The sequence below is a fragment of the Diabrotica virgifera genome, chromosome 9, assembly GCF_917563875.1.
Source record: "Diabrotica virgifera virgifera chromosome 9, PGI_DIABVI_V3a".
NCBI classification, from domain to species: Eukaryota; Metazoa; Arthropoda; class Insecta; order Coleoptera; family Chrysomelidae; genus Diabrotica; species Diabrotica virgifera.
In genome coordinates, this window is record NC_065451.1 from 30,543,656 (window position 1) to 30,655,294 (window position 111,639).

General features: G+C 31.9%; 3 protein-coding genes and 1 pseudogene across 7 annotated transcripts in view; 1 reads left to right on the forward strand and 3 right to left on the reverse strand.

The window, feature by feature from the left end:
- The window catches only part of LOC126892625 (zinc finger protein OZF-like), a 20,541-nt gene extending 20,134 nt beyond the window's left edge, over positions 1 to 407 (reverse strand). The window contains exon 1 of the mRNA XM_050662245.1: positions 1 to 407. This exon is cut by the window's left edge and continues 3,796 nt beyond it. The gene's annotated coding sequence lies outside the window, so the exon portion shown is untranslated.
- A 9,141-nt stretch (positions 408 to 9,548) lies between these two features.
- Positions 9,549 to 72,034, reverse strand: LOC114332802 (gastrula zinc finger protein XlCGF57.1-like). Of its 3 annotated transcripts, none has more exons than XM_050662263.1 (2): positions 70,093 to 72,034; positions 9,549 to 9,660 (listed from the first exon to the last, which is right to left on the reverse strand). In XM_050662263.1, the coding sequence occupies exon 1, from the start codon at positions 71,993 to 71,995 to the stop codon at positions 71,147 to 71,149; it is 849 nt and encodes a 282-aa protein (XP_050518220.1). In that variant the 5' UTR covers positions 71,996 to 72,034; the 3' UTR covers positions 9,549 to 9,660; positions 70,093 to 71,146. The 3 variants fall into 3 exon arrangements, with proteins under 3 accessions (XP_050518220.1, XP_050518219.1, XP_050518218.1); XM_050662262.1 differs by having other exon boundaries at positions 70,093 to 71,937; XM_050662261.1 differs by lacking the exon at positions 9,549 to 9,660 and adding an exon at positions 32,956 to 35,320 and having other exon boundaries at positions 70,093 to 71,937.
- On the forward strand, positions 29,831 to 29,950 carry LOC114332803 (U6 spliceosomal RNA; annotated as a pseudogene).
- Positions 72,035 to 75,677: 3,643 nt separating the features above from the next.
- Positions 75,678 to 110,488, reverse strand: LOC126892626 (gastrula zinc finger protein XlCGF57.1-like). 3 transcript variants are annotated; one of them, XR_007700930.1, is made up of 4 exons: positions 110,040 to 110,174; positions 109,353 to 109,449; positions 105,434 to 105,551; positions 100,028 to 100,292 (listed from the first exon to the last, which is right to left on the reverse strand). XR_007700930.1 is itself a non-coding variant. In XM_050662248.1 (3 exons), exons 1-3 carry the CDS (start codon positions 110,043 to 110,045, stop codon positions 100,195 to 100,197), a joined length of 222 nt encoding a protein of 73 aa, XP_050518205.1. In that variant the 5' UTR covers positions 110,046 to 110,186; the 3' UTR covers positions 100,028 to 100,194. The 3 variants fall into 3 exon arrangements, 2 of the variants coding, with proteins under 2 accessions (XP_050518204.1, XP_050518205.1); XM_050662248.1 differs by lacking the exon at positions 109,353 to 109,449 and having other exon boundaries at positions 110,040 to 110,186; XM_050662247.1 differs by lacking the exons at positions 100,028 to 100,292; positions 105,434 to 105,551; positions 109,353 to 109,449 and adding an exon at positions 75,678 to 80,684 and having other exon boundaries at positions 110,040 to 110,488.
- Between the last annotated feature and the right edge of the window lie 1,151 nt (positions 110,489 to 111,639).

Sequence of the window (111,639 nt, forward strand, 5' to 3'; positions counted from 1 at the left end):
AAATTTGAATATGTTGACAAATAACTTTTTACAAAAGGGATGAGGGGACGGGCCACGTTGAGTGACAGAACAAAATTCTGCCTCATGATTGGCCCGACGGAAGAAACGCACTGTAAAAGATGAAAGTTGGTCAAGGTTCATAAATAGACATGGTAACTTTCCACCAATCAGCGTCGAGAATCTAATGGCGGTAGTGACGTCACCCAGAATGCTGCATTCAAATTCATTCACTTCACTCATTGAAATGAACTCGGAAAGTAGGAATGTATTGAAAATGTGTATATTTAAAAAAAATAAGTTTGGATTTTTAATGACTATTTATTTCATATATTCTTTAAAAAATGTGGTAGATACCTGTAGGGCCGGTTGTTCGAAAGCTAATCAACAATGATCATTATCAAATATTTAATTACTGCCAGCAATTGTCAATGTCAACTTTGTTTGGGTTGCTGAAAACATAATATGAAATTACTTAATCAATTATGTTAATAATTGTTATGTTAATTGATTAACTAATCTCATAATTTTAATCAATTATGTTTTCAGCAACCCAATAAAAGTTGACATTGACAGTTTTGGTGACAGTAATTAAATATTTGATAGTGATCATTGTTGATTAGCGTTCGAACAACCGGCCCGTAGAGTTACAAAAATCATAGAATATAATTGCAATTAAATATATGCAGTAGAATAGCATTACTACTTAATTAAAGCAGAAGGAGATTCTTTCTTGTGTATATATGGGACTAAATCATTCAAATATCCTAGGTATATTAATAATGGGTTGAATACAATTTACTTTTTTAAATGATTTTGAGTAGGTATATAATAATTTTGAATTGGGGATAATGCATGTAGTACATCATTATAAATTCATCCTAACATGTAAACCATGGTGAAAAAGAGATTCAACTAAAGATTTATGTATCAAAATTAGTAGTTTTTCCCTTAAGTTTAACATAAGAGCATCTGATTACGTTAGGTACTGGATTATAATATCTAAAACTATTAAAATATTATGATTCCATTCAATAGGTACCTGTGAAGTTTTACATTAACAGTAAATTATAAAAAAATACAATTTCAGTGCAATAAAGGGAATTTTCTTCATTTTATATATTCATTTAGTTTATAATTGTTTATTCAAACGATCTTCAGATGGCTGCAATATTGGTTATAATTTTATATGAAACAATTACATATAATAGATCTATTATCTATAGACTTAATTAGATATATTGTTCAATAAGTCTAAGCAGATTGTAACCTACACAGATGATGTAAACTTGATGTGAAGAACCGCAAGGGACATTACAGAACTGTAATGTCTCTATACAAGAATGTCCTTTATTATACAATACAGCAGAAAGAAAATCCAGTAAGTAAGTAGGTATTTAATACAACCACATTAAAATGTATCTTAACACTTGTAAAAGAGTTTTGGGTTTAAGTTATTATACTAAAAACACTTAATGATATCTATAGATACATTCTATCTCAAGATATAAACACAAATTAAAACACTAACGATATTTAATAACAAAATATAGCCTCCAAACCACGTATCCTATTATGTTTACAAACAATTCGTAAAATTGATCGTCTGGGTGACGTCACGATGACAATATTTCATTTGTCATTGTCAAAGTTACCATACAACCTATGGTATAGGGACCTTGAAAGTTGGTCATCTCTTCCGTTCCGTCACGTTTCTCTTACGTTCCGTCAGGCGCTTGCGTTCGTTTATAAACACGAGTACACAAAATTCGGTGTTGATCTTTTCCACTGCGTCTCCGTTGCGTCTACGTCTACGCTACGTCAAACTATAAATCCAATTTAAGACAACTGAAGCGACTATAAAAAGCACCTGCGCGTGCAATGGTTACTCAAGGAGTGAGACTAGTTATGTTTTTTTACCTATATTTTTAACACCTGTAGGGTGAATGCGAAAACCAAAAAGTAAACTGTTTTGACATCGTATTGGGTATTTAAATTTATATAAATAGTAGTGCTCGCGCTGTCCATTTCGAACGTATTCAGAGTAAGTTCGGGATTAGTTTCCAATGCGCAGGCGTCAACGTAAACTTATCCTGGACATGCTCAGGATTTTTCGCTCCGCGAACAATTTTCGGATTTGTAATGTAATGGCGGGTTGCATACATTAAGGTTAGAGAAGGAAGCCTTTTGTTGTCCCTTTCTTATTTCGAAATCAATGTAAAAAAAATGCAATTTCAACAAATTTGTATGTCAACAAAGAGAAAGAGAATAAAAGCAACAGGCAAAGGATTAACTTTCTATTCAATAATTCAATGCCTAGAAGTTAGAAATTTGATTAGAGTCTTTCTTTATTATTTCGACAACATAATGTGGTATTTCTACGCCGCAATGCGGCTTACATTTTTGTAGCCTTAAAGATTGTTGATATTTAGATAAAATTACCTTTAACTTCCTGGGGGTTGAATATTATCTGAAGGAAGGAATAATTTAGTAAAGCAATCATTTCCAATTTTGATATGTATGTATTGAATTTGATAGGTTGTGGCATTGTGTTGTGGTTTATTACACCAAAAAAATAATAATATAACAAGACACAAAAAATAGTTTCAGAATAAGTTTAATGTGTTATTTATGTTTCATTATTTTAACTCATAAATTAAACTGAAAAATAAACCACAAGAATATGTAGGTAAGCTCATCTAGATCACAGATCACCTACCTCCTAAAGAGATTTAAGTGATCTGTGATATAGATAGAAGAAATTAAGTAAAAACAGAGTACAATTATACTGTAATAGATAATTATCGAATATCGAATGAAAATAATACTAGAAAAGGTACCTACCTACTTAATTATTTATAAACATACGAAATGGAAAACATTGACAAAAACAACTAAAAAAGCTTTAATATAAAAAATATTAAAATTTGTTTGAAGAATATTTAAACGATACAACACTTTACATAATTTCAAAACTTTAAAAACCAGAATCTACATCTACAAGTTGTTCCCAAAACAATATTTTAGGTTAAGAATTGGAAGGAGTAAGAACAGAATGTCAAGAAATTCTTTCTAAATATTTTGTGTGCCTGTGCGAACTTAAAATCCGAAACAAAATCCTCGAACGTCGAGAGCGTATCCCGGGCACGTTCAGGATCTTTTTTCTGTACTGCGCGAACACCGAATTAAAAATCCGGAGGGTATTCAGAGGGAAAGATTTGGACTCCGCGAACGCCCAATTTTGTAATGCGCAGCGTTCTCCCTCTGGGTATACCCAGGACGTACAGCGCGATCAAAGCTAATACATAAAGGACTTATTACCTGATGTGAAATTTATAAACGCATCTCAGATTACCGTCAAATATGGATATTTCACCTTTAAAAAACACACGCGCTCCTTTTTTTTATGACATTTTTGATAAAAATATGCAAATTTAAAAAATAAAATTTTAATATAAATGTCAAAATTTATGTTAAAGATGTTCTGTATAAATTTAATGTATTGATGGTGCTTTTAAAGGTATCAGAAAATGCCTGCATTTTTTATATTCTGTGTTTTCATTTTCTTTACATTCCAAAAATCTCAAGTAAAACCAAAATGGCGCATTAAACAATATTACCAATATTACTAAAAAAAATCCTTATAACCAACCTTAGACGGACAAGACAACTTTAGAAGTCCAATCGCCAACCAAACCCGACCGCGCCGACTATCAAAACCATTTTAGAACGCACCCTCTTATTGGGCGACAGAGGTCATGTGACCGGTGTCAAAAGTGTATCATTCTCATTAACAGCGTTGCCACATTTAGTAGATTTCTACTTTTTTGGTAGATTTTTGAAAAATTCTATAGTTTATTTTTTAACCAGGAGGAGTAAACTTAAAAGGCAGATTCACGCCTAAGAAAGTCACTAGAATAACAACCAAATACATCTTCTTTTTTGGTTGATCATGTCGGCCCTCAACGGTAATCCATAAATATTATATTATATTAATACGTCGCTAAAGAGTTCTAAAAACGACTGCTTTTTATATAAAAGCAGACTAACAATCATTAAAGGAATAACACAGTTAACAAAAAATCGCCGGTATAACTTAACTAACCTATGAAATTCCACTAGTGTCAAAATTTGATAAATGTCATTACTGTCAAAATTTTATAAGAGTGGAGTAAACTTGCCTGCAGTTGGACCAATTACAAACAAGCATTACAGCGCGGTAAATTTGAATCACTCCACGACCACGCAACTCGAAACACAAGTACGCAAACACGGTTGCGTGAAGCGTGGCTCGCAATCGTGAAATTTACGAGACTTGCTCGACCTGTAGATTCTTGTAAAACAAACCATTGGTAGGCAATATTTTTTAGTAGATTTTTGGTATATTTTAACAGAATTTAATCCATTTTTTTCGAATCATGAGGAAACCGTAATAAGTATTTTTGAAAAATTTAAACGCAGAATGAAAGACTGCATTATTTAGAAAAACCAAAACGTTTCTTTTGAACGAGATATTTGGAATTAAGTCACACTAAATTTTTTCGAAAATGAAATTTTGTCCGAAATGTTTAAACAAATTAAAAGAGGAGTTGTTATAATTTTTAAATTTAAATATTTATTGTTATAAATAACAAACTTTTGTTATAGAAAAAGACAGCAAATACAAAATAAGTGATTGATGTGATCGTTCATGTGTATTCTTTAATTTTCCGACCATACATAACTTTTTACGTACATACCTATATTGAGTATTTTTGGAGTTATTATCAAAAGAAAATGAAAATTACGATAATTTTAAAAATTCTGATTTTTGAAATTATATTTTTTTTCAAAAATATGCATTCTAAACATGCCAAAATTGTTGAAATCATTACTTATGTTAATATAAAGAAATTTTTCTAAGGATAACTATAAATTTAAATTTTTGTGGAAATGGTGAAATGTGAAAATGTTTTATTTTACACTTTTTCCTGAAGGGTTCTCTTATTTTCTTATTATAACTTGCTTAATTGTGATGTTATTAACTTCTACTTGAGCTCATTTCATAGGTACTCCGAAGTACTTTGACAAGTGCGTAGCAGGTATATTTCATAAAATACATCGTTTTCCAGTTTAAGGTTGAATACTTAGATTTGAGTAGTCGTCGAAAAAAATATACATTCAATTACCCATTTAACATTAGCTTAGTTCTTTAAGTGACTAGTGACTATAGTGTATTCAGCTTTTTATTATTTTCAATTTTGGTAAAAATATTAACTTTTTTGTAAAAGCTTATAGTTTTTGAGTTATACGTGAAAAACAGCTTTAAAACATGCATTTTTTATGAAAAAAATAAAATCTGTGATCTTTAATAACTCTTGATTTATATTAATAACTTTATATAACAAATTTTTCTTAGAATTTGTCTCTCTATCGATTTATGGTATTATTAAAAAAATAATTTTCACCCCTGAGAAGGGGTGGCATGTGGTATCCACCACCACAGTAAAAACGCAAGTTGGCATCATGTCACCTTTGTTCCTTGAGGTATCCTCTAATTCAGGGGTCACCAATTAGCGGACCGCGGTCCGCATCCGGACCGTGAGCTACTTTTGTGCGGACCGTCATTAAATTCAGATTATAGCGTTTGGCAATTTTGAAAATGTTTGGCCATGAAATTGTATATTATGTTTGACTCAACTTATGTGTGCGAAGCCGCTTTATCCAGAATAAACTTTATTAAAAATTGGTACAGATCTCAGCTAACAGATGAATATCTAAACTCCCTAATGAGAATCAATTGCACCAAACTCACTCCAAACTTTGTACACTTCGCGTCAATAAAAACTGGTACACTTTTTTTTTCCAATGTAAACCTGTGTTGAGACTGGACACAATGGCTCGTGAATCACGGCGTTGTTGCCAGCACAGATAATGGAATTGCACTAAATCTAAATACAAAAAATAACTCATAGGAAACTCAATGTAAAATTCTAAACTGTTAAATTCCTGCTTCTCTAATAATTTTACAACAAAAGTCATGAAGAGCTATTTGTAGAGGATTAAAATCTGTATTAAAAACAAAAGTTAAAATTGTTCTAGGATTTAAACATTCCAAAATTTTGAAAAATACCTACATTTGCCACAGTAGGTAGGTGTGTAAAAGTTAGGCCCACGTTATTATTTACCTTATTGTTCGCACACTATTGACTGAACAAAACTTCTTTATTATTATTATTAGTTTCTCCTCAACTGAGGCTATCTTATCAATTTTATTATTTTTTAAACAAGAAACAACAAAATAAAAATTTTGACAGTTCAAATTGTCAATATTTATAATAACTTCACTGTGACCGAACGCAACCGATACACATTATGGTAATGTGTGTGGCCTAACTTTGGCGTATTTCTGTGAAAAATTATATTTTTACAAAATTTTGGAATATGTTTAATTCGTAGAACAATTTTAACAGTTGTTTTCAATACAGATTTTAATCCTCCAGAAATAGTTGTTTATTTGTTTTGATATAAAATAATTAGGGAAGCAGGAATTCAACAGTTTTTACATTGAATATGGCCCGTTTTCCAATTCACCATCCGGTACAAAATTTTTAGACAGAACTCAGAATTCTAGTCAGAATTCAATGTGTTTAATAAAACGCATTGAACATTTTGACAGGCGACATTTTTCACCTATGTCCTTAATATTTCAGCAGTTTCGAATTTTATTGTAATACATAATATTTAAGTTCCACACTTGTTCACTGTAAAAGTTATTCATTTTGTATTAATTTCAAATTTTAATATTTCCAGTGTGTTTTATTTATTAGTATCCCACAACTCTGAAAGAGTTTTGTGCTACACTTTACGAGAAACCCTTCACACTTCTCGATTTTAAATTAAACATAATAATTTAATGTCATGTCTAGAGTTATTATCTGTCCTTCATGCCATACTTAATTGAGATGATGGAACATTACAAAATGAATAAGAGAATTTTTTAGGATGCATGTTTAAATAAATGTGACTGACTAATCGAGAATTCTCGATGTTCTTTTAATTTTTAGTAAACCTACTAAAAACTTGCGGTCTGCCGCACAGCCCTGCTTTTAGCTGGTTTGATATAATATTTTAGTTGAACTGGCAACGTTGCCTAGAAATAAGAATGACATATGTGATAAGATCAATTTACACAACTAGAAAAACACGATTTTCGGTTATAAGACTTGTACCAGTTTTTTTTGACGCCAAGTGTACATAAGGTACATACTTTGTACTCAGGTTGTACATAATAATAAATGCCATTTTTCTCACTGATAATTTTGTAAAGAATGACAAATTTTCTGATTCGGTTTTTTTTTTTGTGGATTCCTGTTCAAAAATGTCGCCTTAAACAAATCAGAAGGGGCACGGGATGCCGGGCAAAACAATCTTTTTATATAAATTCAAAATTACCTTTTAGCCCCGAAAATTGTATTTAAAAAAATGTCTCGTGTCATTTTTTTCAAGAGTTGATGGTTTTCGAGTTATAAGCGATTTAAAATCTGAAAAATGTGAAAATACCTACGCATTTTCGAGGTTTGAAAACTCATATGTAAATTATTAGTTTTCAGGTTGCCAAGTGCCTAAATTGAAGTTTATAAATTCAATTTCAAGATTCTAACGAGTAATAGGGACTTACTTCAATATAGACCGTTGTTTTTTAATTGTTAATTATGCGAGTCCACTCGACTTTTAAGTCGCACTTATTATACATATTATACGTACTTATGCAAAGAATGCCCAACAAATACTTCACATTTATTAAAATTTTATAATTTATTATTAACATAATTTTTTCTTAATGATTTATTTATTTATTCAATTCATTATTGCCAATGTGCTAATTAAATACGCCAATAAAAACAAACGGTCGAAATTGAAATAAACCCCGGTAACTCATCAGAATCTTGAAATTGAATGTTTAAACTTCAATTTAGGCACTTGACAACCGCAAAAATAATAATGTAGGTACCTACACGTGAATATTCAAGCTTCGAAAATGCTTATTTTCTCATTTTCAGTTTATAAATCGCTTAAAACTTGAAATCTATAAAGTTTTGAGAAAAATGACAGAAAATCTTTTTTGTTTAAGATGGCCCAAAAATGCTAAAAATATATTTTCGGGAGAAAAAAGGTGATGTTTTAGATTTATTGAAAAACTGTTAAAAACAATTTCTGCATAAAAATTTCGCACTGCACCCTTCTGACTTGTTTACCGAATTGTAACAACCAGACAGGTAGTGTTAACTCCGGACCCCGGAAGTGTCATAGGTTTTCGAAACGGACCCTCAGGAAATATAATTGGTGACCCCTGCTCTAATTAGTCACCAATTTTCATGAAAATCTATGAGGTTCAACGAAATCGGAGGTGATAATCTTCAGTGACTGCATTAAGTGGATTGAAAGATATTTTCCCTAATTTTGACATTGCTTTGCATATTTATTTGTGCATCCCAGTTGCCAACGTATCCGCTGCTGGTCATTTTCGAAAACGTCAAGAATTAAAAATAATTTCCCACCAAGTAAGACGCAAGAACGTGTTAACAATTTGTCGATTATGTCAAGAAAAAAAAAATTCGAAAAGTTTTTTTGAAAAGAAGTCTCGGATGTGATCGAACTGGAATGACAATTTTTCTGTTATACAATATAAACATCGTAGTTTAAATCCATAAAAAATTCTGCAATGTTTTTTTTCGCAAAAACAGTACATGTTTGACGGGCGGCTACTAGAGAATTGCCTAGGGCGTCAATTGAGCTAAACGCGGTCTTGTTCACCAGTATGCACACTCATATGCAATTTCAAAACATATTTTCTTGAAAACTGTTTATTGCACATTTCACATTCAAATGGTTTGTCAACAGTATGCAATATCATATGTCTTTTTAAACTACCCTTTCTTGAAAACTGTTTGGTGCAAATTTCACATGCAACTGGTTGTTCCCCAGTATGTAATTTCATATGCATTGTTAAATTTGCTTTTAGTGAGAAATGTTTGGTGCAAATTTCACATTTAAATGGTTTTTCACCGGTATGCACACTCATATGCCTTTTTAAATGTGCCTTTGTTGAAAACTGTTTGGTGCAACCTTCACATCCAAATGGTTTTTCACCAGTATGCACTCTCATATGCAATTTTAAAACTTGTTTTGTTGAAAACTGTTTGGTGCAAATTTCACATTCAAATGGTTTTTCACCAGTATGAACTCTGATATGCGATTTTAAAAGTGGTTTCGTTGAAAACTGTTTGGTGCAGATTTCACACTTAAAGAATTTTTCACCAGGATGCACTGTCATATGCGATTGTAAACCGTCTTTCGTTGAAAACTGTTTTTTGCACATTTCACATTCAAATGGTTTTTCACCAGTATGCACTCTCATATGCAATTTTAAAACTTGTTTTGTTGAAAACTGTTTGGTGCAAATTTCACATGCAAAAGGTTTTTTACCAGTGTGTATCCTCATATGTAGTTCTAAACGATAATTGTTTGAAAATGGTTTCTTGCAAATGATACATATAAAACGTTGTCCTCCAGTGTTCACATTGGTAGTGGAAGTTATATACTGTTTCAAATTCCTGTCAGTTCTAGCATGATGTGTTAAGAGGTTACTGGCAGCAGTTTTCATGTCATTACAAGAGAAACCTAAAATGATAATTACTTATTAAATCAGAATAATGCAATTAAGGGGAAAGGCGCAAAATGTCGCCTGTCAAAATTTTCAATGTGTTTTAAATGTATTCATTTTTTTCAAATCCTGAGAAAACTAATAAGTAAATTTGAAAAATTTAAACGCAGAATGAAAGATTACGTTATTGCCGAGGGTCGAAAACTGAAAACTGTAATGTTTATTTTAATAAGTTACAGGGTTGAAAATAAAAGGTTATAAGAGGCACAAGCGCATAAGCTCTCCATTAGTGCGAGAGAGAAGGACAATGAACCCAATAGGTCAATCAATTTCGATATTTTATTTTTAAAATCATCAGATAATATCTATGTTTTTGAAAAGGGACTTGAAAACTACTTGCAATCTACAAGACCTGGACCAGACACAATTATTTTATTAGGGTGGAAATCATATAGTAGTGTTTTCCCGTTTTATCTAGGTTGGCTAGAGATATTTTGTGTTAGTGCAGCCGATATGTGAAACAATTGTGCATTTAATGATAGAAGTATATAATTTGGATCACATATACTATACATATAAGGGTTCAAATTTAGATATGAGGCCATCTCAGATTTTGGCTGTTACAAAAATGGCGGGCATTCAAAATGGCGACTATACGTATGTGACTAATAGCACGATAACTTTTGAACGAAAAGTCCGATTTCAACCAAATTTGGTACATAGGTTATTTTTTAAGTATAAGATGGAGGTATTGAACTGGAAGAATCGGTTTACCAAAAGTTGTGTTTTTCCTGGTTTTATGTAAAAATATGTTGTGTTTTTTTTCAATTCTTTCACCCTGTATGTATTAATTTGTCAAAAAGCGTAAAAATATTTTGAACTTTTTAGTTATATTAATTACCATTTAATAAATGCATAACGTATCTTCACATGTACCTATGTGCGGCAGATTCGTACAAATATTATAAGAAGTATTGTGCATTTAATGGTATAAGCATTTAATTTGGACCACATATATTGCACATATAAAGGTTCAAATTTAAATATGCGGTCATCTCAGTTTTTGTTGTTGTTGTTGTTTAGTCAAAAATATGACCCTAAATAGGAAGGACCGTAAAATCCACACCCTTGGACCAAAATGGATGGTTGACATATGGATGGGTGAGTCTTTTCTTGAACTTTAAGAAGGAAGTTAACCCAATTTTCAGTTCAGTCAGATTTAGAAAATCGAAAATTTCATGTATATACAGGGTGTCCCCGAAAATAGTGCGTTCCTTAAAGGTATAGATAGAAGGCACCATGTAGAGCAAAAAAGTCTTATAACATTTTTTTCTAAATTCAGCCGTTTGACCAAAAAACGAAAATACATTTTGATATGCAAATTGAAGCCTGGCAACACCGTGGAACACAAAAGCTTAAGGTTGACACATTTAAAAATAGTAGGTTTGTAGGTCATTTTGTATCTGGTAGGTAGTACAGTAAAAAGGTAAATATCAACCAAATGTTTACATTTTTTCACCCTGTCCTCGTCCCCTCACATCAAACAAACCAAGATATTAATAGCAAAAATGCCACATTATTAAAGCAAGAAATAATTATTTGGCAGGTAGGCACGTACATCTAGGGGTGGCAATAACCCTAATTCACACTTCAAAAATAGTAAATAAACAAGGGGTTCCATTGATTAAATTTCCAGTCACAGGTTCTTCTAAGCCATGTTGCCAGCTTTAAATTGATGAAAATAAAAATGTACTAATATGGGAAACAATGTAATTTTTTTTCGAAACGATTAACTTTAGGAAAAAATGTTATAGGACTTTTTTGTTCTAAATTGTGTATTATATCCACACCTTAAAGGAACGCACTATTTTCGGGGACACCCTGTATAGTGTCGCATGTAGGGGGGTTTGGGTGCGCGCCACTGGCGAGAACTGCCGTTCTCTGGTAATGCGTTTTCAAATTAAAATAGTTTATTAAATCAGTAAATTAAGGATATTATTTATCGTGAGTGATGTCCGACGATCCAATTAAATGGTCGTTATGTTATCACGAAACCAGAAACCAGAAGTCGATTAATAAGTAAGTTTTTACTTTTATTTTTATTAAAAATAAAGGAACAATTATTATTTTAAAATGTTTCCTAATCAGACGCCAACTGAGGCAATATTAGTCCAGGAAAAGAAAGTTTTATTTTCAGAAAATGCACAACGTTCGCAAAATGAACAAGCATTATATAATGCATGGGTTCAATCAGAAAATAATGTACAAAAACTTAATATAGATAATCAGCGCCTAAATCAAATAATTATCGCAATGGAGCAAAGATTAGCAAAGCTTCAGAATACCCAACAAGATGTAGGGTCAACAGCAAGCGCCGATAAAACAAAAACCGAAGAAAAAACAGACAAATCTGAATATTTTACCGATGAAGAAGATTTAGCCAACGAAACGGAGTGGATAAGACAAAAGAACAGGAGGACCAAAAAACGCAAAATGGATGCTTCATTATCTCCTACCTCTCCAGAGAGAGCAACAGCAGTAAAGCACATTCAAAAGCCAAAACTGCCACCTCCGGTTATAGTAGAAGGTTTCGAAGATGCTGCCAACTTAAGTAAGACTCTAGTCGATGCTAGTATTAAATTCACCATGAAAATAATAAACAGTGGAGTCATAAAAATCAATACACCCGACAGTAATGAGTATAGAAAACTAATAAACAGTTTAAACACGAGTAAACTTTCCTATCACACATATGAAAATAAACAAGAAAGGCCAATCAGAGTAATGGTTAAGAAACTACATCATTCCTATCAGCCTAATGACATAGTAAAGGAGCTACAAAGAAGAGGATATAAAGCTATACAATAAGAAATTGAAGTGGAGAATTAAAAAACCTCTTGATATGTTCATCCTGACGTTCAGACAAGATGAAGATATAAACAAAATCTTTGGAATAACTGACATTTTGAGCATGAGAGTAGAAATTGAACCACTAAGGAGCTTCAAGCTGGTACCACAGTGCAAAAGATGCCAGGCATATGGTCATACCTGGAAATATTGTAATAAGGAACCAAGATGTGTAATGCATCGGTAAGCACCTTACCAAAGATTGTCAGAAACCACTAAAAGAGGAACCAAAGTGTATCCATTGTGGTGAAAATCATCCTGCAAGCTACCGAGGATGTTATGTAGCCAAAAAATACAAAAGCTGAAAAATCAGAGAACAAATAAGGCTAGTCTACCAAAACCACCACAAAGGGTCAATGAGAACGAAAAGCCAAAAGCACAAAACGTCACTGCAAATAGAAAATACAGTGATGTAGTTAATAATGTAAAACAAACGGATCAAGAATTGGAAACCGAGAATACATTAAAAATAATACTAGAAAAACTCATCAAGATAGATGACAAAATAACACAAATAGATATACGCGTTACTAGATTGGAACATAGCGCTAAAGGAGCTATACCGAAAATTCGAAATGGCTAAGCACCTACGAATCATGGAATGGAATGCCAATGGGCTTTTACAACATAAAAATGAACTGCAAACTATCCTAGATACAGAAGAAGTTGATTTATATCTCATAGCTGAAACACATTTCACGAAACAATATTTTATAAAGTTTAGAGGATACAGGGTATACCACACTATACATCCTGACAATGCAGCCAAAGGAGGCAGCGCACTAATAATAAAAGATAACATTGAACATTATGAGGAGCTAAAATATGAAACAGAACATATACAAGCAACTACGGTATGTGTCAAACTCAAAACTAATTGCGAAGTTAATGTAAGCTCAATTTATAGCCCCCTAGGCATTCCATTAAAAAAGAACAGTATGTATAATATTTGAAAAGCTTGCGAAAAAGATATATCATTGGAGGTGACTTTAATGCAAAGCACACCCAATGGGGATCAAGATTAACAACAACTAAAGGAAAAGAGTTACTGGCAGCCATAAAAGAAGAGAAATGTGAAGTAATATCAACAGGTAGACCGACTTATTGGCCAACAGATACAAACAAAATACCGGACTTAATTGATTTCTTTGTTATTAAAAATATTTCATCCAACTATGTAGATATTAATGAAGGTTGGGATATGAATTCAGATCATTCACCCATAATACTCACTGTGAGTGACACGATTATCAGAAAGGGTTGTAACCCAATACTAACAAATAAACTAACAGACTGGGAAAGCTTTAGATCAATCCTTGAAGATAGAATTGAACTAGCAGTACCATTAAAAAAACCTGAACAACTAGATGAGGAAGTTGAGTTGCTTTTACAAAATATACAAAAATCAGCAAGGGAAAGTACTCCTACTATAAGATCAAACGTCAAAGGAAACAACTATCCGAACGAAATTAAAAAGTTAATCAAAGAGAAACGAAAACTTAGAAGGAAGTGGCAACAAACCAGAGCACCCCAAGATAAAACAAATTTAAACAATGCTAGTCAAAAACTTAAAAGAGAGATTAAAAATATTAAAAATGAGTCAATCAGTTATTACCTGAGAGAGTTGACAGATGATAGTAGCATAGAGTACTCTCTATGGAAAGCTACAAAAAGGCTAAAAAGACCAGTAACCCATTCTTCACCCATTAGACTAGAAGATGGTAGCTGGGCTAGAAGTGATGAGCAAAAGGCAGAGAGATTTGCCACATATTTAGAAAATACATTTAAACCGCATGATGACCAAAATAATGATCAAATATCGACAGAGACTAATCAGACAGAGGAGAGAATCAGACCAACATCCCCGAAGGAAGTAGCTGATGAAATAAAAGACTAAAGATAGAATATAAATCCTAAGAAGGCACCAGGATCTAATTACTGGCGAATTACTAAAAAACCTGCCTCGTAAACCCATAGTCAAATTGACCAACATCATCAATGCTGCATTTAGATTGAGATATGTTCCAAATTTATGGAAAATAGCTGAGGTTATAATGATACCAAAACCAGGAAAATCACCAAATGAAGTGTCTTCATATAGACCATTATCACTTTTACCAGTGATGTCGAAGCTTTTTGAGAAACTTTTGCTAAAAAGAATAAAACCAATAATAGAAGAGAAAAAAATGATTCCAAACCACCAATTTGGCTTCAGAAATAAACATTCTACGATTGATCAGGTACACAGAATGACTAACATAATTGGGAAATCATTAGAAGAAAAGAAAGTCTGTTCTACAATCTTTTTAGACGTAGCTAAGGCCTTCGACAAAGTTTGGCATGAAAGTTTAGTCTACAAACTCAAAATTGTTATGCCTAAACAATATTCAGAAATTTTACAATCATATATATCTGACAGATATTTCAGAATTAAGCAAGAAGACGTGTACACTGATCTAAAAGAAATCAGAGCAGGACTCCCTCAAGGAAGTGTATTAGGTCCTGTTCTCTACCTGTTATACACACGCGATATACCTGAAATGGAAAATGATACTATAGCCACATTTGCAGATGACACCGCTATCTTAGCAATAGGTGATGCCAGCGAAGAAGCAGCAGAAAAATTACAGTTGGCAATAAATAAAATACACAACTGGACTAAAAAATAGAAAATCAATTCAAAATCGTAAAAAATAGAAAATCATTCCAATTAGAATAAATGATGCCCAAATACCATATGCATCTTCTGCAAAATATTTAGGTATCACACTTGATGCAAGGCTTCGCTGGAAAGTCCATATTAAAAAGAAAAGGGAAGAATTAGGTATCCGTTACAAAAAAATGTATTGGCTGATGGGAAGAAACTCTGCATTGTCCACATATAACAAAATACTTTTATACAAACAAATACTTAGACCAGTATGGATGCATGGTTGCCAACTCTGGGGCTGTGCCAATTCAAGTAATATTCAGATTATCCAGAGATTCTAGAATAAAGTATTACGGAACATCGTTGATGCTCCTTGGTATATCCGAAATGTCGACCTCCACAAGGATCTTGAGATGGAAGATGTAGACAAAGTAATCAAGAAGATGGCAGGTAGTCACGAACAACGGCTCCATAGTCATGTAAACATCGAGGCCATCCAGCTCCTCGATAATACTGGGCTAGAAAGAAGACTCAAACGAAGAAAACCATTTGAGTTAGTGTAAAGTGTTAGTGTAAAAGCAGAGCATAGTGTTGTGTGTTAGTTTTAGTTTTAAAATTTCATACTTGCTAAAGAAAATAAGAGGACACAGGACACCATAGGGTTAAGATCTTAGATTATGTATCATTTAGTAATATAAGTTAAAGAAGAACTGATAACTGGTCAACTGATGACCAGATTTCAATAGTCTAAACACAGCTTGTGTTTAATAAAAAAAAAATATTGCAGTACTGAAAATAGAGCAGACAGCTAGTGAATTTTTTCCTTATGGAAAAATACTGTATCTTTCATTTGCAATTTTCTAAATTAAAATCGGTTATCTACCACAACGTCAGGAATTTTTTTAAATAATCATTAATTTTTGGTGCTACGCGCAGGACAGCCGATACGTTTGCTCTGATTGGGCATTCCAATGACCTTTGATAATGATTGGTAAATTTTAATTTTTAGTACATTTCGATATAAATAAATAAATTTGTTTATTGCAAAATAAAAACACATAGATACTCTGTCCTTCGAAATAACACTTTTTTATCAAAAACTTTCTTTGTTCATATATTTTAACACAGAGAATAAAAGTTTATTATTTTTAAACATATGCAATTGTTTAAACAATATTGCACAAACAATAATCAAAAAAATCCAAAAGTAGACTTTAAAAAAGGAAAAAATCCTAAAAAAACTTGAAAATTACAACAAAAATTGCTATAAAAATAGAAAGCTGCTTACAAAATCACATAAAATTAATATAAATACCTATATTGATGCTGTTAAACCATGAAAGAATAAAAATAATGACATAGCCATAATTTATTCGAATTGTAAACGAACTCTCGCGCATCTGCGGAATAATTGAAATTTGACATACATTTACAATGTTGCCAGATTTATAATTGATTTTTACGTAGTGAAAATGCATGTTTTATTTTTATAACACTTTTTGTTGTAATTTTCGATTTTTCCATGAATTTTTTCCTTTTTTTTTGAGTCTTTTTTGGATTTATTTTATGTTTCAACAAGAAAATACACAAAAAAGCATATTTTAAAAAAAAGCAAAAAAATTGTTATATTTTTATAATACAGGGTGATTGATTAATGGGGTAAAGCTCAATAGATCCGCTATAGTAATAGGTAGCAATAAAAGTTAATAACAAAAATTTTAGCCACCTTTGAGCTTCACATAACAAAATTAGTTAGAATGTTACAGAGCGTTCGATAACACAGTGGCAGACCAAACTTATGTTTTTTTAAATGGAACACCCTATATTTTATTTTAAAGTCGAAATCCTGTTAACTTTTCCATTACAAAAATATAAAGATTTGTTATGTTATACAGGGTATTTACAAAGTTCTAACCAATTTTATATGAAAATCGTAACAAGTTCAACTGCCTGTATAAATTAAAATAAGCAAAACATCAATGGTTTATTAATGCCATATTTTTTTACGTATTGTCAAAATTTTCAAGAATTATTGATATTGCTAATTTTCTTTATATCAAATACAGAGTGAGTCAAAACGCAAGTACATTATTTTCTCAGTAATTTTAAATGGAACACCCTGTATTTTTTACCACTATTGAAAAGTACCATTACCGTACTTTAATTTCTAGATAACATTCCTTATGTCTAAATTTATTAGTTTTCGAGATATTTTCATTTTTCAATGGACCAGTAGCGTGGCCACCCAAATCACCAGAATTTAATGAACTGGACTGATTTTTTTTGGGTTTACGTTAATAATGAAGTCTATAAAATACCTCCAACAACAAGGGATGAGATGAAAAATAGAATACAAAGTGTTTTCGATGTGTTAATTTACAAATGCTTCGTAGAGTAAGTACTAGTAAGTTGCTCATTCAATGATCGTTTTTAGGCGTGCATAAATGTGTTAGGATGTAATTTTGAACACCTTATGTAATTAAATATTAAAAATATTTTATTAAAACTAACTTCTAATTTTTTCAAACATGTTTTTTTGCAAAATGTATTACTTATAAATTATTTTTCGTTCTTTATTTGTTACATTGCTACATTTACATACAAAAGTAGTGTTCAATTGTCTTCGCAAAATGTTGTATTTTGTGTTTGTGTGTTTTTTGCAAAATTTATTACTAATTTTCTTTCTTTATTTGTTACATTTACATAAAAAAGTAGTTTTTAATTGTTTCAAAAATGTTGCATGTTGTGATTGTGTTTTTTTTGTAAAATGTATTACTAATAAATTATTTTTACTTCTTTATTTGCTACAGTGTTACATTGATTACCGGATTGATAATCAGTAATCGTCAATTGTCAATTCAGTCATGGCTTACTTAAAATTTAGATAAATTTAGACACCTAAATCAAATAATGTGCTCTGAAAAATAACAATATCTCGAAAACTAATAAATTTGGACATAGGCAATGTTATATAAAAATTAAAGTAAGGTAATGCTACTTTTCAATGATATAAAATACAGGGTATTCCATTAAACATTACTGAGAAAATAAGGTACTTGCGTTTTGACTCACCCTGTATTTGATATAAAGAAAATTAGCAATGTCAATAATTCCTGAAAATTTTGACAATAAATAAAAAAATATGGCATTAACAAACCATTGCTGTTGTGCTTATTTTTATTTATACAGGGAGTTGAACTTGTTACGATTTTCATATAAAATTGGTTATAACTTTGTAAATACCCTGTATAACATAACAAACCTTTATATATTTTTGTGATGGAGAAGTTAACAGAATTTCAAATATAAAATAAAATATAGGGTGTTCCATTTAAAAAAAACATAAGTTTGGTCTGCCACTGTGTTATCGAACACCCTGTAACATTCTAACTAATTTTGTAATGTGAAGCTCAAAGTTGGCTACAATTTTTGTTATTAACTTTTATTGCTATCTATTACTATAGCGGATCTATTGAGCTTTACCCCACTAATCAATCACCCTGTATATAAGAATTTTAAATAATAGTATACATACAGGAGTCTTTATGTTTGTACTTACATTATAACATCTTTGTTAAGTTCCGTAGAGCAACTTTCACACAAAACACAACCCGTCATTTTGTTTCCACAAAAACACAACTTCACTAGACAAAAGACAGAGGAACAAAGAAATAAATGATCCCTTCAACTTGGTGTAAAATGTATAGGCTCTGATGAGCTTCGCTGGTGGCGCTCCTGGCGGATTACTAATTCAACTTTCACTGGTAATTTTCAAATTTATTATTTAATTGATTTTTTAAGATTTTGCTAATCATTTTGACGTTCTATTGATAAAATATGAATTTCTTACTTCGGATACTTTCACAATTATCGTGTAGATGGCGCTAAGATTACCGTTTATTTCAATCAACAATATTACGGAACATTAAAAAAACTTAAATTCAGTATTTAAAACGTAAGTATATTTAAGGTAAAAATATATACCACAGCTTTGACCAACTAATATTTTTAAAAATTAATGTTCTTACTTTTAATTTTAAATTTATCACTTTGACATTTATGTCAAATTTCCAGTAAACGTTTACAGACTTGCCACTACTGGTGCTCGCGAATTTGTAAATATCCCCTCTACGTACGAGCTCACAGCGTATAGGTCTGATTAGAAGGTTGTCAAATTTACGTTTTTAGAAATATTATTACACCCCAGTACTATAACATTAGAAAAGTTAAAATAAATAACCCTGTTTCTATATGTAACTTTGTTTTAAAATTTATTTGGCAACAACTTTTCCCCCTATTTTAATAAACAGGTTTGACTATCTGGAACTTCTTCAAAAGGGTGAGACAATGTTACTACAAAGTACACCCATACCTCGCTTTACGGCCTAGATACGTTCAGAGCTGGGCAATACCCGGGTACAAGTACCCGAATTTTGTACTCTGAGTACATTTCGGGTACTCAGTACCCGTTACCCGAGTACATTTTCAATCAAGTACTCGGTACTCGTACCCGTAGCATACGGGTAAAATACCCGGTATTGTCGAAGCGAAGATCGGTGGAATATGCGCATTTTATCAATTAAATTCGATATTTTTAAGATATTCCAGAAGCCGCTAAAGATAAAATGTTTTAACGACCTATTCGACATTCAGAATTACTCAACGGATATTAGTACAGTTAAAATAATTAAGACGATAACCGGACAACATTGATTTAATGAGTAAAATTTAGTTTTTTTTACTTTAATGACAAAAAAAGCAAGCCCATTAGCAGAACCCAATTAAAAATTATTTTGCACATCATATTTGAAACATTATTTGGTTGAAAAATCTCATTTTTGTTGGCAAAAAAAAATATATTAATTTGTTTGGACTAAATTACAGTTGTGCTTATCTTAAAAAGGATATGTTACTATCAACATTCGCACAGTGTTGCCAAACTGAATTTTGTTATTTTGGCTGTAAATTTTTTCCACGGATCTCCGAGGGTACAATACCCGCGTTTATTATACGAGTACTTTTTGCAAGTATAAACTTGTCGCTGCATGTGAGAGAGCAAAGAGCAAATTAATAGCAACACGCAAAAACGCCGTTTTCAGTATCAGTCCATTCGCAAAGTCAAGCAACCGCCTATTCTCTTATGCCATAATAATTAATAGCCCTTCAAGAAATGCTCTGAAGAACTGATGAAACTTTAAAAAATTAGTTACATATCTAAAAAGCCAATAAAATTAATCAGTGAGTGTGAGTGCGTGAGTGGTGTTATACTCTGGGCTAATTAGCAAAATTCATGGAAAAGTTATTTACCAGCAATTTTATTGCTGGAATCGAATTATAAGATCCTATATATTAATAATATAGGTATGCAAAGTCCGCAGATAGTATGCTACTTTTTTAATAAACAAAATGGCGCCGAAAAATCGTATTTTTTTCAATTATTGCTCTATATAACTCCGAAGATTTTAACTTTACAACTAAAACACCTTAATAAAAATTCACCGCAATTAAATTCTGCATAGAGATATGTTTTTCACGATTTGCTCCGACGGAAATTTTCCTCGGAAAATGCGGGTTTTCCTAACAAAAACTCTAATTTTCAAATAAAGTTTTAGGTAAGTAATTATTAATCAATAATTAAATAACTTAGTGAGATCAAAGCTTTCTTGGTATAGATTGTAATTCCAGAAGCCGGTGAAAATTAAACGAATATTTTAGCAACAATTCAATTGTTAATTAACAAATTACGATCGCAATAATAACCAAAATAATCATGATACATTGATCAAACTTATAAAGATTATAAAGATGAGATGCTTATTTAATATTTTATCGACAAAATATAAATTTTTCTTTTTTTTGCATAATCTTTAAATTTTGAAAAAAAAATAGTTATAACCCAGCAAACAGGTTTGAGCCCAGTTACGTGATAATTACGTTAAATTTACGGCAAATTTCAACGAATACGTAACTCGGAGATTTATGACGGGAAAAAAACGTATTTCAGTGCCAAATCATTCACCAATATATTTTTGATTCCTTTATACATGTTTGACATTAGAATAATATAAAATCATAATGACGAATATTGTACATGTTTTTTATCATAGGTGTGAATGTCGGTTACATCGCAAAGGTACGTTTATTTCACGTAATAATCACGAAACAGAAATAACTTCCTTTGGTTAAATTTTGAGAAATATTTTTGAAAACAAAATTTTACAACGGTGTTGGTTAAATACGTATAGCTTGAATTTTACTCCCTGTATTTTATGGACGTCGAAAAATTAGATGTATTCCACGTAAAGTAATGTAAATAATACAATATTTAAACAAAAAGTTTATGATTTCGCTTTTAAAATCATTTAGCATAACTATTTCAATCCAACCTTGATTTGAAGCTATTTTTGCTATTTTTTTTTTCTTTAAAAATATCACAGCTAAAATGATGTCGAGTCTAATTTTCAAATCGCGCGCGGTGATGACGTACTACCAAGCCTTTCTCCTCCTTTAAATACTATCACGTGACCACGATACGTGATTAACATAGTTGGTTCGAAAACTAAATTAATCGATTTATCGAATAATAGATACGTTTCGATAGGATTATTTTTTTATATTATTCTGGTATTGAAATAGATTTTTAGTAAGACCAATTAGGTAATAGCAGAAGAAATTTAAAAACAAAAAGAAAATATGTAATACTAATTTAAAGTAAGTAGAATAGTTTAACTGTAATTTAAAAATAATCGATTTTTATAATCGATGAGCATAACCTCTAATTCTCTAATATCAGCTTCTCACATTTCTCCTCACAACAAAAAGTGAAAGTGAAACGTGAAGAGCTTTATTTCCCTCGTTTTATTTTAGGCGGGTTTATTTATAATAATGCCTTTCGTATTAACGTTTACCTCACTGCTCGAGGGTTGAAGTGTCGTCAAAATAAAAAGTGACCTGTGTTGTGTTTTGTGTTGGCAAATTTTTTAATGCGTCTTTAGGTCGGTAGCATTTTTGGTTCATTATCTTGTATAATAATTATACAAGACAAATGTTTTAAAGTCTCTAAATTCTACTAAATAAATACATTGTTAATACTTTATAGGCTTGTTTTATTTATGTCATATGAGGATAATAATTACATGATTAGTAAGTTAATTAAGGTCGAATTATTTACGTGAACCGAAAGATATGTTGATCAACACGTATTTGCAACGTGAATTTCCCGAAACATTTTATTGGTATTTAAGGTGAATAACACGTCTATTGAAGACGAGTTATTCACGTAATTTAAAGACGTATTTTCAATGTGACATTCCAACCAAATTTTCACGTGAAATTCACGTAAGCAATTTACGTATATTGGTGACAAATGTACCACAAATTCACGTAATTAACACGTCGGTCTGTTTGCTGGGAATACGCTGGTCTAATAAGTAAAGTACAAAGAAAGGTTATTTACCAGCAATTTTATTGCTGGAATCGAATTATAAGATCCTATATATTATTAATATAGGTATGCAAAGTCCGCATATAGTGTGCTACTTTTTTTATAAACAAAATGGCGCCGACAAATCGTATTTTTTTCAATTATTGCTCTATAACTCCGAAGATTTTAACTTTACACCAAAAACACTCAAATAAAAATTCTCCCCAATTTAATTCTGCATAGAGGCATGTTTTTCCCGATTTGCTCCGACGAAAATTTTCCTCGGAAAATGTGGGTTTTCCCAACAAAATCTCGAATTTTCAAATAAATTTTTTGGGCCAGTAATTATTTATCAATAATTATATAGCTTGGTGAAATAAAAGCTTTCTTGTTATAGATTATAAATTCAGAAGCCGGTAAAAATGAAACGAATATTTTAGCAACAATTCAATTGTTAATTAACAATTTACAGTCGCAATAACAACCAAAATAATCACGAGACATTGATCAAACTTAGAAAGATTATAAAGGTGTGATGCCTATTTAATATTTTGTCGACAAAATATAAATTTTTCATTTTTTTGCATAATCTTTAAATGTTTAAAAAAAAATTGTTATAAAAAAATTAACATTTCTCAGAAATTGCGTATTTCATAGGTCTTGAAAATGAATGCTTTAAAAAAATTTTCCAACCATTTGCAAAAAAGTTATGAAGCAGCAAAGTAAATATACGAAATCTCCGTTGTTTATAATTTGTTTTAATTGTTTCAAAGCTTAAAAGTGAGTCTATGGTACAACCTAATTACTCACAAAGAATGTCAAAAATTAGTGCAATGGTTATATTTTAATCAAAGATTAAAAATACTTTTTTTTGTAATTTTTAGCGCAAACGTAGGCCTGATACAGAGTCGGAGCTAAAATGTTCACTCGAAGCGACTGACACGCAGCATGCATTATTTATTAAAAGTGTACATCAAGCGGCTGGTCGTCGCTCAGAGTGAAAATTTTAGCTACAGTACTGTGTTACTCTACTTTCGCGCGTGTAAATTACAAAAAAATATATTTATAATCTTTAATTAATATATAACCATTAAACTGAGAATCGATATTTTTTTGTAAATAATTAGCTTGTACTTTAAACTCACTTCTACGCTTTGAAATAATTAAAAAAATATATAAACACAGTAGTAATCTTATGTTTACTTTGCTGTTTCATAACTTTTTTACAAATGGTTGCAAAAAAGTTTTAAAGCATTCATTTTAAAGATATTTAAAATGCACAGTTTAGCTATTTTTTAAAATTATAATATAATAAAAACTTTCTGAGAAACGTTAATTTGTTTATAACTATTTTTTTTAAACATTTAAAGATTATGCAAAAAAATAAAAAATTCATATTTTGTCGACAAAATATTAAATAGACATCTCATCTTTATAAGATTTCAAAGCTTGATCAGTGTATCATAATTATTTTGGTTATTATTGCGACCGCAAATTATTAATTAACAATTGAATTGTTGCTAAAATATTCGTTTAATTTTCATCAGCTTCTGGAACTATAATCTAAACCAAAAAGGCTTTTAAGTCACCAAATTATTTAATTATTGGTAGATAATTACTTATCTAAAACTTTATTTGAAAATTAAAGATTTTGTTGGGAAAACCCGCATTTTCTGAGGAAAATTTTCGTCGGAGCAGATCGGGAAAAACGCGTCTCTATGCAAAATTTAATCACGGTGAATTTTTATTTGAGTATTTTTGTTGTAAAGTTAAAATCTTCGGAGTTATAGAGCAATAATTGAAAAAAACACGATTTTCGTGCGCCATTTTGTTTATAAAAAAAGTAGCACACTATCTGAGGACTTTGCATACCTATATTATTAATATATAGGATCCTATAATTCGATTCCAGCAATAAAATTGCTGATAAATAACTTTTCCCAAAAATGGCCTATTCTCCGGTAATCAGCCCAGACTATTATAGTGATTACAGTAAAACCTGTGTTACCGGACACCTGCCAAAATCGGCCACCTGTACTCACGGCCTGTTTCAAAATTCCGCAAACCAATTATAGACCAGTAAGGATCTGCGAAAAAACGTCAATTTTTGGATGTGAGAGGTGGCATTCGGATTTTTGCAGATAAAGTTAGGTGACACTTTCAGTAATAATAATTCACCTCAAATATGCCCGGAACATTAATAAAAAAATTAAAATTATTAAAAATTTCGAAAAACATCAATTTTTTTCTGCTTTCTTTGCTTATTCGATTCGTTTTGGAACAAAGTCGTAGAGAAATAAAATAAAGATAATTGAATTTTGTATGATATACGACTGGTAAAAAATGTCTTAAGATATTATCTTTTCTGCAATATAGCAATAAATACAAAATAAGGAGGCAAAATAAGTCTGTTGTTATTCAATATTTTTTAACCACTTTGGTGGCACTTAGAACCTTAGTAATTCGCTTAGGAAATTTTTTGTAATATACTTAAATCGTGTACCAAATTTCATTAAAATCGACCTAATAAATTTTGCATAATAAATTTGCAATCTAAATGTTTTTAAAAAAGTTCAAATTTTTTAAAATCTTTCTGAACAAAAAGTAGACCATTTAGAAGTTGGCTAATTTTTTTACATATAAAGAGGTGCTCTACCTATCTAATACACTTTACAGAATTAAAATCGGATTATTTAAGGAGCCTCAGCAATGTTTTAAATTTATAAACAATTTTTTGGCTTATAAATAAATAGCTTTGTCTAATAATAAAAAAATTAATTTTTAGCAATGCAAATAATTAAAACAGGTATAATTTCACAGGGCCGGTTGTTCGAACGCTAATCAACAATGATCATTATCAAATAATTAATTACTGTCAATGTCAACTTTAAAAACATAATTAATTACAATTCTGAGACTATAATCAATTAATATAACAATAATTATTAACATAATTAATAATAAATCTCATAATTGTAATTATGTTTTCAGCAACCCAAACAAAGTTGACATTGACAGTTTTGGTGACAGTAATTAAATATTTGATAATGATCATTGTTGATTAGCGTTCAAACAACCGGCCCCTAAACTTTCAAATGCTGTCAGCAGAATTGCTAATTTATTTTTTAATCAAACGTTATTCGCGTTCAAAAATTGCAATTTCTTGATTTTTTGAAAGTTCCACCGCGTTTATCTCGAAAACTATGCATCCTACGAAAAAAACTTGTAAAAACATTTTTTGCATAGAATTACCCAAGAAATGTTTTATTTTGCGAAAAATCGATGTTATGTAATTCCTCAAGTTCTTTGTTTATAACAATCTTATCGACATCCGGATCAACTGTTACCCAAAAAATGCGTGTTATACGGGTCAAAATACATAAAAAACTTGGGTAAGTCCATCTAAATAAAGGAGCCCGTAGCACCCCCTTCTGGCCACAGCACTAATTTGTTTATAAGCCAAAAAATTGTTTATAACTTTAAAACATTGCTGAGGCTGCTTAAATATTCCGATTCTAATTCTGTAAAGTGCATTAGATAGGTGGAGTACTTCTTTATATGTAAAAAAAATTGACAAATCTTTGTATGTTCTAGTTTTTGTTGTGCAAGATTTTAAAAAAATTTAATTTTTTTAAAAAAGTTTAGATTGCAAAATTATTATGCAAAATCTAGTAAGTCAATTTTAATGAAATTTGGTGTACGGTTTTAGCACATTACAAAAATTTTGTAAGCGAATTAGGAAGGTTCCAAGTGTTACCTAAGTGATGGAAAATCATTGAATAAGGACAGGCTTGTTTTGCCCCCTTATTTTATATTTATTGCTATTTGAAGCAAGGTCGATAAATTAAGACATTTTTAACCAATCGCATCTGATAGAAAATTTATTTAATTGTCTTTGTTTTATTCCTATACGATTTTGTTCTAAAATGAATAATTTTTAAGTTATAAGCAAAAAAAGTAGAAAAAAAACGAAATTTTTTGAAATTTTTAAATATTTTATTTTTTTTATTAATGTTCCGGGCATATTTGAGAAGGAGCATAATTCAATTAATATTAACGAAGCTATCACCTAACTTAATCCGCAAAAATCTGAATGCCACCTCTCACATCCACCTAAAAACAGATCCTTACTGGTCTATTATATGTAATACAATATACTATATTCGCTTACTTATGACCTACTATTTACGGCCACCTTTATAATTCGGCCAAATAATCACATATTTTTAAAGCCCATTTTATAGAAATTGAATGTGAATGTTAGCCAAAATAATTTTTTTAAAATAATTTTGTCTATTTGTTGATGGAAATTCCCAGTACATACTATTTATTAGGACCTATTGTATCTACCTAAACATGAGATTGACCTACATTTGGTCGGGGTCACAATAGGTTCTTAAAATCCTATAATAAAATGTCGTAAAAGTGTTGTAAAAGAGAAACGTTTGTCACTATTTATAAGGTATGATTATGATTACAATTCACAACAGTTCGCTGAAAAATATGGTGTAAACCCAAATTATCAAAGGATATAAAAAATAAAAATGGGTTGAAAAATTCTTTAAAAAGCTTAACATCAATATGTTTTTTCCGTAGTATAGTTTTGTTTTATATTAGGATATTAAAGTAGTTTTAGAAGTTTCCGACGTTTCCGTTTATGTATAGAATTATATTTGCTTTTATTAACAAAATAAACAAAGTTCCAATTATCTTTTACGTATTTGTGGACTACAAAAACTGGACATACCAGCCACCTTTCTATATCGGCCAATAGTTCCTTCATTTTTAGTGGCAGTTACTGACACTTGTTGTATTAATCAATGATCAATTTTTAAAATTATTAATTTTTTATTTAAGTTGGAGTTGTACCTATGTAAGTTATTTTATGTTTTCATGACTCATAAATAAATATGTTTAGAGAGGCAGAGATAATTATTAGGTACCTTCTTACCTTTTTTCGGGTTCTATATTCAAATGTACTCGAAATAAGTACCCGAGAAATTCGGGTAATTGTACTTTGAGTATTGTACTCTGAGTAATTTTTTTGAACAATGTACTCGGTATTCTGTACTCGTTCCGCAAATGTGAAAAGTGTACCCGGTACTCTGTACCCGAGTACAATTTATCAGTACCCGGCCCAGCTCTGGATACGTTACACAAAACTTGGCCGCAAAGCGAAAAGCCGTATAACGAATCAATTATTCTGATACAAATTCATATGAATTCCATGGGATCGGTTCCAAATTTGTTAAATATGTTAAATGTAACGTACTCCAAAAATCAACAAAAATCTATAAACAAAAATGAAACAACTTCATGTTACATAAAATATATGTATGTATGCACACTTTTTTTTTTAAATGGCTTTAATCTGAAGAACGATGAAGAAATGGTACCTGCAGATGACTGCCGTCATCATTTTTCGCTGATAAGGATGGACCTGGCTTAGAAAAATTGTCCAACATTGTTTGTGTTGACATGTTGTCTATTTTGTTCTTCCGTTGTTTATAACAGCTAGGTAATGGACAGCCTAAGTCTTGACGTCACAAAATTGGGAGGAGCTTATATTTGGCTCCAAACAATTCTGTTTATAATGTTAAACACTCATAAGGAATTTTTAATTTATTGTTTACGTGGTTTGTGTGACAAAATAAGACTTTTCATTTAGGTATTTAGTTAAAGAAACGTGCCAATTAAGAGATTTTTATTCGTTTTTGCCCAGGTGAGTTAATTTAATGCAATGATTAGAATGTAAACAGTTTTGAGGTTATATTTATTTTCAATCACTAAGGAATAAAAACCACCTGAGCAAAAACGAATAAAAATCTCTTAATTAACACGTTTCTTTAACGAAATACCTAAATGAAGTCTTATTTTGCCACACAAAGCACATAAATGAAAAAATCCTTATGAACATTTAAGGTTACAAACAAAATTGTTTGGAGCCAATATAAGCTCCTCCCAATTTTGTGACATTTGTGACGTCAGACTTAGGTTGTCCATTCCTCGAGAAACTTTCGCGTTACATTCGACGTCAGGATCGTTTCCAAGAAGGATATTTATTCCTTGTTCGAAATAGGAAAAGCTTTCGACAAATGTTTTGTCGAAAATAGGCTCTGTCTCTTCATCAAGTGCCAGTTCTGTTTACAACTGAATGAGTTCTTCAAATGAAGCGGGTTCCCTATCAGCTAAAAGTAGATCAAGCACATCTCGTTCATTCAAACCTTCAAAGTCGAGATTATGTGCTAGATACAAAATGTTTGGCCTAATTTCAGGAAGGATATTAACTTCTGCTTCAGTAGGATGTGTACTTTTACACATTCTGGCCATATTTGTTTTTTCAAAAATCAAATATGTTTTAATGTCTTCTTTTTAATGGCAAATTTCAAAAATTTTCTCTCCAGCTAGCCGTTATACCGAAACATTTTAGGCCGTATATCTAAAACGTGCCTTAATTGAAGAGGGCCGTTATAGCTAAATGCCGTATAAAAAGCGGCCGTATAGCGAGGTATGGGTGTAATTCGTAGTAAACACAGTTAATAACTGATTTTTGATGAAAGAGGAACTTCAATTTTGTTATACAGTGAAACCTCGATAACTCGGATTAATCGGGACCGCGGCCGATCCGGGTTATCGAAAATCCGGGTTAGCCGGAGAATATAGTAAAAATTAATAAAATACGGTATATTTACAGATAAACTCCGTTATAATTGAAATAATATGAAATATATATGCACAGTACACATCTAAATTACTAAAAACACGTAAATACAAACCTAAGCAAACGGAAGCGAACAATAAAAGACTGTATACATATTAAAAATTTTTAGAACAGTGAAGAATAAGACGATTGTTTAAAAAAGAATTTTGTAAATAGTCTTTTAGTCTTTTTTAAACAATGCTAAGACAGTTTGATTGAAATAAATAAAGGAATACTACTACAGGTGCCTGTTGTTTCCGATAATTCAAGGCAATAAACATCGCTCTGCCATGCTGCCACGTGCCATGGGTCATTTTTATTATCGTATAGTTCAAACTACACAAATACACATTATCTCTCAAATATTATATTACATACATTTTTATTTTGAATTGTTGAAATGAAAATCGGTCGGGGTTAGTCGGACTTCCGGGTTATCGGGGGCCGACTTATCGGGGTTCCACTGTATTTGTGTTTTAAAAAGTACTTGCTTCGGCAGTACATGCCGTATAGCCTTTAGTATAGTACCTATACTAAAATTCTAACAATACAGAGAAGATTAACATGGCCCCTGCGCAAGTAGGACACGTAAAATTTTTATACCAGGACATAATACTACATATTGTTACACTTTTAAAAAATTCTTAGCGACCGACCATAACCTAATCAAATCTAACTTTAGCAATCAAAACTGCCATAAAAAAGCTATTGGAACACATGCAAAAACGAGCGACCATAACCTAATCAAACCTAACTTTAGCAATCAAAATGCAATGCTTTATTATGTACTATGTACATATTGTTTAAAAAAAATTGCAAGAAACCTTATTTTTGAAAATATGGCATGGTTGAAAAGTGACATGACATTTTGGACAGCACAATCAAAATGAAAGATATATTTGAAAATTGATGTCAAAACAGGAAATTTTTAAATGAGAATTATAAAAAAAAAGTATGCTTTGAAAGTGGTTAAAATCCAACAGTCGACATTTCTAAAACATCATAAAGTGAGTAGAAAGTCATACATAAGAAGTATTTCAAATATTAGCTGAAATATAGCCTCCAACATTTTCGCCCAACATTACCGGCGCCAATTCCACATACAAATGGTTTTTCACCAGTATGCATAGTAGGCTAGGCGCCAAATAGAGGTCACTGTGTCCTTTTCAATTCTGATGGACAAACTCAACGGTTTCTTATGGATTTTTGGCTGATGATTACGAATTTCGAGAGTGGATTTTGATCCGAGTGGTCAAAAAATTGTTATAAACAATTTAATTGTTTATAAGGCACTATATATAAAAGAGATAAAAAAATGTTTCAAATAAAATTTGTTCCTTAATAAAAAACGAAGAAAAAACGTTAACTAAACTTAAATCCAACAGGTAGAACTTAAGATATTGTAAAATTAGTGCACAATGCAAATTAAAAATTGCAAAATAAGTATTTTTCGAAGCTTTATCGATCGTTACTCGGCTTTTGCGCATGCAAATGAGGCTTAGAAGGTCTCATTTTAAAGGTCGATTAATAGGCTTCCAAACAAAGTTTATTAAATTACTTTATCTTCATTTGTTTTAAAGTTATACCCGTTTGAAGTTATAATTTTCTTAAAAAAATTGTACATTAATTTGGTTATAAGGGTTTCAAGCAAATTTGGGCTATAAACATTTATACTTTAATTAACAATAATGATAGAAGAACTCAAAAGAAACATTTTGAGCTTACAAAAATGTTCGTAACTTTATTTTTGGCCAAGATATCGATACTTTAATAGCGCAAGCTCTGAGGCACAAGATCGACTCACAGCGTAAAGTTGTTCTGAAGCTATTTCATTGTGGCATTAATTGTTCTAAATGGAAAATAAGCCACAATTTAACTAAAAAATTATTTTATTAACGTTTTGACGTCCAAATAGGACGTCGTTGTTAAAATAAAAAATATTAATAAATTAAACAAAAATGTTGTTGCTTATTAAAAAATTCTTCTAATAAATTAATTTAATCTGACTGAATTCTGACACATTAATTTTAAAGTAGTTTAAACTGATATTGCCAGCATTTATAAGTTGCGTTCGTGGGACGACTTTACTGAAAGATAGTTCATTGGATTACATGAAACCAACCCTAACTCAAATTTTTCACTAAAGATTTAACTAATTTTCAGTAAAGTAGTCCCAGGAACGTAACTCATAAATATTGGCAATATCATTTTAAAGTCTTTTGAGTCAGATTAAATTAAATTATTAGAAGAATGTTTTTCTACGCAACAACATATTTGTTTAATTTACTAATATTTTGTATTTTGACAACGCCGTCTGATTTGGACGTGGAAACGGTAATAAAATCATTGTTTAGTTAAATTGTGGCTTATTTCCCATTTATAATAATTAATGCCACAAGGAAATAGCTTCAGAACAACTTTACCCTGTGAGCCGATCTTGGGCCTCAGAGCTTGAGCTATTAAAATATCGATATCTTGGCTAAAAATAAAGTTGCGAACATTTTCGTACGCTCAAAATGTTCCTTTTGAGTTCTTCTATCATTATTGTTAATTAAAGTATAAATGTTTATAACTCAAATTTGCTTGAAACCCTTATAAACAAATTAATGTACAATTTTTTAAAGAAAATTATAACATTAAACGGGTATAACTTTAAAACAAATGAAGATAAAGTAATTTAACAAACTTTGTTTGGAAGCCTATTAATAAAGCTTTAAAATGAGACCCTATAAGGCTCATTTTCGTGCGTAGAATCGGAGTTACGATCGATAGAGCTTTGAAAAATACTTATTTTGCAATTTTCAATTTGCATTGTGCACTAATTTTACAATATCTTGAGTTCTAACTGTTAAATTTAAGTTTAGTTAACGTTTTTTTCTTCGTTTTTTATTAAGGGATAAATTTTATTTGAAACATTTTTTTTATCTTTTAGTTTATGAGCCAGAGCCTCATAAACAATTTATAAATAATTAAATTGTTTATACAGTAGACTCCCGTAAGTTCGGCCAGGGCTCGGGACCGGACCCTGGGCCGAACTTAAAAGTGGCCGAACTAACCGATGCTTATCTAAAAAATGCCTATTTATTGTTTGTATGGATCTAGCAAAAACAAAACACTTGTACATTAAGTAGAAGACAACACAGAGGAATACTCTGACATAACATGAAAAGATAGACCGTTACAAAAATACTATAAAACAATACTTACAGAACTCTAGGCCTAATAAAATTTAAAAATATTATTGCACATTGGTGGTATGGCTTCTGAAACACTTAAAAAAGTCAGTAATTTTTTTCTGAATTTTCTTTTCTAATGATTTTTGATATGCAAAGAGTGTGACTAATGCTTAGAGAGCCAGCCGGACTAAGCGGAGACCGAACTAACCGAGGCCGAACTTACGGGAGTCTACTGTAACAATTTTTTGACCACTTGGATCGAAATCCACCCTTGAAATTCGTATTCAGCAGACAAAAATCCATAAGAAACCGTGGAGTTTGTCCATCAGAATTGAAAAGGACACGATGACCCCTCTGGCGCCTAGACTATAGTGTGACAAACTCCAATTCAGTCTAATGTGGGACAAGGCTGAAAAAAAAACCTGAAATCCGGGACTTCTCAATGAAAATCGGAACTTTTTTTTAAATATAGAACTTTAATATCATTATTTTATTAATTATTTATTTAACATTTTTATGTTGACAATGTAAAAAGACAGGTGATGGAGTCAAAAATACATATGGTAAAAGAAGGAAAGGGAGACAAAGGAAAAGATGGATCGATCAGATTAAAGAAATTGGACATGAAAAAGGAAAAAACACGTCAGCAAATGAAAGAGATAGCAAAGGACCGCAAGAAATGGAAGAGGTGTATAGACGAGGAATAAAACCTCCGACGCCCCTGAGGGGCATAAGGAGTTTCGAGAAAGAAGATGTTGATAATGAATTTTTTGATGAGATTCAGCCACAATTGGTTGTAATGGTAATTACATTTTTGTTAGTTTTTGACGTTTCGACTTCCAATCCGGAAATCGTTCTCAAAAAAGGAAATATTAGAGAATCAACTGATGTTGGATTTACATGCAAATATAACTTTAGGTTAATATGAAAATGTAATAATCATTAAAGCCAATTGTGGCTTAATCGCATCAAAAACATAATTGTGAAAAAAGTCCACATAGTTTTTGTACAACTATAATACGAAATACGATATAAAATGCATGCCTTTTGGATATGGTATTAATATTACACTCTAGAAATTGTCGAGTTTTGTCGTTCCACCAATTCATTTTGATTTGAATTCTTAGAAGAATACTGTATTCAAAATTTAAAAATAAAATTTTACCAAAACGTTCAAAATTCGGATGGCCCGGATGCCGTGCCCGGGACGCCGGAACACAATTTCCTAATTCGGGCCATGTCCCGGATTTTTCAGAGTAGTTGGTTACACTAATTATGCACTTATGCACGATCATATTATTATGTGATTTTAAACTTGTTTCGTTGAAAGCTGTTTGGTACAGATTTCACATTTAAATGATTTCTTGTCAGGATGAACTGTCATATGCGATTGTAAAACGTGTTTCGTTGAAAACTGTTTGGTGAAAATTTCACATCAAAATGGTTTTTCACCAGTGCAGTCTCATATGCGATTTCAAAACGCGTTTCGTTGAAAACTGTTTATTGCATACTTCACATTTAAATGGCTTTTCAGCAGTATGCACTCTGATATGCGATTTTAAAAGTAGTTTCTTTGAAAATTGTTTGGTGCAAATTTCACATTCAAATGATTTTTCACCATGATGCACTGTCATATGCGATTGCAAAAGTGGTTTCGTTGAAAACTGTTTTTTGCACATTTCGCATTCAAATGGTTTTTCACCAGTATGCACTCTCATATGCAATTTCAAAACATATTTTCTTGAAAACTGTTTATTGCAAATTTCACATTCAAATGGTTTTTCACCAGTATGAACTCTAATATGCGATTTTAAAAGTACTTTATTTGAAAACTGCTTGGTGCAGATTTCACATTTAAATGATTTTTCACCAGGGTGCACTGTCATATGAGATTTTAAACCGTCTTTCCTTGAAAAATGTTTTTTGCAAATTTCACATTCAAATGGTCTCTTGCCCGTATGCACTCTCATATGCGTATTTAAATTTTGTTTCGTTAAAAACTGTTTGGTGCAGATTTCACATTCAAATGGTTTTTTACCAGTGTGCAGGGTAATATGTGCTATTAAATTACTCTTTCTTGAAAATTGTTTGGTGCAAGTTTTACATTCAAATGGTTTTTCACCAGTATGCACTCTTATATGTGATATTAAATTACCCTTTTTTAAAAACTGTTTGGTACAAATTTCACAAGCAAATGATCTTTCACCAGTATGCACTATCATATGTGATTTTAAAACTTGCTTCGTTGAAAACTGTTTGGTGCAAATTTCACATTTAAATGACTTTTCGCCAGAATGCAGTGTCATATGCGATTGTAAAACGCTTTTGGTTGAAAAGTGTTTGGTGCAAATTTCACATTCAAATGGTTTTTCACCAGTATGCACTCTTAAATGCACTTTTAAAAGTCGTTTCGTTGAAAAATGTTTGGTGCAAATTGCACATTCAAATGTTTTTTCACCAGGATGCACTGTCATATGTGCTTTTAAATTCCGCTTTGATAAATATTGTTTGGCGCATATTTCACATTCAAATAGTTTTTCACCCGTATGCACTGTCATATGTGCTTTTAAATTACCCTTGGTTGAAAAATGTTTGGTGCAAAGTTCACATGCAAAAGGATTTTTCGCAGTGTGTATCCGCATATGTAGTTCTAAACGAGAACTGCTTGAAAATGGTTTCTTGCAAATGATACATATAATACGTTGTCCTCCAGTGTTCACATTGGTAGTTGAAGTTATATACTGCTTCAGATTACTGTCAGTTCTAGCATGATGTGTTAAGAGGTTACTGGCAGCAGTTTTCATGTCATTACAAGAGAAACCTAAAATGATAATTGTTTGTTAAATCAGGATAATGCAATTAAGGGGAAAGGCGCAAAACGTCGCCTGTCAAAATTTTCAATGCGTTTTAAATGTATTCATTTTTTTCGAATCCTGAGAAAATTAATAAATATTTTTGAAAAATTTAAACGCAGAATGAAAGATTGTTCGTTATTGCCGAGGGTCGAAAGTCTCCGAAAACTATGTTTATTTTAATAAGTTACAGGGGTGAAAATAAAAGGTTATAAGACTCACAAGCGCGTATGTGAAGTCAATCAATTTCGATATTTTATTATTAAAATCATCAGATAATATCGATGTTTTTAAAAAGGGAATTGAAAACTGCTTGCAATCTCCAAGACCTGGACCAGACACAATAATTTTATTATGGTGGAAATCATACAGGGTGAGTCATGAGGAACTGTACATACTCCTACCTCGTATAGAGGCCCCTATGGGGAATAACAAATGACCATTAAAAAGTGTCTGCTCCCATTGTTTAATAATATACAGGGCGAGTTTCGTATTTTGACAGAAATTTGTATTCGTCATAATTTTGAACGGTCAGATCGATGTGTCTCTTATTTTGGTCAATCGTTACACTATTAACACCTAATCAACTGATTTATTCGAACTAGAAAAAAATCAGGTCCGGCTTAAAAAAAAAAAAGAATGTGTGTGTACTTTTGTACGCACGTAAGAAGTTATACTTCTATTATATTATGATTTCAACGAAATAAAATACTTTAAACAGTGTATTTTTATTTTATTAAATTAATTTTAATACTTACCACTTTCTAAAAATCCAAAAATTAAAAAAAAGACAACAATTGTCCGCATTTGATCCTGTTACCTCTCGATCTCTAGTCGAATGCTGTACCAATGACGCTACGAAGGCATTGTTGTTACGGTTTCTCGGATATTATGACAAATCACGGTAACAAATAGACGAAGTGAAAAATGTTTTAATAATACGTGAGGAAGACAAATCCTAAGACACAAAAATTATAATAAATATATTTACTAAAAACACTAATATTCTTTTTCCACACCTTTTTTTAACTGATATATACATAACTTAAAAGATTTAGCAACGAATATCATGCTGTCTCTGTTCGCATGCGCGCAGAACAATAAAAATTCACTCTATCACGCCTAGAAAAGTATAACTTCGTTTATTACTTCGTTTAGTTATTATAACTATTAGTTCGTTTGGGTCTTAGAAAAAATGTCATCCTGTATAGGCTTCTTGAAAACTCTATTATGAGTTTTACAAATTAGACAAAAAATAGGCAATTAAAATGGCATACTTATTTTTTTCCCCACACGATTACTTAATTTTTTATTAAAAAATCAAATTTGACTATGAATTAAAAGTTTGGTAAAGTGAACCATAGATTTAAAAAAATTAACTTTTATTACAAAAATTAATTTTTTTAAACAAATATTTAATTTATGTTACCACTTAATCAACTGATTTATTCAAACTAGAAAAAAATCAGGTCCGGCTTTAAAAAATTAGTTCGCTTGGGCCTTAGAAAAAATTTCACCCTGTATACGCTTTTTGAAAACTGTAATATGAATTTTAGGCTATTGATTATATTCAAAATAAGATAACTAAAAGGAACTACAACGTTAACGGGGTTTTATTATTTCATATGGTCAATGGACATCTATATATGAAAAAACCGCGGAGTGCTACTTAAAGGGGTGCGTTTTTGAGAAATGGGTGAATTAGTCCCTGGGCACAGGTTACATTAGGGTGAGTTCTATGCACTTTTGGTACAAACATATCTACATAAAAATTGTTCCTGGTTAAATTTCCTATCTAAATATCACTTTTTAAAGTCAATGATACTTTTTTTACAAAAATATATTCAAAAGAAAAAGCACAAAGAAACCCAAAAGAAAGAAATTTTGTTTTTTGTCCCATAACTTTTGTCCACGAGGATATAGGTATAGACATTGCTTTACAGAAAAACAACCTATATACTTCTTCTTTAAAATGTTGTTTAGTAGAGGTAATTAGGAGTTATATTTTTCGAAATATGATTTTTCGAAGTTCGCCACTCACAGCAATTTTGGGCAATTTTCCTTGTTATTTCGCAAATATTGTTCTGTAACTTTTTTCTACGTAACTTTAGGTATATGCATTGGTACATGTAATAGAAATAGAAATCAATTATCTTTAAAATAGTCTACTGTATAACGTTGTACGACTTTTTTTAAAGAGATTATGGTTTTTCAAGGTTTTATACTTTTAACGATTTTTTATAATACAATATAAAAATAAAATAATATTATTATATAATATATTATATATTATATATATTATATATATATTATATTATTATATATATATTATATTTTCTATAATACCTAATATAAAAAAAATATTTTTTACATTTTTTACGATTATTTTTGAAATTTCTCATTATGACTTTTTTTCTTCTACCTACCTATAGGTATATATTATATCATATAATAAAAAAAGCTTCTTTTGTTTACTTTAAAATGGTGTATTACAAAAAATTTTAGGATTATTTTTGAACAAGATATTATTTTTCAAAATGTAATAAGTACTTGCAACGAGTTTTGATTTTGGGATTATTTTTTAAATTTGTCATTATAATTTTTTTTTCTTGTACATGAACATACTATATATTGCTCAATAAAGAGGGCTTACTTTCTGTTCTTTAAAATGGTGGATCATCAAAATTTTGAATAATGGAAACCGAGTGATAAAGTCCATCACTTCGTTAGCATTAGCTTCAATATCTTCCTCTGACACCTCAGTTATCTTAGAGCTCCCACAATTAGTACCCATGCACATACACCCTTTGAAGAATATTGAACAACTAATTCCTATCTTAACTCCGCCTGTGGTGACAAATGGGTGAATCGAGTAGCTCAGGAGTCACCACTGCCGGTCCTAAGCCCGGATAAAGGAGGAAGGTTGGGCAGTGGGCTGACAACCCACTCCCGGAAAAAACACACTGTTACGAAACCTGAACATTTGCCTCGGAATACAGGACGGAACTTTCGGAAACGACTCAAGCTACGAAACATGGACTATGCATTTGGAAACTGGAATGTGAGGACGCTAAATAGACCAGGAGCTCAAACCGCACTTCTGCAAGAACTAAAAAGATATAAGATCATGATTACTGCTCTTCAAGAGACGAGATGGCTGGGGAAAGGTGTCAGGGACACTAAAACGCACACAATTCTATATAGTGGGAAGGAACAAGGAAGCAAAGAATGTGGAGTCGCATTTGTGGTGGATAATGATTTTAAGTCAAAAATCATCGACTTCCAGGCAGTCAGTGAAAGGATATGTAAGTTGAGAATTCGCACCCACTTCTTCAACCTAACAATGATAAACATTCACTGTCCAACAGAAGATCAAGAGCAACATACAAAGGAAAGCTTTTACCAACAGCTGGAGATAGTATATGATAATGCGCCAAAAAATGACATCAAGATTATAATGGGTGATATGAATGCTAAAATAGGCAAGGAACCGCAGTTCTATGGCACAATAGGAAAACACTCTCAGCACAATGAAACAAGCGAGAATGGGGAGTTTTTGATAAATTTTGCCACCAGTAAAAACATGGTTATAAGTTCCACATGCTTCCCACATAAAGGCATACACAAAATGACATGGATTTCACCAGATGGAACCACAACCAATCAAATTGACCATGTGCTGATAGACAAAAGGGCAGCCAGTAGTATCTCCGATGTGAGAACACGACGAGGAGCATGCTGTGGATCAGACCATCTTTTAGTACAAACCAAATTTAGATGCAGAGTTAACAGCAAAAGAAACGAAAGACAACAAAGAACAAACAAACTGGACCTGGAAAAACTGAAGATTCAGGAATGTAAAGAGAAGTTCGAACAAGAAGTCGCAAATGAGTTAAGGACGCTAGAACTGCACTCCATAGAGGGCAAATGGACTAATATCAAAACAGCAGTACTGACAGCAGCAGCGTCCACCCTGGGAAACAAGAAAAAGGAGAGAAGAGCAGCATGGTTTGATGACGAGTGCAGACAAGCAATCGAGGAAAGAAATGAAGCACACAAAATGTACATAACAAGAAGAACACGGGAAAGACGAACATTATTTGAAGTCGCAAGACGGAAAGCAGACAAGACATGTAGAAATAAAAAGAGAGCCTATGAAAATGGACAAATAGAAAAAATGGAAGAACATTTCAAAAATAACGAAATTAGAGGGGCTTACGAATACCTAAAAAAGATAAAAAGTGGGTATAAACCTCAAACAAGTCTATGTAAAGATGAAAGTGGGCAAATAATCAGTGACCAACAGAAAGTCACAGAAACCTGGAAGCATTATTTTCAGACACTACTTGGAACTCAAGTAGACATGGAAGATGAAATGGGTATGATCTACGTAGAAGAGAATGGAGTAGAAGCTCCAACCATAGAGGAAGTTTTCGAAGCCATTAAGGCCCAGAAAAACAATAAAGCTCCGGGAGTTGATGAAATACCAGCAGAACTATATAAGGTAGGTGGCGACCACCTAGCAAGTCACATCCACGCGCTCATCAGAGACGTATGGCAAGAAGAGAAAATACCCGACGACTGGAAGAAAAGTATAGTATGCCCGATCTATAAAAAAGGAGACAAACTCCAGTGCAAAAACTACCGTGGAATCTCTCTACTATGTACAGCATATAAAGTCCTCACGTATATTATAAACCAGCGGCTCCAACCACTAGCAGAAAATATTATTGGAGAGTATCAGACGGGCTTCCGACGAGGAAGATCGACACTGGATCAAATATTCACAGTAAAACAGATCTTGAGCAAAGCATGGGAACACGATATTGATGTTCACAACGTGTTTGTAGACTTCAAACAGGCATACGACTCAGTCAAAAGGAACAAACTATACTATATATTGGCTGAATTGGCAATACCACACAAGTTAATAAGACTCATTAAAGCCACAATGGATGAAACTCAAGCATGTGTACGAATACAAAACCACCGGACAGACTTTTTTAACATTTCGCAGGGACTAAAACAGGGAGATGGGCTGGCCCCAACATTGTTTAACCTGGCACTGGAGTATGCGGTTAGGCAAATGCAAACTGGACGAGGAAATCTACTGATCAACCGAACGGTTCAACTGGCCGCTTATGCTGATGATATTAATATTATGAGTAGAACATCAACAGGAGCACAGGAAACATATGCAGAGTTAAAAACACAAACAAAAATGCTAGGTCTGGAAATTAACACAGAAAAAACAAAAATAATGACTCAGACGAGAAGAAATATAGTCCCAGAAAACATTATACATGAAGATGACATTGAAACGGTTGAAAAGTTTACATACCTGGGAGTAGAAATATATGCCGACGGATCAGAAGATGGAGAAATAAGGAAGAGAATAACGCAGGCAAACAGAGCTTATTTTGCCCTCTCCCATATATTTCGGTCAAAAAGTGTCCACCGAAATACAAAGATGAGAATCTATAAAACCTTAATTCGACCAATAACATGCTATGGCAGTGAAGTCTGGGTGCTGAAAGAAACATCCAAAAACAAACTCGACACATTCGAAAGGAAAGTACTTAGGAGAATACTAGGACCTGTGAGGGAAAACGGAATCTTCAGAAGTCGATACAACAACGAGCTTTATCAACTTTATAAGGAAACGCCCCTGTCAGACTTCATTAGATTACAAAGATTGCAATGGGCCGGACATGTGATAAGAATGGGAGAGGATAGGCTACCAAAACGAGCACTGAATGCTAGAATGCAAGGAAAGAGACCGGTTGGGAAGCCACGAAAGCGCTGGGAAGACACAGTAAACAGCGACGCACAAGCCCTTTTAGGAGTCCGTGTATGGAGAAGAGCAGCCACAGACAGGCAAGGGTGGAGGCAAAAAATAAAGGAGGCCAAGGCTCAATTTGGGCTGTAGTGCCGTAGAAGAAGAAGAATTCCTATCTTCCTACAACCGCAGTTTTTTGTACATCCTTTGGTACATTTACATGCTATTTTTTTTTTCAAGAAAAGCTTGTGGTGCAGGAGCTTTGACAGTAAATATTGGAATTAATCGATATTTTGAAGTTTGCCCGGCCGAGTCAAGTGGATCCAAAGTATTACCTATAAAAAATAAGATTCAATAATAACACACAATTACATAAAAAAGTTATAATGAGAAATTTAAACAATAATCCTAAAATCAAAAATCGTTGCAAGTAGTTATTACATTTTGAAAAACCATATCTTATTCAAAAGTAATCCTAGAATTTTTTTATAATACACCATTTTGAAGTAAACAGAATAAGCTTTCTTTTTTATTATATAATATACCTAAATGTAGAAAAAAAGGTATAATAGGAAATTTAAAAAATTATCGTAAAAAAATATAAAAACTCGTTAAAAGTATAAAATGTTGAAAAAGATAACCTCTTTAAAAGAAGTCGTACAACCTTATACAGTAGAACATTTTTAAGGTAATTGATTTCTATTCCTCTTACATGTACCATTACATCTGCCTAAAGTTGCGTAAAAAAAGTTACAGAACAATATTTGCGAAATAACAAGGAAAATTGCCCAAAATTGCTGTGAGTTGCGAAATTTGAAAAATGATATTTCGAAAACTGTAAATTCTAATGACCTCTACCAAACACCATTTTAAAGAGAAAATATGTAAGTTTTTTTCCTGTGAAGCAATGTCTATACCTATATCGCCGTGGACAAAAGTTATGGGACAAAAAACAAAATTTCTTTCTTTTGGGTTTCTTTGTGCTTTTTCTTTTGAATATAATTTTGTAAAAAAAAGTATCTTTGATTTTAAAAAGTTATATTTAGATAGGAAATTTAACCAGGAACAATTTTTATGTAGACGTGTTTGTACCAAATGCATAGAACTCACCCTAATGTAACCTGTGCCCAGGGACTAATTCACCCATTTCTCAAAAACGCACCCCTTTAAATGGTAGCACTCCGCGGTTTTTCATATATAGAGATTCATTGACCATATGAAATAATAAAACCCCGTTAACGTTATAGTTCCTTTCTATAGTACATAATCAATAGCCTATTTTACAAATTAGACAAATAGACAATTAAAATGGCATATTTACTTTTTTCCACACGCGATTACTTAATTTTTTTATTAAAAAATCAAATTTGTCAAAATCGCAATTTTACCATAAAAATAAAAAAAAATTAAACAACGTTATTCTTAAAATTAAAAGTTTTACAATTTTTTTTCTATAACATGTCTAGATCTAAATAACACTTCTCTTTGGACTCTATAGTTTAAGATAGACGTGATTAAATAGATAAATTTTAAATTTTTTCACTTAATCTTTGCGATTTAACTTTGCAATTCACGAATCTACAGCTTTTTATTTTTAAAAATTCATAACTTTTACGAGAAGAAGACTGAAAGTCTACAACAGTTTTTATCGTCTTCACAATGGTAAGAGATATGTGCTGTAAAAATTTCAGAAAAAAATATTAAAATGGAACAGAGTTGTAGCGAGTTAAACCGTGATTTCATTTTTTTTTTCATTTTTAGGTTAAAATTCCGACTTTGACAAATTTGATTTTTTAATAAAAAATTAAGTAATCGTGTGGGGAAAAAATAAATATGCCATTTTAATTGCTTATTTGTCTAATTTGTAAAATTCATATTAGAGTTTTCAAAAAGCTTATACAGGGTGAAATTTTTTATAAGACCAAAACGAACTAATTTTTTAAACCGGGGCTGATTTTTTTCTAGTTTGAATAAATCAGTTGATTGGGTGGTAACATAAATTAAATATTTGTTCAGAAAAAATATTTTTTGTAATAAAAGTTAGTTTTTTTAAATATATGGTTCACTTTACCAAACTTTTAATTATTCATAGTCAAATTTGATTTTTTTTATAAAAAAAATAAGTAATCGTGTGGAGAAAAAATAAATATGCCATTTGAATTGCCTATTTGTCTAATTTGTAAACTTCATATTAGAGTTTTCAAAAAGCGTATACAGGGTGAATTTTTTTAAGACCCAAACGAACTAATTTTTTAAAGCCGGACCTGAGTTTTTTCTAGTTTTAATAAATCAGTTGATTAGTGGTAATACAGTGGAACTTGGATATTACGGCCTCGGTAATTACGTCATCTCGGTTGTAACGTCAATTTTTAATAGGTCCGATCAAAAACTATTCAATAACATTATTAAAAACCCGGTTTTAGCGGCTTAAAATAAAGTAACACTCGTCTATAGCGTCATAAAATTTTACAGTAGGTTGTCATATTTTTATTTTATGAAGAATAAAGTGCAATGTGTTCCCGACTTTGCGACATTGATCCTTCCAAGAATGTGAGAAAGTTAAATCATCCCTTCTGTGTACAGTTATCTGACCTTAAAGGTCGGGTCATATTATAATGCACGTTGCGTTTTCGGCACGTAGCGTTTCGTTTCCGAAAAATATTGTTTTTATGGTTTTAAATATGAACCATTCATACTATACGGAGCGTATCGTATCATACACTTCTTTGTTAAATCAGGTTTTTATATTTTTCCGAAACGAAACGATACGTGCCCCGAACGCATAATATGACCCGACCTTAACAGTTCTATGATTTCTCATTTGTCAGTACCGTCCTAACAGTCAAATTTTTCTGTTTCAGATTTTAATTTAGTAATTAGCTTTTTATTTTTTTATTATGACAAGTTGTAGTACTAAAAGGAAGGTTTTGCATATTAAAGATAAAGTGCGTGTTATAAGAACATTTGAAAGTAGTCGAAAAATTACTGATGTTTGTCGGCAATTTGGACTTGTTAATTCGAGTGTCATCTTGGTTCAAACCTAAAAAATAAGGATATAAATTTAAAAGCCTTTAATTAATTCGAGTGTCATCTTGGCTCAATCCTAAAAAACAAGGATATACATTTAAAAACCTTTAAGGACGGAGAAAATGTTAAAAAAATTACGCGGTGATGTAGATTCATTAAAAAATAATATATCTAATGTACCTAATATAGCAATAATGCTATAATAAAATTTTCCCTCGTTAAAATTTCATTTTTCTATACCTCTCTTATAACGTCACTCTGATATAGCGTCAATTTTTTAATGGACCCTTCAATGACGTTATAACCAAGTTCCACTGTAGTGTAACCATTGACCAAAATAAGAGATACATCGACCTGACCGTTCAAAGATTATGACGAATGCAAATTTCTGTCAAAATGCGAAACTCGCCCTGTATATTATTAAACCATGGGAGCAGACACTTTGTAATGTTCATTTGTTATTCCCCATAGGAGTCCCATGACTCACCCTGTATAGTAGTGTTTTCCCGGTTTTATCTAGGTTGGCTAGAGATATTTTGTCTGTCCAAGCGACGTCCGTACCTGTCGAGAGAACTCATTTGTGTAAACAGATGGATGAAGCTTTAGGAACATATATTTGTGAGGTTACAATGTAATTTATCCTATTTGTTGTACATTTTAAGAGATTTTTTTAATAAATGTTAATATATTTTTTATAAGATTATTAATTTAATCCGTTTTATGTCAATATTTCATGGAGTATTGTATCGATATCGTATCGAAATCCATAATACAATAGAGAGATATCGCAAAGGCATTTTTATCGCACGCTAATAGCGGAAAATGCTATTTTGACATGTACGCAAGCGCACAGTGAATGATACGTTAATACCGGATAACGTGTCCCGCTATTTAGGTTGAAATAACGGATGGTAATAACGTTAACGCTAATTTGATATTTGGAATGAAACATAAAAAATACTTTATAGAATAGAAATTTTATACAGAAAAAACTGTGAATCATCTTGTTTCCCGTGTTGAGAAACACGGTGGTACTTTCTGTGGTAGGATATTAGTTATTCAGATGTTTTATATTATTTTTATACTGATTATTTATATTTATTGTTGTTTAATCATTAAAATTAAAATGCAAGTAAACCTACTCAGTATCCAAATTCATTTTTCAATAAAAAACCATTTATAGTATTCCTCAACATTAATTTATAGGTTACATTTAATGCCAAACATCGGTTATCATAATAACGTTAAACCCCGGCCCAGAACATTTGCGATAACTCTCTTGATGCCTATGTTGAAATAGACCGTTATCCTTTATTTACGTCTTGACACGATATTAACATTAGCCTTTGCGATATCTCTCTATTATTTTTATAAGAAATTGCCGATATCGATAAACAACACGATACTTCATTGGCATAACCAATATAATACTAAATACTTGAAAACTATTGATATTGTATCGTATCGTGAAGCTCTAAATAATTGTCTAGGCGCAAATCCTGCGAAAACTAATAAGCATTTTTGAAAAATTTAAACGAAGAATGAAAGATTACGTTCTTACCGAGGGCCGAAAGTCCCTGAAAACTTCTATAATGTTTATTTTAATCAGTTACACGGGTGAAAAACTAAGAGAAAATGTAGTGTGAATTTTAATTTCAAATATCTCATTCAAATGAAACTTTTTAATTATTCTAAGGGACTTTCGGCCCTCGATAATAATTTAGCCTTTCATTCTGCGTTTAAATTTTTAAAACATATTTATTAGTTTTTTCAGGATTCGAAGAAAATGGACACCATGTCCGTGGTGATATTTTCCAAATCGAACATTCGTTATCTTTGTCATACAACGCACTGAGTTGAATGTAATTTAGTGACAATTTTAAATATTTGATATGGCATCGGGAATATTTTGAGTTGTTGAATAAATAATATTGATAGTGTATTTGATAAATAATTGATTTAAGACGTGAACTTACTGAATGGTTAGTGAAAACTGAACTGAATACATGGTTAGTGAAAAAATTATCATATTAATTAACTGAATATAGACCAATCAAGTTAGTAAAAAATAAGCCGTTTTTCGACATAATTGAAAAGACGAGGTTTCACAGTTGAAATGTGTAGTATGAGATATTACAAAAGGGCTACCATCTTGGGATTCATCAATTTTTTAGTGGAACATTTTTTAAATAAACAATCAAAACGTCAAACTTAGTTTTGTGCTCATAAATTAAAAACTTGTTTATTTAGAGATTTGACGTTCACAGGTAACTTTTTTAGAATAAAAAGATACATCGAATGAGATACGCTAAATGAAAATCGGTTAATAAACAAAAAAGTTATTGCAAAACAGAAGACAAAATCATTGTTTTATAATATTGTTAATAACAATTTTATTGTTTATTAGAATATGTTTTAATATAACTAAAATTGAGGGCATTATGGTGTTTGAATGGTGTGCAAAAAATGTTTAATAGTTTTCGCAAAATTGAATTTGTTTATAAATCTTTTTGAAAAACGAGCTAATTTCTGAGGCTGGTCCAGTTAATATAGCTGAATGTATCTCAATAATCCGGAGCTCATTTCCTTCGTTAAGATGTATACTAACAGCCTATGAAAAAAAAAAGTAAAAAAAAATACATATACGTACACAAAATTAATTGTTAATAAATAGCAGTTTTTAAGCTTATAAACAATTACAATAATTTAGTAGAAATTAGATCAAATTAAATGGCAATAAAAAATACGGAAAGCTGGTTAAAATACACAACTTCTAAAAAAAATTTTAGGTCGTACGACCCTTGGGGTCTGAGATAGCCCCTTTTTTTGGAAAAATCACCGTTACGTTAATTAACAACACTAAGATCTGAAATTAACCAATATTTTATAAGAAAAGTCAAAGTTTTTAACAAAGTTTTTAGCAAGAAAAAATGTTAAAAATTGTTTAAACAGTAGTGTTATAAACAAAAAGTATTTTGCGTTCCGACTAAAGTAAAAAATAGCGGGAGGAGTGGACTGACTGAATAGTGGGCGCGGTTGGTGACCGGCAGCAACTCCTAAAATGACGTTATACCGACCACAAAAATCAACTTTAAAGTGAATAACAAATTTTCGTCATTCCTTATGTTTTCGAGGTCTCCGAATCCGAATATGGAGTTTATTTTTTTCTAGAATTAGTGGAACATGTTCAAAAATCAAATTTTATGCCAAAATGCGATAAATCAAATTTGATGATTTTTCAATTTTAACTCACTGTATTTTTGGTCGCTGTAAATATTTCCTTTTGAAAATTTTACTGTGCTATCTTTGAAGCATTTAGATAACAATGAGATTTGTCCAAAATGATTAAACACATTAAAAGAAAAGTTGTTAATTTTTAAACATTTTGTCGTCAGATTTCGTTAGTTTCATGCTTACTTAAAAAAGTTGAGTGACAAACTTTTAAGTTTATAATTTTAACTAACACAGAAATAAAATATAATTCATGAAGTTTTCCAAAAAAATTTAATTTAAATATGCAATATGAAAAATGTTATGTGACTTTATAGACGAGCGGCACACTGGCACACCCCAAAAAAGCTTATTTCTCGAGATACTGATACTAAGTTTGGTAATACTTTATATTTTTGATGGTGCTGAAAACGAAAATAAGGTTGTTTTGAAAAAATGCCCCTTTTTTTGAAAAAATCACTGTTACGTTAATTAACAACACTAAGATCTGAAATTAACCAATATTTTATAAGAAAAGTCAAAGTTTTTAACAAGAAAAAAATGTTAAAAATTGTTAAAACGGTAGTGTTATAAACAAAAAGTATTTTGCGTTGCGACTAAAGTAAAAAAAATAATGGGCGTAGCCGAAGGAGAATAAATTCGCGGACTATCATTCGCTAGCGCTAGACCGTTGCAGCCCATTTTTAACATTGACAGTATACCGGATTTGAAGCTTAATATTATATTTATATATTTTGGTAGAAACTTGCATTTTATGAATATTATTATCTTGCACATTTATGTAGTAAAATTATATTCTAAATAAATAAATTTAAAAAATGACAATAAAAAGGCCACTTAAAAAAGGTTTATACATCCCATTAGCTGCTTTGTTTTGGATAATTTTGCAATGAAAATAAGATAAACATTATTATTTTAATGTGATACCATAGATAAAAAAAAATAGTAAACTTGGTACAGTAGAACCCGATTGTTAGGTATAGGCTATTTTTATTCTCTATTTTGAATCCGTGTGTAGTCCAGGCTGTATCGTCGGCCCCGTTAGGTAAATTATTCCGATTCTTATTTTTTGCACAAACTTACTCAAAAGAAAGTTCCTTATAACAAATCCAAAGGATACCAAGAGCTACCGCGGCCGGAAAATTGTTTGAACAATTTTTTCATTAGTTTTCTGTTAACTTATAAAAGTTGGGTGACAAACTGTTTAGTTTATAATTTTAATCAACGCAGCATTAAAACATAGGTCCTGAAGAAGTTTTCTGGAAAATTTCAAGTCAAAATATGCAACAGAAAAAAAGTTACGCGACCTTATAGACAAGTGGTACTCCCAAAAAAAAAACGCTCATTTCTCGAGATATCAACCACACTGTGGTGAATGGCTAATTTTGGTCTTACTTTATGTTTTTGATGGTGCTGAAAACGAAAGTGGGTTTTATTTTGAATTTTAGATAAGGAAACATTGTCAAAATCGAAATTTTACCCTAAAAATAAAAAAAAATGAAATCACGTTTTTTTTAAAATTAAAAGTTACACCACCTTTTTTCTATAAAACATTTTGTTCTCTGTACTCTAGATTTTAACAAAAAATTAATTGAACAGCTAAATTTCAAATTTTGTCACTCAACTTTTGTGATTAAACTTTGCAATTCAAGAATCTGCACCTTTTACTTCAAACAATTTATAACTTTCTTTATAGCAAGACAGAAATATTGAAGCAGGTCCCATTGTCTTCAGAATGGTGAGAAATATATAATATAAAAATTTTAGAAAAAAATATTACAATGGAACTGAGTTGTAGCAAGTTAAACGCAAAAAAGTGATTTTTATTTTTAGGGTAAAGTTGCGATTTTGATAATGTTCCCCGACGTAAAATTCAAAGCAACCCTAATTTTCGTTTTCAGCACCATCAAAAATATAAAGTACCTATTACCAAAATTAGTATCAGTATCTCGAGAAATAAGCTTTTTTTGGGGTGTGCCAGTGTGCCGCTCGTCTATAAAGTCACATAACATTTTTCCTATTGCATATTTTAAATTAAATTTTTTTGGATAACTTCTTCATGAATTATATTTTATTTCTGTGTTAGTTAAAATTATAAACTAAAAAGTTTGTCATTCAACTTTTTTAAGTAAGCATGAAACTAACGAAATCTGACGACAAAATGTTTAAAAACTAACAACTTCTCTTTTAATGTGTTTAATCATTTTGGACAAATCTCATTGTTATCTAAATGCTTCAAGGATAACACAGTAAAATTTTCAAAAGGAAATATTTACAGCGACCAAAAATACAGTGAGTTAAAATTGAAAAATCATCAAAATTGATTTATCGCATTTTGGCATAAAATTTGATTTTTGAACATGTTCCACTAATTCTATAAAAAAATAAACTCCATATTCGGATTCGGAGATCTCGAAAACATAAGGAATGACGAAAATTTGTTATTCACTTTAAAGTTGATTTTTGTGGTCGGTATAACGTAATTTTAAGAGTTGCTGCCGGTCGCCAACCGCGCCCACTATTCAGTCAGTCGACTACGCCCGCTATTTTTTACTTTAGTCGGAACGCAAAATACTTTTTGTTTATAACACTACTGTTTAAACAATTTTTAACATTTTTTCTTGCTAAAAACTTTGTTAAAAACTTTGACTTTTCTTATAAAATATTGGTTAATTTCAGATCTTAGTGTTGTTAATTAACGTAACAGTGATTTTTTCAAAAAAAAAGGGGCTATCTCAGACCCCAAGGGTCGTACGACCTAAAATTTTTTTTTACAAGTTGTGTATTTTAACCAGCTTTCCGTATTTTTTATTGCCATTTAATTTGATCTAATTTCTACGAAATTATTGTAATTGTTTATAAGCTTAAAAACTGCTATTTATTAACAAATAATTTTGTGTACGTATATGTAATTTTTTTTTACTTTTTTTTCATACGCTGTTAGTATACATCTTAACGAAGGAAATGAGCCCCGGAATATTGAGATACATTCAGCCATATTAACTGGACCAGCCTCAGAAATTAGCTCGTTTTTCAAACAAGTTTAGAAACAAATTCAATTTTGTGAAAACTATTTAACAGATCTAGACCATTTTTTGCACACCATTCAAACACCATAATGCCCTCAATTTTAGTTATATTAAAACATATTCTAATAAACAATAAAATTGTTATTAAAAATATTTAAAAACAGTGATTTTGTCTTCCGTTTTGCAATAACTTTTTTGTTTATTAACCGATTTTCATTTAGCGTATCTCATTCGATGTATCTTTTTTTTCTGAAAAAGTTATCTGTGGACGTAAAATTTCTAAATAAACAAGTTTTTAAGTTATGAGCAAAAAACTAAGTTTGACGTTTTGATTGTTTATTTAAAAAATGTTCCACTAAAAAATTGATGAATCCCAAGATGGTAGTCTTTTTGTAATATCTCATACTACACATTTCAACTGTCAAACCTCGTCTTTTCCGTTATGTTTAGTAAAAACCTAACTTGATTGGCCTAATAGTAAAATTCTAATCTCTGAGATTGGATAAAAGCAAAGTCTTCCGAACAGTCGAAGTGAGAAAGATTTTAACGCTAGCCTAGAGATTTAGAAAAATAATCCATAGTCGAAAAAAGATGGAGGAAATGATGAAAAAGATGAGTGAAAAATTAGATTGTATGGATAATAGAGGCATAAGATTAGAACAAAAACTAAATGAAGTGCAAAATGATTTACAGCTCATGAAAAGGGAAATCGCAGAATTAAAAGTTGAAAATATAGCATTAAAATCAGAAAATAAAGTACACGAAAAAAGAATAGAAGATCTAGAAAGAGAGGTAAGAAAGAAAAATATTATACAAACTGGAACATGAAGTAAAACCACTTCTATGTAAAAGGTATATTTACTAAAAATTTTTATAATCCCAATGGATTCAATAAAATGAGTTCATCAGAACGTTTTCAAACCTATCGGTCCATCATCAGTGAATTTGAATACTTGCAAAATAGCCCCAGAACCAAACAATGGTTGTGATTATATACACAACCATTATATACACAACCCCACAACCATTGTTTGGTTCTGGGGCTATTTTGCAAGTATTCAAATTCACTGTTGATGGACCGATAGGTTTGAAAACGTTCTGATGAACTCATTTTATTGAATCCATTGGGATTATAAAAATTTTTAGTAAATATACCTTTTACATAGAAGTGGTTTTTACTTCATGTTCCAGTTTGTTTAACTATAAGGTATACAGCCAATCCAGGAAACTACCCCTTTTTAGTTTAAAAATATTATAGTATACGGTATAACAGAGAAAGAAGGTGAACAAGAAAATGATATGATAAAAAGTATACAAAATATGGCAATTAAAATCCAAGTTCCACTAAATGAACACACATACATAATAGACATAAAACGCGTTGGTATACAAAGAGATCCCCTAAGACAGTTACCGAGACCTATACGACTGGAACTTAAAAGCGGTTCCAAAAGAACAGAAATATTGAACCAATCGAAAATACTAAAAGGAACAGACATTTACCTAAGTGAAGATTATTCCAAGGAGATACAAGACCAGATAGTCCATTCTTTCACGGTTTTTGCTCTAAATTTTAAAGAACCGCTTGGATTGACATGAAATTTGGCGTACATATAGCTTACATGTCAAAGAAAAAAAGTGATATTGTGCCGATGTGTGCTTTTGCCCTGGGGGTGACTTTCACCCCCTCTTGGTGGTGAAAAAATATATGTCCAAACTAAGTCTGGAAATGGGTAAACTGACTAATTTTAAGTAACTTTTGTTCTATAGAGCTTTTTCGCCAAGTCAACAGTTTTCGAGTTATTTGCAAGTGAATATGTTCATTTTTCAACAAAATAACCACTTTTTTAGATGGTTTTTCGCAAATAACTCAAAAAGTAAGTACTTGTCGAAAAAAACGTTCTTAACAAAAATATAGCCTATAAAAAAGTTTAAAAAATGGTGTACGCGTTAGGTCTCTGGATCTCGTAGAACCAGAGTTATAGCCAATGAAAAATAGATTCATATTCACCAAATTTCAAATAGAATATTTCGACGTGAAATATCCAAATAATTAAGCACTTTTTGGGGAAAACCTATTATAACTTTTTTAAAGTGTTTAAAAAAAGCTTTATTTCTGTTTTTACAAAAAGTTTCTAACATTAAATTTAAGCTAGTTACGCTTAAAATAAAGTTGGTCCCTTTTGTTTTTGCAAAAAAAAATCGGGAGGATCACCCCCTAATTAGCAACTTAAATTAAATTAATCGTTACCGCTCCACAAATTATTTTACTTATGTTGTTTTTATATGATCTGTAAGTTTGATCGATTCAAAGTGCTTATTTTTGAAAAAATTTGGTTTTAGAATAAAATTTTTAAAAATTTAAATTTTGAAAAATATGCTTTTTTTTCAAAATAACTTAAAAATTGTTAGAGATACCAAAAATCTCGAAAAACAAAAAAAGTGAGATTTGCTTTTCTGAATATCATGTATTTTTTTGTTTTTCTGTTAGACAAAAATTGATTAAGATTTGGTGTTTCTAAATTTGCATACATTCGTGATCAGCGACTCGTTCAACCCCTTTTAACTACAGCCCTTTCAATAATAAGGACTTTGAACCGATGAAACTTACAGATCATATAAACAATATATACACGAGTCAAGAAACTTGTGAAGTCGTAACGATTAAGTTCATTTAAGATACTAATTAGGGGGTGATTTTCTCGATTTTTTTACCAAAACCAAAAGGGACTAAACTTAATTTTGGGCGTAACTTGTTTAATTTTGATGCTAGAAATTTTTTTTATAAAACAAAAATGAAGATTTTTTTAAACACTTTAAATAAGTTATAATGAGTTTTCCCCGAAATGTGCTTCATTTTTGGTTATTTCACGTTAAAGTATTCCATTTGGAACTTGACGAATATGAACCTATTTTTCATTAGCTATAACTCTGCTTCTACTAGGTGTAGAGACGTGATATATACACCATTTTTTTTAAATTCTTTACTGGCTATATTTTTGCTAAGAATGTTTTTTCGACAAAATACTTACTATTTGAGTTATTTGCGAAGAACCGTCTAAAAGTGTGGTTATTTTGTTGAAAAAATGAACATATTCACTGGCAAATAACTCGAAAAGTATTGACTTCGTGAAAAAACTCTATAGAATAAAAGTTACTTAAAATTAGCCAGTTTAACCATTTCCTGACTTTTTTTGGACGAATATTTTTTCACCCCCAAGAGGGGATGAAAACCACCCCCAGGGCAAAAGCACATATCGGCACAATATCACTTTTTTTCTTTGACTTGTTGGCTATGTGTATGCCAAATTTCATGTCAATCCCAGCGGTTCTTTAAAATTTAGAGGTTTTGCAATATTTTACCGTTAAAGAATGGACTAAGAGAAAGATACTGAAACAACACTTAAAGGAAGCAAGAGAAAGGGGTCAGAGGGCATCGCTAAATGATAATAAGCTAAAAATAAACGACAAAACATATACTGTGGAAAGCTTAGGATACAAGAGGACACAAAGCGAAACGATGAATACTAAAACACCTCAAGGAAAACCCAGAGGAAGAACATATACTGAAATATCACCAGGAGATGACGAAAATGAATCAGAAAATATGGCGAAAATAACCAAGACTGCAAATAATTCCGGCACAAAGCCAAAAAACTGAGATTGTATGTAAAAGTAGCACATAGTAAAGAACAAACGACTAGTATCACTAAAACATACCGGCAAACGAATATAGAAAACGCATTTATGGAATGTAAAGAGACTGTAAAGAAAATGGATGAAAACCGGAAGACGAAACGAGCACGGAAAAAGAACAACGAATCAAACATAAGAAAAAGAGATACAAAAAGAAAAACCAAGAAGAAAAGTAGAGTAAAAGTAGGAACCTGGAACGTTCAAACATTATTGAGACCAGGAAAAATGGAAGAGGTAGCAAGAGAAATGCAAAGATACAGAATAGACATACTAGCACTACAAGAAGTACGATGGAAAGGAGAAGGAAATATCAAAAAGAAAAACTACACAATATACTACTCGGGAGAAAACAAGCAAGGAAAAAACGGTACAGCATTCATGGTTAACAGTAAGAGGCCAATGTCGTATATAAAAATAGAAAACAAACAAGCCAATATGACAATCATAAACATATATGCACCCACAGAAAATGCACCAGAAAATGATAAAATTGAATTGTATGAACAACTGGAAGAATTATATGAAAGATTACCCAGAAATGATATAGGTTGGTGACTTCAATGCAAAAGTAGGCAAAGAAAACCAGTATACGGAAGTAGCAGGGAAAGAAACTATTCATGACGAGACAAACGATAACGGAAGAAAATTATGCCAACTAGCAGCAATAACAAACAGTTACATTATAAGTACAAACTTTATGCACAAAAGAGAGCATAAAGTAACATGGTTACATTGCCTGGCACAACAGATGGCAATCAGATAGATCACATACTAATATCCAAAAAATGGAAAGCAATAATGCACGATGTCATAGTCCTGTCGCCAGTAGGGGTACAACGGCCTCCTTAATTCAGATGGACTTACCCAAGTTTTCTTTATGTATTTTGACCCGTAGAACACGAATTTTTTGGGTAACAGTCGATCCGGATGTCGATAAGATTGTTATAAACAAAGAACTTGAGGAATCACATAACAGCGATTTTTCGCAAAACAAAACATGTTTTTTTATTCTTTGGGTCATTCTAAGCAAAAAATTATTTTACAAGTTTTTTGGTAGGATGCATAGTTTTCGGCATAAACGGGGTTGAACTTTCAAAAAATCGAAAAATTGCAATTTTTGAACCCGAATAACTTTTGATTGAAAAATAAAATAGCAATTCTGCTTACCGCATTTGAAAGTTCAAGTAAAATTCTATCGGTTTTGATTATTTTCATTGCTAGAAATTAATTTTTTTATTGTTAAACAAAGCTATCAACACATGGTAATTGAAGTATGTTTTCAATGCATTTCTAATTTGAAATCGAACGAGTAGGCGCGCATACAGAATTTCTACGTACATTACGTCCATTAAAACGCATGCATTGGGCCCGGGAAACACTATGTGTTTATACCTTTATTTAACAAATAAAAACTTATTTTTTAGCAATGCAAACAATCAAAACCGATATAATTTGACTTGAACTTTCAAAAGCAGTAATCAAAATTGCTATTTTATTTTTTAATCAAAAGTTATTCCGGTTCAAAAATTGCACTTTTTCGATTTTTTTAAAGTTTAACCGCGTATATCTCGAAAACTACGCGTCCTACGAAAAAACTTGTAAGACCATTTTTTGCTGAGAATCATCCAAAAAATACAAAAAAATATTTTGTTTTGCGAAAAATCGCTGCTATGTAATTCCTCAAGTTCTTTGTTTATAACAATCTTATCGACATCCGGATCAACTGTTACCCAAAAAATTCGTGTTCTACGGGTCAAAATACATAAAAAAAACTTGGGTAAGTCCATCTGAATTAAGGAGGCCGTTGTACCCCCCCTGGCGACAGGACTATCAGATCATATAGAGGAACAAACGCGGACACAGACCATTTTCTAGTAATAGGAGAAATCAAAATGAAGATAATTAAAGCAGAGAGAACAAGACAAAACAAAAGAAGATGGAATCTGGAGAAGTTAAAAGTACAGGAACTAAGAGAACAATATGAGACAACCCTAAAGGAAAACCTAACACAAGCAAATAACACAGAGGACATATGGAAGAATATAAAAGAATCCATTTTGAATTCAGCTGAAGAGGTGCTAGGACAGAGGGAAATAAAAAGAAGGAGAGAGTGGTTTGATGCAGAATGCGAAAACAAAATCAAACAGAAAAACCAAGCAAGAAATAAATGGATATCAACTAAAGAAGTGCATCATCGAAACGAATATAAAGAAAAAAAGAAAGCAGCCGATAATTGTTGCAAGAACAAAAAAAAACTGGATCGAAGAGCTGTTAAAGGAACTAGAAATGAATAGTAAGGGCAGCGCCAAACTATTTGGATACCTAAAAGCTCAACAAAGAAAAGGCAGGCCAGTAGTTAAAATTGACAATAGATCATGGGAAACACACTTCACAGAACTATATAGATGCAAAGAAAGCCCGGAAGAGGAGGTAGAGGAGGCGCAATGGAAGACATTAGAGATAATGAAATAGGGATGCCAACACATGATGAATATTTAGCCATCATTCAAAAAATGAAACAGAAAAGAACACCAGGCCCAGATGAAATTCCCAATGAGCTAATTAAAAACGGAGGGGAAAAGTTATTAACAAGCATCTATAACCTAATAGTTAGAATATGGGAAGCAGAAGAAATGCCCGAGGATTGGAAAGAAGGCAGAATTATACCAATATTTAAGAAAGGAGAAGTAACAAACTGTGACAATTATAGAGCAATATCTCTACTGAGTACAACATATAAAATTCTAACAGCCCTCATCAAACAAAAACTCAATCAATTCACAGAGAAAAAAATTGGGGACTACCAGCAAGGATTCAGAGAAGGCAGATCCACTACAGATGCGATCCACATAGTTACACAAACAATCGAAAAATGCCACGAACACAATATAGAACTCCACATCCTCTTAGTAGACTTCAAACAAGCCTTTGACTGTATTAGAAGAAATAAATTATTTATTGAAATGAAAAATCAAGATATACCAGCAAAATTAATCAGATTAACAAAAATGACCATGGATGGAGCTCGAGCCAAAGTAACAACAGAAGAAGGTAGCACAAAATCAATTGCAATAGAAACAGGAGTGCAACAAGGCGACTCCCTGTCAACCACATTATTCAACATAGCACTAGAAGGAACAGTCAAGGCCAGCACAATTAAAGGAACTATAGCCCACTCCTCAACACAAATAGTTGCATATGCAGATGATTTAGTTCTTATGGGAAGAGACAAGGAAAGATTAAAAGAAGCAGTAACAATCCTGGCAAAAGAAGCACGGAAAAGAGGTCTAGAAATTAACGATGGAAAAACAAAATATCTACTCTGCTCTAGAAGAGAAGATAACAGGATGAGAGAAATCAAAATAGAAAACTGCGCTTTTGAAAGAGTCCAACAATTTAAATATTTGGGAGTAATAGTGAATGGCCAAAACAAGAGAAGTGAAGAAGTAACGGAACGAATACTAACAGGCAACAAAACATACTGGAGATATCATAGGCTTATGAAGGACAAGAACTTATCCAGAAATACAAAACTGAAAATATACAGAGTTGCAATCAGACCAGTAGTTACGTACGCAGCTGAGACCATGTGCCTCACGGAAAAAGATGAAGAAAAATTGAGAATATTCGAAAGGAAAATCCTCAGACGCATTATGGGCCCGATAAGAATGGACAACGGAGAAATGAGAAGAAGAATGAACCATGAACTAAGAGACATAATGAAGGGAGAAGATATAGTTAGATTTATTAAATCACAGAGGCTGAGATGGCTGGGACACATAGAAAGAAGGAAAAACGACCGACTGATTAAGAAGATCGCCAGATGGAAACCGGCAACTGAAAGACCAAGAGGAAGACCCAGAGAGAGATGGGAGGACCAGGTCATGAGAGATATCAAAATTCTGGAAGTGAGAAACTGGAGGGAACTATGCACATATCGAAATGAGTGGAAGAAAATTGTAACGAAAGCCAAGTCATACAACGAACTTTGACAACATACAAGTGGAATGCGGAGTGATTCACCGCAATAAGCGAATCTCAGAGCTCTAAGTAAGAGCGGCAAACATTCCACCGGAATGAAAAGCGCTGATGATGATGAATTAACTGAATTAATAATTAAGGCAATTATACAAGTAACAGTTATACAAGAATATTCAAGACCCATCTCTTTAAACTTAATGATGACATTGTCAAGTAATGTTTACATATCCATACCAGTGAGAATTTTACTACACGTAATTTGCCGTGTAAAGACAGAAAAAGTAGGGATATCCGTAAAATATTTGCGCCTACACTATTAAGTATGAGTTGTCATATGTAGTTTTATACTAAAATTAGGTATGTGAAAATTTTATGGAACATATTTTGCATGTGAAAAGTTTTTCACCAATATGTAATCGTATAGGATAACCCTTCCAGATAACTAAAGGACTAAAACAGGGAGATGCGCTGGCACCGACTCTGTTCATATGTATGGAATATGTCATCAGAAAAATGTCCAAAAACCCAAAAAATGTATTGTTTAATAAGTCTAAACAGATTGCAATGTACGCAGATGATGTAAACTTGATGGGAAGAACCGCAAAAGACGTCACAGAACTATATGTGGAGCTTGAAGAAAATGCGAAATGGGCTGGCCATCAACATACATAAAACTAAAGCCCTAATAATACAAGCAAAGAACCAACAAAACTTGCAGAATTTAACAATAGTCGACGTTAATATAGAAGTAATAGAACAGCTCACATACTTGCGTGTACAGATAACCAGTGGCGGCTGGTCCTATGAGGCAGGTGAGGCAGTGCCTCACCAGTAGATCAATCGACTATTTACGTTATTTCTTTATTCCATTATCAATTTTTAAAATACAATTAAACTTTTTGAAATTTGCTAAATAGCTTTATTTTTATGATAAAAAATAAAAATAGCTACGGCCCTCATCTCTCTCGTCCACGTGCGAGTAAATGCATCTCATTTTCACTTTCTCAAATGGTTACAGGAGAGACGAGAGGCTGGCCTGGTCCAGCTTCTCATCGGTTCTATGTGTAGCATATTACGGTTTCGTAAAAGGGACTAAAGGCGGTTCATCCTGAGAACAATTTCAAACGTTGATTCAGATATCCTAGTGAGGCTAGCCTCAGTAGTGTAAAATACGATATATAAGCGTATACGCTGTGAGCTTCGCTGGTGTCGCTCCTGACGGATTACTAATCAACTTTCACTGGTAATTTTTAAATTTATTATTTAGTTGTTATCGCTTAATATTTACAACGCAAAAAAGTAATTAAATTATAATCGATTTTTTTAAGATTTTGCTAATTATTTTGACGTTCTATTGATAAAATATGAATTTCTTACTTCGGATACTTTCACAATTATCGTGTAGATGGCGGTAAGATTAATATATTAATTTATAATTAGATATTACGGAACATTAAAAAAACTTAAATTCAGTATTTAAAACGTATTGTATATTTAAGGTAAAAATATATAACACAGCTTTGACAAACTAATACTTTTTATAATTAATGTTTTTAATTTTAATTTTAAATTAATCACTTTGACATTTATGTCAAATTTCCAGTAATCGTTTACAGACTTGTCACTACTGGCGCTCGCGAATTTGTAAATATCCCTTCTACGTACGAGCTCACAGCGTATAGTATAGGGTCGAACTTCACCGATCTGTTTAATGGATAAAAATTATTGGATATATAATTTGGTATGTTAACAATAGTTATAAAAATCAAGAGGTACCTGATCTAATTTTCTTCTGACTATAATTAATAATAATTAAAAAATTACTTTTTTTATTAATTAAAAATATTAAAAAACATTTCGGCCCAGGCAGATATTATTTTAGATTTTTTGGATCATTCTAAACAAAAAACGAAGTCTTTTGTAATTTTTCTCTTAAGTTGATGGTTTTAGAGTTAACAATTTAATACCGAAAAAAGAACGAAATATGACGATTTTCAAGGCTCGAAAACAAGATAAAATATCATTTTTGAAAATACAAAGTACATAAATTCAAGTTCAAACATTAGTCTATCAGTTTTTGATAAGTATTTTGAATAAAACATTGTTTATTAGTCGAGTTCCTCCGGAAAATTTGTAGATTTAGTTAGTTCTAAAGTCTTTTTTCATTCAACTCAAATCGATTGTGAAGTATTAAAGTGTGTTTCAAGAGATTCTACAGAGTGTTTAGCCGATTTTGTTTGTTTTTCCGTATATTTTAAGTTTTGTTATTTGACAACTGTACTGTAAGTAGAAATTTTTTTATATACTTATATTTGAACGTCGCTCGTGCCCCGGGATGTCCGTGGGCAAAAATGGAAAGGATCCACCAGATCCTGGTGTAGAAAATATTGGGTTCACAGATGAGAGCGATATAATTATGCAGACAAATGATTTAAATCAGAATAATTCTCATAGTGAATGTTTAAATGATACTAGTAAAAGTACTAATGATACCATAAACTTGACATCTACTTCAAATAAAACAAATACTATTCAAAAAAGTCAGGAATTTAATTCATCTAATCGATTTAGTTTAAATGATACTGGTCCGTTTTTTATATTTGTTCAACACATAAATTTGAGTATCGGTCGTTTGCATCCAATGAAACTTGGAGAAAAACTACTTTCGCTATCTAGTTATGATAAACATATTATTGAAATTGTTAGTGTAGGTAAAAATCGCATTAAAATTCAAGTCAATTCAGGTGCTGTTGCGAATAAATTAGTAGTTGAAGATTTTTTCGGAAAAAATAACCTAATTGCATATATTCCAAATTATTTAACGGAAAAAAGGGGTCTCGTTCGCGGAGTGGACACTACTCTAACTGAGAGTGCACTACTTAATACTATTAAATCTAATATTCCAATAAAAAAAGTTCATAGAATGACTAGAATAGTTCAAAGTGACGGTGTATCAGAAAGAGTTCCTAGACAAATGGTTATTATTAGCTTTGAAGGTAAATTAATTCCCCAATATATTTACATCAACAAAGTTAGGTGTCCAGTTGAAATATATGTTAGTCCTGTTATGCAATGTTTCAACTGTCTTCGTTATGGCCATTCAACGACTCAATGCAAGTCAAAAAAAAGATGTAAGAAGTGCGGTAATGAAGGTAACACTGATTGTCCCGATAAATGTACTACATTTTGCGTTTATTGTAAAAATAGTAGCCACGAGTCAGTTTTTAAAGAATGTCCCGAATATTTAAAACAAAAAAAGACTAAAGAAGCTATGGCTAACATAAATATTTCATTTAAAGAAGCCGAAAAAGCTCTTGAAAATCCCTGTTATTCCAGTTTAGTCCAAAAAAATAAATTTGCACCTTTAATGACCTGTGACACAGACTTTCCTCCATTAAAAAGCTCCTCCCCTAAACCCTCGAATTCCACCACTACTTATAAAAATAATAATCATCTGAATATAGCCCCCCCTAACGATAACCCCCCCAAAAAAAGGAAGACTACTGATACAACTCCTAATTTTCCTCCTGTGCGTAGGGAATACCCGACCAGTTTCTGTTCGGGATCTGTATTTCAATTTGGAAACCATGAGCCCCGTAATGAATTTGATATATTTATAGGCCAGCTCAGTGCTTCACTCAAAAATTTAATCAAACAGAGTATCCTTGACTATTGTAATTCTTCATCAAATGTAGAAACTAATTTTAAAAATTACGAAATTGAATTAGAAAATAAAATTAAAGATATTATAGGTAATATTTTTACATAATTTTAATGGCTGACAAAAGTATTAAAATTATTCAATGGAATATTCGTTCGCTAAATGCGAACCGATATTCTTTACAGCAATTACTGTTTGAAGAACGTTTTGACATAGGTCTTTTATCAGAAACTTGGTCAAAACCATCTGATACTGTTTGCTTCAATAATTTCAATGTAGTTAATAAAAGTAGAATTAGAGGATATGGAGGAGTTGCCATAATTTTAGCAAATAACATTATTTATAATCCCATTTCATTTGTTAACAATTTCAATCCTAATTTAGAAGTTTGTGGTGTAGATATTAAAATTGACCAAAAAATGTATACTATCCTGAGTGTGTACCGTCCATCAAATGTTAGAGTAACAGTGCAAGATTACGTTAGTCTTTTTTCTCAAATTAGCAATGATTGTATTATTACCGGAGATTTTAATGCACATCATGGATTATGGGGATCAAATTCATGTTGCGTCGATGGTAATATACTAGTAGAAGCATTAGATTTCTTTCCTAATTTAATTGTTGTTAATGACGGGTCGGCTACTAGAGCTACTCCTCCAGGGAATATGAAGGCCCCGTCTCACCATCAAATAATTGACAGTTATTTGATCAAACTTGACAGTTAGTGACACAAAGTGACAGTTAGTATGTATAGTTTGTGTCACTAACTGTCAAGTTTGATCAAATAACCGTCAATTATTTGATGGTGAGACGGGGCCTTGAAATCTGTTGTAGATCTTACTATTATATCCTCTAGTTTATGTCCATCCTTTGACTGGACTGTTCTTCCAGATACCTATGGATCAGATCATTTTCCAATTAGACTTTCTGTGCAGAATATGAAAATTGAAAATAGAACTTTTATATCTTCGGCTAAATGGTCGATGTCTAATGCAAACTGGGATAATTTTAGAAACAACGTAGAAAGTGCCTTCAGACACGAACCAAATAAAAACCAAACAAACGAAATGATTTTCTTTTTATTAGATTCTATTACTGATGCAGCCAACAAATCTTTCAAAATTATCAAACCGTCAGTCAAATCTTTCAAATCGCCACCATGGTGGGATGATGAATGCCTCACTGCTTCTAACGCTAGAAAAAATTCCTTTAAAATTTATAAATCTAATCTTACCCTTTCAAACTTCATGGAATATAAGAAGAATGAAGCTATATGTAAACGAACTTTCCGCTCAAAAGCTAAATCTAGTTGGGCTCGGTTTTGTTCCTCACTTACTAGGCAAACTTCACCTTCAGAGCTTTGGAAAAGGGTAAACAAAATTCAAGGTAACAAAAAGTACACCGCTAATGATGAATGTATGGTAGAAAGGCTCTTTACAAAAATCTCTCCGGATTATGTCCATTTACCACTATTTATGCCGAGCATCTCTACTAATGACCACTTTTTACTAACCCCCATTTCAGCTGACGAACTTAAAGCAAATATCAAGAGTTCTAAAAATACAGCCCCTGGTATTGACGGCATTAACTATAGTATGCTATTAAACCTACCTGCAATTGCTATATATTATTTGTGCAAAATATACAACAATATTCTACTTAAAGGAGATCATTGTGACGCCCTCAAACAATGCCTGGTTATTCCTATACCCAAACTAAACCAGCGTACCGAATTAAGGCCTATCTCTCTCATGTCCTGTTTGCTTAAAACATTTGAACGAGTTATGAAAAGCAGATTAGAATGGTGGTGTGAGAACAAAAATATATTTCCAGTGTCTCAGTATGGCTTTCGTAGGAACAAGGGAACTATTGATTGTGTTTCTCAATTAACAACTGATATTCAATTATCATATTCAAATAATAATTATCTACCTGCCATTTTTCTTGATATTTCTGGGGCTTATGACAACGTCAATTTAAATTTATTGTTCGAAAAACTGAAGCACATAGGTATTCCACCTTTGTGTGCTTATGTATTAGTAAACCTATTCCTTAATAGACAGGTATTTATTAGATGTAATGATATATTGATTGGCCCAAGAGTAGTGCATCAAGGTTTACCACAAGGATCAGTCCTCAGTCCCTTGTTGTTTAATCTATACACTCTAGATCTCCACAGTATAGGAATTAGATGCAGTATATTACAATATGCAGATGATTTCTGCTTTTACAATGTGAATAAGTTGTACCAACAAAGTATTAATTCAACTAAGATGGTACTGGGTGATGCAAGAGAGTATTTTTTTAAACAAGGATTTGACCTTACTGCAAATAAATCAGCGGTGGTGTTTTTTACGCGACATCGCTTACCAGTTATGACCAGCATCATGATTAACAACCTAAGTATACCCGTTCATAAGCACTACACTTATCTTGGTATTACATTGGACACCAAGTTAACATGGGATGAACACATTAATAAGTGCTTAATAAAATGTGAGAAAAGTTTAAATATTCTTAAAGTAGTTAATCCCTATCGATGGGGTGCTGACCCTAAAATTAATTTAATGTTTTATCGTGCTTATACCAGATCCATTCTCGACTATGGAAGCATTCTATTCGCCCCGAGCGTTAACAAAGTGTCAAAGCAAATTCGACCGACCTGCTCATGGTGGCGGATTTTTGAAATTTTATAAGGACGCTTTGTGTATGTTTAAATGAGACATTTAAAAAAAATGCCGTGTCACGCTAGTGATATTATGTATTAATATAAACAGAAAATAAAAACGCACTTAATCTGATATAAATTCTTCACTTTCCAATATTGATTATCAGTTCGATTTTGTATACATAACCTCACTATCGCAGTTTATGTCAATAAATCTTTATTAACGCAAAAGAAAATATTTTTGTTGCACTATAAATTACAGTATAAATTAATAACTAATGAATTCTAACAATTTTTTTCGGTTATTATTACTACAAAATAAAATATTCAAGTTTAACAAAATAATCCCATAAGACTCAATGTTAAAACGTCCTTACAAAATCTGACAGCGTGTCACGTGACTGTAAGTAGAGGGGAGACGCACGGAGCCAATATGGATCTGCCACAAACAGTCGCCTTAAAAAACTAGATCGCATTCAATATAAGGCTCTGCGGTTAGTTCTAGATGCGCTCAAGTCTACGCCTATAAAGAATCTTTTAGCTGAATCCATGGAGCCTCCTTTACATTTAAGACGACTATTTTTGGCTGAAAAATTTATTCTTAAATGCCAATCTTACAACCAAACTGAACTACTACAAAAAATATGTGACATCTCTGTTTCTAATCTTGTCGACAAATGGTGGCACAACAGGAATTCTCCTATTTTAGCAGTAGCATACTCGAACGTTTCTCAGCACCTAAACAGTCCAGGTGAATTAACTTTCTTTAAATCGAGTTTTAATATATCTTATGCCAATGTTAATGTTTGGTTCCCAAATTTTGACAGTGAGAATCCAGTTGACTTTCAGCAACATATAGCCAAGCTTGATAATCCATGCAGGATTTTCACGGATGGTTCAAAATCAAGATTGGGAGTTGGATGTGCTGTATATATTCCGGATCACCAAGAATCCTTGATGTTCAAGTTAGATAAACAATGTTCCATATACTCTGCAGAAATGTTCGCGATTTATCAAGCTCTAGAATGGGCTGTCAACAAAAAAATTTCTAACAAGCAAGTTGTAATTATGTCAGATTCAAGATCTTCGTTATTAGCTCTAGAAAACACACGTAAACATTTATATAAAAATAGCCTTGTCGTCAAAATTTTAGAAAACCAACTAAAGCTACTGGAAAAACAGACTTCTGTAACTTTCGTCTGGGTAAAAGGACATATTGGTATTTCCGGTAACATAAAAGCAGATTTTTTTGCTAAAGAGGCAATCTTAAAAGGATCGGAAATAACTTGGCTAGATAGAAGCGATCTAACAGCTACTCGCAAGAAAAGTTTGAAACAAAATTGGGATATTGAGTGGCACGCTTTCTGCAATCGAAGCAACAATCTCTACACCAAAATTCATCCTAGTTTACCTACTGAGCCTTTTGCTATCAGAAGTTATCCCAATAGAAATATATATGCCATGTTTATTAGATGTCTCTTTAATCATGCCACTGTCAAGTCATACCTCTATAGATTTAACCTATCCGAATCAGATCTTTGCGATTGCAATGGATATGTTGACGATATTAATCATTGGTTGTTTGGATGCAAACATAATGATGTTGCAATTAAGTTTTTGATGAACAATCTGGTTCAAGAAGAAATACCTTTGCCACAAAATAATGCTTCTCTTTTATATTTGTCTCGTAGAAATTCTAAAATTAAACAAATCATCTGGGAGTTTTTAAAAAGGACTAAGAGGAAAATTTAACTTGCACTGAATGAGTCCGGTTGAATGTGTTTAGCAATAATTATTGTTTTTTTATGTTTATCCTTATTATGTAATATTGTCTCCCTGTGAAAGTTCATTAAGTAGATTTTGCAGGGAGGTAATAAGAATAGAATTGTATAAAAGTTTATATTGAAAAAATTAAAAAAAAAAAAAAAAAAATTATACAAAAAAATATGTATTCAAAAAAAATGTATAAAAAAATTAAATCTTATTAAAAAAAAAATAAATAAATAAAAAAAAGTATAATAAATTATAAAAAAAATAAAAAAGAGAAAAAAAAAAATTAAAAACACAAAGAGGGTGTAAACCTCCGCGGGGTTGATCCGGGTTGAAGCCTTATCGCTGTGTAAAAAAAAACATATATTTATTAGCATTTAGTATTAGTATTTAGTATTAGCATGTAGTTTTTTTTTGTCGATTTAATTATTTGTAAATTAATTTAAGTTGGTTAGGGCCATGAATGAGGAGTATACCTACTGGTCAATTAAATGTTTCCACTTCTACATATGTATGTATGTATGTGCGTGCATAAGTATTATATGTGCGCACATGTACCTAATGTATTATGTAATGCAATGTATTATATTTGGAATATTGTAGCAAACAGTAATTTATTATCTATCGTGGCTGAATGGATCAAGTAATCCAAAGCCAATAAGGAAGAAAAAAAAATTGTTTATTAGTTGTTAATGCAGCCCGAAAGCCCGTTTTCCCATAAGGAACCTTCCTCATTAACAATTTAAAAAATACATTTTAGAATAGACCATGGCAAAAATTTTTACCGGAACCTGATATAAAAAGTTTTGAACTTGAATTTAGCTATTTATTGGTTACAAAAATAATATAATTTACTCTTTATTTCGAGCCATGAAAATCGCCATCTTTTGTTCTTTATTCAGTTTTAAACTGTTTATAACTTGAAAACGATCAACTTAGAGAAAACTTACGAAAGTGCTTTCTTGTTTTGAACGATCCAAAAAATAAATAATATCTGTCCGGGCCGAAATTTATTTTTAATTTAATTCGTTTTAAGTCATTTTTAAATAGTTAATAATTACTTATGTCAGAACAGAATGAGACAGGCACCACTTGTATTTTATAAATTACTAACATACAGTTGAGTCCGGGAATCTTTACCCGTGCGTCATCATTTAAAGCATACGAAATAAGTCGATGATAAGTCGGAAATTGAAATTTGCTAAACTCAACAGCAAGTGACAGTAAATGACTTGCTGTTGTGTTTAGTAAATTTCAATTTCCGACTTATCATCGACTTATTTCGTATTTCGAAGTATGGCAAAGTTTCTTTAATTAATAAAAAAAAATTAGAACTTAGTTTTCTACTCAGAATTTATATTTTATGAAGTTTTTTACTAAAATAACTTCAAAATAGGAAGCGGTTGAATGCTCGAATATATGAATTTTACGAAATAAAAGCAGATATCGAGCAGTGAGTTTTATTTAATCTTGCCCAAGTATCCTTTCGCTCCTAGAGCATCTTCAGGGGCATTTCGTCAAAAAAAAGGAAGGTATCCTCGAATGTCATTAATTTTCCCAAGTTGTGACAAATTAAATTAACATATATCTAACAAATACTTAACGTACACAACACTGTAACGAACAAACAGAAAATTTATCTGTTTGTACCTCCATCTTCAAAATGTATAAGTACCAAAATTACCTGCACTCAAATTTATCTGTTTCTCCTTCGTGTAGTGTACGTTAAATATTTGTCAGATAGATGTTAATTTAAGTTGCCACCACTTCAGACAATTAACTACATTCGAGAATACCTTCCTTTGTTTGACGAAATGCCCCTGAAGATGCTCTAGGGGACGAAAGTCTACTTTTTAATATTGAATAAAACTCAGTGCTCGATATCTTCCTTTTATTTCGTAAAAAATATTTTGATTTTATTATTATAATTTGATAATAATTAATTTTCTTTTACGCTTTTTATAAAACAAAGTAAACAACCAAAAACACAAAATTTGACCCTTAGTTTATTTAAGATAAAAATCAATCTTATAATATAACAGTAATTTGTTTCTTGCTTGTTTGTATTGCCCTATATTCAATAGGATTTACAATATAATAGGTCTGAATCCCGCGTATAAAAAAAGTTGATTAATAGCAAGCTGAAAATTTGTTAATAGCTTAAGGGTATCTAGTCGGACAAATTTTGATATATGGGAATACTGGAACAGGGGAAGTTTTAACTGTGGAACAGGTTGAAAATTTGGAACGGTCAGACCACGAAAACGGTACATGTATTTTGTCCTACAGAACAGACTTTAACTCTCCGGACAGAGATTAAACTCTCATGCAAAAATCAGACTGCTATTTATCACCAAATGGGCGTTTGAATAAGTCGAACATGTAGAATATGTCAAATGACAGGAATTATGACAGGTGATAAATAGCAGTCTGATTTTTGCATGAGAGTTTAATCTCTGTTCGTCTGTTCGGAGAGTTTAAGTCTATTTTGTCTGACAGTTCCAAATTTTTAACCTGTTCCACAGTTAAAACTGCCCCTGTTCCAGTGTTGCCTCCCATATATCAAAGTAGTTCTAAAATGTATTTATTACGTGTTTGTAGGTATATTGTTTGCGTACAATAATTTCATTTTGGCAACTGATTAAATAAAATCAGTTGTTGTCCGTTGTTCTCATGTAGTTTCTAATGTAAATTTTGCTTAATATGGCTGTACAACGCCGAGGAGACGCAAGAAGGACGAAACATCTGATGCATACTGTCTTGATATGTGGTATTAGTAATTATTATTAGCTAAAAAACAGCTACTATGAGTATGAACCTATCACAGACTTGACCAGAAAACAGTTTCTCTCTCTCTCTCTCTCTCTCTCTCTCTCTCTCTCTCTCTCACGTTATGACTTCACAAAATTAACCTTCCGCTCATTAAAGAGAAGATAACCACAATAATAATAATATTCCTCAAGTGTAGTATGCCTCACCATCTTGTACTATCACGAGCCGCCCCTGCAGATAACAGAGAATGGCAGAGAGGAGGAAGAAATACGGAAACGGTTAATGCATGCTAACAAAGCATACTCCTCTTTGTCGCAGGTGTTTGGATCGAAAGACAAGATAGGGAAGTTAAGTTTAAAATATATAAAACCATTATACGGCCAATAGCAACATATGGGGTAGAAACGTGGATCATGGCAGAGAAGACAATAAGCCTTATTAATACTTTTGAAAGAAATATATTAAGGAGGATGCTGAGACCCATTTGTGACAATGGTATATGGAGAATAAGGTTCAACCACGAGTTATACCAATATTACAGAGAACCCTCTATAGCAAATTATGCAAAAATACAAAGATTGCGCTGGGAAGGTCACCTTATAAGAATGGATACCGATAGAACACCTAGTAGAACGCATAGCAGAACTATGGTGAGACGTCGGCCATAAGGAAAACCGAGGAAGAGGTGGATAGACGAAGTGAGAACAGATGCTGAAGAGATATTGAGGGTCAACAAGATGATGATAAGATATTGAGAGATGTAATCTTATAAGGTAATTGTACCATATTCCGGTCTATTAAGACTTTTCTACCTTTGAGACAAAATTCTAATTGTTAAAATAAATATATGGGTATGTCGTATAATTTTAACTCAAAAATAGAACTTTTATATTTTGAGTGCGGTGTTTTTTTATAGAGTAACCTACATTTCATATCAAATTTAATATTTTTAATAACCACTCCAATGTCTTTAATTACGTGCTATAATTTCGAGGACTAGAGTAATTCCGTTCTAGTGGGCACCTATTTCCGGCCTACGGTTATGTGGTCAAATAAACTTGTGTACTAGAAATAATAGCACTAGAAAATACAAGTAAAAGACGTAATAATAAAAAAATGGGATATACCTTGTTAGTTGAAATTAGTCACAAGGATGTTACTGAAAAACATATTAAAAAAAAATTAAAATTCAACAGTTTGGAAATCCACAATAGAAACTAATTATCGGCATCATTAAAATCCGGAACAGAAAATATACCCCTTTTGTTGACTGGTATAGGGCATTTTATTTTCTTCAAGACATCCTCAGAGTTGTAAATTAGTATATCGTCCTTATCAGGCCAGCGCCAATTGGTTCCACTATATGTCATTGTTTTGACCTCGTATTGTTTTGGATTTTTGTTAATAACTGCCTTTACAATTCCTGGAAACCTTTCACCTTCGTATGAAATCACTACGTAATCTCCTATCTGGATTGCCTTAGGAAGAGGTTAGAGTGTGATTTTTTGTTTCGCAGTTATCATCTTTATTTTCTTGATCGGATAAATTCTTTTCTCCTGCTTCTTGTTCTTTTTTCTTTTTCCATTATTGGACAGTTTCTTTTGTTTTGCGCTTTTAGTTTTCTTTTTATTTTCATTTATTAGTCGGTTTTCTTTCTCCATCTTCCTCAATGCTGCTTTTTCCAGTTTACTTTTCTTTTCTTGTTCTACACGTCTTTGGTACTCTATGTATTCTGAACACGCCGCTACTGCTGGAGTTATTTTTCTCTTGACCGTTTTTTTATTTTGGCTAGTAGAGGCAGTTTCTGGCCAATAGAATGCATTTTTAAACGGTGTAGAAAATTCTGACTTGGAATCATTTTGTGTCCTAATTGTTTGTTGATAGGACTGAACTGCTATAGTTTCACTTTTTTCTGGTGTGAAATGTCTTTCGCTTGTAATATTTTCAGGTATTACTCCTTCTTCCATGTCGCAGTTATTCTTACTAAGTGTGGTTTTAGTTCTTTCTGGTGTGAAATGTCTTTCGCTTGTAATATTTTCAGGTATTACTCCTTCTTCCATGTCGCAGTTATTCTCACTAATTGTGATTTTAGTTTTTTCTGGTGTGAAATGTCTTTCGCTTGCAATATTTTCAGGTATTACTCCTTCTTCCATGTCGCAGTTATTCTTACTAAGTGTGGTTTCAGTTTTGGATACGTCTTGTAAGATCTTCAGGTATTAGTAGGTTATCAGATAGTGTCACCGATTGTTGTTGTGAGTCTGGTGTTGAACCAATCTTTGTTGTTAAATTATTAACCTGGGAAGAATATTCCAAAAAGCCATCCTTTTGTACGTCAAACTGTATAAAATCCTCATCGTTGACGGCAGACCAATCCACATTAATGTCAGACAGGTTATCCACAAAGTTTGCTTCCAGCGTTGAGTTGCCCAAATCAAAATTATTATCGTTTGTATTTTCACTTGTCGTTACACTGCTGTTGACTGTTTTCCAAAAAAGATACAAATTTGTATCCTTTACATCTCCTATCCAATCCCCATCGCATTTTTTAAATTTACGTATTTTCTCACTACCTGCCCACTCCTCTAAGTATTTGACTATTTGGTCCGAATTCTTGGTGGTTGAAGTTCCTGGGGAGGATTGTATCGGGAAGTTGGTAGATGGAGTGTTGACATTAGTGGTGTTATTAGAACTCGACGATTTTATGAGCTTGCTATAATTTACGGCATCCGGATTGAAAGGAAATAATCCACAAGCACGAAATCCATGTTGTATAGTTTCAGGTTTTAAAGAAACTAAAATGCAGTCTTCTAACAGTGGACCAAATTCGCAACGCTTTAAACGTCGACCATTATTTTGCATTCGCCAGTCATGGACTTTTTTCCTCCACGCATTTTTGAGGCTGTGAAAAACTGCCACATCCATGGGTTGCAATATATGTGTGGAGTTAGGCAACAAGGCAATTAAAACAATGTCATTGTCTCTACAAAATTCACTTAGAGGCAGCGACAGGTGGGAAGAGTGTCCATCCATGAATAGTATAACTGGTCTTTTAATATTTTGTTTCAATAACTATGGATAAAAAACATTTGTGACGTATTCATAGAATGTTTGGCACGTCATCCAGCCACTATCCGATCTACCTAGTACCCATGTGGAGGGATATTTCGATAATATATTTTGTGGAATCCTCTTGTACGGAAACAAAACAAAAATGGGCATTAATTTACCATCAGCAGAAGAGCCCAGGGAAAGAGTCAAACATTCCTTTTCATCATTTCCAGACATGCAATACACGGTCCGAGTACCTTTTCGTACTAAAACACCTTGACCTTTGGGACATAGAAAAAATGCTGACTCATCGCAGTTGAAAATTCTGGAAGGGTCTTCGAGAATTTCAACCAAATTATTATCTTCCAAGTAACTGTAAATTTTTTGAAACCAAGCTCTAATCTTCTCTTCATTGGCACCAACCCTCGCTGTGGTAAGGGTTTGAGAGACTCTTTTAGTAATAGTTGAATTCCTTTTTAAAAATCCCTCATACCAATGTCTGCCTGGTAAACCATTTTTAAATTTGTGTGGACGATTTAGCTCTTTGAGCAGTTTTGAGACTGAATATAATAACTGATCTTTAGTAACCGGAAAGCCAATGTCTGCTAAATGATGTACCCATTTTACTATAAGATTTTCTTCAGTTGTTGTTAGAATAGTTGGGGCTCCAGCAAATGATTGTTTTGTGTATTTTCTGTGTATCTTATCTAATAATGTCTGTTTAGGTATATTGTATAATTTCGAAGCTTTATACGCAGACATTGTTTTACTTTGGATAGATTCCAGGGCTTCGTTTAATAATTCCGGGGTGTACCTTTTTGATGGCATTTTATCTGGAAAAAATTACATATATAAGACTCAAGTAGGGCCGTATTTAAGAATATTATCATACATACTGCTAAATATAGTTTAGCTGCGTATAAATGTAATAATGGACAAAAGCTACATTGCCATTTCAAATTATGGTCTAAAGGACGTTTTTATGGTCATTTAATATTCTGTGAACCTATAACCGTGCTATTTAAATTAAATGTATTTTTCTGATTTAATACAGTCCCAGTTAATTTAAAATAAAACCAACGAAATCAATAATGTGTTTTGAAATGTCGTTTAAAAAAAACTAACAAAATTGATTACGTTTCTTAATTAAACCAAAACAAATACTCATAAAAAGATTACTATACAGCATGACTCTATTAAGGAATATTTGAACAAATACCATTATAAAACTCAAATAACAACAAACAGACTGGTCAAATACTGGCACGTAAATATCTCAATCGACCCGTTACACGTTTTAGTAGCCCTAAAAAACAATAATCTTACCCGTTAGAGTGATTATGAATAAAAAAAATAATAATAATATTTAACCCTTCCCATCCGTAATTCCGTCCATAAGACGGAATAATGTACATGAGATATAAAATGCGAACATAATTGCGTGCGTCATTAAAACGACATTTTTTCAAGAAAATATTAATTACACGTAACGAAAGTAAAAGTAGTAATATCAGTAAGAAGTAAGGCCCAGAAATAATTACTATCTCCTCAAATAAACAAATAAAAATGCCGACTGAAAAATCGAATTCATGGTATGACTTCGGTTAATTTTTGAGATAACACAGTTTAGAATTCAAATAATAAGAAAGTGGTTGACAGAATATTAGTACGTAATTATCTCAAGCAAACTCTTACATTTCAATGTTCCCTTATACAGAAAATGTTGACCAATTCGGTTAATAAAGCGTTACAAACAAGTAATAACAGTTGAACCTTTTATTCCTTAATTCCGTCCGTAGAACGGAATAGCGTACATGACATACAGAATGAGAACATAATTGGGTGCGTCATTAAAATGTAATTTTTTAATGACATATTAAAAATTATCTTACGAAAGAATTAAAATGAAATAAATAAATGCATATTGGTTATTGGAAATATAGATATTTCTTATAAAGTCTTACCAACTTCTATTGAGAACTCTATGATGATTCGGATCACTCGTTAAACATAAACAATAACACGAGGTGCTTATTCAACGATTCTGTGCATACTGGGTATTCATGACAAGTGAAGGTGCCAGCAGTCGCATGAAAAATGGCGGGAATTTTAATTACTGCTTTCAAAAGCATCATAGATTTGAATATAGTATGTGAGTATTACGCCTTTTCAAAATGTATCTTATTTCATGACTTTAAATGTAATGGACCGCAATTGTGTACTAGGCCGTAATATCGTGCAGCTACCTTATGCGATTTCAAATTAAAATGGTTTCTAACCAACATGCACTCTCATATGCGATTTTAGAACTTGTTTCGTTGACAATTGTTTGGTACAAATTTCACATTCAAATGGTTTTTAATCAGTAGGTACCTATGCACTCTTATATGCAATTTTAAAACTTGTTTTGTTGAAAACTGTTTGGTGCAAATTTCACATTCAAATGGTTTTTCACCAGGATGCACTCTCATATGGGCTTTTAAAAGTGATTTCGTTGAAAACTGTTTGGTGCACGTTTCACATTCAAATACATTATGCACCATTACTTATGCACTCTTATAAGCAATTTTAAAAAATTGTTTTGTTGAAAACTGTTTAAGTGCAAATTTCACATTCAAATGGTTTTTCACCAGTATGCACTCTAATACTGTACTGTTCATATGCGCTTTTGAAAGTGATTTCGTTGAAAACTGTTTGGTGCAGGTTTCATATTCAAATGGTTTTTTACCAGGATGCACTGTCATATGCGATTGTAAAATTTCTTTTCTTGAAAACTTTTATGATGCGCAATATTGCAATTAGAACTGACTAACCTCTCTGTATGGTGTTCACTTAACGGTATGAACCTTAATTCCAGCAAATGTCATGTAATTAACTTTAACCGTACTCACCATCCAATATTATCAAATTATTACATTGATGGCCAATTGCTCAACACTGTAAATAAAATCAAGGACTTGGGGATTACACTGGAAAATTCTCTTTGTTTCAATACATACTCACAACATCAATGTCATTCAAACATCTATGAAAATGCTGGGTTTTGTAAAAAGAACAACTCGTGATTTTACAAACGTATCCAGTATTAGAGTTCTTTACTTCTCCTTGGTCAGGCCTCACCTCGAGTATTGTTCTTCAGTGTGGTCCCCACACTACTTGGTCTACATTAGGAAACTTGAACAAGTCCAAAATAGTTTCTTCCGTTACATTGCTTTTAAGCTTCATACCTATTAAGATTACACTGTATGGCAGCATCAACTGAAGGTCCCCTCTCTTGCAAGCCGGAGAAAACAAAGGGAGCTTTTGCTATTATTCAAGATCTTAAATCGTATATGCAGTTATTCTCAACTACCTCGCACCACTAGACAAGTGCGAACATTTTATGTACCCTTCTATAGGTTTAATTATTCACTTTTTTCGTTCGCACCCAGAGTCTTGAATTTAGCAAACTCCCTTTACAATTTACAACTGTTTGACAACTCCATCAGTCGTTTTAAAAGAAATTTACATGGGATCAATATTTTAGTGAAACGTCTGTAATTTGTTAATTTGTTTTTATGTTATTATTTAATATTACATAATATTTACTTCTATATTATATTTATATTTCTGTATGTGTTTTTTATATTATATTATGTTATTGTTATTAACTGTACACTGTGTATTTATGTAACACTTTTTTTATTAAGCTCCATTTAATTTACAATCTGTTATCACTCGTAACAATAAGTAAATTTTATGACAATTATTAGAAGAACAAATGCCATGTAGGAATTCTCTCCAGTAAGAGGCTTCCTTTAACATATAGTTAACAAACAAAGTTAATAATGTAGTGGTAAATGTTAAATAATTTTATTTAAATCTGTTTATTAAGTCTGTAGGCTTAAAACGCTTTAGTCGACGCACTTCATCGTTGACATTTAACAGTTCGAGCACTAAGTCATTAGAGTGAACACTAGTTTTGTTTTTGTATTTTTCACTGTACTTTGTGGCTTCAGTTTTTATGGATTGAACTTGGATGTCTTTTTCTATGTTGTTCGGAACATACCACGGAGCATTGGTTATAATTCGAAGAACTTTGTTCTGGAATGCAACACTTTATGTTTAATTAAAAAATGTAATGTATTTTTATAGAATTGGGCTTGCCCGTAAAAAATAAATAAATAAATAGAAACGGTTTGGTGCAAATTTCACATTCAAATGGTTTTTCACCAGGATGTACTCTCACATGAAATAATAATCCTAGGAGACCTCAACAGCAGAGTAGGGAAAAAGAACAACGACAAAGTAGTTGGCAGATATGGAGAAGATAACACAAACAATAACGGAGAAAGGCTAATAGATATCTGCGACCAGAATGGACTTAGAATAATGAACGGATATTTCCAGCATAGAAATATTCATAAATATACGTGGACTCAGGAAACCCGCAACTTAAAATCAGTTATAGACTATGTCATTCTTAAACAAAAAAGTCGACTTAAAACAACAGATGTGAGAGCATGTAGAGGACCAATTTGTGGCAGTGACCACTATCTCCTACGTTCAGATATTTCATTTCCACCAAAGATAGAAAAAGAAACACCGCAAGGTAATCATTCAAATGAACAGCTCCAAGAAGTACGATACAATTTGAATAGTTTACACCCAGAAAGTGTTAAAAACCTATATAAACGTAGACTGGAAGAAAAACTAATTGAAACGGAAGATAATACCAGAAATGTGAATCAGTCATACGAAAACATCAAAGAATGTATACACGCCGCTGCCTTAGAAGCACTAGGGCGATATGAAAAAACCATACATCGAAAACCGTATTGGTGGGATCAAGATATTTCGCAGGAAATAACAAAGAAAAGAGAATTGTATCAAAAATATCTGAACACAAAAAACGTGGAAGACAGAATACATTATAAAAGAATGCAAGCGAGGGTCAGAAGAAAAATATGTCAAAAGAAAAACGAATCCTGGACAAAAAAGTGTACCATGCTAAATACATACATAGAGGTGGAAGCCAAAGTTCAGAAAGTTGGAAACTATTAAAAAATTTAAGAAACGACAGAAAGAAAGACATTATTCAGTCTATATCACCACAAACATGGGAAGGATACTTTGAAGATTTACTAACAGAGACAAGAGAGCCCTTCAAACAGATACAATCCAACGGTATACAAGGCGTCAGGTTGATAGGATCACCAATCAGAGTAAATGAGAGAGAAGTCGAAACCATATGCAAACAGTTGAAGAATGGCAAATCACCTGGCCCAGGAAATATAGCTCCGGAACTCATCAAATATGGACCTAAAGTTCTAATTAAGCGGCTAAGACAACTTTTCCAGCAATGCTTGAATAACCATGAAATACCTGAAGAATGGAAAGAATCACATCTGAGCACTATCCACAAAAAGGGAGATAAATCAAAACCTGAAAACTATAGAGGAATTGCAGTCACTAGCAGTATCAGCAGAATATATGGAAAACTTATTAAAAATCGAATAGAAGAAGAATACCAAAATATGGAAGCCGAAGAACAGGCTGGTTTTCGCGCAGGTCGATCTACAATAGATCATGTTTTCTCCATTACTCAGATAATTGAAAAGAAAGTTGCTCGTGGTCAAGAAGTCCATCTGATGTTTATAGACCTTAGAAAAGCGTATGATAGTGTCCCACTGGTTAAATTATGGGAGGCACTGGAGAAAACAAATGTAAATATAGAATTGGTTGAAGCCGTAAAAACGTTGTACTACCAACAAACAACAAGAATTAAAACGGGAAATCTCATAACACCTGGATTCACAGTAACTAAAGGACTAAGGCAAGGATGCTGTATCTCACCAACACTATTCAAAATATACCTCGAAGCAGCACTCAACAAATGGAAGAAAAAATGTACGAATATGGGCATACCACTAACGGACTCAACTTTGTACACGCTGTGCTTTGCGGATGACCAGGTGATCATCGCACAGGATTCTGAAGATCTTAGTTACATGATGCGAAAACTATTAGAAGAGTTTACAGAGTGGGGTCTAGAAGTGAATATGGAAAAAACTGAATACATGAATATCGGAGGAGACCAACATAGCCTCCAAGTAGAGGAAAACAAAAAAAGAATATATAACACTATAATAAAAAGCATCACAACATATGGATGCGAAGTTTGGCCCCTAAAAGACAGAACAGAGAAAATGCTTAGAGCAACAGAAATGGACTTCTGGCGCCGTTCGGCGGGAATATCTAGACGCGACAGAATAACAAACGAGAGAGTCCGAGAAATCATGGGAGTTACACATACTATTGTTGACGACATCAGGACGAAACTACTCAGCTGGTACGGACACGTAAGGAGAATGCCGGAGAATAGAATACCAAGACAAATCCTCGAATGGCAACCAAGAGGAAGGTGCAGACCAGGAAGGCCTAGAAGAAGTTGGAGAGAAGGAGTTGATAGAGAAATCAAGGACAGAGAACTCGAGGACGATCTATGGAATGACAGAACGAGATGGAGATAGGAAATCGGAAGACGTCGAAGAACGTTGTAAACCGATATTATATATATGTACTCTCACACGCGCTTTTAAAAGTTGTTTCGTTGAAAACTGTTTGGTGCAAATTTCACATTTAAATGGTTTTTCACCAGGATGCACTGTCATATGCGATTGTAAAAGTTGTTTTGCTGAAAACTGTTTGAAGAAAATTTATGACCGATCATATTACCCGTATCTTCAGAATATCTAGAAGTAACATCTTCAGAAGGAAATATTTACAGCGAGTTAAAATTGCCAAATCATAAAAAATTGTTTTTCGCATTTTTGCTTAAAATTTGATTTTTGAACATGTTCCACCAACTCTAGATCAAACTAAACTTCATATTCGGATTCAGCGACCTCGAAAACATAAAGAATCACCAAAATTTGCCATTCACCTATCATGGTCGCTTTTTCGATTTCTAAGCCTCAAATTAAGGATGTGCTGCTCGTCTACAGTAGCACTGTGCTTATCTCACCCTATTCACTAGTATGTGCTTTCATATTTATGATTATTTAAATTAGAACTTTTTAAAAACTGCTTGTTGCATATTTTGCATGTGAAAGGTCTTTCACCAGTATGCACTCTCATATGCGATTTTACTGAAAACTGTTTGGTGCAAATTCCACATTTAAATGGTTTTTCACCAGCATGCACTCGCATATGAGATTTATGTGTATTTACTCATGTGTATGACGCATAATCATATGTGTATTTAAAACTTGTCTCGCTGAAAACTTTTTGGTGCAAATTTCACATTTAAATGGTTTTTCACCAGTATGAATTGTCATATGTGTTTTTAAATTACTTTTTGTTGAAAACTGTTTGGTGCAAATGTCACATGCAAATGGATTTTTTCCAAAGTGCACTCTCATATGCGATTTTAAAAGTGGTTTCGTTGAAAACTGTTTGGTGCAAATTTCACATTTAAATGGTTTTTCACCAGGATGCACTGTCATATGTGCTTTTAAATTACTCTTTAATGAAAACTGCTTTTTACAAAGGTTACATTTAAATGGTTTTTCACCAGTATGCACTGCCATATGAAATTTTAAAGCTTGTTTCCTTGAAAACCGTTTGATGCAAATTTCACATTCAAACGGTTTTTCACCAGTATGAATGGTCATATGTGTTTTTAAATTACTTTTTGTTGAAAACTGTTTGGTGCAAATGTCACATGCAAATGGATTTTTACCAAAATGCATTGTCATATGATTTTTTAAATGGTGCTTTTCCGAAAACTCTTTGGTGCAAATTTCACATTTAAATGGTTGTTCACCAGTATGCACCCTCATATGCGATTTTAAAAGTGGTTTCGTTGAAAACTGTTTGGTGCAAATTTCACAGCCAAATGGCTTTTCGCCAGAATGCAACTTCATATGTACTTTTAAATTAGCCTTCATTGAAAACAGCTTTCTACAAACGTTACATTTAAATGGTTTTTCGTCAGTATGCACTCCTAAATGCGATTTTAAAAGTCGTTTCGTTGAAAACAGTTTGGTGCAATTTTCACAGCCAAATGGCTTTTCACCAGTATGCAACTTCATATGTACTTTTAAATTAGCATTCATTGAAAACAGCTTTCCACAAAGGTTACATTTAAATGGTTTTTCACCAGTATGCACTGCCATATGCCATTTTAAAACGTGTTTCCTTGAAAACCGTTTGGTGCAAATTTCACATTCAAACGGTTTTTCACCAGTATGAATTGTCATATGTGTTTTTAAACCACTTTTTGTTGAAAACTGTTTGGTGCAAACTTCACATGTAAATGGTTTTTCATCAGTATGCACTGTTATATGTCTTTTTAAATTTCCCTTTAGTGAAAACTGTTTGGTGCAAATTTCACATTCAAATCGTTTTTCACCAATATGCACTCTCATATGAGATTTTAAAAGTAGTTTCGTTGAAAAATATTTGGTGCAAATTTCACATTCAAATGGTTTTTCATTCATGTTCACATTCATTGAAAATTGTTTTTCACCAGTATGCAATTTCGTATGTATTATTAGATTATCCTGTGTTGAAAACTCTTTGGTGCAATCTTCACACCTAAAAGATTCTTCCCCAGTATGTACATTCCTTCTAGCATGATCGGTTAATAGGCTACTTGCATCAGTTTGTTTATCTTTGCAAGAGAAACCTGAAATTATAATTATCTGTTAATCAGTATTCTTAAATCAAAAATGGATAATTTTGGGAAATAAGCCTTTTAGGTCGTGCAAAAAATAATAACAAAAAAGTAGACATTCGTGTTTTACATATATTAATTGAATAAGTAAACATATTCACAAGAAATTTTCGCTATCGAACTAGGTATCAACAAAGAAACAAAAGCTGCTACGGAATTATGGTTTAGTTAAGGGAAGTCGGCAATGTAGCCATCTAACAAATTTCAACTAATGACATGAAAATAATTGAAGGGTACTGGTAAATAAGGTGCTGGTTCCATGACATCTCATAACGCGACAGTTTGTAACCGGACAAATGGTAACGGACAATTCGTAACAACGACAGTTCGTAACCGTACAAATTCGTAACGGACAATTCGTAACGTTTAAATTGAATTATTCTGTTTATTTTTGTTAACGTAGAAACTAACTGTTATCACAGTTACAAATGAAATTATGTTTATCAATTTAATGAATCAGTATCAGGATAAACATTTTTAAGGCATTTAATGTTTCGTGTTTCAGAATATAATAAAAGTATTTAAACACGCAAACAAGTTTAAATAAAATACTTTACTTAGAAAAATGTTTTGTACTTATAAAGTTGCGAATGTCTAAAGACAGTTGTCGGCTTAAAAATTTTACGAATTACATACTTCATTATTCCTTTTTGTCTAAGTATATGCAAATTTAAGTAACAATAAGAGGGATAAACTTTTAAAAATATTGTTAAAAGTTATTATGCATTTAAATATTTGTTTGTGTTTGAAGACTTTTCTGAAACACGAAATTTAAAATGTGTTAAACATGTTTATCCCGGTACTGATTCGTTAAATTAATAAACATATTTTAATTATAACTAGAATAACAGTTAGTTTCCACGTTAACACAAATAAACAGAATAATTCAGTTTTGACGTTACGAATTTGTCTAGTTACGAACTGTCGCCGTTACGAAGTGTCGCCGTTACGAAGTGTCGCTGTTACGAACTGTCGCCATTACGAGTTGTCCGTTACCACTTGTCCGGTTATGAATTGTCGCGTTACGAGATGTCTGGTCACGGAAGGTGCCATGTCAAAATAATAAGTTTCGAGAAAAATGGTTTTAAAGGCTCTCTAGTATTTGTTTTTTATTTATGCACGGACGAAAACTCGCTTATTTACCAAAGTACCCCACACAAACCTTATGGAAATTAGGTCCCAGTGGAATTCGTTCATATTTTCGGAAAATACTCTTTGAAGCATCCCGATAAAAAGTTCTGGTGGGCACAACTCCATCGTATGAAGGATTTTTAAGATATAGAGGCACAAACTCGGAAAATTATAAGATTTACGGGGTATTTCAATTCCCTGAGTTACTGGTTATCTGACAACATGAAGAAGTTTGGATCAAGGAAAAGTACTAGTAGTCTAGGATTTCTTCCTGGCTATCCAATGGCGACCTTTACTTTGACCTAGACCTTCAACGGACGTCATCTTCTAGAGTTTCAAGGGTTTTCGGCATTAAATTTATATAAACAGATTACTCATGGGTTTTTGGGATTGCTACAAACGAATATGCCATCAGAATTGACCTCCGGAGGGCGTGGTGGCCAAGGCCACTGCAAGGGACGTTATCTTCTAGAGTTTCGATGGTTTTCGGCATTTAATTGATGCAAATGAATTACTGGAGGGTTTTTTGGGGTCGCTAAACACGAATATGCTACTAGAATCGACTCCCAATCTCACCTGGTTACCAAGGTCAATGAAAGGCGCTCCTGGAGTTTCGAGGGTCTTTGGTACTACATTATTGCAAACGGATTAGTTATACGTTTTTGGGGTTGCTGAACACGAATAAGTAATCAGCATAGACACAGGAGCACCTGGTGCCCAAGACAGGTTATTTTCTGGAGTTTCGGAGGAATCAAATGGATTACTCTTAGGTTTTTAACTCCAGAAGATAACCTGTCTTGGGCACCAGATGCTCCTGTGTCTGTGCTGATCACGTATTCGTGTTCAGTAACCCCAAAAACCTATAACTAATCCGTTTGCATTAATGTAGTACCAAGGACCCTCGAAACTCCAGGAGCGCCTTTCATTGACCTTGGAAACCAGGTGCTCCGGGAGTCAATTCTGGTGGCATATTCGTATTTATCGACCTCAAAAAACCCTCCAGTGATTCATTTGCATCAATTAAATGCCGAAAACCATGGAAACTCTAGAGGATGACGTCCCTTGCAGTGGCCCTAGCCACCACGTCCTCCGGAGGCCAATTCAGATGGCATATTCGTGCTTAGCGATCCCACAAACCCATGAGTAATCTGTTTATATCAATTTAATGCCGAAAACCCTCGAAACTCTAGAAGATGACGTCCGTTGAAGGTCAAGGTCAAAGTAAAGGTCGCCATTGGATAGCCAAGAAAAAATCCTAGACTACTAGAACTTTTTCTTGATCCAAACTTCTACATGTTGCCAGATAACCAGAAACTCAGGGAATTGGAATACCCAGTAAATCTTATAATTTTCCGAGTTTGTGCCTCTATATCTTGAAAATCCTTCAGAGTATTTTCCCAAAGTATGAACGAAATCCCAAAGTACCCCGTTTGTGTGGGGTACTTTGCTGGAATTGCAGCGATGGCATCAGCCTATGAGTACAACATGACAGCACTTTTTTCGCTGGGACCGCCCGGACTTGCCACCTTCTTAGCTTGCCTAGAGAAATTAAAATAATAAGTATGTTGTTATTCCTGACCGAACATGTTCATAGCGGTGATTGATTTATAGAATGGTAGTGAAGACCGCTGGCTAACAGAAAGAACCAGAAACTCATTTTCTGCAAAAATTGACATAGCACCTTCTTTGCCTGTACCCTTCAATTATAATTTGACGTTGGCAATATAAAATTTGTTGTTGTTTACAGTGTGGACTTACATATTAGGCGAGCGGCACATCCCCAAAAAGTATGTACTTTAGTTTTCGATTGATTATAAATAAAATTGGAAACTGGAAAAGACTCCTAGGTTTGATTTCATCTAACTTCTTCTACACTTGGTCGAACTATAACAGTTTTGTTTTTGGGAGAATTTTGATAACTTATAATATACACGTTAACATTTCACTTCAATAGTAATAATAGTAATCTTTTGAAAATTTAACTTTAAAATTTAGTATCTTAACTTTAAATTCATTTAACCTATACATGGCTTTTTAGTCATTTTCAATTTTTTAATTAATATTTATGAATATAGAGGTCGCATAAGATTGTAGTTCCTTTTACCATTTTAATAAATGACAGTCTTCCTCAGCTGATCTGCTGTTCACGTGGGCTCAAAATGGTCTGACTCAGCTAGCTGATATAAAATATATTTTTTACACACTATCAAAAGTTTTTTGAAAACATACACCTGTTTGCCGTTTTGACCTATAAATAAAATGTCGATTTTTGGAAAAACTCTAAAAGAAGATACAGAATAACAGCCGAACAAAGGTTTTTTTGTTAGGTTAACCGCCGAACTGTCCCTTGTTAGCAAATTTCTGAAACTGTTTTCTGTGGCACGTTAAATTTAATATTTTGTTTATGGGATTGAGCCACAAATGTTGGTTTAATGAAAATTACATTTCTTAAGGGCCGATTTTTCAATGTGAGATTATCTTCAGATTAAAAATAATCTTCAATTAAACTTAATATTGCGTTGTTCAGTGCAAGTTTAATACTTAAGCATCTGTTAACAAGAGATTATCTTAATTGCGCAAAAAGAAGAATTATCGCTGTTAACTAGAAATTTGTAACATTACTTTCAGCGTGGGTTTGAGGTACGCCACTGTGCTGATAAACAACGCAATTTTGAGTGCTCCGATATTTCATCCGAATTTCGGAAATATCGAGAATTAGAAATTGTAAGAGTGAACTGTGAGCAAATAATATACTACAACAAAGTGCTGAGAGTATTAGTGACACAATTCGCCATAAGCCGATGGGTAGAGGGGATTTGACAGCTTTCGCCAGCGCTGTTAGTGGCAGTTTTGTGCATTTATCTGATAAATTCAAATGGCGCGCCATGGGTAGAGGAGAGGGGATTTGACGGTTTTCACCAGCGCTGTTAGTGCAGCGTTGCCACATTTAGTAGATTTCTACTTTTTTGGTAGATTTTTGATATATTTTAAAAAATTCTAGTAGGCAATATTTATTAGTAGATTTTTGGTATATTTCAACATTTTCTTATGATTAAAATAAAATTTGCTTTTTAATAGTATTTACCCCATTTCTAAATTAATTTTTAGACATTTTGTTACAATTTCCCAATGTCATTACCGAAAATAAGATTCAGTGGTGGGATTCTGTGTACAATTGCTAACACCGCCGACCGCTTTCTATCAATGTCAATATATTTGAATTTTTAGTTTTAATTCAAATATTTTCTTGTTTTACTAAGGGCCGGTTGTTCGAACGCTAATCAAAAATGATCATTATCAAATATTTAATTACTTTCACAACTGTCAATGTCAACTTTGATTGGGTTGCTGAAAACAATTTTATTGATTACAATTATGACATTAATTAATCAATTATGTTAATAATTGTTATGTTAATTGATTAACTAATCTCATAATTATAATAAATTATGTTTTCAGCAACCCAACCAAAGTTGACATTGACAGTTGTGACAGTAATTAAATATTTGATAGTGATCAGTGTTGATTAGCGTTCGAACAACCGGCCCTAAGTGTCACTTCAGCATCAACTAGCAAAACTAGAAAATAATTCAATTAAAGCTAAAAATTCAAATATTTTCACGACAATTGACATCGATAGAAAGCGAAGTGCAGATATCTACAGTGCACGGAATCTAGCCCCAGGACGTAGAAGATGAATATTAAACAGAAATGAAACTGGATTCTGGTGTAACAAACTTGCAGATTTCAAGTAGCAGTGCAATCAGTACCTATTTCAGGTTTTATTGAAGAGTTCTGGTATTCGGTGAGCCTGTTAGAAGCTAACGATGGAAAACTAAAATATAATATATATTAGGTACATTCCATGTCAAATCACTCAGGCAAAAAATTTTGGATCTCCGATTTGTCTGAAAATTGGTATATAGCTTCTGCGGGACGTAAAAATAAGATAATTAAGGTCAAAAAATCTTCTTCTTCTGTTTTTCTCAAAATGGTATTTTATGCGATTTCACAGTGATTTGGTGTTTATTTAAACAAATTTGCATTTTCTGTCGTAAAGTATCAATGAAAAACATAATATTTTAATAGAAAGGACTCAAAAATGTCATCATATGGCATTATAACAAGTTATTTTGAATCAAAACAAGTTTTTGATCAAATTTTATAGTGTAAAAAATGTTAAAATACCGTTTTTTACATTTTCCTCCATTCCCAAAATACATCATCATTGATTTGCCTGAAAATTTGCCCACAGATAGCCAAAAGATAGGACTCTAAGTGGTTAGAAGGATTTGAATTATATTCCAATACCAAAAAAGTTACATGCAGTAATATCAGACTCAAAAGTATATATTAGTCCAGTCGGGATAGCATTTGACCTTGAATGCCGAGCTGCCCAAAATTTTATTTTTCTGATCTTTAGGGGAGTCAATAGTAGCCTAAATTTAAAATCACGAATTAATTCCTCCGTTACGTTTGCCGCCATCTTGACTTTAAAGGAGAACCTGTTTTGCTCAATATCTCCGCCATTTTTAACTTTTCGACAAAAATGGTAGGAACTGAAATTATTCCAAATAAATCGTATTTACAATTATTACAATTTCTTTCTAACAATTTTTGTCGTGAAGTCGATATTTTTGAGTTAATTGTACTTACAGTAGATGCCTATATTTTTGACTATAATATTGCATGTAACTTTTTTGGTATTGTAATATATAATTCAAATCCTTTTCACCACTTGAAGTCCTATGTTTTGTCTATCTGTGGGCAAATTTTCAGCCAAATCGATTTTGATGTATTTTGGGAATCGAGAAAAATGTAAAAAAACGGTATTTTAACGTTTTCTACACTATAAAATTTTATCAAAAGCTTGTTTTGAATCAAAGTAACTTGTTATAATGACATTTTTGAGTCCCTTCTATTAAAATATTATTTTTTCCATTGATACTTTACAATAGAAAATGCAAATTTGTATAAATAAATACCAAATCACTGTAAAATCGCATAAAATAACATTTTGAGAAAAAAATGAAGAAGAAGATTTTTGACCTTAAATATCTTATTTTTACGTCCCGCAGAAGCTATATACCAATTTTCAGACAAATCGGAGATCCAAAATTTTTTTTGCTCCAAAATTGAGTGATTTGAAATGGAATGACCCATTATAATATATATTATATAATATATATTATAATTATAATATATGTAACTTTGCAAAACAACAAATGTTGTGTTTGCGTGTTTCTAATGTAAAATGCGAAATAATTGTTTGAAGAATGTGATCCAGACATGCAGATGTTAAAATCAGTGGATGACAAAATATTATATACAAATATTAAATATGAAACTGATAAAAATTAATTATAGTTGGTCATTTTGTTCCCCAGTTAAAATATAAAAAAGTTTGGTTTTTGTTTACAAACAGTCATATTAATTTCTAGTTAAACTCCCTCTGTGGCTCAGTGGTAAGAGCGCCTACCTTTGGATCGAAAGGTCCGAATGGTCGTGAGTTCGAATCTCACCAGGGTAGAGAATTTTTCGTTTATTATAAATTAATAAATGAAAATAGTTTCTATCCTTGTGGGATCGGTACCCACCGGAGGGACCGCAGACGTTCGGATACAATTAGCGTCTCTGCAGAGACAATGACATCGACTTTGCAAAGTAACAAGACACTTACTCAACACACACACTACACATAACACTAGCTACCTAATTGGTAAAATCCACTGTACCATCACCATGCCAATGCCCATTAGTTGTCGAGGCATTAGCTAAATAAAAAAAATTTCTAGTTAGTCAGCTGTTATTTTTATTATAAAAAGTCCTAAATTATATACAAATATATTAATAAAGTTTTATAGTGTATTTTAGTTTTTGATAAGTAAATTTTAGTAAGCTAAACTTACAGTAGATTTTCTAAATAAAATGTGGCAACGCTGTGTTAGTGGCACAGTTGGCCTTGGCAGTTTTGTTTTGTGCATTTGATAAAATTCACAAACTGAAATGGCGGATAATATGGATTTTTCAAAAAAGAAAACAATATATTGCAGCTGTTGTATTGATTCATGTAAAAATATTGAATATAACAGTACTGGATGCAGTTATTATATTCGGAAACATTGCGTACATGTCCTGTATCAACTAAATCCTTTCCGTTTTTGGTGTTGCTGATTGAAATTGGATATCATGGATCATGGGAAATAAGACTTGGATCCAGTATAATGTTTAATATCTATTTGATAGAATTCAAACAAATTACAATTCATACAAATTACAAATTTTAATAAGCAAAGCAGTAAGCACTAAGCACACAAAAATAAACAGAGGTAACCTTTAAAATGTTAAATAATTCATATAAACTTATTCTTTTTCTCAATGGTCTCTTGCGTAAGTAGTCATCCAGTCGCACAAACTTATATATTAAATATTAAAATTATTTGATAAGACAACGGCACCCGATTTGGGCGTCGAAACGTTAATAAAATAATTTTTTTCATTTTAATTGTGGCTTATTTCCCATATAAATAATTAATCATAAAAATGCCACAAGGAAATAGCTTCAGAACAACATTAAAATTATAATGAATAAAATAAAAAAACATAATTAATTTTACTATTAATTCTGTGTATTCGTTTAGTAATCAGGTTACAATAATATTTCAGTTCATAATTTGTGTCTTTCTAGATAAGTATCTATTTTTCTCGTTTTGCATATTTCACATACATAAATTTTATCAGAAAAGTATAAGTTTCAAACCGCGAGATAGCGCTACCGTCGAAACTCACAGCCAATAGGACTAATATTATTCGAGGTAGGCTGAAATCAAAATAACGTGGCGTCTTATCTGTTGGTAGCGATTTATCTATCCGCAAGGTTGAATTGTAGATGATCGTTGGCGCTAGCAGATAGGCAACACATATTACACATGTCCATAGGCGTATCAGAGGAATACGGAATGGATGAAATGAGCGAGATGGTTAAAGAAGTAACAAACGGAATGAGAGAGATAGCAAATGAAATGAAAGAAATGAGAACTGAGCGTAAAGAATTAATAAAAATTGTCAAAGATTTGAAAAGTGAACGGAAGCAGAGTTTGGAAGAAGTAAAAGAGATTAGGAGAGAAAATGAAGTAATGAAAACTAAAATCGGGGTGCTAGAATATAAACTTGAAACTATGGAAATGAAATATGGAAATGGAATATGGAAACTGGCACAATTGAAAAAGAGAGCAACAGAGCTAATCCAAAAAACTAATAAAAGCAGAGGCGGACAAAATGATGACAAATTCGGCAATGAAAACGGAAAAAGAAATGGAACTGAAAGTTATAGATAAGAAAGGAGAGGTATTTAGAACAGCGACATGGAATGTTAGAGGAATAGTGGAAAAGAGTTAGAATTAGTAGAAACCCTTAGCAACACAAACTATGCTGCAATAGCCATTACGGAGACAAAAAAAAGGGAGCTGGGACACAAATAATAGGAGATGGAAATCTATTAATATACAGTGGTGTAAAGAAACTGAATGGGCCAGAGCAGGAGTAGCCTGTTTGATACCCAAAGATAAAGTAAAAGGTATAAGAAATTGGGAGTTTATCAATGAGAGACTATTGAAAGTATCAATAAATTGTAGTAAAAGCGATATTATAACTTTGATTGTAATGTAAGCACCTGGAGAAAGTGACAAAGCAAACGACAAAAATCAATTTTGGGAAGAACTACAGCAGACAGTAGAAGATTATGAGGGAACACTCATAATATTGGGAGACTTCTTAGCTAGAGTGGGAAACGAAAACATGAAATGGCAAGGAGCTAGGCACGGAGAACACACAATTAATAAAAACGGGAAAAGATTGCTAGAGTTTTGTATAGATAATGATTTAGTTATAGCCAACACTTTATTTGAACACAAAGAAATACACAAGATAACAAGAGAAATACCCCAGCGAAATGAAAAATCAATAATACACTTCATAATTGTTCCTCGAGAAAAAAGGAGTAAAGTTAAAGATGTCAGAGTGAAAAGAAGCTATGATATAGGTAGTGACCATTATCTACTAGAAGGAGTATTCAAGAATAACAACAAAGTCGAGGACCGAAAACAGATACAAAACAAATACTATAGCGGAAGAATAAGAACCTATAAGCTGAGAAACTTGCAAACAAGAAATGAGTATATAAAAAAAACAGAAAAACAGTTTGCAAGTATTGAAAAGAGAAGACAAAGTAGAAATGTGGAAGAAAAGTGGATCAGATTTAAGGCAATACTATTAGAAACACCAGGGCAAGTTTGCGGGTATACCAGAAGAAATAATCATAAAAAGCAGACAAGCTGGTGGAACAACGATATTAAAAAAGAAGTCAGAGAAAAGAAAAGGCTATGGAAAATGTACATACAAAAAAGAAATCAAGAGGCATACGATAAATACAAGGAACAGCGCAACAAAGTTAAAGTAAGGATAAAACAAGAAAAGCAGAACGCCTGGGAAGAATTTGGAAGAACTATGCAAGAAAATAGTACCTAAAATACAAAATTATTTTATAGAGTATTAAAGAATATGAGAAGTAAAACGGAAATTAAACTACAGCAGATAAAAGATAGAAACGGAAATATAATAACTGAGGATGAGCCCATTATAGAAAGGTGGAGAGAATATTTCAAGGAACTTTTAAACAATGTAAATACAACAGCAGAGAATCGCATACAGATAACAGATGAAACACCTGAAAGAGGACAAGAAGTCGTTTATGAAACTAAAATAAAGATGGAAGAAGTTGAAGATGCACTAGAAAAACTAAAAGTTGGTAGAGCAGCAGGGATCGACGGAATAGATGCTGAATTATTGAAATATCTTGGACAACAGGGTAAACAAGAATTACATGATCTACTAAATTTAGCGTGGACAAACAAAAAAATCCCAGAGGATTGGAACATTTCAATAATACTGCCTATACACAAAAAGGGAGACACGAAAGAGTGCAGTAATTATAGGGGTATATCACTTCTCTGCTCAGCGTTGAAAATCTACGAAATTATCCTAGAAAAGAAACTACGAGAAATAGTTAAGCCTCGGCTGGCGGATATACAAAGTGGATTTAGACCATCACACAGCGTACAAGATCATATATTCGTTTTTAGATATGAAAAAGGCGTTTGACATGGTCAATAGAGAAGGAATATGGCAAAGCCTGATAAACAAGGAAGTAGATGAAGAACTTGTAAGTGTAATAAAGAGTTTGTATGTCAACACAAAAAACCAGGTCAGGACAAGTAACTTAATCTCCGGCGAATTTTCTAATAACGACGGGGTTAGACAAGGTGGAGTGTTGAGCCCACTGTTATTTATTTCCGTTATGGATGAAGTTATTAAAAAGTGTTGGAAAAAAACTAAAAAATGCGCTATAGGGTATAGAAATTTGCAACAAATAAAAATTGAAGCCTGTGCATTTGCTCATGACATTGTATTAGTTGCAAGAACTGAAAAGGCTCTCGCAGATAACATTAGAATCTGGGCTGAAGAACTAAAAAACTGGCAGACCAAGGAAAAGCTGGAACACTAGTGTAAACGAACTAGTAAAGAAAAGAGGAACATCGTGGCAAGAAGCAAAAGTTTTAGCAGCAGATAGGAAGAAGTGGCGTAAATTTGCAGAGAGTATTATATAAAGGAGGAATCCTCGACACCTAATGGTAAAAGAGGCAACCGATTATGTATGTATGTATGTACTTTCAGCGTTGATCTTTCAGGTTTTAAATTAAATATTTTCAAGAAAATTCCAAATTAAAACAACCATGGTTCTTAGTGGATTGGCATGTCAGTACCTACTCGGTATAATAATAGCACTTCAAAAGATAAACCAGATGGCGAATGGATGAAATGTAAATAATAAAAAGGCCTGCCGAAGGGTAGTAGTTTACGGTTTACTAGAACAGTAATAAATAGAAATGTTTTAATATAAAAATGAAAACAAATAGGCAGAACGATGGTCCAGAAACCAGAAAAAGAATCTAATATTTTACTCTGTTAGTACTTATGAAATTGGTTTGAAATAATAATTGTTTGCTATGAGTGGATACATTTTTTCATTTAATTATTAGTGTTATGTAATTTGTTCGGACTTATTAAAATTATCTAATCTCAAAATTGATTTAAAAAAAATGCTGTTTGGTTACATTTTGATATGATTTCCAATAAAAAAGTGAAATGTAATATTTGTAAAAACATTTAAAATGGAAGTGTTAAAAATTTACGAAAACAAATGAAAAACAAACATCCCACTCTAGACATAAACGAGATAAGACGAGAAAGAGACAAGTACCGAAAACTATTACCATTACCTTTTAAATATAAATCCCTAAAGTCACAATTATTAGTCACAAATATTGTACTCTACCTGAAAACTAAAAGTACCGAAAGTAACTAGTTTAAAGTACCGTACGTTTATTGATATAACAAATCATTACAAATATCCAAAAGATTTTGAATGGATGGGAGAACGGGGAGATTTCCTTGGGAATGTTCCTGGACTTATCAAAAGCTTTTGACAGCATAGATCATCATATTTTGATCGACAAACTAGAAAGATATGATTCGTGGCCCTGCTCGAGACTGGATAAGAGATTACCTCACCGACAGACGACAAAAAGTTATTATAACTCGAGAAGGACAACAGTTTTCTTCAGAAGAAGGGAATTTACAACTTGGTATTGCTCAGGGCAGTGTCATGGGACCGCTTCTTTTTGTTTTCTACATTAACAATCTTGGTAGCGAAATACTGAGCAGTGAGTCTCGCCTTGTAAATTTTGCAGATGATGCAAACTTATTAACATTAGCATCAACGTTTGAGGATCTTCTGAGTATTTCTTCAGATCACTTAAAAACAGCTCAGAATTGGTTCTTAAAAAATAAATTGGTTTTAAATACCGAGAAGACTAACTGTGTTTGTTTTCACACAAAGCAAAATAATGAGATAATTTCAGAGGAGATTGAGTTGGATGATCAAACTGTTGTATTATCAACAAATACAAAATTCTTGGGTATTTACTTAGATCAACATCTGAATTGGTCAGAGCATCTGTGTGTCGTTCACAAAAGAATCAACACTGCATGTTATTCATTACAAGTAATGTCTAAGTATTTGAATTTACAACACCTTAAGATAGTTTATTTTGCAAACATCTACTCAGTGCTCAGATACGGTATTATTTTCTGGGGCGGAGGAACTGATGTTGATAGAGTATTCATTGCTCAGAAGAGAGCAATAAGAACAATGCTCAAGATAACAGCCCGAATGACCTGTAGGGGAAAATTTAAGGAGTTAGGTTTATTAAAGGTGGCAGGGCTTTATATATATGAGCGTTTACTGTTCCTGTTCAAGAATAGGGATAGGTTTACATATTCTGAGCCAAAACACAGCATACCCACTAGGTATGTAGGGCTTAATTTTCCTATACATAGGCTAGTCGCAACAAAGAGAGGACCTACATATTCGTGTATAAAATTTTTTAACAGATTACCTGTTAGAATAAAATTGCAATAGAATTTTAATATATTTAGAACTGAAATAAAAATCATTTTATTGGATTTAGAACCATATTCTGTATATGAGTGTTTAAATCACACATTTTAACTTTTAACTCATAGTAGTTGTAATTGTAATTTTGTATGTATATTTGACACTTATTATTCAATTGTGACAATTTGATATAAGTGTATTGTTTACAATTTTTTTTAATAAAAGATATTTTGAATTTGAATTTGAATCATAGAATGTTATGTAGCGAGTAATATGAGAGCCTTATCCTTTTTCCTGTGTGGGATGTTACACTTTCTACCATTCCTTTATGAAAAAAATGAGAAAAATACACTTTCTGCATTGACTATATAGGGTGAGGCAGATAACTGGCCTATTAGAAATATCTCGAGAACTAAAGGTAACAGAATCATGAAAATTGGAATAAAGGGGTTTTGAAGAATGGTCTATTAAATGAAAATATTTTCATCTCTTTGCAACTTCCGGTTATACCGGAAGTTGCTTATAACTTCGTTTTTTTAAATGGGACACCCTGTATATTTTTACATTTTTGGATTCTCTTCGATGTCTTCTTTCTTAAAATATAAGGTTTTGTAATATTACACAGGGTACTTTAAAAGATAATTACGTTTTTTTATTAATTTCGTAGCAATATTCACACCCTGTAGAATTGTAGTAGTTTGACATCTAAAACTCTACTTACGTTCAAATGATTTTTAATATACTCTACTATTGTTAAGAATCATTAGTATAGCTAAATTTTTAATTTTAGTATACAGGGTTGGTCGAAACTCGGAATGAGTATTTTCTGAGTTTTCTTAAATGGAACACCCTGTATTTTTGTATTGTAATGAAATGATATTTTATAGTAGGTACTTTTTTATTTCTTAAGCATTCCCTATACCTAACTGCTTTAATTTGTGAGTTATTAGTGATTCAAGCTAAACATTAATTGCAACAAAAAATACGTAAAATTTTATTAGGTTGGCCGTGAAAATACTCAATCCCAAATAATTTTTCAGAAATAAATGCATATTAATCCAGACTGGTCCCTAAAATTACCAATAATGGTTTAGCTATCGAAATACCTACTTAGTTAAGATTGTTGGTGCGATTAACAATTAAGCACAAATTAAAGCAGATAGGTATAGGGAATGCTTAAGAAATAAAAAAGTACCATAAAATATCATTTCATTACAATACTAAAATACAGGGTGTTCCATTTAAGAAAACTCAGAAAATACTCATTCCGAGTTTCGACCAACCCTGTATACTAAAATTAAAAATTTATTTTATTTTATTTTATTTATTTATTTACGGGAAACCCCCATTAACAGTACAAAAACATAAGTTAAATTTTTAGACAGGTTAGATCTTATAACTAGGTATATCCAAGTTAAAAAAATTCAAAGTAATTATAATTGTATCAGACTTACTGAATCTAGATCACTGAGATAACTAGTACATAGGCTATTATAAAAATAATAATTTTAAACTATTAAAACAAAAACATTTAGAGCAAACCTAATACTATGTAATACAAGATAGGTACCTCTTTAGTTGGTTCAAACTGTATTTAAATAAGTCGATCTGCAGATTATTGGCCAAAGACATGCATCTGTCAAGAGGATTATTCACACCATAAGTTGTTCTATGAAAGGGAATTCGAAAAGTTGGTTGTTGCCTTAAATCACGATGTGGTATGTGGAAAGTAACATATTCTAAGATATTAGGACAATCTAACAGACCATTAACCAACTTAAATAAGAATATTAGTGAAAATCTATCTCTACGGATGCTTAGTGGAGTCAATGAAATGTGTTGCTCAATCTCCATGTAATTATGATTAGCTATAGTAATTCCACATTTAAAAGCACACACTCTTAAGAATCTATGTTGTACTCTTTCCAAATAAATCATGTGATTTTGAAAATACGGAGACCAAATTATTGAACAGTATTCCAAAATTGATCTGACCAAATAACAATAAACAACCCTGACAGTATGAACTGAAAAGTATTGGCAATTTCTTAGCACAAAACCAAGCATTTTACTACTCTTTACAGCTATTGAATTAATATGATTTATAAAAGTTAATTTCTCATCAAATATGATTCCCAAGTCTTTGATGGTAGTAACATATTTAAGTGGTTGATTATCAATGACATATGAAGACTGGTATTTGATTATTTTACGTGTAAAATTAATAAAACAACATTTTTTAACATTGAGATCCAGCTTATTAACCAGACACCAACAGTGTAATTGGTCTAAATCATTATGTAAAAGCAACTGATCGTCTGGGCCCTCAACAATCCTCCAAAGTTTTAAATCATCTGCAAACATTAAACAGTGACTATGTTTAAAACAATTAACGATATCATTAACAAAAACATTGAACAGTAAAGGAGAACAGTGTCCCCCTTGAGGAACACCAGAAGTAGCGAATATAGTTTCAGAGGGGTCGCCACCAATTTTAACATACTGAACCCGGCCAATTAGTGAACTTTGAAACCACAAGACAATCTGATGATGGAACCCGAACTTTTGCAACTTTTGCAAAAGGATCCGATGGTCCACCCGATCAAATGCTTTCGAGAAATCTGTGTAAATGGAATCTATCTGCTTAAACTGTTCCATGTTTTGCAAAATGTCAGTTTGATAATAGAGTAGATTTGTTAAAGTTGATTTATTTTGGCAAAAACCATGTTGTTGATCGGATATTAAACCTCTGCATAGCCAACTCAACTGCTTGCTGACTAGGGAATCAAACAGTTTCGGTATTGAAGATTGTATACAAACACTACGATAGTTTTCTACTTGATTTTTTTTTGACCATTTTTAAAAACAGGGACAACATAACTCACCTTCCAAGCATCGGGAAATACAGATGTTTGTAAAGATTTATTAAAAAGTATATATAGAGGTAAGACTATTGTGCAAACACATTCTTTCAGCAAGTAATCTGGTATTCCATCGGGTCCTTTTGAAAGCTTCTTTGGGAGCCTACTTATAGCATCAAATATCTCATTAATTATAATCTCGCAACAGTTAATATCCCTGCTAGCAACGTCATCCACAACTGTGTCAAATGAAAAAGTTGAATCATGATTATTAACATACACCGTCTGAAAAAACTCCATAAATAAATTAGCTATATCTTGCCCATTAGAAGCAGTCCTATTTCCATAAGATAGAGAATTCGGAAGACTGTAAGTTGATCTTTTATCGTTAATAAACTCCCAAAATTTAGCTATACTAATGATTCTTAACAATAGTAGAGTATATTAAAAATCATTTGAACGTAAGTAGAGTTTTAGATGTCAAACTACTACAATTCTACAGGGTGTTAATTTTGCTACGAAATTAATAAAAAAAACGTAATTATCTTTTAAAATACCCTGTATAATATTACAAATCCTCATATTTTAAGAAAGAAGACATTGAAGAGAATCCAAAAATGTAAAAATATACAGGGTGTCCCATTTAAAAAAACGAAGTTATAAGCAACTTCCGGTATAACCGGAAGTTGCAAAGAGATGAAAATATTTTCATTTAATAGATAATCCTTCAAAACCCCCTTATTCCAATTTTCATGATTCTGTTGCCTTTAGTTCTCGAGATATTTCTAATAGGCCCTTTATTTGCCTCACCCTGTAGATAGATGGAAGAATTTTCACAATATTTTTTGGGGGTCGCTTGGCAATTTTACTTACAATATGACGTTTATTTCACACCATATTTCTGTCACCAACAATGACGTCTAATCTAGTACTAAATTTGTAGTGAGGAAGAATTAAACTAGACTCTAATGTAGAAGAATGTGTGGTAGGAGGATACAGAAGCTGCCTTGTCTATTAAACATATAGATGTAAATTGATGGCATTCTAAATAAGAATGGAGTACTTTTTCTGCCTTAGTGACCACTTAACCCTTTTGCTGAGGAAGACTCAAAAGACATCGTTCACTTAAGGCTGACGATATACTAAAGTAAGCTATGTACCTGTACCCTGTATCTATGGCATCGAAAGACCTGTGACTTAAGAAACGAATGACGTCTTTCAATGTCATCCTCAGCGAAAGAGTTAAGGGGTCGTCTAGTGTCTCGGATGAAAAAAATCGATTTATTTTTTTTTGCATAAATATTATCTAAAATATGTGTAGAAGACGTGGGTAAAAGGATTTTTCGAAATTGAAAGTGGTTTAAAAGTTACAACCGTTAGTCCATAAAGCCACTGCGCATCCGTTAGGAAAAATATTCTAATTCGGATTTTTTGCACAATCTTACTCAAAAGGACTGCTTTTAACAAATTTGCATGTTGCCAGGACCAAAAGGTGGTCAAAAATTTTTTAAACGTTTTTTTTTGTTTTTATCCTAAAATTATTTTTTTTTACATGGAAAAAAGTTTTTTTCGGTTTTTTGGATCATTCCAAACAGAAAAGGTCTTTGGTGATTTTTCTCTAAAAGCGGATAAAAGCTCTCTGCTCTAAGCAGATATTCTTTAAACATCGACTGATGAAATCCCGAAGAGTTTTTTGCAATACAATATTTAAAACTCCTTTGTTTTTTAATTGCTTATCAAGTGTGCGCGACACTATTTTCCACCGACAGTATGGTGCAAATGAAAGGAATAAATTCGGTATTTCGTAAACCGGCGACTTTAAGAAAAAATCCCGAAAGAGGTCAATTTTTATTTTTACGTTATGATATTGTGGCATATATGGTATACTAGTGACGTCATCCATCTGGACGTGATGACGTAATCGATGATTTTTTTAAATAAGAATAGGGGTCATGTACTAGTTCATTTGAAAGGTTCTTCAATTCTCTATTCAGTAATATAAACATTTACATAATTATTTATACAGGGTGTCCAAAAAATTTTTATTAAATTAAATTATTTGACAAAAAAAGAAGTAGAAGGACACCCTGTATAAATAATTATGTAAACGTTTACATTACTGAATAGAGAATTGAAGAACCTTTCAAATGAGCTACCACACGACCCCTATTCTCATTTAAAAAAATCATCGATTACGTCATCACGCCCAGACGGATGACGTCACTAGTATACCATATACGCCACAATATCATAACTTAAAATTAAAAATCGACCTGTTTCGTGATTTTTCCTTAAAGTCGTCAGTTTACGAAATAACGAATTTAATCCTTTCATTTGCACCATACTGTCGGTGGAAAATAGTGTCGCGCACGCTTGATTAGCAATTAAAAAACAAATGAGTTTTGAATATTGTATTGCAAAAAACTCTTCGGGATTTCATCAATCGATGTTTAAAGAATATCTGCCTACCTTGGCAATATTCAAATTTTCAGTTTTTCACATAGTTTTTGAGGGTTAAAAATGGCCGATTTTGCAATTTTTCAATTTTTAATCGCTTATATGTCAAAAACTATCATTTTTAGAGAAAAGTCACTAAAGACCTTTTCTGTTTGGAATGATCCAAAAAACCTAAGAAAACTTTTTTCCATGCAAAAATAATAATTTTAGGAAAAAAACAAAAAAAAACGTTTAAAAATTTTTTGACCACCTTTTGGTCCTGGCAACATGCAAATTTGTTAAAAGGAGTCCTTTTTGAGTAAGGTTGTGCCAATAATTCGAATTAGAATATTTTTCCTAGCGGATGCGCAGTGACTTTCTGGACTACGTATATCGGAGCAGGTATACGGATAGCACCATAGAGGTATATATTAACATAGAGTGAGCCTACTTTCCGCGCTTCCTGACGACAAGATCTCATGGACTGGTTTGCGGCATCTCTTTCTAACACATTGTATCGAGAATCTGTGATGACATTCAGTGTGAGTATAGGCACGGAAGGGGAGGACAACTGTAGCAGCTTTACTATGCGTAAGAGTGAAACAGCACTAATCCAAATAAAAAAGATGGTGTCGTCACTTCGCTCTGAATGACACTCTCTCTATGCTAATATATAACTCTATGGATAGCACGGGAGCTCGCTCAGCGGGGAGTGTCAGCGCTGTCACGTGACAGTTCTCGCATTGACCATTCAGAGAGACACTTGAGCGATTTCGCAAAAGAAGCCCGGGTTTTAAAGAGAGAACATAAAACGGCTTTGCAGGGCTTTTTTGAAGAAGAAGGTGAACTGTATGGTCCAGGTATAGCAGATTGATGGTGAGATCATTTTTTTATTATTAACTTTCAAACGCGTTTTTCTCGAAACACGTTTTTTTCAATTTGCTGCCATAAAATCTCAAAAACTATTGAACCGATTTTGCTCAAATTTTCACAGTATTTTTATAACATATCGATGGCTTAGTGTGAAAACCTCGTATCTCAATAAAATACAATTTTACAGGAGAGGCAAAAAACTGATTTACTGCATACTATAACATAAAAACAAAAAACTATCTTTACGCATTTTTAATTTGGACACATGTCGATAGTTACACATAAATTTTGCACATATATTATTATTGTTTAATTTTTTACCTGACCTACGAGGTATTCATTCTTAAGTTCTATATATACGTGGTTTTCATATTAGATATTTAAAATATACGATTTTTTCATATTAATTATTGATTCATGTATATCTGTGTAACATAATTTTGAATACTAAAAGAGTTATATAAAAAAATAAAAATAAGTTATTTATTTAGTTTATTGACATATTTTACAAAATTAACATTAAACCATGAAATTATATATTGATTTTTGAAACAATAAAATCATTGACTTTTAAAAATAACAAACTCAATGCTATAATAAAAAAATGTCTTAATTATCCCAGTCTTTTAATTATTTCTTAATTATGTCAGTTTGTACTTTGTTTAGAGTCCACTCTTGCCTGAAGAATACAGGCGCACTCATTATTTTTTTTTAGCCCTACATAGTAGGATTGATTTTCTTCGTCTGAAACAATTAAAAATCTATAGTAATAATAATAAGGAATATAATTATTCAGTTAACCTTCCGATGACCAACCTTGTTTGTTACACGGATGACCAACGGGGGTAAAAAATGACCCCCGGTAAAAATTGACATTTGACAAAAAAATTAAGTTGTTTTAAAAAATAAAATAATGTATGTATTCGTAATTTTTATGTTACTATTGTATCAATAAATCATAAATAAACATTAGTAAAACATATTTTTAATTACAACTGAATATAGTCCAAGTAATGAAGCTTAAAATAGGACAAAACCTCGCAATTTTTACAGAATGGATCGATTTGCTTGAAAATTTGAGAGTAAGTAGTGGATAGTCCAACGATCAAAATCTATATGATGCCGAAACGCGCTTTTACCATGGGGGTGGTTGCCACCCTATGTCGGGGGTGAAAATTTTTTATTATATTTTGACCGCAAAAGTTGGTAAAAACATTCATTCTAAGCAAAAAATGTTCTATACATTTTTTTGATAAAATTAATAGTTTTCGATTTATTCGCTATCGTTTTATATTAAAAAAATTAATGTTTTTAATAAGTTTTCTGCAAATAACTCAAAAAGTTTTCATTTTATCAAAACAACTTTGCTTAACAAAAATGTACCTTTTGAAAAAATAAACAAAACCGTTTTTTAAATTTTCTTTAAGACCAATAGTAATCGAGCTATACTTTATTATATGTTAGCTCTTCTTCGTCAAATATTAAATATTGTAGTTTCAAAGTTAAATGACGGGAAAACTATGCATTTTTCGAGGATAACTTGTTTAAACTAATTTGAAGTATTTCAAAATATCTATCTCCACAAATAAAACAAAGTCTTTAGCTCAAAAATTAAGTGGCTTATAATGAAAAGAATGTCAGACCCTATATTTTTCAGCGAAAAAGTGATTGAAAGCAAACCCCTAATCACCACCCTGAATAAAATTAATCGTTGACCTTATTTCGTCTTCTTTACCTATGTATTATTAATAGGTTTTAGAAGTTTACTGGTTTAGAATGATTAGTCTTTAAAAAAATGGAGTCAAAAGCAAATATCGAATTTTTGAAGTGTGGTAAAAAATTTCCTTTTTCTACAACCACTATTCAAAGTGCACTTTTCTGCACGGTTTTATGTTAGCAAACTTGATATTTTCTCACAGTATAAGATATTTGACATTAGTGTGCAGAAAAGTGACGTTTCTGTGCCGCAAAGTTCTTTTCTGCACAGTTGACCTCATTCTGAGTAACGTTATATTCTGTTTACATCCGTGGTTAAACTTTAGACAAATATATAACCTATAAGACAATTATTATATTTAACTATAGCATAGAAACTAAATTATGGATGTTACAACTGTTTTATTTTACAATTTTATTCTTATTAAACATTTTATAATTATCAAATAACCAATAAGGATTTAGCAACCTGTGCAAGAGACGTCGAATGAAGTATGTTTTGTGTAAATCCGTGACTGCATAAATATAATGTCAATAATTGTTTAAATTTAAACAAATTAAGGCAGTGCATTAATTTTTTAACTGATTTCTGTGCAATTTATTTAGGTATAAGGAATTTAAATTGATTAGTAGGTATTAATTAAATACAGTTTAAAATTTATCACATAGGTAGGTACCTATTATAATTAATCGTCGTTTGGAAATTGTGATTTTTATTTTTAGGAAAAACTGTGCTTGTAGAAAAAGTATAGTGTGAAACACGTGCAGAAAGGTAATTTCTCACTCGTTTGAATTGCGGCACTCGCTTGCGCTCGTACCGCAACTTTTCAAACTCGTGAGAAATTAGTACCTTTCTGCACTTGTTGCACAATATACTATTTCTTCAGAATAGAAAGATTATCATCATAGATACGAAAAAATATTTAAATATGAAATTGTAGCCTATTTAATTCCCAAGAACTTGGTTTGCAAAAATTTTTTCTACGGGAAAAATTGAGTGAGCTATTGACAATTAAATCTTATAATAACATGCAAAAATCACCTTTACCAACCCTTTCAAAGTCACCACTTTTTGCGACTGAGGATTTTAAAAGAATTTAATATTAATAGTCTTATAGATCTTATAAAAACCTACAAAACTATTTTTTACCAAACTTTCTAAGATACAAATTAAAAAGGTTACGGTTAAAAAATCAATATATTTTTTTGAGAAAAAAAAAGAAATCCAATTGGAAGCATAATAATGTAAGTTAGCTTTGCTTTTAGTCATTGGCCTTATTCATTCTTCTTTATTTATGTATTATTAATAGATTCTAGAAGTTTGACTGGCTTAGAATTATTAGTTTTAAAAAAAACTGGAGTTAAAAGCGAATAACGACTTTTTGTAGTTTGGCAAAAAATGCCATTTCAGAATCGAAAGATTAGCATCAGTTATACGAAAAAATGTTTTTATATGAAATTGTAGGTTATTTCATTCCCAAGAACTTGGTTTGAAAAAAAATTTTTTCTACGGCAAAAATTGAGTGAATGGTAAATAAGTATATATCAAAAAACATTGATTTTTTCTGTATAAAACTAACACTTTCGATAGCGAATAAACCGAAAAGTATTAATTTTATCAAAAAAATGTATAGAACATTTTTTGCTTAAAATGAATATTTTTATCAACTTTTGCAGTCAAAATATAATAAAAAATTTCCACCCCTAAGATGGGGTTGCAACCGCCCCCATGGTAAAAGCGCCTTCCGGCATCATATAGATTTTGATCCTTGAACTATCCACTACTTATTTTCAAATTTTCAAGCATATCGATCCATTCTATAAAAATTGCGAGGTGAAATGCTTCGGTTCCTGGACTAATAAAAACAGGAATCATCATTCTGAACTTATAGCTAAAGAAGTTTTAAAATATACACTAATTTACGTCGCCACAGGTTTAACATTCCAATATTGAAATGGACCATTACAATTCCACATAATAGGTGGTATTTACTTAATTTAAAATTGGAACATGGAAGGCCAAAGGAGTTCGTTCCCCTCAAATTCGGAAAATATGTTTTTTTTTCGTAAAATGTAGAAAATATTTTTTATTACAAAATATGAGGGTATCTATAATTTTAGAATGATATTAAAGTCAAATAAAAAAATAATGAGTTTAAAATTGAAAATATGTCTGAATTAATTAAATAAAAACATGCATTAGGGTCAAAATTCACCTCCTTGGTCATCGGAAGGTTAAGATGTAACAAAATAGCCTATGATTTTTTTTGATAACATACACATTTAGTGCATAAGTAGGCTTAGTACTGGGCTTATTAGTTTGTAACTTATAGTCCAAGTAATGAAGCTTAAAATAGTACAAAACCTCGCAATTGTTACACAATGGATCGATTTGCTTGAAAATTTGAGAATAAGTAGTGGATAGTCCAAGGATCAAAATCTATATCATGCCGAAAGGCGCTTTTACCATGGGGGTGGTTACCACCCCATATCGGAGGTGGAAATTTGTTATTATATTTTAATCGCAAAATTTGGTTAAAACGTTCATTCTAAGCAAAAAACGTTCTATACATTTTTTTGATAAAATTGATAATTTTCGATTTATTCGCTTTCGAAAGTGTTAGTTTTTTATCGAAAAAATCAATGTTTTTAAAAATTTTCTGCTAATAACTCCAAAAGTTTTCGTTTTTCTAAACAACTATACTTAACAAAAATGTATCTTTTGAAAAAATAAACAAAACCGTTTTTTTTTTATTTTCTTTAAGACCAATAGTAATCGAACTATACTTTATTATATGTTGGCTCTTCTTCGTCAAATGCTAAATATGGTAGTTTCAAAGTCAAAAGACGAGAAAACTATGCATTTTTCAAGGACAACTTATTCAAACTAATTTAAAGTACTTAAAAATATCTATCTTCAGAAATAAAAAAAGTCTTTGGCTCAAAAATTAAGTGACATAATGAAAAGAATGTCAGTCCCTATTTTTTTCAGCGAAAAAGTGATCGCAAGCAACCCTTCAATCACCACCCTAATTAAAATTAGTCATTGACCTTATTTGGTCTTTTTTTATTTATGTATTATTAATAGGTTCTAGAAGATTGGCCGGCTTAGGATAATTAGTTTTTAAAAAACTGGAGTTAAAAGCGAATAACGAATTATTGTAGTTTGGAAAAAAATGGCGTTTTCTTCAGAATACCAAGATTAGCATCAGAGATACGAAAAAATGTTTTAATAGGAAATTGTAGCTGATTTAATTCGCAAGAAATTGGTTTGCAAACATTTTTTCTACGGCAAAAATTGAGTGAGGTATTGACAATTAAAACTTGTAATAACATGAAAATACCACCTTTACCAACCCTTTCAAAGTCACCTCTTTTTGCGACTGAGGATTTTAAAAAGATTTAATGTTAATAGTCCTATAGTTGTTGAAAAAACCTACAAAATTAATTGTTAAGCAGCTTTCTAGGATAAAAAATAAAAAAGTTACGGTTAAAAAATTAATATATTTTTTGAAAAAAAAAAAGGAGAAATCCAATTGGAAGCATAATAATGTAAGTTAGCGGTGTTTTTGGTCGTTGGCCTTATTTATTCTTATTTATTTATGTATTATTAATAGATTCTAGAAGTTTGACGGGCTTAGAATTATTAGTTTTTAAAAAACTGGAATTAAAAGCGAATATCGAATTTTTGTAGTTTGCTAAAAAATGCCATTTTCTTCAGAATAGAAAGATTAACATCAGAAATACGAAAAAATGTTTCTATATAAAATTGTAGGCTATTTAATTCCTAAGAACGTGGTTTGAAAAAAATTTTTCTACAGCAAAAATTGAGTGAATCGTAAATGAGTATATCGAAAAACGTTGACTTTTTCTATACAAAACTAACACTTTCGATAGCGAATAAATCGAAGACTCTTAATTTTATCAAAAAAATGTATAGAACATTTTTTTCTTAAAATGGATGTTTTTATCAACTTTTGCCGTCAAAATATAATAAAAAATTTCCACCCCCGAGATGGGGTGGCAACCACCCCCATGGTAAAATCGCCTTTCGGCATCATATAGATTTTGATCCTTGGACTATCCATGACTTATTTTTAAATTTTCAGGCAAATCGATCCATTCTGTAAAAATTGCGAGGTGAAAAGCTTCGGTTCCTGGCCTATTACCTTGAGTAAACTTTTTGTTAACTGGAATGTATTTAGAACTGCTACGAACACGATCTGCGTTAACTGTTTTCCCTTTGAGGGCAAGGTTTAACATTAAGCTTCCTCTGGACATTATTACCTATAAGACAAAAATATTAGATTAGAGCATATAGATTTTTCTGGTAACAAGTAACATACCTTCATATATTATTATTCCCTCCTTAATCTAGGCTATAAATTAATCTAATTTCTGAACGAACACAATTCAACTGACACAGCAAATCTCAGATACATAAACGTTGATAGGTATTTACTTGGTAGCAGTTTCTGTAGGAAGAATAAAAAGAATGGTGGTACTGTAATCTATGTTAAAAACACTTTAAAATTTGAAGCTATAAACTGCGATAGTTTTAATATTGAACAAACATCTGAATTTTGTGGAATTTTTCTTCAAGATATTAACACTGTTGTATTGGTAGTGTATAGATCTAGTAAATGTAACGATTTTAAGTCTTTTTTCAAAAATTTTGAAAATCTATTGGATCACATTATGAGGCCAAATTTGAATGTAGTGATTTTGGGAGATTTTAATATTAATTTTAAAGGAAAAACGCCAAACATTAGTGAATTGACTTCTATAACATCATCTTTTGGTATAAAACAAACAATTTATGACTATACTCGAGTTACTGCTACATCTGCCACTTGTATAGACAATATTATGACAAATTTTGAAGAAAATCAGTTTCAGACAAATGTCCTTGAACCTTGTTTTTCAGACCATCGCGGACAGTATATTAAGTTAAGCAAATCATCAAATAAATTAAAATCAAGTGTTTGCACTAGAGCCTTTACACAGGAAGGTATTTTAAAAATGAGAAACTTTTTATCAGAGTTGGACTGGAACATTTTTGATAGTGATTTTGATGTAGATTGCTTAGCAACGTTTTTAATAGATAATTATAATTATGCAGTATCTCACTATTTTCCACTAAAAACATTGGTTATTAAAAATAAAAAATGTCCTGTAAATTGGTTTAATGACAACTTAAAAAATATGAGAATTTATCTGCACTCTTATAAAATACGTGCTGATTCTACTAAAAATCCAATACATTAGAACGAATATAAAAAATACAAAAATCATTATAATTCCGAGTTGAAAAACGCGAAAAAGATGGCTTATGAGAAATTAATATTAACATCAAAGAATAGATCCAAGACGTGTTGGAAGATAATTAACTACGAGCGTAACAAAACAAATAGTTCACATAATATAACAACCAATTTATCTTGTGATACTATCAATAACTTTTTTGTTGAAATTGCTGAGAACATTATAAAAACCCTTCCTAATACATCAGACGACATAATCTTGAACTATCAAAACTTCCCAGCTCCATCGAGTTCATTCTTTCTATCTCCAACTACTCAACAAGAAGTATCGGAGGTTATAAATTCACTAAAAAATTCAAATTGTTTGGATACAAATGAGCTAAACGCTTCTTTTATAAAAAATACTTGTGAAATAATTACTGATCCTTTAACACATCTCATTAATAACATTTTTTCAATCGGGATATTTCCAACTGGATTTAAATACTCCAAAATTGTTCCTGTATTTAAGAAGGGCGATCGTGATCTTGTAGACAATTATAGACCAATTTCTATCGTTTCCATATTCAGTAAAATAATAGAAAAAATTCTGAAGCAACGCATAATATCGTACTTTGAAACCAATAACTTTCTTACCAGTTCACAATATGGGTTTAGAAAGGATCGTTCCACAACTCATGCGCTCTTAGATGTGATGAGTGGCATAGTGGATGGCCTGGAGAAGCATAACCAAACTGCTGTAACGTTGTGTGATCTTTCAAAGGCCTTCGACTGTGTTTCTCATGAAATTTTACTAAAAAAACTTCACTTTTACGGCATCAGAGGTACTCCTCTAGAACTAATTAAATCTTATCTAAGTGATAGATACCAAGCAGTCAGATACAGAAATTGTCTCTCTGAATTTAAGCATGTTAAGCATGGAGTTCCACAAGGTTCTGTTTTGGGCCCTCTATTATTTATTATATATGTTAATGACTTGCCCAATTTTATGGCTCCATGTAAAACAGTACTATTTGCAGATGACACTACTTTTATTTTTTCTGACAGAAATCGTTCTCTTTTAGAAACCAATTCTAGGAACATAAATTCAAATGCTCAATCATGGTTCGCAGCAAATAAACTTAGACCAAATGACACCAAAACTCAAAATTTATTAATTTCAACTAATCCATTCGATGCTCATGTGGAAAAAAATACTGTAAAATTGCTGGGCATGACAATTGACAACACACTGACTTGGTATAACCATATTGACCATCTCAAAGGCAAACTTTCCAGTACTTTATTTTTACTTAGACAACTAAAACTTGTTACAGGTGTTGATACCTTAAGAACAATTTATTTTTCTCTCTTCCATTCGTTTTTAAGCTATGGCGTTATTTTGTGGGGAAACTCTTGCAATGCACTAACAATATTTAAATTGCAAAAAAAAGCAATTAGAATAATTGCAAAAGTTGGTTACTTGGAATCTTGCAAACCATTATTTATTAGATATAAAATAATGCCCTTGCCAACACTATGGCTATACAATGTTCTCGTGGAAACACACAAAACTGCAGATACTTTAGTTAAACAGTCTGACTTGCATAATTACAGCACAAGAGGTGCAAATAATATCAGAACAGTCAAATATCGTTTGAGTAAATCACAAAAAAAACTCAATTGATTTTAACATATATAATGTCCTACCTATTGAATTTAAAAACCTTAAAATCAATAAATTTAAGTCATTCTGAAAAAATATCTACTGAGATTTGCTTTTTACTCTGTTAGTGAATATTTCGATCATTTTAAAGCAGTATCATGGACATGAATATTACTCACTATGTTTTCCGATGTCATATTTTGTAAATGTGCGTGAATGTAATTATATTTCTATATGTTATATTGTATATATGTACACATTATCTCATGTATTTTATATATATCAAATTGACTTGCTACAATTCAAAAATTTTTTTTTGTAAACGTAGTCAATAAATTTTTGAATCTTTGAATCTCTGAATCACAGCTCCCGTATTCTTAATCAGGTACTATCAACACTGAGATACAGCTTATGTTTTAAAAATGTTCCCATGATTGTAAAATGGGATTATTGTGAAAAGATGTTATTATAGGGTCGGAGATTTAGCTTAGGTATTGAATTATATCGAATTGGTGATGGTTTTTACATTACTGTATTATATTGAGTTTCCAGTTGTGTTTGAAGAATATAATTGTTTTGTCAACATCTGAACCATCCAAATTAAATTTTATTTCTTTCTGGTCGGTTAATATTTAGTTACAATAAATGCGTTTAAATTTCTAGGGTTTATTAGGTACCGTAAAAAGCGGTCTATTACAGAAAACATATTGTTATATGGTCCGTTGTCAATTTCAGCTGCGCTTAGACCTCTAGCGTTTATTAGACGCTGTAAAAATTGGTCTATTGTAGATAATATTTTGTTATATGGTTCAACTATTGCTTTTAAAATGAAGACACAAATATTAACTATGAAAAACTCGTAATTATTATCCTTGCAGTACATATAGACGTTGTTCAAATAACTATGATAACCTCGTATATCTTGATATACATGTTTTTCATAGATAGTTATGCTGTGTTCATGATTATTTACGAGGTTTTTATTTTTAATATCCTAGTGGACACCTCCAAATACTAGGTTAATACAGTACAAATCTTTTGAATTAAGATAAATAAAATGTTTCTACTTGCATGACAACTTATCATTGTTCACAAAAAACACTTCTCCAAGTCAAAACTCTCAAACAGACATTCCAAATTAAGTACCACATTCTTGATTATATACGTGGTCTTACTTACTTAATCCAGAACTCGTCTACCTTTTGGTGTGAGTATATACATGGTCTTCACAATAAATCAAGAAATCACCTGATATACGTGTTTTCTTTTTATGGCTCTAGAAAAAAAACATGGCGTATTTGGATTTTTTTAACAGCTGTAAACCGTGAGAGACAAAGTTTTCAAACTAAAACCACAAAAATGTCATTTTCGAAAAAAATTGAGATACGAGGTTTTCACACTAAACCATCGATATATAGGTGAACTAAAATAATTGAGATTGCCTTGTTAGATTTTTTTTAATAGCTAAATAGACTCCCAAAAAAGTGGAAAAAATTTAATTTTTTTTTGTAAAGTGTGCAAAAAAAATTATTTTTTGAAATACTGACAGAACAGCCGAAATCATGGCAGCAGTTGAGAAACTTTTTTATATATGTGTCCCTGTTGGTTGATGTAATTAAAAAAAAACACTATATCGACTTTAAAAAATTCATAAAGTTTGTTAAAATGTTAATAAATATGATATAAAAATTATAGATTATTTTATTTAAATCCTTTTCTAAAAAAAATCCCAACAATGTGTTAAAAATACTGCCTAGACACTAGACGACCCCCTTAAGGGTTAGAGGTTGAAGAGGAATATTTTGTGTTATTCTGTGAGATAATAGGAGCTTAGGTAAATTAACTACATACTCTTTATTTACTTACCATCATCTTGTTTGATTTCAGCTTTTATAGAACATATATTAACCTCTAAAAAATCAAATGTATCATTTGTACTTTCCCTGATAGGTTCATCCTTAATTTCGATTTTACAGGTGTCCTCTAGAACTTCATTATCTATTTCTCTTTTGCAAGTCGTTTCACCAACTTCTTCTTTTACGTCACTTTGATTAGACATGATTTTTAGTAATATATAATACGTCTATCTTGATTTTGTATTATGAAAAATATCAAAAAAATACTGTGTAAACTGTTAAAGTAAAATAAAAATAACATATAACCCATAGAGGTATATATTAACATAGAGGGAGCCTACCTTCCGCGCTTCCTGACGACAAGATCTCAGGGACTGGTTTGCTGCATCTCCTTCTAACACATTGTATTGAGAATCTATAATGACATTCAGTGTGAGTATAGGCACGGACGAGGAGGACAACTGTAGCAGCTTTACTATGCGTAAGAGTGAAACAGCACTAATCCAAATAAAAAAGATGGTGTCGTCACTTCGCTCTGAATGACACTCTCTCTATGCTAATATTTAACTCTATGATATAACCCCAAAAAATCACGTACTGACCATCGAACTGTCAACTGTCACTGTCAACACTCAACACTGACGGGTCGACGAGAAGCTAATTCGCACACTTGATCCAACGTTGCCAAGTCACTAAAATCTCAATATTTGACACCAATTTGACAATTGACATATTATCTTGTAAATAAATAAATAAATCTAAATAGTTATCCTAACAAAACAAAGTCGGGAACAATGGATAAAAGCCAGAAGGAGAACAAAACTAAAATTAAAATATGAAAGAATATGCAATAAACATTGTGTAAGTGGTAAGTTTAATGTAATTCAATTAATAAGGTTTTTAAAAAATGTCTACAATAATGATAAAGATGTACCTAAGTAATAATTCAAACTTAATTATTAGAAAAGCCAGCCACTTTAAAAAGATATTCCAAACCAAAACATGAGTTACCAAAGCAGGCAATAAAAAGAAAAGGTGATCTAGAATGCAAGAAAAGAGCTGATGAAAGAAGTAAATGTAAAGAAAATAATGCGGAGACTTCTCTCGACCATATAAGTATAAGATATAGTTTATTACAATATGGTTAGATGCAAAGCTCACAATGTTTGAATGCATATAGCCTAAACTGTCCTTCAATCTTTTTTCTAATGGTGCTACAACCCTTTGTGAGTATTGGTGTGCATAACAACATTCTTCCATTCTGCCCTGCCGGATACTTTTCTGATGTTCATGGTTTTAAGATCCCCCTCTACATCGTCTATCCATCTTTTAGTTTTATGGGCCCTTCCTCTTGTTCTATTTCCTTGGGGCTTCCATCTCTGGATTACTTGCACAGCTCGATTATCTGGCATTCTTTCTGAGTGACCAAGCCAATTTAGTCTTTGAGATTTTACAATTCCAACAATATCTGCGCTCTGCATTAGTACTATCCACCTCGTGGTTCATTTTAAGTCTCCACAAACCATCACTGCAATGTGTAGATTTGTTTTGTAGATTCTAAGCTTAGACTTAGTAACTTACTTTTCGTTAAATCTTTGTATGCATAAAAT

Excerpts from the sequence above, each read along its gene's own strand:
- LOC114332802 (XM_050662261.1), bottom strand. The coding sequence starts at position 35,303 with ATGAAAACTGCTGCCAGTAACCTCTTAACACATCATGCTAGAACTGAC.
- LOC126892626 (XM_050662247.1), bottom strand. The coding sequence starts at position 110,232 with ATGTCTAATCAAAGTGACGTAAAAGAAGAAGTTGGTGAAACGACTTGC. Across the intron at positions 80,685-110,039 it reads TGAAATCAAACAAGATGATG|GTTTCTCTTGCAAAGATAAA; the intron begins GTAAGTAAATAA and ends TTATAATTTCAG.